Source organism: Neolamprologus brichardi, chromosome 22 (assembly GCF_056152115.1).
Source record: "Neolamprologus brichardi isolate AB-2024 chromosome 22, ASM5615211v1, whole genome shotgun sequence".
In the NCBI taxonomy this organism is placed as follows: Eukaryota; Metazoa; Chordata; class Actinopteri; order Cichliformes; family Cichlidae; genus Neolamprologus; species Neolamprologus brichardi.
Window position 1 is genome coordinate 8,501,146 of NC_142124.1, and position 123,662 is coordinate 8,624,807.

The 123,662-nt window shown below is 40.5% G+C and overlaps 2 protein-coding genes across 11 annotated transcripts; both read left to right on the plus strand.

Annotated features, from left to right (window-relative positions):
- Window positions 1-469: 469 nt before the first annotated feature.
- Window positions 470-11,212, plus strand: eif3eb (eukaryotic translation initiation factor 3, subunit E, b). The gene is made up of 13 exons (XM_087835112.1): window positions 470-622; window positions 1,099-1,216; window positions 1,884-2,001; window positions 2,148-2,190; window positions 3,310-3,414; window positions 3,535-3,660; window positions 5,662-5,786; window positions 6,091-6,217; window positions 6,308-6,409; window positions 9,260-9,369; window positions 9,767-9,869; window positions 10,047-10,181; window positions 10,879-11,212. Exons 1-13 carry the CDS (start codon window positions 533-535, stop codon window positions 10,915-10,917), a joined length of 1,341 nt encoding a protein of 446 aa, XP_087691238.1. The 5' UTR covers window positions 470-532; the 3' UTR covers window positions 10,918-11,212.
- A 10,655-nt stretch (window positions 11,213-21,867) lies between these two features.
- Window positions 21,868-120,053, plus strand: pleca (plectin a). Of its 10 annotated transcripts, none has more exons than XM_035909359.2 (35): window positions 29,973-30,271; window positions 81,980-82,041; window positions 84,863-84,877; window positions 85,463-85,552; window positions 87,923-88,000; window positions 88,089-88,181; window positions 92,893-93,059; window positions 96,187-96,302; window positions 96,643-96,749; window positions 97,073-97,192; window positions 97,298-97,393; window positions 98,594-98,721; window positions 99,303-99,396; window positions 99,491-99,645; window positions 99,797-100,163; window positions 100,506-100,583; window positions 100,749-100,910; window positions 101,001-101,105; window positions 101,216-101,311; window positions 101,468-101,593; window positions 101,757-101,909; window positions 102,112-102,266; window positions 102,359-102,485; window positions 103,076-103,259; window positions 103,430-103,450; window positions 104,034-104,191; window positions 104,281-104,459; window positions 104,564-104,702; window positions 104,790-105,146; window positions 105,359-105,442; window positions 105,530-105,634; window positions 106,193-106,291; window positions 108,288-111,635; window positions 112,226-119,170; window positions 119,263-120,053. In XM_035909359.2, exons 1-34 carry the CDS (start codon window positions 30,181-30,183, stop codon window positions 118,421-118,423), a joined length of 13,653 nt encoding a protein of 4,550 aa, XP_035765252.2. In that variant the 5' UTR covers window positions 29,973-30,180; the 3' UTR covers window positions 118,424-119,170; window positions 119,263-120,053. The 10 variants fall into 10 exon arrangements, with proteins under 10 accessions (XP_006794475.2, XP_006794476.2, XP_035765252.2 ...); XM_035909361.2 differs by lacking the exon at window positions 29,973-30,271 and adding an exon at window positions 68,398-68,489; XM_035909358.2 differs by lacking the exon at window positions 29,973-30,271 and adding an exon at window positions 70,000-70,808.
- The last annotated feature ends 3,609 nt before the right edge of the window (window positions 120,054-123,662 follow it).

A 123,662-nucleotide genomic window follows, 5' to 3' on the forward strand; every position in this document is an offset into this window, starting at 1 on the left:
ACAAATAAAAATTAAGAAATTTTAAAAACTCACTAGCAGAATAGTAAGTCTGGTTATAAGAATATGTCTTTAAGATGGATTTAAAAGTTGACAGTGAGCTTGTTGATCTCCTCGGGGATGTTGTTGCAGAGAGTGGGTGTCCTGGCAGGAAAAGCCTGCTTGGTTCTCAGCCCAGACTGTGGGATGGCCACCAGAGCCTTGGTCGAGGGCCTTGGGTCACAACCGGGGGCGCACAGTGGCAGAAAATCTCAAATATATTTTGTTGCGAGCACAGAGCGGGCTTAAAACATTAAATTATTTTTATATAATTTAATTAATGGCTATTTAATTAATGGTTAACCAAATGAAGACAGGCAAGGATAGATGGATAGATAGATAGCTGGACTCAGGAGCCAAAATGAATGAAGCGCTCACCGGAAATGTGATGACGTCGCTTTAGCGGTCTCTAGGTCGGGGCGGGGCTTTGAGTTTCTCTAGCAGAGCCTTGTTGTCGCACTTTTGTTAATAAAGTTTCCTTTTGAAGCCAGTCAAGATGGCAGAGTACGATCTCACCACCAAGATAGCACATTTTCTGGACCGGCATTTGGTTTTCCCTTTGCTGGAGTTCTTGTCTGTGAAAGAGGTATGGAGGTTTTTGCGTGATATGTGTAAAAGTAAAATGCAGTTGTTTATTGGCGGGGTTTATAGGGTAAAATATGATTGTGGCCGGGTTAACCGGCTAACTGGCTAACAGTCACGTTAGATAGCCGGTCATCTAGCAGCTAACGATAGCTAGTTTGCAACTGGGTGTACACTTTAGTCCTTTATAACCAGATTATTGTTTTAATGCTAGTTGTAGACACCATAAGTGGTTAGAGAATGTATAAAACAGGCATGCAGTAGGTAACTGGCTTATGATTGTTACCCCGCGTGTTAGCTTATAGCTTAGCGACTATAGTGAGCACATAGCATAACAGCTGACTGAATGGGAGGAACCCCATTCACGTGTCTACTGTGATAATCCTGGCGCTATTAAATAGCGTTTATGCCGGTGTTTCATTATTTGAATTCGCGTTTCAAAGGGAACCAATCCTGTGAATATGTGTGTTGTTGTAACAGATCTACAATGAGAAGGAACTCCTCCAGGGAAAGCTGGACCTACTCAGCGACACAAACATGGTGGATTTCGCCATGGATGTGTACAAAAATCTGTATCCGGACAAGGAAATCCCACACTGTAAGGAAACAGCCCAACTATTTGCTTTGTTATAACACAGTAAGAAATGTTATACCACAGACGCATTTGATTTGTTCACAATGCCTCTCACCACAGATGGGTTACAGACTCTTTAAGCTAGCAATGGTTTTTCCTCAGTTGTACAGGGTTTTCTTGTGAATAAAACAAAGAGATCTTGATTTTCCACTTAAATAATTGAGTCGGGTTTAATTTGGTAAAGCTTAAATGCAGTTTAGTTATTTAAATGGGTTACAGTAATGTGCTTTATGGTAACACAAACTCTTTACCTTAACTATATGGGAACCAACCATTGTTATGTGTTTGGTCAACCCCAAAGGCCCCCTTTGATCTAGGAGAAAACCATCTTATCTTATGTATTGTTTCCTTAATCTTTAAGTTTAAGCAAAGTTTAGCATAGAAAGCCAAATAGAAGCCAGACCTTCGTATTGTAATTTTAATTACTGTCCAGCTACTGATGAATCACACTTGGACAGTTTAGAGTTAAGAGATCATGAAATGTTAGTAACATAATATGAACTTAGGTGGTTAAAGTGAACGTTTTGCTTTGGTTTTGTAGTGTCCTGCATTCATTTATTTGTTTTCACCAAAGTAAATCTGTCTACCTGCTGCTGACTTGTCTTTGATGTGTTTTACTGTTCTGCTAAAGCCTTGAGGGAGAAGAGAAGTACTGTGGTGGCTCAGCTGAAGCAGCTCCAGTCAGAGACGGAGCCAATTGTCAAGATGTTTGAAGACCCGGAGACCACTCGACAGATGCAGTCCACGAGGTCAGAAAAATTCGTCTCTCTCAGAAGCCTTGTTCATTCTTCACTGCAGCTCTGATCAGATTACTCTTGTGATTTTATTTATGTGATCTGCAAAAGTCGTCTAGCTGTTTGACATCGTCTCATCTGTTTGTTTTAATCTTCACCAGGGATGGGAGGATGCTGTTTGACTATCTGTCAGAAAAGCACAATGTGAGTATTTAAATGTTAGCCGTGTATGCACAATGTGTTTCGTATTTGGTAAAAGGTGCACTGCATTTTAATCTTGGAAGTTGGGAGCTAGATGTGTGCTTTAGTTTCCATAACAACCAGCTGTCACGGTGAGCCAGCGGGACTGTTATCCAAATCTCTGAATCCTTAAACATCAAACATGATGCACCAGTGTGCTCATTACTAATTCAAAAATCAGAGTAAATACTTGTTGCTTTCTAATTAATTTCTTTTCTTAATTTTAGGCTTTTAATCTAACGTACAGATAAATTACAGTTCTTATTACCGCCTAGTCAGTGCATGCCAGCATTGTCCACATCGTGTGCATTAGAAAAGGGGGCTTGTTGTCAGTGTGGGGGGTAAGGCAGGGAGGGGAGGGCTTTGTTTTACTAAAAAAGATGAAAGATGCTGCCACATTCACTAATCAGCCACTTGCTGTCAGCTTTCCAGCCTCTCCCTGTCAGATTTCTTAGAGAGGAAATTGATGGTAGCAGTTTTAAACACGCAGCATTGATTTCACTGTACTGCACAGCTGTAGCCTTAATATAATTTTCATTTTAGCCTGAATCAAGAGGATGTATAATCGACTAGTTAAACAGGAGAAAAACAAGATCAGATGATAACTCGAGTAGTCTGAAAACAGAATAAATGAGACAATGTTAAACATTATGGATATTGTGCCTGTATGTAAAGGCAATTTGAACCATTACTCAGTCATTTAAGCATTTAATTGACTACTTGCGCACATCCCCACTTGATATGTTATAAAATGACAGTTTTATCCCAAAAGTTGATTTTGTTCATTTAGATTTCATCGCTTATCCAAGAGGCTTCTTTGGTCTCAGCTAACGAGCAGTGGTGCTGGTTTCTGTCGTTATTCAGCAGCATTGTTTATAAGGCTGTGGGAAATCATCTGAGACTGAAGACGTTAGTTTGAATTGAGTGAAAACGCAGGTTAACAGAATCAACTTTGGGGGATTTTATTACCAAGTTTCCTGATTATGCTTCAAGACAAGTCAAGTTTTATTATCGTACAAGTACTGATGGAAGAACTCAGTGAAATGTAGCTTCCATTTCAATTGCCTATATTTTACTTCCTAGTTTCGTCAAGAATACCTGGATACTCTTTACAAGTACGCCAAATTCCAGTATGAATGCGGTAACTACTCTGGGGCTGCAGAATACCTCTACTTCTTCCGCGTCTTGGTAAGATGTGAACTTAAAAAATTATACACTGTGTAGTAAATATGAAGTTAGATGCCTTTAATTTTTCTTAAACAGCACTTGGTGTGGTTTGATTTTGATAACTTGTTGCTGTCTGCTCAGGTCCCCTCAACAGACAGGAACGCACTGAGCTCCCTGTGGGGAAAATTGGCTTCTGAGATCCTGATGCAGAACTGGGAAGCAGCCATGGAGGATCTCACTCGTCTAAGGGAAACTATCGACAACAATGTAAGAAAATAATTAAAAAGATTGTTTGAGGTGCACATCCACTTCTCTGGTGTGCTCAAAAAAGTTGCATAACTTTGTTTGTTTTTTTGTTTTGTTTTTAAAGTGCATTAAGATGCTTTTCTGATCGGCAAACATTTGTGTCAAACGCTGGTGATGAATTAAAGCCCCCAGTCACACAGAGAGGTTGCCAACCTGTGGTCGATATAGAAAACGCTACAGTGGATGTCAAGGCGACGATATACCTGCTGCTCGGTCTGTGGCTTTTTGTAAGACTTGGAACCACACCATTGTTTTTGTAGCATTTCAGTCGTTGCTGGTTTCAAAAATGGCGGTTTCGATTTTGGTGAATTCAATGCTCCCACGATTCATCGACTAACTGACCAGCCAATCAGTGGCACATCAATGTTACATTTTTAGTATCTGCTCGGATCACTTGGAGCCCCAGCTGAGCAGGTATTGGTAGCAGGTACTGTGACCTAATGGAAAACCCTGAAAACTATGGTGAACCGCGATGAGTCGATCCAAGTAGGTACTGTTGTAACTTTATTACAGTTTATTGTTTGATAACAGCATTTTGGTTATTTTGTAAGTGATTTAAGTGTTAGTCACATGTTTAGTGAGAGCTGTTAATTATAGATTTAATTTTCTGCTAAAGGGGAGCATTTAACAGGTATTTTCATTAGAAAACTGCGTTTCCCAGAATTCTTTGTGGTAGACGAAAGTTACTCTGGGGTTTTTAGCTAGCAAAGAAAGTTTCGGGAAGCCATTATATGTTGCTCCGAATGTCGAGAAGTTTTGTCGTACATTCCCCCTTTTGAAGTCTTATATAAAGACTATCGTTTCTACAACTGATGTCCGATCCATTTTTTTGCTAAGTGGATTCGCCACAACAGGTACTAATGGAAAAGGGGCTGTAGTGTGACAGAGGCCTCAGTTTTGTGAATCTTGAGTCACACTGGCAGCAAAGCTTAAAAGCTCTGGCCAACCCTGCTGTTCATGAGAGGCCATAGAAAGAGTTCACTGGTGGTTTGTTTTCCACGTTTATGTGAATATAAAATAAGAAAGCACCAAATCCTGGTTAAGCACGATTAAAGTGTGTTTTACCCTTTTACCCTTGGGTTTGCTTGGGTCCCTGTGATGTAAATTTCAGCATCTGACAGTGAGCGTGAGGGTCCACACAGACGTCTGCGTGTCTGCCTGTTTTTTGTGACTGTGCCGACTTGTTCATATTACAGTACACCAACCATGCATGGGAACAGACAGTAAACTTAAAAGAAGTATGAGAGGAATGACTACTCGGCCGTCGGGTCTCCAGCTTTTCGTGTCCACAACAGAGTAAAATCCAGGCCTTCGCCTACTGTAGCCCAGCTTTAGAAGGGAGGACGGTACACCTGATTTCTCACTTTCATCACAAATAGAAACTAACCTACTGAGTCACATTTAATGCTGCTTGCAGGCAGCAATGAATGCTTTTTCCCCACATTCATTAGCACACACTACTTGATGGGTATTGGCGGACAGATACAACCGTGTGAAGTCAGAGCATTTGCCTGTTTTCAGCTTTTTATCTCTCAGCCGTAAAACACAGATGGGAGAAGTTTGTGAATGCGATAACTTGACAATAAGGCCATGTGGGGATTTTAAAATTGATACCGTAGGTGCATATACTAATCTTGGAAGAGTCGAATTTCAGTGACCCGACCTCAAGTTTGGGGTCGAAGGTCAACCTTTCTGAAAATCTCGTGAAAGTGATAACTCCAGAAGGAAGTCTCCAGGGATTTTCACATGTATACCATATGTGCATCTTCTAGCATGTTCTTCTTTTTAAACTCCTGTGTAGTTGTTGGTTTTAGGTTTATAGTGGCAAAAAGTCAGAAATAATCCCTGGTATACAGACCAAGCTGTGCTGATGCCTGGCGTGTGGTTGTGTTTGCCGTATGCTGCGGGAAACCCCGGCCTGATGTCACATTTTCTCATGTTTTTTGTTGTGTTTCCTTTCAGTCTGTGAGCTCTCCACTCCAGTCACTCCAGCAGAGGACCTGGCTCATTCACTGGTCCCTCTTTGTGTTCTTCAACCATCCCAAAGGCAGGGACAACATAATCGAGCTCTTCCTCTACCAGCCTCAGTGAGTCACTGTATAATCAGTTATATCACAGAACAGTCATCTTTCTAATATAATGCCAGGCTTGTGCTCAGGCCACTGATGCGGTCATCTGCTTATGTTATATGGCTGTGAAACATTTTTAAACCTTTGAACATTATTGAAGATATTCCTAGTTTGACGGCCACCTTACTTTTGTATTATCAGTTTCTCTTTATGTGAATGCATTTTCTTGGTTCTTTTTTGAAATACAATGACTGCTGATACTACCAAATTAACTGTGAAGAATAACTTTTGTCCGGCTCCGTGCTGCCTTTGTGCTTTTCAGATACCTGAATGCCATCCAGACAATGTGCCCGCATATCCTGCGATATCTCACAACCGCAGTCATCACCAACAAAGATGTACGAAAGCGCAGGCAAGTGCTCAAGGACTTGGTGAAAGTCATCCAACAGGTAAGACCGAGAAACTGTTGATTATAGTAATTATTTCAAATGTGCCTTGAGGACTTAATCAACATGACGGCTTCTCTCTCACGCCTGAAGGAGTCCTACACATACAAGGACCCAATCACGGAGTTTGTGGAGTGTCTCTACGTGAACTTCGACTTCGACAGCGCGCAGAAGAAGCTGAGGGAGTGCGAGTCGGTAAGAAAAGCATCCAGTTTTTCGTCTTTGACGGTGTGCTTTTGTCATCGTGCACAGGCCTAAATCGCCGCACAAAAGTTGGCTGTCAGCTGGGACTGAGGGGTGATATGAAGCCAGCCTCGGTGCTGTGATCTCCTGAGTCCCAGGCATTTAACTTTGCAGCTATTCAACCCAAGCAAATCCATGTCTGGCCTGATTTGCTGGCTCTTACTTTTATTCAGTTTGATTTTCAAAGCGGAACAGCTGTCAGATTTCGGACTCGGTTGCCTTCTCTTTAAAAACCCTTGACTTCTATTTTGCAGTTGTGCTCGGGGACCACTTTGCACATTCTCGAAGCACTCTCATCAATTCGCTTTTAACCCCTCTTGTATAAATTATGCAGCGCTCGCAAAGCCTTCAACTATCCTGTCAGATACGCAGAGCGAGCGCAATGATGGAAGAATGAAGATGGTTCATTAAGAAAGTCTGTTGTCATGGATTCTGTTGGTTTGTAACACTCAAGAGGATATAAATTTACATTTTTAATTTTTCTTTCTCTAGAGATCAAAAACTTGTCTTAATTACTGTATAAACATGGTTGCTTTTGTTTTGCGGTGTGCAGTTTGGGGATTAAAGTCTTGTTGAGAACTTGATTGACAGGAAGTAGTTTGTCTGCACGGCCCTGCTTCGTGTCCTCTATGAAATATGAAAACAATCAGTGAGCTAGCAAGCTGCCTCAGTGTGGTAAATAAACTGAAGGCTGAAGTGGTGAGTGACTTAATTTATTACACAACAGCTGTTTGCGAAATGAAACCACAATATCATCTGTCTGTCATCGGTGTGTTCATAAATCTAAACTCTTGGAAGTTCGAGATCGCTCAAACATCCTTCTTCTGCGCTGTCGCTTTTATTTTTGTAGAAATGCAGTCGTACTAGTAGTACTCTGTGTTTAGTGACAGATTTCTAATCATTAGGGATTTGAATGATGTTGGTAGGTTTTAAAAAACAGTTTTGTGCTCTCCAGTGATGGTTAAAAGGGCTGAATGTCCGTGTGGGTTAAATTTAGTCATGACGATGGAGTTAAATGCTGTGTACCGTACGTAGCTGCAAGAATGAGATTCTATAAATCTTAACCAGTGTTGTTGTGAGTGGTTAGTTTTTAGTAAAGACTCTGCTTTACCAGCTCTGATGCATTGCTGTCATAACCTCAAGTCAAAAAAATGCTTGACAGAATTTCCCAAATAAGTCTGTAGTGATCAACACAACTAGCTTCTGTTTTAAGCGGTTCTTTAAACGCTCTTAAATATTGCTGGACAAGCACCATCCACAGCTTCGTCAGTCGATAGCAGACAGACCAGCAGATCAAACAGCTCTCAGGCACTAAATGAAAGATAGCAGGACTTAAGAGTGTAAATGTGGCGTCTGCAGAGTTTACTGTGAAAGTGTGGAGTCGATTCAGTGCGCTACGTACAACCTGAGCTAATTACTTTTGTAATGCTCCTTTTGTGCTTTTAATAATAATAATAATGGATTGCATTTATATAGTGCTTTTCGGGGCCCTCAAAGCACTGTACAATTCCACTATTCCTTCACTCTCACATTCACACACTGGTGGAGGCAGCTACAGTTGTAGCCACAGCTGCCCTGGGGCAGACTGACAGAAGCGAGGCTGCCATATCGCGCCATCGGCCCCTCTGGCCAACACCATTTCCCTTTTATTTAGTTTTTAATAGAAAGATCTCTTTTACAACAGAAACTATTCAAACTCAACATGTGACAGATGCACCTAATATAATAAACAACATATATAACATGATATACAATATAAAAATAGTCTGAACAACAAACACCGGTTGCTTTTAAAGTAAATCAAACACATACCTGATGATGCCTCTCGTTGCCTTTTTTGTCCTTTGGCAAAATATTTGATGTCAAAGGTGTGTGTGGGGTCATTTAAATAAGCTGTTTTCCACTGATCTGTCAAAACACTGTGGGCTTTAAAAAGCATGGATGTTTTTAACTGTAGAGAGATTACCACAACCCTGCACATACCTGCTTAGTGATGAAGCTGAGATGTGTTAGAAGTAGCCTTTTAAAACTACATTTACCAAAACATGGAAAGTAGTATATTATTGGTACTGAGGTTGATGATAAACACACATTAACATCTTGTAGCACTTTATATATAATATGTAAGAAAAACCACTTCAGAAGCAACACACACACACGAACTGATTATTAAGCACATTAATGCATAATTTACATACATGTACGACACTGTTTCATTTTTTTATGGTGCGTATTTTCTTTTAGCACCAGTATTTTTGATTTATTTTTAACAGATGGTGGGCATCGCCCACTAGCAAGGTCCTGATTATGGTTTGAGGCCCACTCCCACAAACGTGAGGAAAACCAAGGGCTGTGCCATCCACTGCTGTCTGCTGTAAATATAAAAGCATTACTTACTTCAGCTGCGAGTTCTGACAGCCCTGTGTGATTATACAGAAAAAGCTTCTGTAGAAATGTGTGCTGCATCGTTACTTGGATGGTTTTCACTGAGATATTTTAATATGCAGGTTTGAATAACCAGTAGCTGAAGATCTAAACCACAGAAAATATTTGCCTGCACATCATGTGTGGCTGCCATGTGGTGGTATTATTATGCTCTGAATATACGCACCTTTTCAGCACTGCAGGGTGAGGCCTGTAATCTTTCGGGGCAGAAATGTAGTTATTTCCTTGCGTGTGTTTACTGAAAAGCAAACCCTGTATTTGGCAGAGGGGAACTAAAAATTACTTCTTCTGTTTGTTCCTGGTATGTATAAAAACTAATGGATGCTCACCACTCTGTGGTGTTTTTGACCCTGTCAGGTTCTCGTGAACGACTTCTTTCTGGTCGCTTGTCTGGAGGACTTCATCGAGAATGCCCGACTCTTCATCTTTGAAACCTTTTGCCGCATTCATCAGTGCATCAGCATCAAGTATGTCAGGGTTTTTTATGCAGTGTCTTTATTTCTGAATTTATAATTGCTTTTAGAGGAAAAGTTATATATATATATATATATATATATATATATATATATATATATATATATATATATATATATATATATATATATATATATATATATATATATATATATATATATTTATTTTATTTTTTATTTTTTTTAAACCTACAAGATCTGTAAACTTTTTGTGCCCAGTTGATTCATATTCTGAACTTGTTTGACCTCTGTGCTCCCATATTTATTTACTTTGTTTTTTAACCTCGTGTCCTTGTTCTTTTAAAGTGTATTCAAAAGCAGACTTTTGGATTTAACCAGAGGATATTTACTGAAATGAAACGCCTCGTCCTCTTTCACTCTCTCCTCCCAGCATGCTGGCAGACAAACTCAACATGACGCCTGAGGAGGCGGAGAGGTGGATCGTCAACCTCATCCGTAACGCCAGACTTGATGCCAAGATCGACTCAAAACTGGTGAGGCTCTGCATTCGCTGATCCAGATGAGCTTCAAATCACTGAGCGTAAACAGCCACGACTGCTGATTTGAGTAGTAACACTGTGTATTTATTTGCTTGTCACAGCGCTATTTTTGAAGTACTTTAAACTCAGTCCTTGAGGGGGGAAATGTTAATTCCTGCGAGTGTTTCTCAGGGTCACGTCGTGATGGGCAACAACGCAGTGTCGCCGTACCAACAGGTGATCGAGAAGACCAAGAGCTTGTCCTTCCGCAGTCAGATGTTGGCGATGAACATTGAGAAAAAGCTGGCACACAGCAGCAGGAACGAGGTAATCTGAGGACTTTGCACAGGGATTAAAAGATGTCACCCATTGGTCGTGTTTGTTGTTGCCGGAAGACAAAATGAACAGCACAGTGAAGCATTTCTGCTTGGTTCAACAAAGTTAAGAAAACTAAATTGTCTTGCAAACATCATGACAGCATTTGATTGTAACGCTGGCAGCAAACCATCATTTCAATTCAGTATTTTATTCAAGCCTGAGTGAATACTGCAGGATTTTTATCTGCAGGACAACAGTGAGCAAGATCACTCGTCTGTCATTTCATTTTTAAAAAACATTGGGACAAGTGAATTAAAACACAATTTAAAATGCAAACGTTTGTGTTTGTATTTAAAGATACAAATGTGTCTCACCTGCATAATCATGTGTCAGATGCTTTTCCTTTGTGCTACTGCCCTCTGATGGATAAATGTGGGAAAACAGGAGCATATCTCATTGTATTTGTCTCAGTTCGTTATAATTATGGCTCCTGGTTTTCTTTTTTGCAGTACTTCAGTAGTTTTTGTAAGATTTTATTATTTTAATGTGAACTTTTTTCCCAGCTGTCAGTCAGTTTGACAGAATAGCTGGCAGGTATTTTTTATTATGATGGTTCCTAATTTGGAACAAATTTCTTGTTACCTGTACAAAGTAGCCCTTTGTGTTTGTTCTCTTTTTGATGTTTTTTTTTGTGTCATTTCCTCAGACACCAAACTGGGCTGCGCAGGACTCCGGCTTCTACTGAGCATGAGCTGAAACGAGCATCAGGAAGATTCGGAAGCCTCTCGGGATGTTATTGAAGCTTTTTATTGACAGATTTGTCAGTTTATCCACCGTTTTTATTTAACTGCCTGTCATTGAACAATAAAAGCAATGAAGCGAGGCAGCTTATTGACACTCAAGATGTTACATGATAACCTATTTATAATCTGCTATCAGTAGATTTATTTTTATTTGTTTTTTAAGATGAAGCTTATTTCCCTGCACTCTGAAAGTAATCCTCTAAAAACCTACATGACAGTTTACATTAAAGATTTCTGCCCCCCTTTGTTGATGTCTTATGTCGTCTTTCAGCCACTAGATGGCACAGTTGGTTTACTTTTTGTTTGACGCTTGCAGATCTGCAGACAGTGGTAACATTTCAAAAGCTGCACATCTGTAAGACTGCAATGAATTTAATTTTGAGTTTCTATGATTTGCTGACAAATGAATGAAACTTGTAACTTTTGCAAACACTCGCTGTTAAAGGAAAATCTCTCATAAGGTTAAGCGTCAGTGCAGCCTTGGGTCATTTTCAGTTCGTGTGTTTCTATTAATCCTGACATGCGGAGTTGTTTGTTTCTGCTCGTGCAGTTATTGTTGAACCACACCTTTTTCTAAAGATTGAACGACTACTTCAAGATAGCACATCCTCAGTAAATATTTGCGGTGCGTAAATGCCCTGTAAAACCAGTCTTCAGTACTTTACTATAGAAACTTCCATTTAAGGAAGTGGGTTTATTTAAAACTGGTTGGGTGACTGGATCTATTTAATTAACGTGTGTTGTGTCTTGCTTTGTTACTATCGGTGAGAGATAATCTGGATTTTACTGTGCAGGTTAGATGTTGTGTGAAGAAATGGAAGTGCGGCTGCAGCACAAGATTTATAACACCGTCTAGTGTCAGAATGTGACTCTACCCTGCAATTACACAAGTTTCAGCTGGCAGGTATTCAAGGAAAAATGTGAAAGCACCTCGAGTGCATTTCTCAGTTGACCCTCGGTGTTTCAGTCACTTTGTGTGAGGATCCCTTCTTATGTTCAGGGAGTGGCTCACAGTGAAGCTAGCTGCTGCTGCAGCTCTTAGCCACTCCTCCAAACTGTTTTTCTTACCCACACACACTCTCACACTTTTCCAGGACTCAGTAAAACACAACAGACACAAGCTAACACACACAGACACACACAGAGCTGACGTGGGCTGAGGTCTGAGCCGGCTCCTTGTGGAACAGCTGGTATCCATCTGTGTTTGCTGCTGCTGCTGCTGTAGGCACTGTGGCTGCCCCGAGAGGACACAAACTGGCCAATTGCAGCACATTCATGAGCTCTGCTGCTGTCACACTGCTGGATTTAGACTGCATAGATAGTTAGGCTCTTCTGGTGGCAATCAGTGTGATCAGCAGCCTTCAGCATGGATATCTTAACAACCTGGGCTGCCAGTAACCCAGCTGTGGCCCGGCTCCTCTGGGTCCTAGGTCTGGTACTGGCTACCCTCCTCGTCTGGTTCTTGTCCTTCTGCTGCTACAGCTGGAACCACAGCTCATCGCCCTCTCTGGAGAGGTACCTGGCAGGTAGGTGGGCCCTTGATCCCCACCCCTTCACCCTCTGTGGGTGTGTGGAGGCCTGTGATAGGTTTACAACTGACATGGCTGCTTACTGTGACTCTTAAGTTCAAGTCAGGCTCGCTTTTACTACTCTCTCAGTGGAAACGCATTTTTCCCCCTCAAAGTCCGGTAATTGTAAATTGTCAGTGTTTCCTTTCCAAGACGGGAGGATCCACATTTTCCAGAAACTGCCAGCTCGTGTTGGCTCTGGCTCTTTTTTTGTGGTTGGAGGAGTTCTTATTACCACTTTTATGTGCTGTTACCCATGTGAGGGGATACAATGGGTCTTTCATAGTGAAAAGTACAATTTTTTTTAAAAAGAGAGGAATTTATCCACCACAGATGTAATTTTCCATTTTACCAAGCACGTAAAACTACATTTTAATGTTGTACAGTCCGTAATGTGAGCTTAATGATATGTTATAAATTTGACAATATGATGACAAGGGTCAACACGCAGCTGAGGTGATTTGCGGAGTCATGGCAACATGCATGTCACTGCAAGCACCTTGTGACCACCATGAGAAGTCGCAGGTTATTTTTATCGTCTCATATTCAGATTCTTTAAACAAGTTCCATCTGAACTGAAACATCATAGTAAACTTTGCTTATCAGCTGTGCATGTGACAGATGTGTATTCTTTCTCCAAACAGCGATGGCAAAACCCTCCAAATCTAAAGCTCCGACTCAGGTGAGAAAATCTCTCGTAAGAGTGACTGTCCGTTGTTCTTTATTTTTCTCAGTAGCTCCAGGGCTCTTCAATCACAGTGGTTTTCTCAGAACACCCTGCTTTCATTATCTATTCACAAATGTGTCCGCCTGTAATGCCTCCCTTAGACTTCAGGGGTCCTCGTTCACTTGTACTTTATCACAACTCCCTTGCTGATGAGAAAAACTGACAAGACCAGCGAGCTTGACAAGTTCATCAGTGTACCGATCCATGACAGGTGTACGTCAAAGATAATTTGCAGCATTATGGAAATTGTCTGGGAAAACTTCCAGCTTTAGTGTTTTATGTCTAATGTGCCATAAATCTGCCATAAGATTTTCTCATGCATTTTTTTAACATAAAGATGTCGTCAAAATATTTCACACGGTCGATTAAACCTAAAGATAACCCCCAATAAGACCCAAACGAGGCCCACATCTACAGTTTCCATGGATCGCATTTGGCCTTGACGCGCAGCATTTATTTAGGTTGGGTCTGACTGCTGTAACTCTGCCACAGGTCCACCTTATATGGACCAAATGTTAGGTGCATTTGGATCATGTCTGTCCCACATAACATTTCCACGGGCAGTGACTAAGCTGTAAACGCCAAAAGTAGCTCAGATTGGGGCCCGATGTGTCTGGCTTCTGGGATGGTTAATGTCAATATAAGATAAGATAAGATAACCTTTATTAGTCCCACACGTGGGAAATTTGTTTTGTCACAGCAGGAAGTGGACAGTGCAAAAGTTATGAAGCAAAAATTAGAATACAATAAGAATAAATACAGTACACAACTGTACAGAAGAGAATGAAATAAAATACTATATACAGTAGAATAAAATAGAATAAAATATACAATAAGATAAATGGTAAATGGCCTGTATTTATATAGCGCTTTACTAGTCCCTAAGGACCCCAAAGCGCTTTACATATCCAGTCATCCACCCATTCACACACGCATTCACACACTGGCTAAAAATAGAATACAAATGCTATATACAACTGAGTAAAAATAAAGGTTATCTTATCTTATAACTCAGCTCCATCACTCATTTTCAGTAGTCTTATTCACAGAATGAATAATTGAAAAGCTTTGATACTTATTTTTTTTCACAGCAGCCCTTTTGACACATAGTAGCAGGATAAACAGGTGTAATTGGTCAAATTAACTATATTTCTGTTCCAGAGAACAAGTGTGCAAAACACTCACTTAAATAAAAAAGGATGCATTTTAATGCTTTTTAATTACACCTCTGTTTGTTCTGAAATACACTGGCAAATCTGCTGATGTTAAAAGTAGCACTTATGTGAGTCAACTCCCTGATGATTATGGTTCTAATATGTGTCCTTTAAATCTGATGAAATACTCGTAAAGACATTGTGAGATTGTGTATGCTGTAATCACAGCAGTGCATCAAGCTTTTGCATGTTTACTAACTTCATTTAGACTGTTACTTGTACTAATTAACTCTAAATGCAGGTTACATTTGAAGCTGAACGGTCTAGAACTTCATCTTGAGTGGAAAAAAATTTATGTCTGAGTCAGATTTCATAATGATCAGTTGTTGAATTGTTCTACTCAAAACCACACGTGCATCCTCTGGGAAACATGACCTGGACCTCAGTCTTGCTGCATGTCATAGCCTCAACCAATGTGATGGACCAACTCAGAGCCTCACTGCATTTAGGGTTAAAAAGGTTTTGTAGCTTAATGTCAAAAACAAATGATTCATCAGTGATTCATCCAACAGTGAATATGTTTTTAGCATTTGGTGTTCTTTCTGAGTAATAAGGGCAATTGATACACTTAATGTTTGCAGTGTGAGTAAGAGAATGTCTTTAATTACAAGCAGAGCTGGCACTTTCTAAAGCACAAAAAAGTCCCTCTCCTAACTCAGTGATTGCTTAAAAGCGTTGCATACACCACTGAAGCTGCAGCTAATATGCAACATTGGTGCTGTTCACATGTTTTAAATCCAATAAATGTATTCTGCAGTCTTTCCTTTCTATGTTTTGTACTCTAACCTCTTGGCAGCTGAAGCTTGTCACTCTGCGATGCCATTACAAGTAAACTGCAAGTGGCCTTGTGATCTGCTGAGAGTTCTGCTGGCCTCCGTCAGTGTGTTTTGGCACAGACAGAATGAGTGTTGTCACACAGTAGAGAAGCACTGTGTAGTCATTGTGAGTGATAATCTGGAGGGCCTCTCTGAAATGGCTCCATGAGTGAAGTCCTTTGTCTGAATGGCACTGACAAGCCACCAAAGGTCCATATTCTTCTGCAGTAGCAAGTGGATGGACAAAGAGACATGTGAGGTCTCTCTATGTAAAGTAGAGCTGCACATATCCCGGCACTGTGGTGGAGTTACTGTCAGTTATCTGCTGGTCTCTGGTTGCGAAAGCACAATGACCAGATACACTAGTGGACACGTGTGGAGAGGGATCCAACCAAGATTTATGTCAGTCGCATTTTATGTCAGTCGTTTGTTACAGTCGCATTTTTCAAAACGCATTAGGAGGCCATGAGAATGAGGGCCATTAAAACTCCCACTCATGACCTGCATCTGCTGGTGGTGCAGAGGTTAGAGCTGAGTGGCTTTACATTTCAATTTCCAACATTTAAATAGTTTCATTATGGTTCCAGATGATCTTCTAATAGTGAACAAAGTCTTGTTTGTTTTAGACAATGCAAATGTCAAACATAATTTCTGTGGTTAAATCTGCACAATTTCCCTTCCTAAAATATTGCAAAACCTTTGAGTGCTGTAAGATGAGATAAGATTCATCTCTAAAGAAGACTATACAGCGACGTGATGAAGGATATTCAGAATTAGTCCTGTCTACTCAAAAAGTACGTCTATTCACTAATGGATGTTCTTCCACTCGGGTTAAACAAATTATGATGTTGTGGCTTTATTTCACGCCAGGGAATTCCAGCAGCAGGAAAAAAAAACACCTTGTTTTCTTACCTGACAGCGCTACTCTTAATGAGTGCCTAAAATAAAGTCTTTGTCTGGCCCAGTCATCAGTGTGTGCCAGATATCGAGACCATCTGTTTTCCATTGCTGAGATCTGTAATTGGAGAGTGAACTTTAAAAATGAGTCCTTTGATTGGAAGTAAAACCTGAACTTTGTTCCATGTTGGATGGTGGATATATCTGAAGCAGCACACAAACTCTATCCTGAATATGTTAGATGTTATGTTAATACTTGATTAAATACTCTTTTTTTTTTATCTCAGCTAAACAATGATAAACAATTAAACATGATCTTATTTTACATGTCTTATTTTAGAAGAAGAAAAGGGCAAAAGAAAAGGCAGAGAAATCTGCTTCTGTCCAGCCAGAGGACGTTGTGGCAAAGGAGTCTGTAGCCGTTGGACAGGAGCCACCATGCCCTGCAGTGAGGAAGAGGAAGAAGCGACCTCCTAAATCTGGGGTGGAAACTGTGACTACAGTGGCAACGCAGAAGGTGAGAAGTCATAGGACGGGTTTCCTGCCTTTTCCGAACCACTTTCTCTACTTTCTTTGGTTTAATGGCACACTTCAGGATCCTAAAAAGAATGAAAATGCTCCACTTTTCTGTCTTAGTTAAGGCTAATTTATCTCTGAAAATTTTTCATCTGGATTTGCTGTGAACTCATTTCGGTGCTTATGGGACATGTGGCTGACTGCAGACATAGTGTCCATTACTTTTTAAAGCTTTAGCTTTTTATTGTTAATATACTAATAAATTATGATTCTTGAGGATTAAGATGCCCAGAGTAATTAAAAAGTTGTAAAATTAAATCAAATCTATTCCTATAAAATCATACATAATAAGTACTTTTACTTTAGGTACTAAAGGATGTTTCAATGGTACTAGTTTTGCACAAAATGGTCCTGAATGCAAGACTTTTACTTTTTATCAAGTGTTATAAAATTTATTTTATGTTTTAAGGACTTAAAATTCGAGGTTTGCTCTCTTTTAGATTACTTCTGTGTTTACCTGGTTTTCCAAAACCTGCAATAACTGCAGGATTTCTATGACTTATTTCCCAGAATTCCTCGAAGCTCTTGCTTCCCACTGATTGGGTTCTGACATGCTGTACGTGCAAAAAACGATTCACCAAAGTAATTCCAACATGACCTGGAGCATCTCTCACTCAGAGCTCTCCGGCTCTGTGAAGCACTCAGTTGATCAGATTAAATCTTCAGCACAATGGGTACAAAGTTGGCTCAGACGCTGGTATTCCGGACTGGTGACATGCATGATTTGTGAATACAAGAAGGGGCTCTGTGTGGGACGGAGCCAGCACGTCACTCTCACCCCTCCGGTCTGAGTCCTCGGTAATTCATTCTGCTAGTGGGAGACTAATAATGTAGTAGTGCCACACAAACAAGCAATCTGCCATTCATCAGTCACTGTTGTGATTATGTAATAGCTCAGCAGGGCAGTTTTTAATGTGAGTCAGTACAAGTTGGTCTCATTTGGAGCAAAAAAAGAAACCTGAAAAACATGACAGAGTAAACAAAGCAAAGGGAAATGAAATTAAGCAATTTTACACATTAATGGGATTTTAATCAAAGTGCAAAGTGCAGGCAGAGGTCATTAAATAAAACAATTTTAAATAACTTGGACTGTTACTAATTGCTAAATCAATTACCAACAATTAAAAATCATTCATTGTGAGAGTGTTCTTGTTTGGCCTTTTAGGTTTTAGACATGTAGACTAAACACTGGGTGCAATTACACCGTCTTTCCAGGAACTTCTACAACATTTCATGGCCTGTTTCGGGAGTCCTCCGGTGTCATGGAGACACTTTGTTGCCTCACTGTTGAGGGCTCTTGTCAGATGCCAGCTGGAATAACCTTACTAATTCATCCACTTTCTTAACATCTTATCCAACACTGTAGCGGGGAGGCTGGAGCCTATCCCAGCTATAGGGCGCCAGGTGGGGCATCAGGAATACCCGGAGAAAACCTGTGTGCACGCAGGAGCAAGCGGACATTTAACCTGATTTAACTGTAAAATATTATTAAAATCTCTTTCAGTTTTTAAAACTTTGTCTTAACAGTAGTTTTGTAAGCTACACACTCTGGTGTTTAAAATGAAAGCACACTACAGCTGTTTCCACGTGACATACAAGTGCTGAGCTCAGCACTGGCGTTGCGTCCTGAGTAATAACACCATTATAAAGGATTTCCTGTGAAGTTTGGGGGGAAGTGCAGAACTCTCAGACTGAAACGGAGACACACATCATTTTTTTACTCATATTGCTTCACCCAACCCGAACCCGCTCAGAACCACAGTTTGAGTCACATATTTCCATCATAGGCTCCACATGAGCTTGGCCACATTACCACAACTAAAAGTTAGCGTGGAGGGTGTAACGCGTAGCGAACCGACAGCCTCCCCGCTATCAACCTGAGCTCAGTTTTCACATGCGCAATCAGATCTGCCTCCTTATCTCCAACGTCCCTGTAGCTCAGTGACAACTTCGCCGGTGGCGTCGCGCAAGCAGAGCTCGAGGCGTGCTGCCTGCAGGCTGAGGGAGCTGGTTCCTCCTCTCGTCCTGCAGCCCTGATCAGTCCAGGTCTGAGAGTCTGAGCATCCCACAACCAGGAAACTGCAGGACGCAGGCGCGACTCTCGCTGCGGATGAGGATGATGATGGCTTTCGAAGTTTGAGCAGGTTAAATCTGAACGAATCCGCCGACGGAAGGACTGCAGAGCCGTGTTTTGCGGTTGTGTACCTGGGACCAAACCAACAGCCATCCTGGATATTTTGTGCGTGAGTAAACGAGGGATACAGATTATTCATTTTTCATGTTTTGCCGCATCGTCGACACCGATGATCACACGATTTAGTGCATTTCAAAGGCTAGAGGTCATAAAATAAAACCCGACCTATCATGGTATGAGCGAGGCTGTTCGCGTCATAACCTTCACTCTAACCTGTTAAACGGCAGGTGCACCCACCTCCGTGTCCTCTCTGCGGCTCAGCCTCATTACAGGTGTGGCGGCGCAGAGCAGAGCGAGCTTGAACATCTACGATCCTTGTTGTGCTCATGTTTTCTGGGAAGGATCCAGACTTGACAGCTTTGTCTGAAAAGTGATTATCAACAGATCCAGTCCCGCTGAAGTCCATCGGTTGTTTACAGTTTGGGAAAGAGCGAAGAGGGGAGTTTGTCAGCTCGACTGAGCTACTGTCAGAGTCTGGGCATTCCTATACACGCTACTTCATTTTCTTTGATTTCCAAGACCTGGATGGAGCATGCTCTCTAATGCTCTGCAGAGTTGCCTGGTAACTACGGATCACCATGATGCTTTCAGCTGCTCGGAGCAAGGCCATACAAGAAAGCATATGCACTGTGAATAGGAATAGGTTGGAGACACAAGTACAGAAGTGATAAGAGCTGTAGATGATGGTTATATGCTCTACATCTGATCTGCACTGATAGATCATTTGTAGTAGAGTAATAATTAATTCAGAGAGATGATCACAGATGACATAAAGAGGCTTAAACTTTGGTGCCTGGCTGAGGAAAGGACTCTTCAGAAAGCTATCTTTTGATGCCTCTTGCCAGTGCTGAGGTCTCCCTCTTTGCTATGCGTGGGCACTGTTTTAGAAGCTATGAATTTTTTACGTGACTTCCTGTAACCTTCGAAACACCTCAATCTGCAGTCTTCTTGATGTAGTTATATAATGCCCTTTGTTGTCCATGAAAGACCCTAGTTCCTAGATCCCAAGCTGAACCTAAAGACCATTATTAGTTGACTGGTACTGGTCAAATATTGGCGAAATTTCCATTTAGACCAGTCAATGAAACGCCACAGGAAAGCATAATGCGTTACTGCTCTACTTTCAGAGGCACAATGAGGTATGGCATGATAAAATAATCTTAATCTGTTAAAAGATTTCCTAAATAAGAAACCACACAAGTGGTTGAGTACTGATGTGCCTCCATATAGTACCAGCTGCCACGTGCAGATGTTCAGTTTCACTTCATTTGATCCGGAAGTAGGTTTTTGTTTATCTTAAAATGTGTCAGTTTAAGGAGCCAAGACATGATTGAGGATTGCGCATGAAAAATGCGCTCATTAATATTTTCAGTGTTTGTCATGTGTGATTTATGAGTAGTGTTTATCTTGGTAATTATATTATTTATAGTAGTTTAATAGATTTTTAAACCTTCTTAACATGATAACAATGTTTAGTCTGATAAGTTGTCTAGAGCAGGTTATGCTTGCACTATTTCCTTAAAAATAACAAGTTTTAACCACATTATTTGTGGTGCAAAAAGCAGACAAACTGCCCCACAGTGTGTGAGTAATTAATTTTTTTCTTTTGTGTTCTGCAGGTTTCCCACCTAGCACTGCCACCCCTTTTTTTGGGGTTGATTTGCATGTTTATTTTTCTAATTTGTGGAACAGAAGAGTTGAATTAAAGAGAAATGAGTTGTTATATCATAATATAACATGGAGTGGTTGAAATAAATGTTCAGGAATGCTGTCTTTTCCCGTTGTGCCTGCAGGACACAGAAAAAATAAGCCTAGAGCTGCTGTTGGTCTGTAGACTTTGAGAAGCCTGGCAGTGTGCTGTAAATATGCTCTGAAACAAACCGCTTTAATTATGTAACGGTTTAATTGCACAAAAAAATAAAATAATCAGTGCTATTGTGTTACAGAACTGCAATTATACCAGGAAACAGTAAGTAGCCAGAAATAGCCTTTAGGTAAATTATACCCTGAATATGAGCTGTGTCTGAAGCCCTGGAGATGTTACTCCTGGGGGTTTGGTCCTGTCTGCTCTCATCCAATCAGAGAGCGGTGGTGGTGTAGCCAGCGCCCCTGTGGAGAGCCTCCTGCATCCTGGATGGTGACTCAGCTGAAATGAAGCTGGTAGCACGGTAACGTTGCATAGTGCATCAGCAGCACCTGCCCTGTAAAAACTCCTCCTCTTTCACACAGCAGTCTGAGCACTGGGCTGCAGCACTGAGGGTTTGCCCTGGCTACTACACGCATGGTCTAAAAATAGACTCTCCAAAGTAGGGCATTAATTCAATACCACAATTGTACTGTGATTTCATGTTTTTATTTATTTGTTTGTTTTTTATTGAAAGTTGATTGCCGCCACCTTGGGCATTAAGTCTATGCATAAATATGAGATTTTGATATATAGATAATTGGGGTGAAAACAGACATTTATAGGTTTTGGATTTAACCATGTTGAAACGAGCCTGTCCCTTTAAGGCAGATTTTAGCTACTTGTAGCCCAGTGAAATATTAGCGTTTCAATATAAGTGACCAGGTGTTCAGTCTTTCTCGCTTGGAAGAAATTCACCAAAAGATATTTACCACGACTGGACTTTAAGGTGTTATTTATCCGGCCACCAGGAGATATGGTGTCACAAAAAATCATGCTAGTAGCTGGCAGGCCCACAAAAGCAACCTGACAGTATTAATTAGCACGGTTGGGCTTTAGCTAGGAGTAATTCAGACTTTCAGTGAAGGTAGCCTGTCATCTGTGACTACTAAAATACAAGAACAAACAAAAAAGTATATATAATAAGAAACAGAACTGTCTTAGTTTTTGTTTTGAGTTTCCGTTTTTATATTTTTCTGGTCACCGTGTCCTTTCAGACTATGGAGCAGAAGCCCAAGAGGAGGCCTCTGGTCAGGGCTGCATCGGAGGAGAGCTCCAGCGATCTGAGTTTAGTCAGCTGCTCGCCGTCTCCCGGAGACACCCTGCCCTGGAACCTGCCCAAACACCAGCGGATCAAGCGCTCCAAGTCAGCCTCTGGAGATGTTCTGGACCCAGCAGAGAGGGCCGTCATCCGCATTGCAGGTAAGATGTTCATGGGCAGGTAGAAGACCCTCAGTGGTTTATATCTGTAGACGAGTTCTCTACACTATTTTTCTAACTGCTGCTGTGGTATAGCATTGCATAAGGAAATCCACATCCCAGAAGTTCAAGTTTCTTTTGTTAGTTTATGCCTTCACATTTTTAATGCTGTTGATTAGACCATGGTTAAAAGTAGGATTTATATGTTTTTCAGGTATTACCTGGATGTGTGTCTGGGTTAGGACTTTTGCACAGTCAATTTGAATGATTTTCCTTGTAAGAACTGCTAACTGAAAGCCTGTGATTTATGGCTTCTGTCCCACAAGAATAATATGTTCTCCATGTACTTTGTTTAGTTTTCATAGTCCTTGGATTACAGTAAAGCTCACTACTTAGATTCACTCAGTGATTATCATCTGCTGCACATATTGTGCCATAACCGCTACAAAGTTATAGCATTCACAGTCAGTTTACTATTGCACAAGCCTCCTCAATTTTATTGTAAAAGTCCACTTACTTCTAATCAGCCAATCCTGGCCCGTCCTGTTCAGTGTTTTCCTACCAGATGGTTTGCTTTCCAGGTAGGTGTTATTCCATAAAAGTGTCTTGTCCCCTCATAGCAGTAGCTGTGAAACCTTGAGAGCCACTCTAACCAGAACCTGAAGTACCTAGGGAATGGGTTCATACATGTTTGGGGTTGGGGTTCAACCAATCAGATCACTGAACCTGTGTCCACCAGTCACTGAACTTGTTTTTGTCAAAAACATGAATCAGTCTGAGGAGCTTTAAAAAGCAAGCAGGCAGTGATTATTCGTACTGACCTTGCTCTTACTTGGCAGTTGATTGGATGATCTACCATCGCACCTGTAACATCCCAGTAGCTGCCATCTTTTTTGGCCCTTTTGTTGAGCTGTACCGACTGGTATAGCTACAAACACGTAGCTTTAGAAAGGTGGATTGTCTTGCAAATCTTGCTGCATCTTTTTTCTTTTTTAAGTACTTAAAGAAACAAAGTAAATACAAAAATCCTTGTGGACTCTCCCAACATTCATACATACTGTACACTCTGGCAGATGTTTTGCATTTGACAGAGGTTCACTGTACAATAAAAGATAAGTAGCAGCATCTCTCACTATGCTCATTCATATATCCTGGGGGGTTCTTTATCCTCTAGAGATTCTCCAGGTTCTCCACCTCTGTTAAGTCTCGCCTGTGCACTGAGGCAGGGCTCTGATTAAGCAACTTGCTGCCTCAGCATGTTCAGTGGTCGGTGTTTAGTTCAGATAGTCTCTTTGGACCACGGACAGAAACCCAACCTCATCTTCCCCCCTCCCTAGTTGTCTCTAATATTGATTTGATGGGGTGGGGTACTGCAGTGTGACTGGGTGTTATTGTCTCTGCACACATAACAACAGCAATACATTTGTATGTCCACGCACTTCTGCAGAGCTTGTTGGTGTGCTGCAGTTCAAGGACAATCAAGTAAATTTATTTCTAAACAGAAAATTGACTAAAATGTTTGTCATTGTGAGGCAGATACCAGAATCAGATGAAGTGCATTAGATAAGTGTGACTTTATGAGTATTGTCCCACCGGATCGCTGCTATAATGGCCCTGACTCAGTCCGAGTCATTAGCCTTGTGAGATGATTGCTTTATCTCACAGTGAATGGAGGCGTGACCATTTGCTATCAAGCTGCAGACAGTCTGAGGGGCAGACTGTGTCGGATAATGCTGAATATGGTGTCAGTAAGACTGTATCAACATTTTGTAGCTTACTGATATACCTAATCGGATAACACTTTAGTTTAATGACATCACTCCAGAGTGATGGTGATGAGACAACATAATTAAGCTCTGTTGAAAATAAAGCAAACTAAGTTCACCAGACTTTCTTTTATGACTCTGGTTCAGGATGTTGTATGTTATCATATAATGGCTCACAACAGACGGTGATATTTCAGTTATTATTATGAATGGCTTCAAAATTCGTTATCACAGATTACTAGAATATCAATGCAGCCAGGCCCACAAAACACAGAAAGGTCACCAAGTGTTAAATCATAGCTGCTTCTTCTTCTGCCCCTCTTATGTACTCATTTGTAATCGTGTCAGTCCTGATCACTCCCAATGAATCTTAGCATCTTCAGCTCTGCCTTCTGTCTTGTTGGTTGTGCCACTGCCTTTAAACCATACTTCATAGCAGGTCTCAGTACCATCCTCCAAACATTAAACGATAACGACTACTAGCTACTCATTAACCATCGAGTAATAAAGTGGTAAAAGTTGGCATTTACACTGGAAACAACAGTCAATAAGTTGTTGAACTTTTTATTTTTGTGAGCATTTATAGTTAATGATAAGTAACCTCAAATCTTTGGGTTTTTTGACTTTTGTCTAAAAAAAGACATTTAAATGATGTAAGTTTTGGCTTTGAGACTAGTGGTTGCTATGGTGATGAATGATGAAACAAACACACAAAAGTAGATGTAATTAGTAGCTGTAGAAGCTCTAGTTGATTTAAAATCCTTTTTATAACTTGAAAGTTTCGGAATTCTGGGATTCTCATTCGCAGTTTTTTTTTTCCCCATGTTGGTTCCAATGTGGGAAATAATGTTTTTTCCCTTCGTGTTAAAGTAACTCATAATGTTTTTGTGCCTATTTTGTGAATTTTTTCCTGAATTCCTTTTTGAACTGTGATGTTTAGGATCTTAAATAAGTATCTTTTAAATGTATATTTAAACATTATTTAAACATTTTCCCAATTAATTATGCTAACACATGATTGGTACCAGTAAGTACTAACACAAGACGAATGGTTCTTGAATTTTTTCATGCTTGAAAATGTAATTCTGTTGCACTGACTCCACTTTAACTCGAGGGTCCACTTTAAGATTCTGGTTGTAACGTTTAGAGGACTGCATGGATACGACGTGGCTTACATCAGTGGGTCCCTAAGGTCACATGAACAGGGCCTGCTGGCTGTGTATCAACGCCTAAAAGCCTTCCCTTTAAACTTGCCTTAGGGTAGATTTTTGTCTATCACGTTGGGTGTGAGGCACTTTGTTGCACAGACATTCGATATTCTGTTAGCCCCGAGAAGTGTATCAAATAAGTCTTGAAATGTCACACAATAGTTCCTTCTTGATTTTCATGAAACACTGAGTTTAGAGTCTGCTATGCAGGAGATAAATTATTTAGCAGTTCTTTCAGTGTGGTGTTTTTTCCAGTGTCTGTCAGGATATTGAACTGCAGATCCTTTTCTGTCTTCACTTTCAGCAGCGTTACTGTTTCTAAAGATATTTCTGGGACCCTGACCAAGGTTTCCTATTTCATACATCTGTCTTTTCAAAATAAGAAAGGCCAGAGTGTTTCCAGTGTATCCAGCTACAGGTATACAATGCTGATGTCAGATATCAGACTCATCATAATAAACCAGAATGGTGGTGTGTGCAGTGTACTATGGTGGTCACTAGAGGACAGTATCCAAAGATAAAATGCAGTGCATCATGCCTGCATCTTTCTCATCCTCCTTAGATTGTATTGCTGCTCTCAAATCTGACATTTGACTACTTCCTGGTCATTCTTTTCAGCGTGTGTGCTCAGCAGTAATTTATTAAACTGACAGATAAAGCCAATACTAAGCCTACTAAGCCTGGGCAAACAAGGAAATAACAAGGGATAAATGACTAAACAAGTAAAGGAATGCTGTTTGTGTTAATATTTATTAAATTTATTCATAACTAAAGAGACCGACTTTGAGTTTTTTTGACTAGTGATCTTTTTTTTCACTTTATTTGATTGATGCAAGCCTTACTTTGCTTAACTTTCTCCACTTTCAGAGTTTGGGACTCTTACTGTGCTCTACCTTCACTGTCAATTCTTTTTTCTCCACTGCTTCTTTTCCATTTATCTCTCCATTAGCAGTACGCCTGCTAATCCTTTTAGAGGGTCACTTGAGGGCTGGAGCTGATTCCAGCTCACATTATTTACTGTTTGGGTGCTTACTTAAATCTGCCTTGTCATAAGGGCAGCATAAGCTGAAAGGTAATTTTGTCATGGATTTTGCGGCTGTGGAGCCCAAAGAGATGCTAAAGAGGCTCGCTGTTTGTCACAGCGACATTTTAATAGTAATGTGTTACCAGGGAGCTCATTATCCCAGGGGCCACTACATTTTCAACCTCTAATTAACATTCATGCTACCAACTGGTAAGCAAGTAACCAGGCAAAGTCTCACAAACACAAATCAGTAAATACACACAAAAACAGTCAATGAATAGTGAGGGGTGACGTTGTATCCCTCCTTAGATGTGTTTTCTTTTATTTTTGCAGAGAACATAAATTAGTGCCACCACTGTGGCAGAGAGGCTTTAGTTTGGCGATGTGTGGGAGGGCTGGCTTGCACTACAGTCCTGACACTCGAGCCAGAGAAGCAGACAGAGACAAAAGTGAAAAATAAATTATCTCTGAGAGACACCATCCGGTGGCCAGTGATGAGAAAACAGTGGGATGGTTTTTTATTCATGGGGATTGAGTGCACAATTGAAAAATCCCACAAGCCGTCAGTATTAAAACACCACATCGTTCTGCTGAATGGAGGAAATAAAGGAGACAAGCAAACTGTACGTCCTCAGTTTGTTTTTAGAGATATCTTCAGGCTATGCTGTGATGGATGTTGTGGTTGGAGTTGAACTCAGAGACTGTCAGATCGTCTTTGCTCTTCAGTGACAGTGACTTCTTTGACTTTCTGCTGATGTGTTTTGAGTTACTCCACCTTTACCTTTACTAGATCTGAACCATAGTTATTTAATTATTTTTAAACAAGTCTTCAAATTTCATGTCAGCACTATAATATAGCTTTCAGATTACATCGCCTGCTCTGTTGGATCTGAAGTGTTAACTGTCTGACTAAACACAGATGTTGGACTGCAAACAGTCGCTGCTCTGTTAATAAATTATTTTTTAAAGAAAACCTCAGTTCATAATGATGTTGCTGCTGGAACTCATTAGAGTTCCTGTTACTCACTTTCAGTTCATAACTCACAGGTCGAGACGCACCGCTGGTGGTTGGTGCCACGCGGTAACTGATGATTCCAGTGACTCGGAGTGCTGAAATATTTTTCCACATTCCTAATGTGAAGGATTTATCAAGACATCAAGGATTTTGCAATTTGCAATCTCTTGTTGATGAAACTCTGCAAATTTTCCCAATAGCTGAGTAAACACAAACTCCCAGATGTGCTCAGGCTGCAGGATATCTGCCTTATTACCTTACATCTAAACAGTGACAGTGGCACCACCTCTTTTACTGTGTTTATATAGTATTTTCTTTCTTTTCTTTCCTTTTCGACATGGTACATTTTCAATTGTGCTTACATTTTACTGTGAAATTACAAATATTTAGCACAGAGGGCTGTAACTTCACAGCAGTTATTTACAGAACTTTATCCTAATATTATGGCAACTTTTTCCTAGATGTACTGATGGACATTTGTGTTGCATAGATTCAACAAAATGCTGGAAGTAATACTCAGATTGTGGTACATATTGGAACGATACCATCAAACTGTTGCTGCAGATTTGTTGGCTGCCCGTCCAAGTTTCACGTTCCCTCACATCACAAAGATGCTCTATTGGATTGCAATCTGGTGACTTTGAGGGAATTTAAGTGCAGTGGAGCTATTACAATGACCTCATTGTCATATTCAAGAAGCCAGTTTGAGATGATTTGACTTCTGTGACCTAGCGCGTTATCCTGTTGGATGTAGCCGTCAGTGTACCCATGCAGTCAGACAGGCTGTGGCTTTTAAATGATACTTAGTTGAGACTAAGTGTGTTAGTATCAACGTGTGTGTTTAGTCTGTTTAAATCGAATTCGGGTTTGTTTTCCAACTTGAGGCGATTCATTTGTGCATGTGTGAACACAGTAATCGCACTCAGGTGTGGATCTTGAAAACACTCTAAGAGGCCCATAGTGTGAAAAGAAAATATCCCCCACTCCATTACGGCACTACTACTAATATAAACTACTGGTTTAATGGCAGGATAGATCCATTCTTTCATGCTGTTTACGTTAAATTTATGTAAAAAAAATCACTTTATGCACCTTTATTTCCCTTTAATAACTCTTGGTTGTCTTAAACCACGTCTACATGAGTAAATGCAGTGAGTTGCTACCATAAAATTGGCTGATTAGATATTTACACGAACAACCAGTTCAACAGGTGTACCTAACAAAGTGGCTAGTGTGTATATTTCACAATAGACCTCAAGTTATTTGCAGCCAGGATATTATATCATGCATATATTTAATTAGATCTGCCCTGTTTTTAATTATGGGATATTTAATTTAAATATGGCAGTGACAATGGAAACATAAATATCAGTGTGTTTTAACTATCAGCAGACATATGTGTGACCAACTTGCTGCATGTTACTGTGGATAATTTGATAACTTTAAACATCTCAGAAAAAGAAACACCACTGAAATTCTTCCCTTTTCAACACTGGGTTGTTTTCACTGGGGAAATGCAGCTTTTTAGAAAGAAACACTGACGGATCCAAAGTAAATTTCCTCTAAACTTTTCCAGTTTTTGTTTCAGAGACAAAGTCTCAGTGCTTCTTCCAAGCACCACTTCCTTGTAGGAAGGTCCAACTGCAGTCAGGGTTTTTCTTGGCATCATTTCTTACTATTGTCACTGCTTCATCCATGAGAGTCTGTAACTAATTTGAATAAAACAGTAGGTCTCTTTACTATTGTCTTCATGCTGCAATAAACTTCACGGCCTAAGAAGAGGGATACTTGCTAGTGCTATGTTTTGCCCTAATTTGTACTTGATAATTCATATGAATGTTAATTTAAATATATCAGTTTTACTTTTACTTCTTCATAACTGAAGGAATGAAGGGAATTTAAGATTGATGAAAAATAATACCATGTCTTAACTTAAGTAAGCAACACAGCTATGTTACCATAATATAAATGGTGAAGCTCGAGGATGAACGCTAACTTTTTTCCACTCGATAAAAGTTAACTTGAGGTTTCGCGATGGTTAGGGACAAATGCAATTGCATGGCAGGAGGCTGTAAACGGACCAAATCAAGAGAACAACTGAGATAATCCATCCACAATATGAGGTTAGTCATTAATATACTGCAACAACACAGGAACAGAGCAGCTGCGAGAGAATTCAACAGACTGTTTTGTTTCCCTTAATGCGCCTTATAATCCGGTGTGTACATACAATATACTGTATGTTAATATAGGAAAAAAGTGATTTAGGGTTAGTGGAATAAAGTTTTCCATGTTTATCAAATAATGTGGACGTGCGTTGTTAATCATGTGTGTCTCTGAAATAAAATCAAATACAGTGATGTTTGATAGAGTGATGGTTGTGCCAGTATTTTGTATCATTTTACTTTTCTTGTTCTTCAGTAGGAGTCGTGAATACTGTACCTGAAGATTATTAGAAAGTCTTTGTTTAAAGTTATAGCTGTTGTTTGCTCTGATCCAGTGTTCTGTGCTGAAGAGGTGTGGTCCCCTAACACTTATGCTGTCATTCAGTTTTGGGAATATGACGTGACTTTGAGAAGAACCGTGTAAGTGTGATGGGAGTTCTTTTTTTAAAGCTGTAAATATTACAGAATCCACTTGCTGCGCCTTGCCCCAGTTGCTCCAACAGCAGGAACTCAAATAACCCCACGGAGCTCCGTCACTTGTTTTTTCATCGAGGTAGCCGTGTCTATAAGGGGTGGAGTTGGCATGCACGGTGTGCCTGTGTGTGTGTGTAGCTGTGTCTCAGCTGGTACCTATCTTTGTGGCTTGTGTTTGTCTCTGTGCCTTTAAGAGGAGGGTCTGATATAAGTGTGTGTGGGTATTTCTCAAGCTGAGGAGGGGAGTGGTGGTGGTCTGGAATGATATGTACAGTTCAGAGTGGGAATACTGTGGCTGAGTGTGGGTGAGGAAGAAGGTGTGGACAGATAGCCAGGAGGGCTTTTATCAGCACTGAGGACACACAGATTCAAAGAGGGGTTTACACTGCCAGGGGAAAGTTAAAAGGAAAGTTTGAAGAGAGAAAGGTGCCCTAACCCTGACTCAGTATCAGCCAAGCCATGTCCATGCCCATGTTTGACCCAGGTCAGCGACTGCCAGAGGAGCAAGACTATGTTCAAGCCTATGAAAACGTCAGGGAGAAATATAAAGGTAACAACACCTCCTGTTTTCTTTTTGTAGTTTCAACTCAAATGACAACATGTTGAAAGCATGTTTGAATGGGAGGTGGGTGTGTAGAGTGAGTGCATGCCTCAGTGAGTATACTTGTTAAGCCTTGGCCAGCGTATTGCTTTTAATTGATTCCATTTTGATTTTCATTGATGTTTCATGAGGTCTTTCTGTAAGCTGTGTTTCTACAATAGCAATGGCATGGGCATGTGGACTGGTACTTTTGTCAGCTCTGCCAGTGATGTCTTTGTTGTTGTAGTTAACCCCCTGTATTGCAGACAGATCAACACGGAGAACATGGTTAAGTGGTGCACTTCTACAGGTGCAGTAACAGAACAGCTGCATCGATAAAACAAAGAGGAGTCCTGTTCTGCATGCTTTGTGTCCTTCTCAGGCTAGGCTGCTGTCTTTGCATACAGGGGAATCGGTGGGCAGCGTGGGCACAGAGAGGTGAGACATTTGGCCTTTTGAATGGCACAGGTCCAACAATGCAACGAGAGTGATAAGAGCTGCCAGCCAACATGGTAGCGTATGAGAACAACATGTTTCCAGTTATGCAGCATTTGGGTAAAAGCCTACTTGTGAGTGTTTTTATTTTGTTTCAGAAAGAATTGCAGGGTTGATAGAAACAGGAAGTCCAGACGACTTGAAGATGCACCTGCACCTCATTTGTTTACTCGGTTCATGATTCTGAATTTGACCTGGAAGACAATCACCTCAATGCACTTGAAACCAGCTTTCATGCCATGTTCTCCCAGTTTGCATACATATGAAACATAGTTGTGAAATTTGACACTGGTGCTCTTGATTGGTTAACCTTAAGAATTATGTCAAAACAAAGTTGTTTAAATTTAGCACAGTTTCGTCTAACAGCATTAAGTGTATCCTTGAGGCCTATAATAACATTAAATATGCACTGATTGTGGAAGCTCACTGCCTCGGAAAGTTTTAACAGCACAAAATATGTGATGTGAAACTGTAGAAAAATATTGGCTGGTGCCACTGGAAAACTTCATCTTATTAGCCAATAAGTGATGGAGACAGTGTGACCGATACAAGCCATCTTTCTAATGACAACATTTTGAACATATCTGCATCAGTTATCATGAAGCAGAAGTTGAATCAGATCATTATATAAATGGGACATCTCATATTTTTATATATTTAGTCCTGTGCTTGTGCATGAATCTGAGATTGGGTCTATGTGTTGTTTTTAATGTGTGTCAAGCTGATGGTTTGCAAATGCATTGATTTTTGCTCCAAATTTGATGGATTAAGATGGATTAATTAATCCAGATTATCTTGTCTTGTTTTCTTATTGTATGGATGCGATTTATGGATTCATTCAGATCTATGTAGATCATCACAAAGACATTATTATGTCCTGTTTTTGCTCAGCTGTCTCCCACCTGCATGTGTCACCCACAAAGGCAGGTGAATTACATTGACATCTGCAGGTAATCTAGCTCAGGACACAGGCTGATAGGAGCAGCTGTGCCGTCATGTTACACTTGTCAAACATGTCACACATCAGTGAGGAAACATCTCTTTTTCTAGAGCCTCAAATGAGTTTGTATGAGTCCCACACTGTGTACAACTCCACTGTTATAAAAGCATAATTGTTGAGAGGCACAATGGATAATTAGCAGAATGAATGATTAACATGTGTTGGAGGTAAAAACAGAACCCGTAAGTGTGGGCCTGAAATTCCAGTTACAGCAAACTGTCAATGCAAGTCTTCTCTGGGCCTTGGTATGCTGGGAACCGAGCAATTCCATCCAGTCGCATCAGTCTAGTAATTTTCTTCCCATGTGGTTGCCTACTGTGCATGTCACTGTGGGCAGTGTTCCTGCTGTGCCTCGCTGGCACCAGTCTGGTGCTCCACGCCCCTTTCATAACCTCCAGTCTCTCTGCCAAGATCAGACTTCCTGTTACTCTTTCTTATTGTTGGTTTTTAACCGGATGCCGTTTGTTTTAGATAATTGTACACTTAGAATAAATAGAACACATCTCCTTAAAGACGAGGAGATGGGCGATAACAAATATAAATGCTGTTTTTATCAGCCCTTACCTGTGGTTTCAGATGATCTGAGCTTTGAGCGAAAAGTAGGGTGTCGGGGTTTGTCGTGAGATGTCAGCCCCTTCTTTAAAGCTGTGTGTTGAGCTGTTGCATGTGTGCGCAGCTCTGTGTGTGAGCTGAATAATTCAAATATGGCCTAGATAAAGCAGTGTTCCTGTCATTTTAAAAGTCATGTTGGAAGAAAAACTTTGATATGGAGCTGGATTAGAGAATTTAAGCTGGTCATTAATCACCTTAAGATGAAGCTACTCAATTAGTCCTATAATCAGGTGAAATTATTGATACAACCATGAATTTATACTTGACTGGGATTGGTACACCGCTCTATTTTTAGTCTGTGTTGACACGGGTTCAAAATTCACAACACAGGTGAGAGAGATCTGATCCTGATAAAGTGTCCATCATGCACAGATTGCATGTAGCAGTGGGAGGATGGACTGTTACTCTTGGCAGCATTCGTGCACACAGTATCACATGGTTAGGGATTAATTTCATATTCTAAAAGTTATTACTCCTGCGTGAGCTGGCTTATACATTTGTATAACTTATTGCAACAGGTGAAATGCAGCTTCCTATGGGAGTGATGAAGGCTGGGTGAAGCTGTGTGTCAGAATAGCAACAGATCAGATCTATTAGTGTAAAACATGCAGCTCTGCTTTAAATACGCGCTCCAAATGTATCCCTTGAGTTTACTCTGTCAGTCTTGGCATTATTCTGGTTGAAAGACAAGCTAAATAACTTCTGGCATTTAACTCAATGAGGAGTTTGTTATTAAGGTCACGGTAACTTATTCCAGTCACATTTTACGTGTGTTGGACAAAACTCCTGAGATTATTCCATTATCGATGGTTGGCTGCAGTGTTGGAATTTCTTGGATAATCTAAAATGCCGACGCTGTAACATCGAAGGTTGGAGAAGCCTAATGAGTCCCCCAGATACAGCACAATTACCTGCACTTACTAATGACTCCAGTGACCCTGACCTTGTTGTGTTATCTTCACCTCAAATACTCATTCTTAAGAGGTTGGCTGATAGTTTTGTAGCCAAATGTCAGCAAAAGGAATCGCTCTAGCTTTTGCTAAATATTCATCTTTTCAACCAAGTTGCAGAAGGAACAATGTTTCTAAAACACCATTCTAGTAAAGCTTAAAGAGTTTAAGCTTCCAAGTGACCATTAAATAACTGAGAAATATAATCAGCTACTTCTACAGCTACTTCTCATCCTAAGGATGAACTCCAACTTCACCATAATGGACTGTAGCCAGTGTTAGTAGTCTAAGTTATGCTCTGCTGCCTTGCCACAGGATCAGTTCATCTACCTTCTGCAGGTTCTGGTTAGGAGGAGTGAGATCTATATTAGCTATAGTCCAAGGTGATGGAGTTATAATAAGTCTGACCACGGGACACAATCCTCTCTGGGGGAAGTAGCTAAATAATGTCAGTAAGTACTATAATAGCCAGCTGTAGGAAAAACATGAGACAGGAAAGCGAGTTAGCAACAGCTACATTTTCAGAATTTTCAAGAGTGTTTTCCACTAGTAAACTAATGGTGGTGGAATTCTCTCAGATGAAATGTAGTCATCAAATATAATTGGTAGGTGGTATTATGTGTGGGAAACACTGAATATATGTTAACAAGAGAACTGGAATAATACTTAGTAAAAATACTTTGTTTTGTTTTAGCTTACAGGTGAACTGTGACAGGCGTCACATGGAAGTAGCTGTTTGTGCTGATGTGATCTTTGTGTTTGTTCTGTAAAGTGTTGGTCTGGGATGTAATCCTGCCTGCGAGGTGGATTTTGTCCCACTCCCCATTCTTAAACACACTTAAAAGAGTCAACATTGCGAGCTTCTGTGTGTAAATACTAACAGAGTTTACTTATAAAAGGGCTGCGATAAATTTGTCTTGTGAATCACTGTCGAGCTTGAGCACCCGCAGAGGAAGCCTCCGCTCAGTTCCAGTACTTGCCTCAGATAAGGTTTCATGCAACTTGACCTCACTTTCAAAAATAGTAATAGTGCTTAAGTTATGGACGGGTGATCACACATACACACAGATGTGTCCAGGTTGTAAAATAGGAAAAATATTCCTCTTCTGTCATTTAATATGTGCCAAGTGGACAACACCTCTTTCTTTATTTTTTTCCTGAATAATCTATTAATGTCTATGAAGTTCTACAAAAAAAACACACTTTATTTATAATTATTTATATATATTTCACATTATCATTACATTTAAATTACATTTTTACATTTGTTTTTTCTAAAGAGCTTGGAAAGAAAAGCGTCTGGACTTCTTTGAGTTGCTTGAAGACGTTTCACCTCTCATCCGAGAAGCTTCTTCAGTTCTAAGGGTCAAATGGTGGAGAGTCCCAGATTTAAACCCAGTGGGAGTTTCCCAATCCAATTCTCGGATGAGAGGTGAAACGTCTTCAAGCAACTCAAAGAAGTCCAGACGCTTTTCTTTCCAAGCCCCTTAGACTACGATGACCTGGATGACTGAGAACCTTCACAGACATACATTTGTTTTGATTTTCATGTCCATGCATGTCCAGCTAATTTATTGATCTGAGCCTCCAAAGTGTAAAAACTCCTCATCCTGATATGTTGAGCACTTTTGAACATCTGCAGATATTCTGACTCGTCTCTAACTGGTAATTACACGGCAAGCAACAACACATTCTAGGGGTGGGAGAAAAAATGGATACTGTGTAGTATCGTGATATTTTGTTTGCTAATAATGTATCGATACAGGGACAGCAGAAATCGATATTTTGTTACAAAAAAGGTTTTTGTGCTCTGACTTCAGAGCATGTTGATCTTTTTTCTGAGCAAGAATCCTGATTCACTGTCCAAATTTGTTTAACTTTTCTTTTGGCAGCAATAAACATGACCGTTTACTTATTTTAATTTAAGACATGTTTTATTTTAATTAAGTTTAAAACTTTTTTATTTAATGTAAAATTATATTTTGTTTAAATTTACTTTCAAATTCTTCAGTTGCTGAATGGGCTGCATAGTTTTCATAAACTGCATAGTTCAGAATAGCTATAATTGTACCAGATGGTTGATTCAGTTAAGTTGGACTAGACTGTAATACAAACCGTTCAGTTTGTCAACAATAAAACTGAAATGAGAGAAAGACTGAGTGCGAGACTTTGATATTAGATAAAATGAATATTGATAAAGTTTAACTTTATGTACAGAATCTGAATATCGCAAAATATTTTTAAAAATTGCAATAATATCGTATCGTGCGTTAAGTATTGTGATAATATCGTAGCGTGGGATGTATGGTGATTCCCACCTCTAACACATTCCTGATTAATAATCCACAGTTCAAGGCCAAACAGACAAATGCATCAGACTGTAGCTGTTGGATGAATGCCGTCTTTTCAAAAAGTTCAAAACCAATGTCCTATTTAAATGTGGTGGGTCTCATGTTCAAGACCGTCTCCTTGTGCATGTTTGGATAGTTTCAAGTGCTGTTTTTAGATCACTTAATGGAAGTCTAGTTGTGCCCCTTAGCATTTTCATGCACTGATAGTTAATCTGCTCTGCAGCATAGCACAAGTTGAAGTCATGGAATTGAATTTGGTATGAATGCATAATCAGAAGCCTTCTTCTTTGAGTTTCTGCCTGTCAAGACTATCGACACCATCAGCTGAAAGCCTGAAAATAATCACGGAGAAAACTGTCAAGTCATCAGATAACACTCCTCTTAAAAACACACAAATTTTTAAATCTTTTTTGCAGGCACGAAAAGTTACAGGAGAAATAAAGGGGCACATGTATTGCCTGAGAGCTGCTGTCCTCTGACAGAGGACATACTCATACATTATTCCCACATATGTTCACACCTACACTCCATCCCACTGTGCCAACAGCATGGCTCAGTATCTGGTAGATTAGTGAGGACTCAGAAGCTGCAGTAGGCTATTCTCACCTGTCTGTCTGCTAATTCTCTTGAGTTTATAAGGTGACCTTTTAGTCTGTATGTTCTGCTTAAACATGGTAAATGGACTCATTCTTATATAGCACTTTTATACCCTTGCAGAGGACTCAAAGCTCACCTTTAACCTCTATCACCTCTATTCACCTTTAAACATATTTTGTGCAGACTGCTGCACGTTAAGCATGTAAATCAGCAGCAACAACAAAATCCCGCACATGCAAGGTGAATATCATCTCGTTACAATGCAATCTTCTCATGGAAGACCTTCTTTTCTGGCACTGATACGAATGTGGGTTTGATATGTATTATCTATTTAAAAGTGGCTGCAGCCCAAGACCGATGCACATCACCACTCTTCCAAAACTGCTCAGTACTGCCTCAAGCCCAATGACAAAAACCCACCAGGAGCTGACTCTCAGACCAATCAAGAATCTGGAGGAATTCCTCACTCATGAGTTACAATTCTTTGCGATTATAAGTATCTTTAGGTAAAAGGACCCAAACCTAAGTTGTCAAAATACAAATTTTAAGAATTATATTCAGTGAATCATTTCAGTTACAGCATGTATTTTGTGTGTGGTCGATCTTCAACTAGTGTAGATTTAGGCTTTTAACTTTTTATGTTGCTGCATTTATAAAAAAAAAAAAAAAAAAAGTGGTAGACCAGGCACAAGCTGTGTAATTATCTGAGTTATTATATGTAAAATTATCTGAAATCTAACCTTAGCCACACCAAGTTCTTCTTTCTGATGTTCATAAGGCCATTCAACTTGTTAAATGTATTCTAAAGCCAACAACAACCTCAGAAACGTCTTATTCCAGGATTAGGTACAGCGCTTTGAAATCTTAGAGGATATCAGCCAGTCTGCTGTGATTTTCAGAAACCTTTCAGTTCCTGCAGTAAGACTAGTCATCTGGCTGATTCTGTGCTGGTCATGCCTCTTTATCTAATAGATGCCCTCACATTCTTTCACGTAGTCCAAATCCTTTCTGATGATAAATGGCATATAGATGTAATTGGTTTGTGTCTCTGGTTTCTTTTGTGGAACTGCTTTAAGTCTGCGGGAGAATGGAAATCCTGACTGTGAACCGCCGTGAAGTGAACTCAGCCTGGCAAAGTTTGCTGGTGAGAGCCGCTGTAATTGAGATGGGATTTGTATTGGAGCAGAGGATTAGTGCCCTCCCAAATCCATGGAGTCAATAACAGCTGACGTTTGTTATGTAACCACACTGCAAAATGTTCAATGTATGAAATTTCTTTTAGTCTTAAACTAGATCAGAAATATTATATTTTTATTGTCACAGTCACAGTGTTAAGTGGGCAACAAATAAACAAAGAAAAAAACGTTGCTCTGAAAATAGTCAGCTATAAGACTCGGACAGAAAATTATTGAAAAAGCAGCCGAAGTCCAGAGAAAAACTTTGAAAGACCTTCAAAAAGCCTGAAGAACTATTACTTAAGCAAGACTTTTGCACAGTACAGAGGGTCTGGAGGTTAGGAAGTTGGTTTTAAAGCATTGCAGTTTGGATTATTGTTGTCACCCCACCAGGTGGACAGACAAGCAGCATGGACACCCCAGTTTGTGAATGCAATACCTGTTGGTGCGCCTATTAAACATCTGTGGATGCAATAATGCAAAAAGGAAGTCACCAGGATTTAAATTTATACCATACATTCATCTGCTAGGAAGCTGAGGGGTAGCACTGGCAGTCACCAGTATTTTTGTAATACTGTGTATTCAGTTAGATTACACCAGATGTCTGTTGAGCTCTCAGCCACATGTAATTGTCTTGATTTTTGTATTTATTTATTTTTTGCACAAAAAAGAATAAATCTTTATGCATAGACTTATATTTTTTTTTAAAAAGTTTAAAAATAACTTAATATATTTGGACCAGCGGGCGGAGTGATGAGTAGCAAACGTGGTTACCAGGTGTGTGTATAGGTTTTATGGATGCATGGCACAAATACAGGTCTGACACACCAAAACTAGAGTACAGGGATCTTGAACAGTTTTGTTTTGTTTTTTCCATTTTTTTTTACACACCAAACCAGATTTGTTAGAGAATTGTATTAAAAATGCTCCAAACACTAAACATCACAAAATGTTTTTGTGGCACTGGTTTAGCTTTCTGCTAAAATCAACTGGTTTTCCAGCTTTCTGTGGAGTTGTTATGAAGAGACCAAGCAGTTAGTTTTGTTTTGTTTTTGTTTTCAATTTTATTTTTAATTTTTATGTTTTGTTTATTAGTCTTTAAACATGGGGACTGACTTGCTTTTGGAGTACCAAGTGGTCAATAGAGGAACTGCAGTTTTTGGCACCTCTACATTGTCTAAACTTTTCACTTACAGACATTGCTGCAGCTGACTGGATGTTTGATCAAATTAACATATTAGTTGATAAAACTCAAACAACACAGCTGAGGGTTGGACAGCTGTTATTCCCTTCGCTTGCCACTCTAACAGCACAGCTGCTTTAACTGTTTACTGTCAGTTTTAAGGCCAAAAGACAGAGAGAGAGAGAGAGGAAAAGTATCGATCAATAATCATCAACCTCAGGTCACTGAATAGGATGATGTCACTCTTTACTTTCCCACAGTGCTCTAAAGCACAGGTTTCGTACAGTGTGTCCGGTGGGTTATTGAGTGATAGCAGTGACACACAGAAAGATGTCTTTCTAATCTGTCTGAGAGGATGATGTCACTGGAGGAAAAATCATTCTGGTCGCAGGGAGATTTCAGTCACCAGGATACAGTCGTACACAAACTGTCATTTTATCCGTCTTGAGCGCTCTGCACAGTCGAGCTATAAAAGATTGTAAGTGCTTACAAAAATAGATTAAAATATAGTTCCACAACACGCGATATGATTTGTAGTTGCAGCATACTACAGCACAAAGTTCTGTATCCACAAATCCATTTTATTGACTGATTAAAGGAAAAGGTCTGTATTTTGGAATAAAGATCACTTTGGTTTTTCTGCTGCTTATAGTTAGATGAAAAACAGGATACAGTTCTCATGTCAAGCTGTTTAATATAAAACGCCATGTAGAAGCTCTCAGCATGAAGATAAAATAAGATGTACTTCCAAAACTAGAACTAAAACTAAAGAAGACAAAAGGCACTACTGCATAGGCGAGACAGGGAGAGGCAGAGATGGATGAAATAGAAACACAAGAAGGAACAACAAATAAACTCAATAAAATCACAAGAACTAAAACTCGTTAGCACTGAAAGCCAGGATCATGAGACAGGATGTACTCTTAGGTTTTTAATATAACTAGCTTGTTCAGCATGAGTACGTCTTTATTCATAATATTACAATTACTTCTTTCATCTCCCTGATAAAGACATTGTATTTGTGCAGCACATCCCACCTTACCTGAATACTTCTGCTCATCTCTTAGTCTAACCTTTGAATCAGGAAGCACAGAGATCCCAGCCTGATGTTTGTCCTGGGTCGCTGAACAATGGTGCTAACATCCCGTTTGTGGCATGCTGCAGTAATCCCGACTAATGCCAGGAATGCCAGTAGGGAGCTGACTGGCATTCTCACAGTTTTTCTGCATGGTTTGAAAATCGCTGCTGCTTTTTTCACACACCACGACCCTTGAAGTCTGCAACTTCTATCTTCTTTTATTTTTTAATACTAACGAGGCTATGAGCAGTTTGTCTGGAGTGGTGATTCAACAATAACATTTATATTGATTTCTGTCTCACCTCGTCTCATTTTTAGAGGTGAAACAGAATGAGCTCATCTCAGAAGTTACTACTCAAGTTATTTATTTTCTAGTGCTTTGCAACATTGAAAGACTTTAAAACAGAGTGACTGCAAAAAGTAGCATATTAATTTCCCGGGGAAAGATACTGCAGAAGTTAAAAGCTTGATGAGTGTTTGAAAACATTTTAGTGATCTTGATCTTATTCACACACAATGGATACGTTGTTCAGCGTAAATAAACTACTTCTGGGTGTCCTGACTCCTGACTGGTGAATCTCTATCAGAGACACCCAAAAGGAAAACAGACATCCTCAATGTGTCTCTTTCAGAGTGCAGATCTGAAAGACAACAAGCCTTAAAACATTTGTCATCATGACACATTCTGTGAATTCCTCTGGTGTTGTGGTCCTCCTGAAAAGTGCTCCTTTTCTCCTCTTTGAAAGGACTTTAGACAAAGCCTCATAGAACACACACACACACACAGCTACACACACGCACACATGCACACACACACACACAGACACACACACACACAGACACAGATTCCTCTGTGGTTGTTTTCTTTTCCTTTCCTTTCCTGAGAGCTTCTGTGACGCATAAGTTGTGTAACCAAAATTCGATATAATGTAATAATTCTATTGCTGCGAAGACCAAAAGGTTCCAAAATGAAATAGTTGCATAAATGACTGGAAGCGTAACATGCAGTTAAATGCATTGAAAATAGTACTTGCCCAATATTTGAAGGTTTGGTATATGGTTGTGGCATAAAACCGGCAACATGAGTCTCGCTTTAGAATGTAAATGTTAACATAGTGAAGTTTTGCATAGATTTTATGCAAACACACACACTCTCTATGTAAAAGATTAATGCAACTTTAAAGGATTTCTGTATTTACTTTTTAAATCTTAAACTTGCATTCTTTCTTATGACCAGTAGGGGGCGACTGCTCTGATCAGGTCAAAGAAAATAATCGTAAACATTTTTTCGATGACTTTACTTTCAGTCTGGTTTCTTAGATATGTTCCTTTTAGTACAAGTTGAACGCTACAGCACTACATGCTTTTGCCGTGTCCTCGCCTTTCAGTCATTGTAACCCTTCGCTGAGTTCATGTTGACAGCAAACTCAACAGGAGTCCACAAACCAGTCGATGTTGATGTTTTTTTTAAATTCTGTTAATATCGGGAAATTTGTCACCTAGTGGCCATGATATAAACAGGATGACATCCACCAGCTGTTGATGTTAAAATGGGCTCTTTTTATGTGTGAGATAATCAGGGAGTGGCAGTAGTAAAGAGATTATTTTTAACTGCTGAATTCTCGGCTTGTTTGTTTGAGTTCAGATGAACTCCAACAACTGCACAGGGAGTTTAATATCGCCGATGGACCTAGACAGGAACTGGTGTGGGGGTTTCACCACCTACTCCTCCACACGCCCCACCCTGAAGCCCAGAGTATGTTGGAGACACTCCAGCTTCTAATGGCTGAACTTCCATAGTGGGAGGAGCCACATCCCACAGAGGGGTGGAGCGGGTGTATCGGGTCTTCCACCTGGGATTAAAAGGGACTGGAGGCTTTGGCTGAGTTTTGGCACCGCTGCTTGGAAACAGAAATATCATTCAAACTGGTGTGGAGCCAGGGGGCTTAATATACCTCACAATGACATTTAGCTGGGAAATTGAATTTTCTCTGACTCCTCAAATATGCACAGAAACAATTGTTTTTACTGTGTAGGACTGTGCTGTTTTTTTTTGAGTAAACTCCAGGAATGAAACCCCCCAAAATAGTCACAGTTGAAAAGGAGAACGTTGACAGTTGATCAAAAAACAGATCACTGAGTTATATTTCTTAGTTATTGGCTCCAGGACAAGCTAGGAAATTCCTAAGGTGGTGTGCAAGTTTTGGTTTTGAACACTAACCTTTTTCCACACATCTCAAAGCATTACGAGTGTGTAGGTGCTCAAAAAATGATTATTACTGCCAGTGCTCCTCATCAAGGTGAGGTTCCTTTGTGATTAAAACCTCATGCACATTAATATTTACGTAAGAGTGAATATCTAACCTTAACATGGCCAAAACTCTTTACTAAAATCCAGAAATCTAAATAAAATGAATTATTTCTGAGACTAGATTGTCCACTTTAATACCAGATGTTTTTATTAATGCACCCTGTGAAAGGTACATACACATCATGTAGAGAAATAAACCTGTTCCTTTCATTTTACTTCTTTTGTTAGAGTTTTTTTATAAAGCAGGTTTTTCATGTTTCATGTGTAATGCAGAGTATGGCAAACTCAATTCCTCGACGGGCTGTAGTGAGAAATGAGAATCATGTCAAAGCCAGGCCCATAAAGCCCTTAACCAGTCAACCGCTAAACTTTATTAACGTTTATAATGTTCTCTTTACGGTTCAACAAGATGGTTACCCTGCAGCCAACTAACAACAAACCATAACACAAGCCTGATTATGACCGATACTGGTACTGTGGACTGTTTTGTAAAACCAGACGTATCCAGATGTAAATGCAAAGTCTTACATTTTTGTTCTTGCACATCTGTCTACAACTCTCACCTAGCTGAAAGTAGAAGCTTGCATTAAAAAATAAACAACAAGAAAATATTTCTGAACTTCCACAAAACCACAGAAAAAGCAATCTTTAGAAATCGCTGCGGGAAGTCCCCATCGTTCAGCCCGACTGCATTTGCTGGGGACCGTTAACTAATGCCAGCATGATGCCAGGTGACCTTAAGAGGCACCTGGAAACCAAACATTCCTTTAGGGAAAAGCTTTGCCCACTTCAAAAGTTCAGTGGATAAGAAACAGGGATAGCAGGAGTATCTGCTGGATTGTGTGGAAGTGTCTGATGTGGTAGTAGAACTTACTGCAAATCCCCCAAAATGTAGGTATGATGCATTAAAGTAAAAAAAAGGGATAACACAGAGGCCATTTGTGCTGACATGAACAAAACCTTGCTTTTTGAGGCTATGCAAGGATGTATGTTACTCAGTCTCACATCTGTTCAAATCAGCCTTTAGCAACAGATTTGCTTTTTTTTTTTTATTCCTGTAAGGAAATATGCGTGTGGAGGTGCATCTGTTTAGTTTGGCGCTCGCAACACTTTACAGACCATTGCTACGACTGGGTGGGCCTTATTTTTAACTTTAAGTGGTATATAGGTTGCATGAGCATTTAAAGAGGCCCAAACTTGGGGATGGGTGTTTATTTTGACACACACGTGGTGTTTGCTGTTTGTCGTAACCACTGGTTTAATTTCCTCCCAGCTTAGTAAAGTCCTTTGCTCTACTCTGTTCTGCAGATCTGAGGCAGCTCGCGGTTGTTAAGCCGTGTTTCTTAACATACTTTCACAAAGCACTAAGACGAGGGGGAATGCCGCAGTTTTAGTGACTGAGTCATTAGATTAAACAGGTTTGCTTGTTCTAGAGTCTCATGCATCATGTGATTTAATAGTCTAACTTCTGAAAGTTCAGATATATGTGTCTGTTTGAGGAGCAAAGAGCAGTCAGGGTTTGCATCACTGGATTAAAATAATGAGTGGTTTGGACCAACATGACTGTGAGTGAGTTGGCCTGTTTATTAGTCAAATTACTTGGTTGGTTTTTTCATTCCTCTGTTTATCCATCTGTCAAACTTGATGTCTTGATTTTGAGAAAAACTTAAATGCATCTTAGCACGTTGGAATCTTTGTAGAATTCAAGGAGTCTTTCTTTTATTTATTTTTTCTTCAGTCAAATACTACTGATGTAAAGTTAAAGATTTCAGCATGGGAAGTGATCGAGTTTGACTCGCTCTTTGGGTCAGCCTCAAGTGGCCACTAGAAGAACTGCAGTTTCTAACACTTGTTCCTTGATTTTGGCAGACCAGCTCCAGTCGTTTGTCCTGCCTCACTGAAATGGTATGTTTTAGTGTGATGTGCACTGTCTTTATACTGCGCCAAATCACAGCAACGGTCATCTCAAGGCACTTTATCTTGTAAGGGAGACACTTTAATAATACATACAGAGAAAAACCCAGCAGTCATATCACCCCCTATGAGCAAGCACTTTGGAGACAGTGGGAAGGAAAAACTCCCTTTTAACAGGAAGAAACCTCCAGCTGAACCAGGCTCAGGGAGGGGCGGCCATCTGCTGCGACTGGTCGGGGTTGGGTCCCCAAGGACATTAGGGTGAAAGTAAGACCCTACCAGTAAAGTGCTTCGAGCCTGAGTTGCTGCATGTGACTTTTGTGTTGTTTTGGGGACTTTTTATGGTAAAATAAAATATGGAACTATAAATAAATGTAATTTGGTTGAGAATTTTTTGTGTGTGATAGTTTTCTTGTACTTTAGAGGGAGTAATAAACAGGGCTGATTTGTGGATTACACAAATCTAAAAATCTGCTGTCATCATTTAAAGACTTAATCTCTTCCAGGTTCTCCCAATTAGCCCTTGCTTCTTGGCTCCTTGCTTATCTCTTTGCTGCTGTTGTAACCGGATCTGTGATGAGCCATTGATTTTTGTATTGATTGTAGAAGTGGTCATTACATCCTCCCTACATAACCTCCTCCATGATTGTGGCCTGCGCTTTGCTAAAATGTGCCAACATCATGATACTATTTGTCATGTAGGTGCTCTACAGTGTTAGTGTCTTTGGCTTTTTTTTCCTCACACTAGAACAACTGAAGCATCAGTGTGAAACAGTTTAAGGTCAGACACCAGCTGTTGAATTCAGCAGCTCTCTGTTAGGAGAGAAAATACACCTTTTGTAAAGAGTCTCAGTGAGAAAACATCCACGGCGGCAGCAGCAGCTTCTTTTTTCCAGGGAATATTCAGCTATTTTTATTCCCATCTGTCTACATGTGAGCTCAGAGATGTTTGTTTCTGCAGGGTTTGAAGACATTCGTCCCGTCTCGTGTTTTTCATATACCTCATAAAACAACCTTGTTTTGTTAGATGTCAAAATTCTTTAAAGATGATTTATTGTCAGTGCTCGGTTTGCAGGCTGTTTGAAACATTTCTGCTATTTATCTTTTTTAATTGAAAGCAGCTGTCAGATCTGTGCGTCATGGATCAGGAGAGCTTTTTAGACCTGCAACACGGAGAACATTAAAAACTTGTCCTTTGGCTTGTAACAGGTGCTTTTAAGTAGTCTGGCCACTGAACGATTAATTAGGAAGGAAAAAAAACTCTTAGCAGGGAAACACAGCGGACTCTGAGACTGAATCTTTCCCGTGAGTTTGATAGAAGTAACCTACTCTTCCTTATTTGATTATGAGTAAACATAATCTGACTGGTTACAAAGGATTAGTTTAACTTAGGTCTTATAAGCCTATTACCAAAACGTTGTCTGTGCTGACTCATTGCATTGTAAAGCAGATTTCTCCTTTAAGGGAGACTCTCAGGTTTAGATGAGGTTCTTGTACACATTGTGTTTCAGTGACTCATGAGTTTCACGTGTAGCTAAGCCGGCTCTCCTCGTAATCTTTACCTGTCAACTGTCATAATGCTTTGACACGTCAGCAGTAGAGAGCAGCACTGTTTCCACTCATGACTCAGAAAATGAGATTTTTCTCATCATCTTTTTTTTTTTAAATGTTTTGCCATAATGTTCCCTTTTTTCATGTTTTTCTGAGAACTGTCTATTGCAGCTCAGCAAATGTTTGACTCCTCACATCTGAGCACAATTTATTTCAAATATTTTTGAAATACAGTTTCCAGAAGTTCAAACAAACCCTGCAGGTATCATCACCTCCACTTACCCCGTCCACTCCAGCCACTAGATGGGGCAGGCTTAAAGAAAAAGCCACGCAGTCATGTTTTGGCATTTAGTAGATCTGTTATCGATGTCTGGCAATTACAAATCAAAAAATAAACTTTTTGTGCTTTGCTCGAATAGTCTCACTTGATTATAGTGCAGTTACTCTGCTATGTGTTTTTGAGTACAAATAAAATCTCTTTGAACAACTAGAATTGTTCTTTATTTAGTTGCATGCATCTACTGGAATTTGAAGCAAGAAAGTTTCCTGTGCTTTTATAAATGTTCACAGATTCTTCATACAGTAGCCCTGCGTTATGCGGATCACTCGTCAATCCTCTGTCGGTTTATTCGTGCTTAAGCAAAAAGCATTTTTGCTGTTGCTGACTTCAGGCACAATGCAGCGATGTCAGCCGGTCACTGGAGGCTTGAGGAGACTGCTGAGTCAAAGTCAGCATAACCTTGCTGTCATCTTCTAAAATATTTCTGTCAAGGCTCTGATAATGTAAGCCATTTGATTGTTGGTTCATTGACAGGAACTTTCTTATGCTTTATCTGATGATAAGATTGAATGGTGAGAATGGCTGTTAATCCATGAGATTAAATGATGGGATCTTAGTTTGTTTTGTGGCTTTGATTAATGACTTCATTACTGTGACCTCTGCAGAGTTTAATCATGGTAGTGCTTAAAAAGATGCATGAGTGCATTTTATTAAGGCTCCAAAATTCGGTTTTCTAAAACTGCTCTGTCATCCAAAGCACCCTGAGGTCCCCTCTGCAGTACATTTAATGAAAAATAGAGGAACTCTTCCAGTCGAGTAGTGGAATACTTTATTGGGAGATGCTGAATCATAGTTAATATTTCAGTGCAAAAATGAACAACAGTGACTCTTTGTCAAGTTTATCTTAATTTTAGAGTCTAGATATGTTTGCAGGGGATTTGACCTTCATTTAAAGGTTTTTTCTTCCCTCCTATCACTCACGACTCGGAGTCAAAAACGCTCTGCACTGCCTGTTCGACACCAGCTGCTTGCGTGCTAGTGATGTGATGGTGGAGGATGACTGGTTGAGGCACCTCCCTGTGAAACACCACAAGGATGAGAAGGAACAGTAAGAGGGAGGGGTAGGAGCTGGAAAAGAGGGAGGTGTGCTTCCCTCTTTCACAGTTTCTTTGCTGACAGGGTTTGTGTGCAAGTGGGCAGAGAGAGAGAGAGAGAGAGAGAGAGAACAAAAACACTGAGCTGCCAAGTCCTGTGGGAGCAGAGAGGGAGGGAGGGAGGCAGAGAGTGGTAGAAACAGACTGCCGTTAGCTGAGGGACGTTTACATCCTCCAGCGTGGTGCTTCAGTGCTGAGCTGACATTGCAGGGCTCAAACTCTGCTGTTTGGAGACTCAGCAGCCGTGAGAATGGATCCTGGAAGGTCTATCCAGCATGAGATCAGCTCTCTCAAAGGTACCACGCCTGACTTTATTCCATAATTTCTTTTTTTTTTACTTCCTGACTTGTCATCACCATCATATGCTTTCAGGACCGCCTTGTTTTCCCACAATCCTTCTCTGGTCAGGACTTCCTCATTTGTATAGATGCAGGCTAAAGAAAAAGTTCAGTCGTGAGTGTTTCTGGGAGTTAAATGGGGGAATAATAGTCCCCTGTTCTCCCGCCTCGTTTCTGCGGATAAGTGAAGTGAAAAGCTTTTCTTCCCCTGATGTCCAGGCGTGACCACAGGGGTTGGAGCAGGGGTCACTGTGAGGCGGTGTCTTTTATGAGTCTGGCTGGGTGTGTGTGTGTGTGAGATGCTGAGGGAGGCTGGTGCTGCTGCATGCGGCACATTGAATGCGTCTGCGCCGGGAGATGCAGAACTCAACGCCTGGTGCAGAGCGGCTGCTGCATCGCCGTGGTAACAGCAGGAATTATGGTTAAGCGTGAGTCCTGAGATGGGACCGGCGATGGTGCAGAGACGGAGCTGATCACACACAGCTCTACAGCCGTAGTCTGTCTGCTGCTTGTTTGGCTGCAGCGTGCGTCGGTGTTTGCTTATAATTAGTGCTTACATCATCAGTTTGCTCCACCCACCTTCTCTTTTCAAGTGTCTCACTCAGCTGTACTTCAGTGTCACAGACGTCATAAATACAGTACTGCAAAGTGTCATTTTAACACTTATTATCCCCATTTTGAAGATTTTGATTTTTTAAATAAATATAAAAGCAAATTCACATTTTCATCAGCTCTATTACTTTTCTTTTGTGCAGTTTTAACCTTATGTTTAATATTTTGTCATATTGAATATAATGCATTAAGATATTCCTACTTTTTAAGCAGTTCTGTTACAGATTATGATTATTAGTTTTGGCTTCTGTAACATGGGAATTTTACAGCTTTTAAGATTAAAATGAAATATGTTATATCGTATAAATGAAGGGTATCAAAATCAACCTTTTTGATGAATAGTTCCCGATTTATCTAATAAATATACTAATTTTAGAAGGCTGGCAGATTTCTTGTGAAAATGCTACAGAACTCAAATGGCTTTAACACTTGAAAACAATAGTTTAGAAAATTAGAAAAAGAAAGACCTTGTTAAGTTTAGGAATTCTAGCTGTGGTTTCATGATTTATGCATTTAAATGAATGTACATTTGTTCAGGTCATGGATATTGTTGCCTACTTCATGTAAGAGACAAATATATTTATATTTAGAGAGACAGAAAGCCCCTAATTTGAGGAGAGAACAACCAGACAGTTGCAGCTTTTTCTAATGCTGGTGTCTGTGTGGAGCTGTGGTTTGTCTGCAGTATTCTGGCAAAATGTGGTAACGCTTTGGAAAAGTTTTCCAGGCAGCGGAGGCATTTAAATGATCCTGGAGAGGGATCTGAAGGAGTCCTGCCCATTTGGATAGGCTGAGAATGTGTTCCCCAGGGCTGTGGAGACAAAGGCTCTTCGCTTCACTGAGCGCTCCCAATGGAGTTACTTAATATGTCGAACACCGCTGCTTACTCAGTCAGACTGAGTTCATTTGCAAGCATGTCGTCACTGCAGGACCATCACTCCCATTGTCTCTTTGTGTCACCTATTCTCAGACACTTGGTACAGAGTCAGGAGCCTGCTGGTGATCTGCTGTATGTCTTGAGAGGTGCATAGCAACTATTTTACTGTTTTCTACAAGCCGATTCTCAGTCTTGACCCAATTATTTTGGCCTCATTTCAGGCTTATGTTGCTCTCAGTTGAAGAAAAGTTCTAAAAAAAAGTTACATTGTGGTGCATTCACTGAATCACTGAAATCTCTGCTTTTTCACTACCTGTTTTTTTCTTAAGTATTTTCTTTTATATCGTTTTACTCTCTTATAAAACAGTTTCCTGTTAGGCTTACCACACTAAATAAAGTGTTACTTTTAGTTTCAGTCAAAATAGAAAATAACCAGAGTGAAGACATTCTCCTTTACTTTACTTTTCTATTCTTAAGCTGTTTATGACTTTCAGCACTTTTCTACCCCAGGGTTTCTCAAACTCTTGTCAGCAGGTTTTCTGTTATGAATGATGCTTTCTGAAGGATACGTGCTGGTGAAAGAAAGATGGCTGTGCATTTCAGCAGCACAGGTCCACAGGATATCCAGTTAAAAGGAGTTTGGTGCAGGAGTCAAAGTACTTGACCTCTTGTGGTATTGTGTTGCAGGCAAAAGAGGTGAAGTAGGTCATTTTTAGAGGTATTTCCATATTTTAAGCAGGTTTATTTAATGAAATGGACTGCTATATTTTTTACATAAGATAAATAAATGTGTTTTATATAGATTAGTGTTAAAATGCATTTTGGGGCATTGGGGAAATCAGGACAAAGTGAGGATGTTTTTTAAATAATGCCATCAGAAATACTTATCAAAAATGAAATAATCAACAAAAACAACAGTTGAATTCGTGGTTTGACCACCGCGCATGCAAACACACTGGAGGTTGGCGAAAACATTCACCAGAAACGTTGCTGTTGTTCCTCTTGATGTTGAAGATAGCATCAAGATCTTATGATGTCTATGGAGATGTTTCCTTTCTAAATGAATTAAAAAGATCATGTGCTTTCCTGTTTGTAATGAATCAGGTGATCGTTATTAATCCACCAAGGAAAAGGGCTGCAAACACCACACAAGAATACAAGAAAACATTTGGAGATCCAGTGCTTAAACAGTGTATAAGACAAACTGTCATAAAAACAAAAAACATGAGATTTGGCATGATAATTAAAAAAAAAAAAAAAAAAAAAAATCTGCTTTACAGTTTTTTTTCTTCTTTTTTGGTAAAACAGTCAACTTGAAAATTCCTGGATGACAACAGTAATTATATTTTAGCATTAAAAACATCATTTTAATTAAATGTCTTGTGCATAGTGGTGGATTTACCGTAACAGAAACATAAAACATGGCTTCGGGGTTACAGGTGCCGATGAAATAACAGTATAAACTACATTGAGTGGTCGTCTAATAAATATCTTAAGCACTGTATATAATTTGCAGTTTACTTGGCAAAAAAGCAGGTGTGCTGAGCTGCACTGTGATGCGCACTGACTCCTTAAAAACTTTAAAGCTGTCTAATGCAGTGTCAGCGCTCACAATGAATGAATTTTCCTTCTAATGGTCCGTAGCAACAGCAACAGAAAGAAACTGATGTTCACCCACATCAATGCACCATGATGACCGACAGGTGATATTCATTAACTCCTTTAAAATAAGTATTTAAAAAAAACAAACAATTCGACATACTAACAGAGCATGGACAGTTTGTTGATGCCCCATAATAACTCCAGCATATATCCATGTAGTGTGACTATATCCCAGCAGCTACAGGCCAGGCTGCAGAAATGTCCCTTCATTGCAATGAGACCAGGGTAGCACTATTTGTAAGCTAAAAGCAGCAAGGCAACCGCTTCTTTTCTTGACCCTGTTAGATTTATTCCTGTTCCGTCCACCGCAAAGTTATTGCTGTAGCCATGCGAAACACACAACACAACACCCACCAGTGCCGACAGCACAGCAATCCTTCAGAGATCTCACACTGCCGATGATGATATATGAACATAATGCATAAGTGTCAAAAAGTGCCCCAAATGCCCACATGTGTTTGTTCATAAGTAAATCTGACCATATTTGGGAAATATTAATGTTCTTAATATTAATGTAAAGAAATATCTAAACATGGTGAAGCCTTAATTCCTGATTATGGCAGAAATAATCCTCAAATGCAGGGCTGTTCACGTGCATGTTCATTTCATGCACAGCTGCAGCATTTATGATTAATCTGCTGCCTACTTCTTCATTTCATTGACTATTTGTGTGGTTTTTAACACAGAAACAAACGTGCTAATTTCCCACAGCTTTCTCTGTAAAGACTAATTGTCCAGCACGTAAATGCACTGAAATTGTTGCACCATGAATCAGGAAATGGTGCCACTGACTAATTGTTACATCAGGCTGGCACCAGTGTTGTGGGCCACATGATGCACATGGTCTTTGCTGGATTCTTGTAGTTAAATCCCCTTTTTTCCATTTACAATAACAGTAGCAGGCAGTCAGCGTCAGCCATTGTTTTTACTCTATAAAGAGTTATTTACTTTATGTACAAAGGGCTGAAAGACCAGCAGCTGAAAGCCTGTTTGCCAGTTAGACCTGCGGCTAATCTAATCAGCAGATTAAAGGCCTGAGTGTAGATCTTTGTGACTAACGAGAACAGAGACATACAGGAGGTGCTATGTATGGTCAGATAAGATGCTTGGTGACATTGTTTTGACAATTTAAGCGACCGTAGCTTCAGTAAGACGGTAGAACATACAATAGGGACATATTTAACAGCTGGAATAAATAGATTTGTGTTGGATAGTTTGATTAGATTAAAAAGTTGGCTGTGCTTTGGTGAACAGATCTGATTTCGTGAGGTTAAAACGCCCTCGCCTTGATTGTCAGACCTGACTACCACATCCTGTTCATTAATTAAACAGTACGTTGGCTGTCTTTGGCCAAATTTGACAAGTAAAATAACGTCATCATTGAGTTGTTATTAAAGACTTGTATGATATAGATATGAATCTGTAATTTAGGGATGAAGAAGTATTCCCCTTTGATTTGCTTACTCATTTTCCTACAGTTTCCCGTGCATGTGTATCTCCGGTCATGCTCTGTTTCATATCTGCAGATATCTGCAAAAGATCACAGATTTCCTCTTGCTACTGCACTTTCTGTGAAGGGTATAAATGAGGGGCTGTCATCGTTGGGACAGAGAAGAGAAGGAACGCTGTTTGAAATATTAGTTACTCATAAGTTTACATCCAGGTTTCTATACAGCTTCATTTATTCACGGTGTATTTTTGTTTCTGCACACATCCTGTCTGTATTTTATGGATAGAGGGCTCATATATAGCTGTCTTAGTCTCAGTAGCTCCAAAAAGCTTCAGCTGATATCTGAGCTGCAGGAATTAGTCGATAACTATATTCAAGGTTTCTCTCTCTGCAGCCAGAGTTAAGATTCACTGCAGATGTGAAGACTAGGCTTGTTGCACAAAGCATTCCCCCTACACTCTGTGCACAGACATATATAAAACATGAAATCTTTGAGATTAGCTAAACATATGTCAGTATTCAGAATTTGTACTTAAGGTTTTCTGCTTTCTTTTGTCAGAAAAACCCACACATCGGCCAAAATGCCATTTTAAAGCTATCAGCTACTGTTTGGAACCAATTTAACTTTGGGTAATTAATAAAAGATAAAATTAGATGTATTTGGACTGTAAAGAAAGGATGTCTTGTCTTGTATATCAAATACACTGGATACTAGCTACACTAGCTGTTCCCAGAATGGCAAAACGGTGTCCTTCAGCTCATTGTTTTGGATTGGCAACCTGCAAGATAAATCCATCATACAATTCTTTCCCAGTTTCAGATCGTAGCACTAAAGGAGTTGACGGCCAATACTGAGCTAAAAGAAAGTAAATATCGGCATTACATTCAACAGGTCATCAACTGTTTGCTAACAAGTTTGTTCTTGGAACTCTATGGCATCAGCTGCTCGCTTATCCCTTTTAAGTCCACTGTTGGGTTCATCCAGCCTTATGTTGTGGGTCCAAGTGGGGCCTCTCTACAAACATGACATGTCTTGATCTGTGGAAGATGACCTGCTTCACGAAGGCCTTGTGCTAAACTAACGAACACAACAATACTTAGTTACAGGTGATTTTGTATCACAGGTCTGTGGAACCACGATCCGGGTATACCTCCGTTTTTTGTGCTGTGGTTTTGATTTACAGGTTTCTGGCTTTTCTATAGAGGTCAAAAACAAACAGAGCTGATGACTGGATTAATGACTGGAACACAAACAAAAACTATTATTTCCAATTCACGTTTTATCTGAATGATCTTTACACATCAACACACATGACAGAACTGTCTAATAAAAAAAGTTCAATCACAAAATGAACACAAATCTTGTTCAGCTATTATAAAATTTAATCACCCAAATTTCAGCTTTTCTTAAATAACAAATAGTTCCAGTTAGAAACATTAGCTGACCCACATTAGTGCAATTAAACAGAGGCAATGTAGCCCCCCATTGGGGTCCTGTGTACTGAAGAGTGCTGGAGCTGTCAGCGAGGCTGTCAGTCATGCTGTTTGATAACTCTGGAAACGGTCCCCGCGAGTGCCCCCCTAAGTTGGCTGATGAGATTGCTTAATCCCATTAACCTTGGGTTTCCTGTAATTCAGAAGAGCAACTGCCGCCATAATTTGACACATCCTGTCTAATCATCCAATCCTTCCTGTAATCCCACTCTCAGCGGAGCGTAATTACATTCTTTATGCTTTGTTTTGTTAGGGAAAGGGGATTCAGCAGGGAAATTGAAACGAGGTGACTCCTGTGCCACTTGTAAGACGGAGGGTTCACACGGCTAAGTTTCTTTCCCTAAAGTGGCCAGGAGGGGGCACTGTTAGTGCAGCTGCTGCGGCCTTAATGAGGCTATTGAGACGTCTGTTGTTAACATAGTTATTGCTATGAGATTGAATTTTATTTCTCTTTGATTCTGCTTGTCTGCACATTAAACTCTACCTGAAGCACGTTCTCCTGTAGCTCCATAAAATATTGACTTGTTTGTTGACTCTTAAGATTTAAATGGTAATAAAAAAATATAAAGAATTGGGTTTTAGAAATGGGAGAGAGTTTGCTTTGGAGGAAAGTTGAATTTCTCTAACTGTGTTTTTGTTTTTTGCCTTTTTTTTTCTCTCTTTCTAGGTAAGTTGCTGCTCCTGCCTTTTGTAACTTTGTGGGGTTCCAGGTGACAGTACGAGGCTGTCAGGTGTCACAGGACGGGTGAGCGCCTCCTGCTTGTGCATCAGATCTTTATGTCCTTGCTTCTTACTCTAAAGTATCTTTTCATTTCTGTTAATGAAGTGGCATAATCTGACAAGCGAGTTTTGTATTTCGTTACAGTATGCAACTGTTCATTCCTCACTCCTTTGTGTGTGACAGTCTTCAAGTGAATGCTGCTTTTTATTTGGTATAATAGTCACTGGTACAACAGCGCTGTCGTTGTTTGTGGCACAAAGAGCTGCAGGCTGTTTGCCATCATGTCTTCTGTACTCTTTCTTCTGATGCCAAGCCAAGTGAGTAAACTGGATCTGCAGCTTGAGGCCATGTCTCGCTTTCCTTTTGCACTTTTATATCTCTGTCTTGTATCTTGTCTCAATCTCAATTTGCATCTCGCAATTATTTTAATATTCTGATATTTCTTGGGTCAATTTCTTGGTTTTGGTCAACAAGCAATTCCCAAATGTAAATATATTCAAGTTACAAGAGCATAAATTACTACTTCTTGAATTTCTTTCTTTGTATACATGCACACACTACATTTTGCAAGTGTAAGAGTGGGCTGCGTTCAAGGATCAGGGTGAAATCATATCCCTCCCACTGACATTTAACTTTGTCAGTAATTGTAAGTTTTAAAGCCCTCGAGCTTGGTGCCGTTTCCAGAAGTTGCCTGGCATGAGACGACATTATAAAAGCTACTGAGGCTGTTTGTCCGCCAACCCTCACCGCAGGCAAAGCAGCCAGCAACAGCCAGCAAGGCGCCCTGCTGTATGAAAAGCCCTGTGAGACCCCTTCACTGCCACTTTCTATGAAGCAGATAACAGTTAATATCATGCTTATTTTTTTCTCTCGTGGGAGTGACAGTCTGGGAGTGATCTAGAAAAGGCCTGAGGAGGTGGGAATGTGGACGGGATGTGGACAGAGCGGAGGTGAAGCCCCAGTCACACCGTGTCAGGGCTGAGTTTACGAGGAGGCCGAGCTGATTTATAGGACTCCTCTAATGGCACTGAACACACATTATGCTGACATGTTGCTTCGGGGGTTTTCCTGAGAGCGATGTCTTGTCAAAGTGCTTTTAAGTTTTGTTCTTGCTCGCTTGGTAGTAAACAAAACACCTTTGTGGGACCATGGTGGACCCATTACCATAAATCACCTTGGTGGGTAACATCCCCACAGTGACGACATTTTTGGACTTCTTCAGCTGGTAGTTAGTTGGACCTGCCTGAGAAGTTTGAGAATAGGGGTCTTTTAATAAGCCATGACTGAATATCTAACAATAAGAAACACAGGAGCTGTCTGATTGAAGCCCTGCAGCCTCCATGGAGAGAAAGTCAGTGAAGCGTGACTGTGTGCTGGTGTCAACATAGAGGCCAGTGGAAATCGGCACACCTGGCTTTATACTGGACATGGTCCAGTGACTTCCTTTGATGTTGATATGCACACTGAAAAATGTTTTGGTGAATTTACTCAATGCACCAAAGAAAATCATCTAAGTCTTTGTTTAGAGAGCAAAATATACATAATTAACATAGCTTTTAATTTGACACACTGTCACAAACTGTGCTTTTCATACACAATATCAAGCTCATGTGAAATATACATTGGTTTTCTCGCTGATTTAATCCCTCAACCCCTTAACTCAGCCCTCAACTTGATGATTTTCAAAAACTGTTTGCATTTTATTATCAGCCGTCCCATTATTGCTCAGTACTCTTCCCCAAAAACCAGAAGCAACAACATTACTTACAAACATGGCTGAAGAAATCTCAGAGTCTAACACTGATTTTGCTTCGGAGACCTGGGACTTGAGGAAAGGGTTTTTCCACATCCAGTTGTGTGAGCACAATTCAAGGAATTTTAGTGTTTCAGCTCCTCGTCTCGTCGTGTTGTCTCCTTCAACATAATGTCCAATGTCTCCACTCTTCTTGATGAAGACATAAATATACTCGATGGTCTTATTATATTCTCCGTATTTAATTTAACTTTTAAAGCACACTTTAAATGAGATTAAACATTCCTCTCACTCACATGTTTAATCTCCATGTTTTTATGGAAGGCTGTGTAAATTAAGGATTAAAATAATCTGGAATGATTTTTATCATAAAGAGAGAATAAATGCAGGTCAGCCACATTTGAACTATTTGCCACTTGATTAATTTAATCTTTGTGGTTTTGTTGGCATAATTTAGCTCTTTTAAAATTACAAAGCCCTTTCATTGCAAAGAAAAGCATCTACATCAGTCTACCACAACACTGACAGATTCAAAAGAGCCATAGAAATCCAGTGTTATCCCTTGAATTATGACATATAATACCAGGGATGGTGTTAATTAAATTTTAGGTTCAGTTAAAATTTTAGCTTTCACAGACTGTTAAAATAAGATATTATTAAAATAAGTTATTATCTTCTTTTCGTGCTTGGCCTATTATTCTCTAAAAGTTCAAATTCACTTCCCATCAGGGTGTCGCACTGAGTTCACGCTTATTTAGTTCATGTTCATGAAAATTTATGTAATTAAAAGACACATTTTACCTCTTTTTTTCTAATTATAATTTTTGTCACGATAAAGCACCTTGCAGGTCATCCTGCTGAAAACTGGTGCAGACTTTTAAAAACGGCTCCCCGACAGAACAATGCTCCCGACCACGCCCGAAAAACAGCTCAGGGAGAGCTTGAGGAACACAACAAAGAGCACAGTGTTGATGCTGCCGCCACACCCTCCAAGATTTTCATCCGAGAGTAAACCAGATACTCAGAGACCCCACTCTGCACCACATCAGATCTGTGTCCAGCTCTTTGATTGCACAAGGGGGTCCTGCACAGTATTTATTGTTTCTCTAACAAGGACGGTCAAAGTTATAGACATAAATATAAAATGCAAACATACCACATTTAATTGAAGGTGATAATTTAGACCTGTAGTCCCAATGCAGATCAGATAAATCTATGCAGGTGAAAATATACAGCTAATACATTACTTAAAAAACTAACATAATTAATTGTGTTAGATGTGCCTGAAGGGTTCGATCAATACACTGTCCCCTAATTATAACTGGTGAGGAGTGTTTGTTTACTCCCTTTTCCTGAGAACTTGTGGGTGATCTGTGTATAATCAGCTGGGATTCTCAGCAGTTTAAGTGCATTCCAGTGGTGAGCCAGTATCAAGGCAAAAGAAAAGAATACCAGAGAATTAAACTTGTCTCACAGCTTTTACACAGTAATCTCGATCGGTATGTTCAGTATGTTTTGAACAGTTCCTTCCTCGACAGTAAATCAATTAAAATGATATTTAGTGGTGATCCAGGGTTATGAGGAGGTTCGTCGATCCATGTTGGAGGCAAACGGAGCCTGTGGGCTCAGCAACAGGTTATATTTTAGCGGCGTATTCCTTTGAAATGCTCGAGTTGAGCTTCTTGGTTGGTGTGTGCGTGAATGGTAACGGAGCAACTCCAAAATAATGTCAAAACCCGAGTTTCTTTTGATGTTTTTATCACCTGAAACTTTTGGATCAGGTTGCGTGGTGAGCAGGAGAAGCTCTCGACATCTGGACGAGTGTGTCTGTTTCTTATTGTTGCCAGTAGCGATGCTATTGCCTCTGACCACTGTTCTGGCCTTGTACTCTATGTACTCATATTTCTTTGGTGCGTCATGTTACTGTGGCTGCAGGCATTCCTGGCCAGCCACGCCCTGCCATGGGTTTTGATGACTCATTGCAGCGGTCACTCACACACACACACACTTTCACATTTCCGTTGCTACGCTGTGGTTCCTCTTAATCATATGATGCTCCTATCTGATTTGGCGAAGTCTGGCGTTCATCCATTTTTTACTTTCCAAGTCGTCCATTTTAGGTTCAGGATTTTTCAAACCATCTTTGCACTGAGCTGCTTCATTCCTTCCCGTGTTGCCTCAGACTGGTTTGCTTTTATGCTGTGAACAGTATTTATAGTGGTTTGTGCATTACCAACAAAAACCTGTAGTCTAATAAGTTCGGCTTGACATTGTGATCCTTTAAAGCCAAATGAAAACCAATGCATTGATGCTGTTATCCATTTTGTGTTAATCAGTGATAAATATGCTTTTCAAATATTTGAATAGTTGCTACATTTTTCTAAAACTCACATAGTTTATGTAACCATTTCTTGTCTTAAATACATATTTGTCCACATGTACCTGTGCATGGTATGATAAAGCATGCTACTATCAGCACTGACAAGGTTTTTGCTAAAACAAACGCCAGCAACAACACAATAATGTTCTGCTCTCAGGCTTTGGTCACATAAAGTGTGTTCAGATTAGATATTAGATGCTACTGAGCAAACATGAGAAACGTAAAGCTACAGCCATCAAAAATAGCTCAGGAAAAAAATAAGGCCTTGCCAAGTAAAGCTAACATGTCACAAGTCTGCACAGCTCTGCACAGTAAGTAGTTTCCAGTAAACATTAAATCCTTGAAATACCCTGATAGGACTCATCAGCCTGCAGACCTGTTTGAGTGTCAGCGATCTTCCTCTTGTTTGTCCCTCTTCTGCAGTAGAACAGGATGCTGCAGCATCTCACTCAAGGACAGTTTGACATTATCAAGGTGTGAAGTCAGGAAAGCTTGAATAGCCTTGTTGGCTGCCCTCAACTTAGCTGTCTGCTCATATACAGAGATATATAATTAGTGTCAGTCGCAGGTAGGCGTAAATCAAGTAGTCATACACATTTAAGCTGTGAAAAAGTAGCTTTCTCTCTTTTAGGTGGCATTTTAGGCCTTTTATTAGCTAAGAGAACAGAAAAGTGGACAGTGGTGAGCAACAGCCCGATCATGTCTAAATTTATTTCAAACCCACGCTCTGCAACATGTATCTAATACACGTATCTAATAAACACGGGGCAAGTTCAGTATATTTAGATAGTGCAATGACTCACAGGCTGTGACACAAGGCTGCGTTTCCTCTGCTGTTTGTTTACAGGCTACATCCTTCTTGGTGCTGTCATGATAACAGTATAAAGACACTTCATACAAACAAACTCCTGCTGCCACCAGCAGCTCTCTCTTTCTCCTTTCTCCTCCATTTATAGCTTAATTCTTTCACTTTGGTTGTTTTTCTTCTGGGACAGGCCCAAATCACACAGTGTTTATTCAGCTTAACAGGGACTTGTTACTGCAGCAGAGACATGGCTCCATATGAAATTGATTAACTCCTTGTTGAGCACTGATAAAAATGCTTATGAGAAATTCTGCTTTCTCCTATGTGCATTTTTTAATGACGCTATCCAGGTAACACGCATATACTTCCATGATGTTAAAATCAGATTTGTCAACATTAACCATCCATCAGTTCCCAAAAAACCTCTAGTTGTATTTTGGGTTTATATGGGATGTTTTAATTAAATACATAATCAAAAAACAATATATTAAATAGCCAACTGGATTTGTATTTGTATAATATTTTAACATTTGCAGTTTAATCGGGTGCAATTCATCTTTTTCTGATGAGATTTAAGTTTCCTTTTTCAAATACATTTAAACTAAACCATACTAAACTAAACTTATGCATTGTAGAGATTCCATCTCTAAAATTAGTATGAAACTGCTACAAGCTTTGTTGGCGATGCTTATCTTATCACTCTGTTTAGTTTAATTTTAGGTACACTTACTTTCTTGTGTGTGTTCTGTTTTTCACTCATATTTGTGAGTGGGCTGATGTGTAAGGGTAGAGATGTCCATATAAAGGTTCCATTATATGGAGTTTCCAGCAAATTTTAAATCCATGAGCCATTCTGCTCAAAGTTGGCCGTTTTTGACACCGTATCCATCTGCCTTGGGAAAAAATGTGCCTTTTAAATCACTAAAAGATTTTTGCATTCGTTTTACATGAGGTGGACAGATGTAAGTACTAACTCCAGAAGCACAGATGGATCAGAGAATAAGACGGATGACGCCTTTAATGCATATCATTATCCAGAGGAATTTGGCCTCCATTGCACTGCAGACAGTTCAGTTTGCAGAATGTCCTCAGGACTTAACTGAACACCGTGTCAGGAACATGTTTTAAGTGCAATAGTTGCAGAATTTATCACCACACATGTGTGTGTGAACTGTTTCAGCAATAGCCCTCCCAGCATTTTCCCACTGCTCCATTACCAAATGTCAAAATGCAGACTTGAATTTAACGACTTGGAAGACAACCATACAGCTTAAACGACTCGCTATAAAGTACGCACTGGAATGCGGAGAGCATTTATCTGCCAGTAGAGTTGAATAGGTTCATTTTAAAGCACCCAGTGTCACTTTGAGTTGTCTTCATTCCTTCGACCTCAGCCATCGCCACCATGGCAATGAGCTTTCATCATGACCTGGGGAGAGCAACAATAAACATCTACATTATTTATATCCAGACAAAGGTTGAGGATGCGTATATTTTTTATTTTTCCCATCAGGCTTTTTTTAATAAGATTGACTGGAGATCGTCAATCTCTAGATTGCACTTAAGAAAGGCTACAACTGAAGCTTTTAAAGGTGTGCCGCAGGTGCAGACAGCTTCACTTCACTCCATCGATGATTCCGTGTTTGAAAACCAAACAAAACCTCTATTGTTGCCGCCAGTGTGTTTGATATAGAGCCACGGACAGGTAATGGAGAACACATGGCGATTAAGTCTCTGCATCCAGTGAACCAACACAGTCCTCAAGTTTTTTTGATGAATCCCAAGACCACTAAATTCTTGCGCTGTGAGAGGCCTGTTTTCTTTTACCAGGAGAGTTCTTACCAGCTATGCCATGCAGCAAGAATTTATCTGTGCTAGCAAAAAGATTGTGATTCATTCTTCCAGACATCTTCACTTAACGCTTCAGTATATCATTTCTAGTTCTATGACAGCCTATCGAAATACGATGGAACTGGCAGGAGATCATTTGCCGGGTATGATCTGCAGTGGAGCCTCATCTGGCGCAAAAGTTATTTGCGCTGATTGTTGCCATGCCCCAAAAGGGCGGGGTTATATCCATCTCCAGAATTCTGATTTATCGGTGGCAGTGTTTATGTGACTGCATAATGTTGAAATAGCTTAATACTGTTTGCCCCAGACCTGCTACAGGGAGTCATCTTCCCTCTCCTGCATGCTCTTACTCCAAGTGACTTCTTATGAAACATTGCTCCCAGTAGAGCAATCAAGTTTCTTGACAAATGGGTTTGACATAAACAGGCAAAAGCTGATTTTCATAAAGCAGATTGTAAAATTGATTGTTTGGAAAAATAATTAAAAAGCTTGAACATCTGTATTTATTTCAACGCTTCACCCTAATAGGTTTTCTGTTCAGAGATTTTAATGTGATCAGCAGAGATGTGCTCCTATATTCATTATTATTAAAGACTGTTAAATGTTGCAGCTGTCAGAGAAAAGAGGGAAAATTAGGAAGAATTAGGGAAAATCACCATCTCCTGCAGACTTTTTCCAAACCTCCTGTTTGTATTTTTAGCTCCACTGGCAGCTGTTGTTACCCTGGACTCTTATAACTGCTGTTCAGTCTCATTTGGTCTCAGAGGAGGTTGAGTAACATGGACCTAAACACAGGCACAATTGTCTTTTCTTATGGCGAAATGCACGACTTGATGGCTTTTCCATTTAGGTTTGCAGAATTGGCTGGCCGGAGATGTGGGCTATGAGTGAGGAAAGGAAAGCATGGAGACCAAAGATTATACACTGTTTGTACTTAATGTTTGACATTTAGGTTTGGTGTCTTTGAATAGCACTGAAGAACCTTTGGAAAACATTAGTGACTATGACTGTATATTATATTGGGCAAATTCAGTAGTTTAGAATACAAAGAGAGCCTTTTCATTCTGGAACCTGTATTTCGTCAAAGTGACATTTTCAAAACCTCTTGCCTTTAAAAACACATGCCGATGATTCGCCACAGCTGTCCCTGTTTTGCACAGCATTGTATGCATGGTTGTTCTCCCCTCAGGCCTGTCAGGTGTTGGTTGTGTCATCCCTGCCCCATATCAGATGTTTTAGCTGTCAGCTTGTTTTTTGCTGTTATCTGTTACCTACACATCTGTTTGAATGTTAAAGTCTCATTTCATTCATGCATGTAACACGGTATGTGTGCTATTCTGCAGTGTGTCGGTCTTACAGATGATTGGATTACCACCCATCACCAATAATTGTTGTATCCCTGATGTTATTTCAGGTGTATTACTTCTAATATCTGATGCTGTCTGTGTTAGAGTGCTGCACATTTTAAATCACCATCCTTTTACTGAAAATCTTCTCTGCAGTTATTTGTCCAAATGACTCTGAGGTATGCTAAAAGGCAGAATGAAATGTCTGGCTTTTTTGGTTTTAATTCTTAGTTATTGCCAGGCTCCGTTCGGACTGTAGTCAACATACTACTAGCTCATTACAGTTACTCCAATCCTGTATTATTAAGACATTCAGTAAGTCCTGCAGTGACTTTACAAAAACTATTTTTATTGTTTTTGTCTCCAGTGCTGTTGGTAAACTCTTGTTGTTGTTCTCATCTGAGGCTTTTGAGGAAGGATTAAGATGACAACCTAGTGATGGTGAATTTGTGTGTGATGCACAGTTTTCTACACCATCAGCTCATATATGAAATAACTAATAGTACTAAAACTGGTTCACGTTAAGTAACTAGACATGAATAATATCTTGCATTTTAAACATTTATTTCATGATTATATATTGTCTTACACTGTCTGATTTGTGCATAGATTTTGATGGATTATTTAGCAAAGAAACAATTAATTGATTGCTGTTTTTATATATAAAACCCACACTGTTTTTGCACTTTGTGTTGAAAGCTGGCTAAGGTAGCAGGGGTTTTGTAGCAGCGGCACTGCCCATTACCCACACAAGGTCCAAACCTCCTTTTCTCGTCTCTGTTTGGATCCTTTTGGTTTCTGTTTGCATCCTGTGTGCGCACACCCCTTTAGATTCTCCTCCTCTCTTCCCTCTCGCCTCTCATCCACACTGTTTCTGTTTCGACTGGGGACTGAGAAGGTAGGAGGGGTTCTGAGCATCGCTGTTTCTCCATGCTGACTCATGATGACAACTGGGTAGATAAATGCTTCATGAAAGTGAATCCAAAATTATGTAGAATTATGAATTTTTAACAGGTCTTCTTTGTGATATGTTTCTCCATGCAAATACTGTGCATTGAAGTGCTTATAGTATCTGAAGAAGGAATTCCTTGAGGATCTCAAAGAACACAAAGGAAGACATAATGGTGGCTGGAATGGTAATGCCATTAGCCAATCTGAAAGCAATCTACGAGCTTCTCTTCAAAGATGGCGTCATTGTGGTTAAGAAGGACAGGCGGCCACAGTCCATGCATCCTGATCTCAATGGGGTGAATAACCTAAAGGTGATCCGTGCCGTGGGCTCTCTCAAAACTAAAGGCTATGTCAGGGAGACTTTTGCCTGGAAACATGCCTATTATTATCTCACCAACGAAGGTATCGGGTACCTGCGAGATTACCTGCACCTGCCTCCAGAAATCATGCCTAGAACCCTTCATCGCATTTGTCGCCCTGAATTTTCTGCTCAAGTTCAAAGCGTGAAAGGCCCAAGATCTTCCATTTCAGAACTGAAGGCTAAAGGAAAAACCCAAGAGGGTGTTACGGACAGGCACGTTTACCGTTACAAGAGAGTTGAAAAAGAACAACCTGACAGACTTCCAAAAACCTTCAGAGGCTCCTACCAGATGTCCATTGGTCAGCCTAGAGATCAAAACACTACCTTGTTCAAGGTGGACAAAGACCTCTGCAAAGAAGAGGAACGTCACAGTAAAGTTTTCAATGCTTCTGTTCTCCACCATGAAGACAAAGCCACCAGAGGTCATTACTCAGTCGAGGAGGCCAAGCAAGGTTTTCATTCTCCTTCAGTTGTGATAAAGTTTCCAAAAGAAATCCAGACAGTTCAGAAGGTTCCTGGTGTTCCAGTAACAGAGGTCCTGCAGGAATCGTTTAAGAACACATGTGCTGAACCACAAACAGGTTATAAGGAGGCTGGACGTGTTGCTATGGCCACCATGAAGGTGCAGAAGACTACAACTGAGGAACCTGTAAAAGAACTGATCTTAGATGAGATGAGAAGAGAGACCAAATATCTGTTCTTGGGGGTTCTTGAAGAAGAGGTACCTGCGAGTGAATGCGGTATACAAATGGTAGCAGACCCTCATACAGTCCCTTTGATGGAAGAGCTTATTGATGATGAAGAGAAAGATGAAGACCTTCTCCATGAGGTGGTCATCTCAGCTCCGTTTGGATCTTCTGCTGACGTTGTGACAGAAGAATACCACAAGAAGTTGCCAGGTGATGTTGAGGAGATGAAACATGGGATGGTTGAAGTTTACAGCCCTGCGGATAAAAGTGAAACATCCAAGTGTGACACTTACAAATCTAGGCAAAATATTCCAGAGGAAAAGACAATGGAATCTGACATTACAGATACAGAGAATGAAAAAGACATTGAGACAATAGTTTCTGCAGAAGTCATGATTTCTCATGATGCATCTGGAGCCTCCTCCACTGCAGCCACTAAAGCAGACCGTCCCGTCCCTATAGTCCCACCAGTTTACCCAGCTCTGAAGATCCCTCAGCTTCAGGTAGACTGTACCACTCTCACAGAAGAACCTGAAAAAGGTAAAGATGCTCAGAAGACCGGGCCTGACTTCCCTGAAGGTTTGAGCTTCTTCTAACTCCTCCTCCCGTTTCTTCCGCTTTCATTTGCAGTAAAGGCTATCTTGGTGTTGCTATGGCTGCTGGCTCTGTTTATGTGGATGAAGCAAAGATAATTTAATCTCGTCTCTTATTGATGCAAATAATGGTCCTGTCATTTTTCATATAGCTAAATAACAACAGACTGTCAATTAGGTGTCATTTTACAGATGCAGATTGTGCCAACCAGTGGCCCACTTACACAGACAAGCTTTGTCTAAATGTGAATCATGCACATATTTGCATACTGTATGTTAGTGAGGTTATATTTTTAAAATGCATTAGTCCTCATTTTGTTTACTGTCACAGATCTGCTTACGGGACTCACAGTAACTAAAACTCGAACTGTAGAAACATTAAGAATTTATAACAAATAAGAAAATAATGTGACTTTTATCCAACACTGATTATTGAGACACCTTGTAGATCCCTCGTTTTATGTGGCCTGTGATGCTTTAGCTCTGCTAGTCTTCTTAACTGGAAGCACATATAACTCTTTCTTTGAGATGTTTCGAGGGTTAAAAACAAGCAAAAAGCAAAGATAACATATGAACCTTCTACATGTTCAAACTGCATCTGTCAAGCAGATTATTACTGTCGTATATTCAGCAGAACAGGCAGTTTTGTTCTGCAGTGGTCGTGATCTATGCTCAAACGAAAAACAGTGTGTTCAGTTCCCAAGGAGAACAGCATCAACTACCCATTAATTCAATGAATATTTAATTAATGTCTTGTTATTTCTAAGGTAGCAAAATTATATTTATGTAGCACAGCAGGTACAAGCTGCAGCACAACAATAGAGAGATCAAAACTAAACTGAAAGACTGACAGAGCTCCTGAAATAATGAAGAGATTTTACAACTGATGAAACAAACAAAAAGTCAACAATTACATGGTAAAAGTGGTAAAGTTGATCATTTTAATTCATTAAAGAAATAGAAATTTAAAAAGATAATTATTAAATTAAAAATGTTTTAAAAAAAACATGTAAAAATAAACTAAATAGTAAACTTGAGAAAACCAACAAATTAAGTAAAACAACCAGAACTCAGTTAAAATTATAATTAAGACCTGCAACTACATGACTGACAAACACAACCAAACAAGAATCTTTTAATTTCTTTTACTTATTTATTTTTGTATTTTTGAAGCCTTAAAGATCAAAGATGTTTCCCTGGTATTGGTGGAAGAACCTGTCAGCCTGTTGAAGCTGGTTCATAGTTTACTGACACATCTGAGAGATATTGAGCTTCCAGACCAGAGAGATGTCTGCATCGTGTCAACAGACATTAAAATATTCAGATAAATTAAGTCTAACCAGGAGGCAGATACTGTAGTTACCTCTGTGTGGGTGTTATATGGTCAAATCTTTTTCTTTTTTAACTTAAACTCTGGCAAACATATTGTGGCGTTGTAGGGTATCTACAGGTGTCTAAACACAGTATTCAGTATTAAATTCATGCAAACATTTGTGCTGCTGTGTGCGCTACATCAATGTGGCTGATTCATTCATTCTGGCATCTGCTGTTCTGCAGCTGCATGCACTCGTGTGTCCATCTCTCTTCATCTCACAGAACATGCTGCATTTCACACGGCCCCCAAACTAGATATTAATACAGCGCATAAAGACTTATAAAAGATAAATGCTTCTGCAAATCTACATGCTGAATTCCCTGGCTCTACCTTTTCAATATGACATCTGCCTGAGAACCTTCCATTGTCGGGCTGATATATGACTCAGCAGAGACTGGAAAAATGTGAGTGCCATTAAACCACACTCAGCTTTTCCTGTCTGTGCCTACACAAAAAAGGGCGAAGCAGCAAAGCAGTCCAAAACACAGAGTGTGTGGCATTTGCCACCTTTCATCTAACCTCCACTTAGCCCAGCCTGCAATGAACATGAACTCCAACATTTAAAAAGACCATACTGTATTTGAGTGGGTTAGCTGCAGCACAACACAGAGTGTGTAACCTGCTGACTCTGAATCTAGTGTGTGCTGCATTTTTCATATAATACAGTAAGAAAGAAAAATCATCAAGAAACCTGTTTTGGCTACGATGGAAATGAATTTTTCTAGAGACTTTATGGAGGCTCTGATTCAACACGGCCAAGGTAGGAAGTCTTTTTTGTTGGAACAGTTCTGTCTTCTTACCAAAAGGTGTCAGCACAGAAATACTTTATGGCCAGTCTCAGGTTATCTAGCGGATCAAAGAGGATGAAGCAGGATAGGGTGTGTCTCGCTGCCGCAGATCAGATAACAGCTGAATACTGGCCATTGTGTCTGGGATTAAGTACACAATCTTAAACACAGTGTTTAAGACGTTTTTAAGATTGTTTTCTTAAAAAACAATTGCATGTCTACTGTCTAGTTTATTTTGATCCTAAAAGAACTAATGTGTTTTTTTAAAGATTAGGAGTAAAATTTATTATAGTTCATAACTTTAACATTGAAGACCTTGAGTCAGACACCTCCCACGCTGCCTGCTGGCTGCGTCCGGGATCAAGTTTCCTGGTGTAAAATCCAGAGGGGTGTGGGCTGCAGGATGGCCCCTGACTGGCTGCTTCACCTCTCTCCTCTGCACAAAATGGTCACAGTGAAAAAGAGGCAGACCAGGCAGGGCTCGGGAGTAATGGGCAGCTGAATAGATAACATATCTTAAAATGCACTTTTGCATTATTTGTCTGTTGGGCTGTAACTAATGATCCATATCTTTATTAATTAGTTTTAGGCCACATTAATCAATCAAAAAAAAGTTCAGAAAAAGTGAAAATGTTGTTTTAAAAGCAGCTTAGAATGAAAGATAATCAACTTTTAATTATATTTAAGCCCAAAAAAGAGCAAAAAAAAAAAGATTTTTTTTATTTTTTTGACATTTTTGTTGTGACACTTCAAACTTTTTCTGTGCTATTTATATCTGATGTATCATGAACATTTATTTCATTGACTTTATGAGTTGGGCAGAACTTTAAATAGTATACGAACAACATCTTACACCGCAATTCTACACAACTACATGATAAGTCTGAAAATATTGTCCAAGAACTGAGCTAATATGTCCAACCTGTGTAGTTTTTGTCTGATCAGATTAAAATGTTCCATCTGTGACTTTAAAACAAAGCGGAGCTATAGTAGCGTAGAGTGATGCACATCCTGTGGATACGGCTGCATAATTGCACTGTTTCCAATAAATCTTTTTTTTAACGGCTTTCACAGAGCCGCCTTTGTTATAGCTGGCAAAAGTCACGTTTTCCGTTCTTTGTCTAAATCCTGTAAGAAAAAATGTGAATGTGTCCCTGGGAGTCTTTCTGAAGCCTTGCACATGGATTCAATCCAGCGGCGCTCGCAGAAACCACCACGCATGAGATGCTGTTTCCACTGAGGAAAGCCTCACAAATTAAATCAAACTCGCAGCACTGTGTAGTTTTTACTTCCCAGCTGTGCCTCTGCTTTTCTCTCTCACTCTTTCCTTTTTTTTTGGGTGCTTTTTCTGCACGCCCCCCCTCGTTTTTATCAGAACATAATGTCATGAGGTCAGCTCTGACTCCTTGGCAGTTCTGCATTTTCTCTAAAAGTTGTGAAGACGCTGAGAGAAGATGGAGTTGTGCTGTTGCTTCTGCCCAAGACCTAACGGTAGGTTTTATTTTTACCAGAATCTTTTTTTAGACTCTTTATCAGTGAACTTAAAGATACCAGATCAAGAATAAACTATGCTGAGGTTAATTTCTTGAATTATGCTTGCCATCCGAGGACACTGCCACTCCCTGTATCAGTACTTTAGATTAAAAACATCTCTCACATTCCTCACATTGCTTCGCTAATCTTACCTACTCTGTTATGTGAAAGTTGGGCATTAATATCGGAGGCTTTTTAAGTGAAATTCTAAGAACTTCTGAATAAATTAAATGTGTAACTTTGTGGATTTTGGCTATGTTGCTTGCGCGGGAGTATGTAGAATGTGTATCACAATATGGGAATCATTGAGCGAGTGCATACCATGTGAGAAGAGGGGGAGTGGGCTGGCTCCTCCCATGAGGGAGTGGTGAAATGAATTTATTCCAGACGTCTCTACTGCTCCCCTGGATTTATTCCCTTTGCTCAATCCTCACTGGAACTAATTGCCAAATTGCAGTGCCAGTTTCTAAGGCTTTGGGGATTTGGTTGACATTTTCAAACAAGGATCATATAAGGTCTTTCCCCAAATCAACTGCCAGCACTTTAGACTAACAACACCCACTTTTTCTTCTGGTCTTTGTGCCTAAACATAGCTTCTTTTTTTGTTTTAAATTTAGTGCAACCTATATTGTGTAAGACTATTCTGTATTCCCTTCTTTATATAGCATGACACAGTGCTCACGCGAAAGACAGCACGAGGTCGAGGCCGTCTCGACTATTTTTGCTTTCTCTATGGTGGCTGTTGGTGTGTGGCGTCGCGTCGCTGTAAATGTGTGAGGGTGACACTCGTCTTGGTGTTGGGTTTCTGCACCACAGCTGATGTTCTTTTCATTTGTTCTGACAACAGAGACCTTGGCAGCGATGCTGTTTTGCCTCAAGCAATATTTTATTTTTTTAAACAGTGATGCAAGCAGGTGATGTGTGCGTGTTGCTTCAGGTGCAGTTAGTGTTTCACAACTCTGTGTTTCAAGTTAGGCTGGTGAGGAGAAGCTCCCACAGAGGAATTTCATTGTGATCATTTGGTGACATAGAACTGTTTTAATAAAGCTGATTGACAGGTTTGAAAATGATTGAGCTTAAAGCGGCGTCCTTAAAAGGCATTCAGTCTGGTTCCAGAGGACATCTTCCCTCGAGGCTTTTCTCTGTTTTAACAACAGAGCCAGGGTAAGATGGAGAAAAATGAAAAACACTTTAGGATTTAGAGCTAACAATGCAGCTGGCAGTTCAGAGATGCTGAAACGGTTGGTTGTAAAACAGGATCCAGTTTAATCAGGTTCTAGGAAGCTTATACACACATGGTTGCGCTGTCCAAGCATAAGGAAGCTATTAGAATTACGGGAAAATTGTGAAGTTACATAAGGAGAATGAATTGATAGGGAGCGGATGATTATGTGATGAGGGAAAATAAAATTGGGAGGCCTGGCTTCAGTATAAATATTTGGAAAAGGCGGAAGGGGTTGGCCTGCGACTGTCTGTGACTTGTAAACCGCGATGGAAAATGGGCTAAAGTCGGTAAAAGAAAACTTATGGAGTGAATCAGTTGGAAACTTTGACTCCAGCTCACAGTGGATTTCCCTTAGTTTGCTTCTTATCAAGGCTGACCCGACTGAGCGTGCTCTGTGTGTGCTTGTCACACAAAACAGCCTCATATATTATTAACTGCTGCAGATAGTCTGCAGCTGGCAAGGAAAGCAGAGAGCAAGTTTCTGTAGGGCAAAACCAGTGGAGTTACTTGATCTGTGGACAAAGAGCACACAACTTATTTTTAACAGCGTCAGAGCTCCTCGTGCTGCCAGAGTTACAGCTTTTACTTTTAAAAGAAGTGCAACTTTAAATGACTTAAACGTGAATATATGAGAAACAGAGAGAGGAAAAAGGGGGAGGGAAAGAGTGCAGGAGTGAGAGAGATCAGCCACTTCTGCCAGAGGACTGAGTCACAGAGCGGAGAGCAGAGGGAGGTGTTCTCTTTCACTCGTGTCTTGTAAAAGTCGCGGACGACTTAGCTGCAGCGCTCGTTTTAAAGTCCGGGATGACACCACACCCCTAGGCGCTCCCCTACTCCTCCCCTTCACTCCCCCCCTCCACCTTACCTTCCAACTCCCCCCCCCTGCCGCTACCCTCCCCAACCCTCCCACCTTTCAGAGCCTGGGACTCTCCACTTTGTACCAGGCCCGATGCCGACAAGCCCCCCTGGAAATGTGTTCCCAGCCCTGGTGGCTGTGGGTCACATCGTTACCTTGATCGTTTTCTGGCAGTGGAGAGTACGCAAGAAGCAAGGTAAGAAAAGCTTGAAAAACTCATCGCTTCAAGGCTTACGCAGGGAGAGCTGACGGCGAGATCGGCAGATCAAAGGTTTTCCTTTGCAGGCAGCTTGTTGCCGGCAGTCCTGTTCTGTCGTCTCTACTCTCTCTCGTCCTCTGTGTTTTTGCGGCACACGTTCCTCTCTCTCTCTTCCTCACTGCCCCCCCTCCTTTTTTTCCCCTCACACATCTCGGTTTCCTGTGCTATGGAGATGTTGCGATTAACCCTGTAAATGCTGGCTGGAGGGTGATGACGTCCGAAGAGCTGGAGTATTCTTGTGGAGAATGGCGTTTCGGCTTAGTCAGAGCTCTGACGGGCACTCCTCAGCTTCAGCTTTGCTCCTAAGTTGCAGTTTTTCCCTTCTGAAAACTTTTCCATCATATTTTTTTCCATCTTTGTTAAGATCTGGCTAAAGATCTATGTGCAGCTCTCTTAAAGTGACTGGATAGAACTTTAATCTCTCCACTTTACAGACCTACCCCAGTTGTGGAGGCTGCTGTATTGTTAAAATGCTGGTTCAACCTGTTTCATCTTGGTACACTGTTGTTGTTAGGTTAACCATATCCTTTTGTTAACCAATCTTACTGCAAGCATAGAAGAGTTACACGATGTTCAACTAAACTATGCAGCTTGAAGGTTAGTTGCATACCCTTTAATGTCATGACACACTCCTCAGGAAGGCCCACGTTACTGTTGACACAGCTGAACACTGTGGTTTTTGTCAAACACACCCCTGCAGGTGACACACCCTGAGGTGCTTTAAAGAATTCTTGACTGACAGTCTGCAGGTAAAAGAGAGAACAATTGTTTTTTTTTAATTTTGTTTTGTCTTTCAAATGGGAAACCTGTTTGGCACGTTTGGCACCAGGCACTTTTAAACAACCGTGCACATTTACTGGATAATCTATTTGCACAAAACACATAAAATAACCTTTACATCAAAACTCTCTTACCTAAATACATTTTAAAAATCAAAACCGTAACATTTTGAAATAGTTGGCTGTTAAAGCTCAATTAGAGCACTACTGTACTATTATCTGACCAGTGCTCTCAGCTGTAAACTACACAATCAGGTTGTATTTGGGTGGAGCAAGACACGCCTTGAGTAGATAAGAGCAGTTTTCACAACATTCCTCACATTGTTGTGAGCAGATGAATGATTTTCAAAGAATTCTGAAAAGTCTTTCCTCAAAAAGGAAAAGTCCCTGTCCATATCCAAAATATGATCAGAACATAAGCAGAACAGGAGAAATTAACAACACATGTATCCTCCTCTCCCTCTGTCTGCGTGACTCGAATGCGTGTGGTCTGTAAATCGCACGCAACTGAAGCCGCGATCAAAGGTTGCCAGGAAGTGCCGTTTGACTGGTAAATCGTGTGCCAACACTGCATTGCAAAACTAGGCCATGTATCATCACTAGCTCCTGTCGATATCAAGGTGCTTTGCATTTGGGGAAATCTGCTTTCAGCTCTGTTCTTGCCGCAGTGCAGACAGTAAGAGCTGCACATCAGGTGTGGTCGTATTCGCTCTTTATAGCATATTTCTGGCGGCGGCGAGATCAATATCAGGCTGTCTGTTCATTGTTTACATTACAGATTAAGTCATTCAAGTCAAACATTTCGATTTAAGGACACAACCCGAGTCCACTTGTGTAAGTTGAACTGTAGTTTGCTGGAACACCAAGGTGCCTTTGACACAGGGGGAAGGTGGAAGTAGGTAAAAGGGACTTTACCCAGAGCCAGGTTTAAAAAAAGCTCCGTGCCACAGATGGTGACTGACTAATGGTAGTAAACTCGACACTGAGGACGGTGGCTTGCGTATCCTGGATACAGTCATAACAAACGATCATTTAGATCCTCAGGACTTTAGAAGAATCTAAGTCCTGCTTTATTAGAGGCTCCTGCTCATTTTGATCTGTTCTTTATGATCATTTAATGCCCTTCCCTGTTATTTTTGACTGCGTTTTTTTTTTTTTTTTTAAACTTTGAGATTTCCTCTAATTGTTTTGTGCAAAGGTCTTTTTAAGACTCTCAAGATTAGGAAACTGCTTTCCCATCACAATAAAAGTCCTTAACAATATTGTCTAATCCATTTAGGAAGCCACACCCAAATCTGCACCAGTATTAATGGAAGACTGGCAGCCGTGTCTGCTAAACCGCGCGCCACAGACAGCACAGCGTAGGATCGGTTTCAGATTTGGTCTTGTGGTGTTCAGCCGTGACTCACTTTCCTGTCTCCTTTCACTGTGGTGGTAATAACAGCCTGAGGAGGGAGGACGCCCTGCTGGGCAATAACTGAAAAATGAGAAAACGTTCTGTTACTAAAGGACACAAAAACAATAAACAATGCACACCCAGCGTGTCCCTACATGCCCTTCACAATACCCAGCCTAACATAAAACACATTAGTGGTAAACCTCAATAGTAGCTGGGTTCACTGTCATACACAGCATACAGTACAGCGTGTGTCTGCGCTGAGGGAGGGCCTTGGTTCTTATCCTCATCTCTGTCCTCGACTGTTTTTTCTATCTAGGCTGTTGCTGTATTTGCATCATCGTTATCATCATCGAAAAACGAAGCCACAGCCAATCAGATGCTTTCCGGATTGTACTGCAGGGTGCATTAATTTTAATAATTTTGTCATTTTCGAAAAGATCCCCAACACCACCTAACCATGTCAGAGCCTCCGCCATGTTTTACAGTTTTACAGCAGACACTGTTGCACTGCTCTCCTGACGTCTTCAAGACCTGTTGCCACTGATTATCAGTCTGGTTCTTGAGTAATTTAATAATAATAATAATAATAATTTAGAAATAATAATTTGACATATCTCAGCCTTTCCCCACCTTCCTTAAGAATGGCTTCCTGACAGCTACCATTCACTGAGAACATTTCTGAGCTTCACTGAACAATAGTTGCATCAATTGAAGTCCAGATGCATCTCTCAGGTGTTTACTAATGTTTCCTTTCTTCCTTCTTAAAAGTTAAACTTTCAGATACTGTTTCAGATGCTGTATGTAGATTTTTTTTTTTATGTTTGCCACTTCTTCTTTTGTTCTCCATTTGTCCAGTTCTTCAATTTAAAACAAAAAACGTACATTCACACTGCTCACTATGAAAGATAAGATTTCAGATTACAACTCTTTAGGAATGTTGGACCATGTTGGTGCAAAAATACTATTTCACACCTGTCAAAGTGTTGTCTTTGGTATTTTCCATAGATTAATGTAAAGAAATGGGAACTCACTCAGGCTGCTAGTAACAAAGTGCCTAAAGAAACAGTTTAAAACTTTGTTTTAGACACATCACTAGTTAATCCCGTGAGTTACTACTGGTATTATTTTATTGCTTAATCAGAAGTTTTGTTACCAGATTGTACCTTAACCCGCCCCCAATTAAAAGAAATATAACTTCTTCATAAATTAATTCATGGTCTTGGCAGTTGGATGCTGTCACATGCGGATTAACGAGGAGCCAGCACCTTTTCTGTTATGTGAAGTATTTCTTAAAGTTGCGCAAAAACGGAGAGAAAATGAGCCTCCTGTGTCGGGGATATTTATGAGGCACAGCTGTTATGGATGTGGAGGGAATGTGATGATTTATTGCTGGGGTAATGTGCGCTCTGCCCTCCTGTGAACAGTCACTGCGAGACAATGCACAGAACCGTCTGTCACCGCATGCAAGTTTCGCGCCTTCCCAGAAGTCATTCCTGTTTCTGCTTTGCATTTATGGGGCTGTCGGGGGGGTGTGTTATGCAATCTTGTGAAAGGTACAGTTATCACGCGTGTTAAAATAAGGACGCGGTGTGCAGTGTCTCTCCGCGGCGCGTCTCAATGGCACAAGTCGTCTGACGGATCGGAGGAGGATGGCGCAGCCGGCTGCTCGCCACTTCTTCTCGCTAAACAAAACGAGTGGGTTGGGCTTGTGACAAAGAGTCTGCAATCTGACTCGACCCTGTTTTTTCTCCTCCATGTGGCTCTCATAGAGTACAGAGCGAAGTTTTGAGGGCTGGTACTACACACGCGAGAAACCCGCGAGTGAGGGGGGCGTTTTTGAGAAAGTCCAGCGCGCTCCGCGTTTACGCACAAACAAACCGGGATGGCCGAAGTGGACGATACGGTGCAGGCTGACCGGCCGTCCTGGTACGGCGGGCTGGAGCGGGGATTTCTTTATCGACGGACTAATTACATCCATGAAATGAACTGCAGCGAAGTGGGGTCTCATCTGTACAGCCGAATGTGTTGCGCAGGTAGGTCCGATCACTGCGCCGCTCTATCCATCGCTCAGTGACTGTAATAGGAGGAGGTTCTGCTTGGGAGGGGCTGCTGGGGTGCTGATGGTGATAATGTTAACCTTTTCCGTTCCTCCACCCACGATACAGCAAGCCCTGAGGGCCAAAACAGTGGACGTCCAGAACTAGATGATTGAAATTAGAGATGCTTAAAACTATTTTTAATTATTTTGTTTTTATTGGGATTTATTTCCCACATTTAGAAAACAAACCTCAGCCTGAGATAATCAGCTTTAAAGTCTTCATTCAGGCACCACGAAATCGATGTGACACAACAGATAAACACTGGCTTGTGCCATGGTCAATACCATCCTGTTTGCTGCTGTGTACAGGCAACACTGCTTATATCTGCGTCCCTATTCAAATTCAGTAAATATATAAATGGTATTTTAGACATATATAGAATTCAAAACTTGGAGAATGTTGTTTATTAGTAACATCAGTGATGACAGTCTGATAATTAATTACTTTCCCACTGATGATAAACTGTAAATCAGTTCGTCAACAGAAAGTTAATTTTGGATACTAAATCGTTTATTTAAGCATTTTTAGGTAAAAATAACTAAAAACCCTGTCAGCTTCCAGCTTCTTAAATCTTAATTTTTAAGCCCTTTAAATGTCTCACGTTTGGCTCTTTTCAAATGTCTGCACTGGGCAGAGGTCTGTTATCTGAGAAAAGTTGATTTTACGATAACGAGGTTACTTCGTGTCCTTGTATGCAGCTTCTTGACGCGATCATTTGTCTTGACATTTGAATATAAAAACGACTGAGTGACTCAGTACACAGTTAATTTGTCACTCTCCGGCTCACCCTGAATATTCTACAGGAATGGAAACTGCACTTGGTGTTTGTGTTAACCCTCTGATAACACCCTTTGAATGTGTGATGTGTTTTATGGACTTTGGCATTTTCAGTTCTCAGCAGAAATCCACTTTCCCCCTGCACTCGGGTGTTTCCCCAGATGTTCTGGGCCAAAGCAGTGTTCTGATGGACTCTCAGCTTCTGTGTGTTTTTACTATGTTGTCACGGCAACCATGTACACAACACACTTTTCCCACACACAAAAATAATTTGCCCACTGACATATGTAAACACTGCAGGGCCCCAAGTGACCTTGAGCTTTCTTAGCAGTAGTCTCAGGTCTCTTTAGGAGCACACAGGGATGATTGGAGCTACTAGTTGTTGTGACATTAAAATGGATTATGACTTTAAATATTCAGCTTCCCATGTTTTGTGCTGTAGCCTTTCAACCAGAAGGGGGAGACAAACTGTGCAGAGCAGCAGTATTCACATATGAAGATCATAAATCCAACAATTATCCAGTTCTCATCTGTTCGTAACCACAAGATTGTAAACACCATGTGTGGCTGATTACGCATGTTTTTGTGCACAAAGTGCTTGCAAGTGATGCTGATATTGCAAAAGTGATGCTGAAACATAATACGAGCAAGTTTAAATGCAACTTTAAATTACAGTGGTGATCAGGACATATTCCTGTCTCGCCTTTGGGGTTATTAAGTTATTTTTCCAGCTGTGTTTGCTTTTTAAAAGGAATGAATTCCGTTCAGGTATAATAGCAGACACTACCCGGTCGTCTTCTCTGACATGTGCATGTTTTCGTGCCCTTGTCATTGTCAGCTCCGGGTTGGATCTGCCCCACCATGCCCTGGGGCTTTGGCAGAGTTTCTTCGCAAGTCATCCAGCATTCATACCATCATGAACCCTAACAGGACCTGCGAACCAGATGATACAAGGTGTTGATTAACATTCCTGTCCTCAGTGGGACTGACATCGCGTGCTGTCTCTTGCAAAAAACACGAATAGGGGTGTGTTTTTTATTTTATTTTAAAAATTCTTTTAGGAGAGAGGAGGCTCCTCTGTCTGTGAGGAGGGTCGGCTCGCCCTCAGCAGGAATTTACAGACTTAACGCGCTGAACTGTCACCTTAAAACTCCTATCAGCTTTCACGGCTCAGGATTATCGCTGTGTGTTATCAGGGACAGGGAAAGGAGGAATATCCACACAATACTGCACTGTGTGCACCAGAGCGTCATTTAGATACTGGCTGACTGTTTAACAGTCTTAGAATTGAGGTGCAAAAAAGCGCTTATATCTCTTTGCCACCTTTAAAGCATTTTAGCAAACTGAGCTTTAAGTGAATAAATCAAGTTAATTCAATGCCGAGTTTGATTACACCAGGATTTGTTCAAAGAAGCACAAATTTAGCTTCCAGTGCTTTCATTTGTCTTAAAACAAATACAGTCTAGCAAGTTTGGAAACTGGAAGTGATTACTTGCGGTTTTCAGTTCTTATGCCTGCAGACAAATACTCTTTGCATTTGAAATTGAAAACTATAATCCACAGGTTTTAGATTTTAGTGTGTCGATCAAAAGCCATTTTGCACAAATTATGTTTAGCTAATTTTAGCGTTTCTGCCTGTCTTTGCTTTTGTTTGTAGCCCGTTGGCGTTCAGGGTCTGTTTAAAGTCTGAAGGTGCAGTCAAGGAAGCTTTCATGCCTCAGGTCCCAACAAGTCACCTCCCTTTATAGGCATCCAAAAAAATTCCTTTCCTTTACAGTGTTATGTCAGTAACTGCACGTAAAATTGGCGTTTTGCAGAGTGAAAGGTGTTGAAGGTATTTTAGTGTGGAGGTGCTATTTGTGATCACCTGGAGCCAAATGGAAAAACAAATTCTGCGCCCAGTTTTTTAGGGATGTTTGACAGAAGTTATTTGCATGAAGAAGATGCAAATGATTGTTGTCATGTGCACACACTGTTCAGTCTATCCATGCAGAGCCACAATAGCTGCTTTGTGTCTCGGATAATTTTCTACTGTCTGCTGCTTGTCCACCCCCTCCATCCCACACCCTCTTTTTTTTTTTTTTTTTTTTGGTTTGTGGTATTGAACTGGCACGGCAGGGTATTGGAGGTCCATCCAAGGGAAAATAGTCTAAATCAAATGCTTCAAATAAAACTGAAGTCCTGCAGTTTGTTCTCATTATTCTTTCTGGTGCTGAATTGTATCCTGAAGACGGCTCCCTCGGTGCCTTTTATTCCTTAATTATCTCCTGATGGTGGAAGAGCTTTCATGCTCGAGGTTTTCTTGTGATTGTACTGTTTGGGGAAATGGCTGAGGACGTTCTTTCTGATGCCTCCTGGCTTCGGCTGTGTGCTCGGGACAAGTTTTTCCATTGATGCTTTGTGGCGTTGTGGTATGTCCCGCCACTCTGCCTCTGACCACACGCTGGATGGTCAGAGGCACCGCTAGCTTGAGCAGTGGAGTTCAGTTGGGGTTGACAAGCTTCAGTGGTCCGTTTCTGTACAGCTTAGTCTAAATGAGGGAATGTCTCCTGTTCTGGATTAGCGATCTGTGGGGTCTTTGTGAAGATTAATCTTTGAAAATGAATCTTAGTGCAATAGTTAGCTGTAGCTAGATGAGTGGGATTTTCTTATCCTCAAATTAAACAGAAAATAAAATTAAAAGTGCAAAGAATAATGTAAATTGAGGTGTGAGCTCTGGTTTGGGTGGGTGCTGTGTGAGGGTTTTTTCATGGGTGGGGTCTGGGTGTAGATAACAGGGCTGAACCAGGAGGAGAATCTTCCCCGCAGACCTCTCTGTGGTGAATGTCTCTGACATTGCTGCCTGCAGGCAGGCATTTTGCGAGAGGTGGTGAAAAAAAATGTGGCGTTAAATGTCAGAGAGAGCAAATGGAGATGGGGAGAAGAAAGGGAGCAAGTTCAGGAACTGAATCGGTGGCTTGAACACTCCCACTTAACTCCAGGAGCCCTCAGTGACAAGCAGTGTTTCAGGCAATAAGAAAAAGTAGAAGTACACAACATCATCGCCTCTGAACCTGCAGAGGCTTCCGTGTGGTTTTGATAGCTGACAGCATGGCGATGGAGCAGAGATTCAGAGCCTACTCCTCTGATAGTACGGGTAGTGATGGGGTGTTCGTAGAGGAGTCCTACTACCAGGGGGTGCTCAAGGCCATGGACCACAGAAAAGGTAGAGTTTGTTCCAGCAGTGCTGCATTTTTGAGCTTTGTGTTTTTCTGCAGTTGCATTCTTTGGTCTGAAAATGGTTCAGTCTGTATGTTAGCGCTTGGCTTGGCTTTGTTGTTTCGTGTATTACGTAAAAGTCCAAAAGTTGTGTCTGGATGTCTGAATTTGCAAAGAGTCAAATCCGGAGCCTCTCTTTTAACAGATGGGCCACACCCCTTTTTGTGTCACATCTTTTCCTTTTTTATTTTTACTGGTGAACTTTCCTGTCAGACAGAAGAAATCTGTTTTGCTTTAATGTGAAATCCTAATTTGAGGTTTTGCAGCACAGATAAAATGTAGCCTGTTAAAAAGACGTTTGAAGTGACAGAGCCACTGAAATTCTTTTCACCCTATTTTGAGCATTGCAACAAGTCTGTGTAATAACATTCAACATCCCAGTTGCAGGATTTGACAATGTGACTCATCCATGCACACGGTTTTTCAGGTGATCTGATATCTTGCACCTTTTTTTCATCACAGGGTGAAAATATAAATCCGGGCTAAATCTGCAGCCTCAGGCTACAAAACACAGCCAAGCAAACGCATTATTAGTCAGAGAGATCAGTAGATCTTGTGTTTCAGTGTGATGTACTCAGCCTGGTTATTTTAGGAATTTTTAGTGCTCAGCCGACCTGAGAAACAGAAGTATCCTGAGCTGCTACATTTCATTTGTGCAGAAACGCATCTTTTATGTTTCGTAACACGTGTCCAACGTGTTTGCAAAGCCATATATGAAAAGCCCGAAATCAAAACCAGTGAAAAAGCAGAACTCATCTGTCTGCTTTTGAGGTTTATTTCACTTCTCTGTTCAGACCGCCTCATGCGTGTGCCTGTGAGTCATGGACATAAAGCCACCGTGATTTGGGCGTTGGTGCCACGGGATGTCCTCTTCTTTGGTTCCCTCTTCATCTGATCACTTCTGTTAGCTTTGATCACAGAGCAGATAATACTATCAACTTCTTTACAGCACGTCACTGATGAGAAAAAAACATTTGAACATTAAACATTTGTTTTGGTGAACTGCTCTGTATTTGACGAGCACCCTCATCACTAACTGAAGCACTGCACTGAAGAGGTGAAGTGTACGTTTGATGGTTATCTCTTCAAGTGGCTGCATAGGTGATAAAATTTAGAAAAAGCATTGCATATTATATGTACGATACCTACTAGTATATGATGGGCTTGTTGGGAATAATCTGATTATGAAACAACTACAGCATTGCAGGCTGAAACATGTTCCAGCTGAGGTGCTGCTCCAGACGATGACAGAGATGATCTGTTCAATGTTCCCCTGATAAGCAGGGAATTCTTTGTTTTGCTGCAGTAAGTCTTCTGTAATGTGCTGTCCCTATTGGGCATCAGATGTCCGTGTCTGAGTCAAAGTCACATGTGACTTTTTGTTCTGTCCCTGGGCAAAACAAATATGTCTCACACTGTTTGTGACTCTGGGATGAAAAAACAGATAAAAAAGATTTTTGAAAGAATTTTGCTGGAGGTTTTAATCTGAAGCAGGGCCATAAAGGCGGTTTAGGCTCAATAAACACAAATTATATTTAGTTTCAGCCATCATGTATCCAGGCCTATGGGTTAGCTCAGTGGTCCCCAACCTTTTTTGTGCCACACACCGGCCTTTAAGGTGTCGCGGATAAATACAACAAAATAAAATCATACGACCAAGACAAAAACTGTGGTGTTTTGTAAACATAAGAATAAACGCGAATTCACTGTGTAATTGTGTAACTTTTTTAGCAGCGTCCTCCTGAAAAGTGGCAACAACATTGAGAGTAACATGCTCTCTGGTCACTATGGTAACGCGTAAATATTTCTTTCAAAATAAGACGCACAACTACCGAGTTAACAATAAAACCCCTAAAAATAGGGCTGCTCAATTAATCGAATTTTAATCACGATTACGAGCTTTCAACGATCATTAAAAATGACTGAGCCGATTATTAGCCCCTCCCCCGTGCTTTACTCTCGCGCTGCTCCGTGTGGCAAATCGACCGCACCTCCCTGCATTTCGAACACGTGTCACAACAATTAAGAGCAGCGGTCCTTTCTTTTTTTGTGCCACGGACCGGTTTATGCCCGACTATATTTTAATGGACCGGCCTTTAAGGTGTCGCGGATACATACAACAAAATAAAACTAGTACCGGTACCGAAAAAAAGAAAATTTATTCATAACACACGTGAAAAGACCCAGGAAAACCGAGTAAACGATAAAAACGATAACAAAATAACGCTGAAAACCGATAAAAACCCTAAAAACTATACATTTCACACCTGAGCCTCAAGACTCGCGGCCCGGTACCAAACGACTCACTGACCTGTACCGGTCCGTGGCCCGGGGGTTGGGGACCGCTGGGTTAGATGGCTGTATGTAGATGGTGGGCAATGCTTGGGCTTCTGTGCAAAAGTCACAGCCCAGAAAGTTTGGGAATCATTGTTTCAGACTTCTCAAGCTTGATATGGATGTAGTTCCGTGTCTGTGAGTTATTCAAGGAAACTAGCCTTTGATGAGTATGATATTTAAAGTGATTATTTGCCATTAAGCTAGCATGCAAAAAAGAATGACTCCTGTCTGCTGGCAGGTTAGACAGTTGTAAAGTAGTTTGTTTTGGAAAAGCCAAATACAAGATTTCTTTTGGGGGGGTTTTAATAATTAAAAATAACATTGTGCTTATGGTTTGTTTCCCTTAAGTCTGGACCACTGAGTTTGTAATACACGATTAGTGATTGTTGTTAAAAATGCAAAATCTCTTAAATTAGCACCATAAATTAAACCGAGTGTATATTTGCTGTGTTTCCACAGATGAACGGGACAGAGTTCAGAAAAAGACCTTCACAAAATGGGTCAACAAGCACCTTGTGAAGGTAAGTTCTGCTTCAAACAACCCTCACCCATGAAAATACATACATTTCACTGCAACTTTACTCTCAGATAGATTAAAAATCTCCAAAAACCTATTAAAATGTTACCTTTACGTCATGTGGAGTTTATAACTCAACTGTAATTCTCCATGGTAGGTAAAAAGGTCCCCTGCTATCCTCAAATAACACCAAAAAGCTGGACTTTCTTTCATATCCCATCTGGTTATAATAACTTAAATTACATAAAAAGGTTTTCTTAGGAGATGCGGCGCTATCTGATCTCACTGCTGGGAAACATTACCTGAAGATAAAACTGGAAGAGAATCTGAAACTAAATCAGATTTAGATTCTCCACACCTCCTTTTAAAAGCTTTGGAAAAGGTGAACAACAGATACAATAGCAACCGCGCTCTTTCCGTTAACTGTATGCATGTGAGGGGGTGAGTCACACGCACCTGGCCTCACTTTAGCTTGGCGCTCGGGAAGAGCGGTATCGTTGCCTGGGCTCGGTCAGGTTACGCATCTGGAATCCAGATGGTCGGGGCGGCTCATCAGGACTGTGCAGAGGGGCAGGAAACTCTACGTTGAATTAGTATTTGATTCAGTGTGAGGCGATCAGTGTTAAATACGTCTGAAACAACACTCAACAAATGTTCTGACCCTTACCCTTGAAAGGAAATGCTTCTAACTAGGTGAGGAGCAAAGTCCGGTTACAGTAAGAAATATTTTAGGTAGCTATCACTTAGCAGATTATCCCGACTAAAACAGCTTTCATAATAGCAATAATTAAACTGATTTATTAAGCATAACACCAAGATAATAACTGGTTTCAGCTTCTTAAATCTGATTTGCTGCTCATAAATTTTACAGTCAACATAAATTTAATATATCTTAGTTTTGCACCGATGGTCTGACAAAATTAGTAATTTAATATCTAATAGATATTTTCAGTTCTGGGAACTTCTCTGTGTAATTCAGAGGATAATCAAGTGATTAGCAAGATATAGGAGCCCTGAGTTTCAGTTCACTTTAATTTAGATTTAGCCAAATCACAACAACGTCTCTAGGCGTTTTATGCTGGAAAAACCTTTATAATAAGACAAGGCCCCTATGAGCAGCAATAAGTGATGTGGGAAGGAAAAAACGGTGCAGAGCCAGGTTCTGGGAGGAGCAGCCATCTGCTGTGACGGAAAAGAAAAAGGAGAGCTTAGAAAGATACGAAAAAACACACACTGAAAGTGAGAGAAGACACAGTCTAATGCGAGGCAGCAGTGGTAGATAAAAGCCTTGACAGAAATGCTCAGTGCATCATGGGAAGTCCACTTGCAGCCTAAGCCTAGAGCAGCATCAATAAGGGATGGCTCAGGGTTACCTGATCCATCCTTAACCACAAACTCCAAAATGAAAGTTTTTTTAAAATATGGAGGGCGTCTGTCTCAGTAAAATGTAAGAAAACTTTGAACTAATGAGCTACTGGTTCATGATGTTTATGTAGTAATTAGAAATCAGAATAATTTAAAATTACTCTGGCTTTTGTAGTATGTTAGTGTTAGTGTATTTTTGCTGCTTTAAAACGTAATGACTACTTGTAATGAAATGATTTCATGGGTGCCTTTAGTTTGTTAGTTTATTCCGAGCGACAGTCCAAAACCTAAGGAAAGTCCAAATCGAATTTTCACATCTATGACATAAGACAGGAAATGTTTACGTTTGAGTCATTTTATGAGTCACTGTGTTACTCATAAGTGGAGAAGGCCGGGATTTCTTAAAAGAATCCTTTAAAAAAAACAAAAAACTTGTCATATGTCATGTTGCTATGACAACAGGAAAATAATAAAGAAATAAAACGCTAACTTTGTATGTTGTAATCTCAGGTTTCTAGTATTAGCAGGTGTTATATTTTTATAAGCAGATTTGTTCTGTCACATAATTATTTTTTAAATAGCTGTTGTATAAACGTTTTCTACTCTTGGCTCCTTTTGATGTTAATAAGAGCTATATGTAGTGTGCCTGAGGCCCCGCCCACCTGAGGCTCACACCTTCTGTTTGCAAAGAGCAGCCTAACAGAAGAAAGTTACTTTTGATCAGGTTATATTAAACAAGTTATTTTTAATATTTAATTTAAAATCTAACCATCGATTAGGGAAAGAAAAAAAACAGTCCTATCTGGGCGGCGTCAGCTGGACTTTGTTGCGTCTCTACAACACTTTCATGTGATGAATCCTTGTTTTAACACGGGAAGTGAAACGTGTTAAAGAATGTCTGCTGTCGTCCATGTGCATCCTGTGACACCGGGCTCCGTCTGAGATAACTCCCAGGCTTTGTCCATAGTCACTGTTTATTTCTCGGGTCCAAAAGACTTCAGGCAGTCTGGCCCTCGAGTCACTTTGTATTCATGGTCACAACAGAGTCATGAGATTAAACTATGAGGCTTGTAAATCTCACGGTCAGCTGTCTGATAAATGCCATCTACTGTAGCTTGTTTTACACTTCACTTCAGATTGTGAGGAATGAAAAACAGATGCTGTTCTGTGTTTTATAAATCCTTTTTAGCTCAGTCAATCCCACTGAAACCAGTGCAGATCATAGAGAACTAAAGTACATCAAATTAATACAGCGACATGCACATGTTTCTTTAGTTTGAGGTATAGAAGGAATCAAATTAAAGAATTTGAAACGGAAAGCAGCTGACTCTCCTTGTTTATCCATCAAATCACACTATCTGTCTCGCTGTTCCCACTGTCCTTTTAAGTTTTACATCTTCTCACATCAAACTGTTTCTTCTTTCCATCCTTCACCCTGTCCTCCTGTTCCTTCCCACCAGCACTGGAAGGCAGAGGTAGGTGCTGTCTGTGAGCAGAGAGCTGCGTGGACACACACACATTTGTTCCTCCCTGCATGTTTGTGTTGACATTTTTACCCTCCCTTGCCCTCTCTCCCTTTCATCCACCCTCTTTTGCTGCTAACCTCTGATCTTTCCCCTCGCTGACTTCAGCTCTTTTCTGTCTACTTTTGGAGCATTTTCTGCAGTGCAGCATGTGTCTGCATGTTCTTTGGCTACAAAAGTACAAAAGTGTAACTACAAATAATATTAAGGATCCTATTAAGGATCCTTAAAAAGCCAGAGCAAATTGCTGCTGCAGAAGGCAGAGGGTAAAAGCAGTCCCCCCCCCCCCCCCCCCCCCCCCCCCAACTGTTGTGTGTTCACGTTTTTCTTTTTATCTTAATTTCTTTGTAGATGAGATTTATGAGTTATAAAGTTACATTTTGTTTTCCGTTGTCAACTGTGAGGAACTCTCAGCAACTGTTTGTGTCGTGTGCAGTGACTCAGCACTGGTGCTGACATCATGGGAGTCTGAATTAAAAAATAATGTCTCTGTATGCGTCAATATTGATAAAACTGGTTTCTTTCCTTTCTTTCCAGGCCCAGCGACACATCACTGACCTGTACGAGGACCTCAGAGATGGACACAACCTCATCTCCCTGTTGGAGGTGCTCTCTGGAGAGACTCTGGTAAGCTTTTGGTGGTATTTCACTTCCGATATTAGAATTTGTGCTTCTTCTGTAACCCCCTTGTCTTGTCTAGGCATTCTTATCATCCCAGCTCTACTGCCCTACTCAGTGTATTTGCTGTAATCTTTGTTCTACTGTCCAGTCTACTCATTGTTAATTCAACCGCTTTAAATGTTTATAAGGCAGATATGACTCTGGATTTCTTCTTTCCACTTCTGCATGTGTTGACTTTAATTCTTCAGAGATTTTTGGACATTTCAGTACATGCTGAGGCTGTGCACACTCTTTTACTTTACTTAGCTTAGCACTAGTCTTTTTGGGAACACACCTTCTGGTGATGTGACCTTAAAACACTAATTTCATTCTTTGCTTCCATCGTTTAACCTCTCTGCACTGACTTGTTTGATCCCTGGTTTTTCCTTTGTCTAATTCCTGTCTGCTGACCTTTGCCCTGACCTTTCCCCCTTTGCCTCTGCCTTCCTCTCTTGCGATGCTCTTGCTGTGGTAGCCGAGGGAACGTGACGTTGTGAGGAACGTGCGGTTGGTGAGTGGGGCCTGGACTGTGGCTGGCCGCCTCCGCGGGCGTAGCATGTGTCACCACCCCAGGTGGCTGCTGGGTTGTGCATGATGATGGTCACACTCCCTGTGTATTGTCCCTTTCTGTGTCAACATTGTCCTCTTTCATTTTGTCAGTGAGTTGGAAGGTTCAGGAGCCATGATAGGAAACGTGGTTAAATTGGTGGCTTTATTCAGAATATTTGTAGTAATTATTTTAGCGTTTTCATAAGTAAACATTAAAGTCAGCCTTCTTTAAGAATAGAAAAGAATAACCTAGAAAAATATACCGTTTTTGTTCTTAATGTAGCTTTATGTCCTTATTCGTTAAAGGGCTGTATCATAAAAAGTGCAAAGACTCCACCCATAAAAATTAAGAAACATGCCTGATTTAATTTGTCAAGTCTCCCCTTCAAGATCTTCTCCTGGTGCACCTCTGGATCACTTCCAGCATGGATGCAACTTTTAGATCACTTCATCCATGGAAACCACATTATGACTGCTCGTCTTTGTGCATCAGCAGTTTCCCCAAAGACCTCAGTGTGTCAATATGTTTAGACTTTTCATGTCATGTCTGGTCTCAGATCCAAAGACACAAAGCAAGTTTTCTGGAAAATAATGCACGATTTCCAAGAATGAAGAAAACATTGTGGATTATGAAAGAAGCTCAGCTTTTCTTTTAAGTTTTCCACTGGGCTCTGCACCACAAGTTCTTCTTCTGTCAGACAATCCAAAGATGTCCAAATAACCTGAACTGTGATTGAACTGATCTATGTTTAGACTTATTGGAGTCTGCTATAACTCTTAAAAAAATAACTGTTAACATAATTACTAAAGGGCAGGATTTGTTCCTATGTAATAAAAAAAATATGTTAAGTTGTTGTTTTTTATGGTTGGAGTTTCGCAACGTTATGATTGTGCCTTGTAGATCTGAGAAAGCTGTACATCACAGATTACAGAAGTGTACAAAACCAAAGTTTTCATTTAGAGAATGAAAGTATTTGACAAAAATGGTTTGTGGTCTGGGTTGGATTTTACAGCACAATTACATCAATGGAAAATGGCTGAATATACCAGCAGCAGTCATTGCATGTGCTTGTGCAATGAGGATTGATTTTGAAAACATTGCTAGACATTCCTGTTATATAAAGGTTGATTGACTTGGGAGATTTCCAGGATAGAGAGTATGAATTTCTATCTTCTGTTATAATACTTATTTGTAGTTGATTTTCCTTGTCCTTTTAATAACTGTTTATTATCATCAGTTTCAAATGGTGGTTTCTTACACTGTAGTGAAATCAAAGTCACTACAACCTAATTCTGCAGCTTAGAACTTGGAGCACGAGTGCATGTCAGGATCACCACTCCTATAAAGAAAAGCAACATTTATCAGTCATCAGTTGATTCGGGGCAAAGTGTAATAATCCGTTATCCAGGGAGCAGTGTTTGAACGGTCTTGGGGAAAAAAAGAAGAGTTGTGACTGATGATTGGGAGAATCACTGAGAATGTTTATCATTCATTATCATGCTTTCACCTGCAGACATCTTGGCTGGATCTCTGATGCACTTCAGGGTCTTGTAGGGTCAGCTCTGAACGCTTTGATCACAAACACGCAGAATTTGAATCACACTTCAAATTTGCTTTCTTTTAAATTTAAGTTTTCGAGTCCATGACTGTGAAAATATGTAGAGTAGAGAATGGATCTTTGTGTTACTGGAGCCTGAAACACCTGTTCCTCAGTCATGGGGCTTTGCTGTTTGCTGACCTAAAGTGCTCCCTTCACTTCATGTTTGGTCTCATCTGGTCTCTTACAGCCTCGGGAGAAAGGCCGTATGCGCTTCCACAAGCTGCAGAATGTCCAGATCGCCCTGGACTTTCTCAAACACAGACAGGTAGTTAAGAAAAACAACAGTTTTATATTATATTTTATTTTACTTAGTATTCAGCACAGTAAAAATATTTTTATCCACACCCTTTCAGGTCAAACTGGTCAACATCAGGAATGATGATATTGCAGATGGAAACCCCAAGCTGACCCTTGGCTTGATATGGACCATCATCCTTCACTTCCAGGTAATGTAGGACACTCATAAGTCATTTTGCTGTAAATTACTGTATGGCAGTAAAGCTAATCTAGAAGCAATTGGCAGTCACTGTGATAATGCTTCTGGGCAATCTCACGTTAACAAACCAACCTTTACTCAATGAATGTCGAGAGAACTGCAGTTTTTCCTGTATATGGAACACAAGTGACACCTATAGAATCACAGACCAAATCTAATTAAAAAACATAAATTAGATAAATGGGTAAAGGTAATTAAAATCCCAAAATTAAGGTTTTTGTTCCTCATTAAAACTTTATTTACAAACCACAGCTCTGACTCATTCCACAGCAGGTCTGAACAAACATGCTACTTTATACTGAGGCTGCCATGATACCATAAATGTAGTGGTTAAAGGACTTAATGATAATTATTAGCAATGATGTTTTCACTCAAATTCATGAATAATTGCGCTTGACTGTTCTTTGGAAAGGTATTAATGATTTATCATTGTCAGCACGACTGTCGACAGCGACCAGCAACTGATTAGCTGTTAGCATGTCTATGCTAGCTACCTATTATTAATTTGGCTAATAACCAACAATGGGATTAGAGACCACACTTACTATTAGCTTCTCCTATTTCAGTGATGAACTGCACAAAGAAGCCTTCCTGTTATCTAAGGCTATTTTAATATAGCTTGTCTCTGTAACAGCACTCGAACACTTTAGTTCAAAACTAAACTAAATTTTTTAGCACAAGTAGCAAAGCAAAGCAGCAGACATACAATTCAGTTGGATTCTGCACAACTGCACAGTATTCAAAGTGAGAGCCTGAATTTCTTAAGTGTGACTCTTGTCTAACACTACTGGAACATTAGGGAAGCAACATGGTTTGCATGACAAAAATTATTGTTTCCATGTGCAATGAACTTGCAGTCTCGTTGCCTTCAAAGACAGGTTGTGCCAGGTCTGCAACCAACCTCAGACAGCTGCTGCCTTTTAAAGTGACTGCAGGGCAGCAATTTAGCTGCAGTTGGCAACCAGTTGATTTGAGTTTCCTGTTACAGAGATGTGTCAGAACTGTTGCGCTCATTGGCACAGACTGACTGCATCGTGATGGCATCGGGATGTGTTTATAAATTAGACAGCAACTAGTTGCTAACTTTGATCAATCTGTCTGAGACGGATTGCTTCCAGTCCAAGTTGCAGTTTTTAATTGAAAGTAGTTGCCAGAGGTGGAGGCAACTGGGCAACCATTTGGCCACCTCAACTGCTTGGAATCAGTCATCGAATGAAAAAGAAATGCAATTATGATTTTATTTTAATTAGTTGCAAGGAGGTTGCAATAAGAGCCATATTTACACTGTTATATAAATCACAGAATTATTGATGCACAGTTTTTAGATAAATCATAATTAAATATTTCATCAGTTTTGTAGATTTGTATTATTGCGACAGACTTTACAAAATTAAGAATACAGTTAACCAAGAAAAACATTAAGTACATTTACCAGCAACTTAATAAGACAACGACATATTTACTCCTGCGTGGTTGAAACCGTATCTGTACTCTTGCATTTGTGCATAAATACAGTTGGGTCGAGTTTCCTGGCTTAGCTGTTATAAAGGAGCTGATTGTTTGTATTGATGGTGTTGCACTGTTCTGTAGCTTTACATTCAGGATTTTGTAAGTGACCTGGCTCTGCTCAAACTCCGAGTTCTCAGCATGAACTGACTGATGCCTGATGGGGCAGCTGAGTCGTATCTCCTCAGCTATGATGTGTTTTACTTTTAAACTGCACACTTAATAGATCTGATTATTCCACTGGCTGAGTAACATGCGTTTTATACTTCATTGTAATTATTTTGCTTCTGTTTTTGTGGTAAGGAAATTTAAAGTGCTGTTCCCTTTTTGGGAATCAGTGAAGGCTGATGTTGACACAGCAGTTACAGGAAAGTGAAGTCCACCGGCCAATCGTTTCCAAATGGAGGTTATTAGACGTTTGGCAAAAGATGGATCGTCACATGCCTGTAAATTTCAGATGCATTTTTTTAGCTATATAGGTTTCCACCAAACTAAATATAAAGGTTTAACTTCCTATTTCATAACAGAAACAGTATAAAATTGCTTATACTGCCTATAGCAGCACACGCCACATTGGAAGAATCAGTCGGCAGGCAGATGTCTTCCTCATCTGGGAGAAAAGAGTGGGAGTACTTTCTTTGATGCTGTAATGACTGTGATGTTAAGATGTGAATGTGGGATCAGTCTCTGTGTCCCTCAGTATGACTCAGTGATTCCCATGAGAAATCTGGCAGGAGACGTGGAAGCTCAGGCCTTCCTCAGAAGCTTTGCAGTGGGGAAAACAGAAATGGTCACTCACTGCTAATCAGTGCATAAAAGGTTGAATATTCTCTTTGCTGTAAAGCAGTAAAGCAAAAAAAGTCGTCTAGCAGACATTATTTCATCAAAACAAATCCACATTTTTTTTCAGCACATGCTGTTATTAAAAACAATGGTGAATTTCCTCTGAGCTCCCCAGGTGCAGCTCACAGCTGACTAATGCACACAGGTGATTTGTCTATTAATAAAAAAATAATGGTCCGGCTTCGTGACAGAGAAAGAGGAACGTTTTAAAAAGAGAGGCAGCGAGGGTGGAGGTCCGGTTTCCACCCACTGTCTGAGTCATTTTGTGCCCACGTTGTAGCACAGGGGCTTCCCTCGTCAGGGAAAAATAACATAAGGAAGAAATGCCTTCTTTTTCCATTCTCCACCCTTTCCTGTCAAAAAAATGTAAGTAAAATTATTACTTCTGCTGTGACTCATCCGCCTTCCCCAAAACACTGGAAACGGATTGTGGTGGCGAAGCTGCTCTCGTTCCACTTATACACCATGAAATTTTAGAGCAGTAGAAGTCACTTAATCCTAAAACAACCAAATGATTCCCAAATCAACCAAGCAAGGTCCTACAGGAACGCTTACTTTACGATATCCTGAAATTGTTGTAACGGCATTATGATTTTCAAGCATTTTTATGTAAAAAAATGACATTGCATTTAAAAACTTGAGGTGTATCATTCTGACACCAAATATGGATGAACTGGTGACTCTGTAATACTTTAATCAACATCAAATTAAAGTAAAATTGTCATATTTAGCCTGATTATTCAACCTTTAGTTCTTATGAGCTTCTGTTTAATGCAAAATCTGATCAAATGTCAACTTTGTGAATGATAAATATTTTAAATGATATGTACAGAATAAGTCAACATATTTAAAAATACAGAAACATCTGAAAAATAGTCAGAACAAGATTCCTAGTTGTAGAATAATTACCAACAATTACAATAAAATCGTTAAAAAAAAGCCTACATCTCAATGATGACACATGAATCCATAAAACTAACATTAGATTGACAAATCTATGGTATGTACATGTTTACTATTGAAAATATCAGAATTGCACATATGACTCCACCTGATCAATTAAAGCTTAATGCATCACCAGCAACTAAAATATAGTAGACTCATCATACCCTTGAATGTTTTCTGGGTCTTATTGTTGTAAAAGTCAGAAGGTTCTAATACAGACGCAACAAAAACTTGCTGATGTTTTGTAAATCGTGCAACAAGTTGATTTTTCTGCATTGAGAAAAGAGGCAAAAAGAGTTTTTCCAAAAGATTTCCTTTAATTGTTACAGCATGTGCGTAGTTTAGGTGAGACCTCCGCCCATCTGGTACGTGAACCTGGCAAACAAATACCAAAAACATTCAAAAGCACCATTTGTGCCACACTGGGAAACTACTGGGTGATGGATTCATGCTAGTGGTCAGACTCCGTCAAACAGCTTTAAAATGTGAGCAGTAAAATTCATGTCCAGGAGTTCAAAAGCTGAAACTCTAAAAAGTGGTCTATTCTGTCCTTTCTCTTCTTTTATGAAGATCAACCATTTTGCTGTGGGAAATGTTGGTAGCATGCTCGTGTGACTCATAGCTTCGCCTCGCAGCTCTTAAAAAAAGACGTTTCCTGTGGTGTTTCTGCTGCACGGTCCAACTTTCGTTTACAGCTACTGAGACATTTATGTAAAGTTTTGTTTGGCACAACAACACTGTAACTTTAGAACTCAGTTGCTCATAAACAATTTCGCTCTAAAATTACTGCTTTCTGCTCGTGTAATTAAAAAGCATCCTCCAAAAAGCGAGCTTAATGGATGTCAGGAGCTCTCCGAGCAAAAGTGCCGTGTAACATTAGAGGTTTAAAATGTGACTCATCTCAAATCTGGAAGACATGAGCAGGGAAAGTTTTACTCTGCTCTCTAATTAGCATTTCAGTCTTAGTTAATCTTTAAATGTGAAACTCATAAGATAAGTTGAAAAATAATAATCATCCCATCCATCCATTTTCTGCCACTTACTCCGTGTTCGGGTTGTAAGCAAAGAAGTCTAAGCAGAGACATTAGAGTAAATGTCATCAGCCAAGAAGACCTCTTAATAAATATCACCTTTTAAAATTTCTATTATATAGTGTTGCATCTCGGCCGATTTCTTTAAAGGAAACGAGAACAGGAAAAAAAATGGTAGTGTACTAGCTAATACCACCTTTGTGCAAGAATTGAATGGGAGAAAGTTGTCTAGAAAAGCCACAGACGAGCTGTGAGCACAGTAACACAAGTCTAACGGATATGAAAGGAGATCTCTGTAGTTCGTATGACTGACTGTTTGCCCGTCTTGCCCTACAGATCTCAGATATTCAGGTGAACGGTCAGTCGGACGACATGACGGCCAAAGAGAAGCTGCTGCTGTGGTCTCAGAGGATGGTGGAGGGATACCAGGGCCTGCGCTGCGACAATTTCACCGGCAGCTGGAGGGATGGCAAGCTGTTCAACGCCATCATACACAAACACAGGTGAGCAGCATCCTCAGTGAGGTGTTTTGATTATAACTCAGCCTTGCGCGAATAGAAATCACGGCCATTTGTAGCACAGAGGTGTTTTTCAAGCCTCACAGACACATTTTCTCGTTGGAAAGACTTGCCTGGACTTGGGGATCTTGTAACACCGCAGGCAGGAATTTTACACGTTTAACCTTTTGCATATTTCACGTTGTTGTTTCTTCTTTTATTTATCGGCGTAGATCCAGGCAGCAATCCTAAATTCATATTTGAATTTGGCATTCGTGCAGTGTTGGACTTGTCAGGACACAAATATGGAACACTTACTATAAATCAAACATTAACTTCATTCATTATTTCATTCATTCATTCTGCATTCAGATATTTTGTAACTAAAAACATTTCCTTAAACTCCAGTATTTAACATTTATGACTTACATCTAAATGCATGATTTTCAGCACACTGTAACTTTATTAGTATAATTTCATTAGTTAAATTATGTATTTTCCTGTGCAGTTTGACCTTTCATTTAACTTTATCTGAGGTCAAGAACAGAGGTTTGGCATGTTGTAGCAGGAAAAGCACAGTTACATTCATGACTCCTGCTTTGTGTTTGCGTCTTGCGACACTTAATTTAACTTGTGAGCTCTTATTAAGTCCACCTGTGCGTGCCTTGCTGTGAAGGAGGTACAATAACTGAAGCAGTAATAAACTGTCTCTTCAGATATTCTGTTATATCTTTTCTTCTTCTTTCTTTCTTTTCTTTTCTTTTCTTTTTTCTTTTTTTGTGCATCGTTTTGCACATGCTGCTTGTGCTTAAGTCACAACTGAAGATTTTGTGTTGACAGATACCTTAACAGTTGGTGATTAAATACAGTAATTAACACTTGTACAGTACATGCTTTTAAAAGCACTACATTTTACTTTCAGGCACAATAAACAGCTTTTAAATAAGGTAGTTTAGGGTAAAATGTGTCAGACGCTGTACTGTACGGCATAAAAGGACGCTTTAAAAACCATCTGTGGTCATCAAAGGAGCTTGCAAAGAAAAGCGTCTGGACTTCTTTAAGTTACTTGAAGACGTTTCACCTCTCATCCGAGAAGCTTCTTCAGTTCTAAGGTCAAATGGTGGAGAGTCCCAGATTTAAACCTAGTGGGAGTATCCCCCCACAGAGGGACAAAAGGACCCCCTGATGATCCTCTAATTGCTAGGTTTACTAGGTTTATATCTGGGACTCTCCACCATTTGACTTTAGAACTGAAGAAGCTTCTCGGATGAGAGGTGAAACGTCTTCAAGTAACTTAAAGAAGTCCAGACGCTTTTCTTTGCAAGCTCCTTTGACTACGATGACCTGGATGACTGAGAACCTTCACAGACATCTGTGGTCAGTTTGTGCAAAGCTATTTAAGTTTCTATAAGAGTAGAAAATACTTATATAAAAGGATATAATTGACCATGTGGCTTGCGGTAGTTTTTATTGGATGCAACATAACTTCCAAAGAAGCTTAATCAGATTTTCTGCTGTTCAACATGTCCCAAACAATCTCTGGTTCGTCAAAATAAGGTTAAATAGAAAGTAATTCGGATGGAAATGCTTTATTTTGTTGTATGTATGAGTAAAAAATAGAACAAAATAAACCATTTGCTGCTGTTCAAAACTGTCACTACAAGAAGTGTTGTGACTTTAAATGTACTACAGCTGCCATTGTCCTTGTCAGTAAGGAAACTGGTGTTTAACAGCCACCCATCAAACCCAAAGGAGGTGACTATACGCTCGAAACATGTACTTTGGGTGGAGTGCCACTTTGATTATGTTTGCACAAACCTCCAGCTCCTGCAGCACATGGCAGCCAAAGCAGCGCACTATTAGAAAGTCGACTTGAGCCAGCATTATTCTGTGAAATAAGAGACAGAACGGGTGTATCATATTAAATTGAGGAAAAAAGGGCTGCCCTGGAGGTGGAGGCTTGGCAGGTTACAGCAAAACGCTAGCACTCGAACTCCTCTGCCACAGTTTCTTTCTTGGTAGAGGAAGAGAAGGATGTGCAGAGGGCTGCGGTGAGGACTCTAGAAAAACAAAATAAGAAAACGGACAATACTATTTGGATCCCAGCAGGAAGCGGCAAGACTGGAATTTCTAACTGGTTTCCATTGCGTCACGTTTTGGGGTTTTTTTTTAATTAGCTTCTGCTTTTGCAAAATCAAAGCTTGGAAACTTGGCTCTTACTACGATGCACAGCCTGAAGAGAAAGTTCCGCTCGAAGAGGCGTCTGAACAGCGCCTCCAGCAGCACGTTGGGCTCCCTCAGTGACCTGGATGAGCGGGTGATCATGTTCTGTGAGGATGTTCCCACCGAGAGCTCATTTGACTCGGGTCAAAGCTCGCGCAGCTTATGTGCCCGCCCAAGTCGAGGCTCCCAGAGCGAGGAGCAGGAGCTAGGATCAGAGCGTCACGTCATGCACCTGAGCAGAGAAAGACACTCCTACAGACAGGCGCGCTATGGTGACAGAGAACCCCAAAAGGAGTACTACATACAGAGAGTTGTGGAAGTGTATGGAGAATTTACTGGATATTCTGTGTCCTTATGCAACCTTTCTCTCTGAAGTTTATTGGATTTTATTCCCTTAAGATGCTCTGAGCTTGTTCCCGCATGTTATTACATTGCGGCAAACTTCCTGGCAAAGTGCACTCAGAGAAAAAAAAACTGTGTTGTTTAATTTTAATCTTCATTGTGGTTGCAAGTCTTGTCTTTGCCTACCCTTCATATTGTAATAGAGATACTAGACGTGACCAGCTAGCCTCCAGCAACTTGACTCATGAAATATGTAACCTGTATCATTTTAACCTGTCAATAGAGCTTCAGAGATTATTTATCAATTAGTGTTTTCATGAAAAAAAAATGTGATTATTAAATAGTTTTCAGAAGCATTTTTGCTGATATTTATACTGAAAAATGATATTTTTTGCACATTTTAGGGCATTTTTTTATAATTTAACACTCAGATTAAGCCCAACTTTGTTAATTTAGTCTCATCTTTTCTTGCCGTCATCTATCATTTAATTCAAATCTGGATCAGCAGTAATAAAGTGTATTGCCCTGATTCCGCTCACTGTTCTTCCTGGCTGATTGCTGCCTGCAGACCCACTCTGATCGATATGAGTCAAGTGTACCGACAGACCAACCAGCAGAACCTGGAGCAGGCCTTCAGCGTGGCAGAGAGAGAGCTGGGCGTCACCAGACTGCTGGACCCCGAAGGTGAGCACAGTCACCCTCAAACATTTACTTCAGGGAATACTTAAGCATGGGTTTAGTCACTTTTAATTGTAGGCAAAGCGTTTTCCCTTTCCTTTAATTCTCCTGCCTGCACTGCTGTACGAGTGGAAATCTACATATTAGCTGTTAATAGTTTGATATTTATATGCTGCAAAACGGGAACGAATACACGAGTGAGTGTTTTTGTGTTTTAATATTTCAGAAGTCCCACAAATAGACTTGGTATTCAAGTTGGTAGCTAAGGAACTTCAAGAACTTCATCCATCTTTTTCATTTCCCTGAAACATGACAGTTTTTTTTCTGTTTTTATTGCTCTGTACAGATGTCGATGTGCCCCATCCAGATGAGAAATCCATCATCACATATGTGTCCTCTCTGTATGATGCCATGCCCAGGGTACCAGACGTCCAGGATGGTGTCAAAGCCAATGTGAGCCCACCTTTTTATCATCACTGATTAATTATTCAGCAGCAGAGGCAACATCTCGGGTGCCGCCTTTTATCTGCAGCAGTAAAATGCAAAATATAAATGCAATATTAAGAGTTATTCTTATTTAAATGCCCTGAGCTTGCATTATAGTCATTATAAGCTTGCATTTACTTATTATTATTATTATATGTAAAATACATAGAAATGATCATCCTGTTAGTTTTGAAGTTGCAGCCTGAGAAATTTAGCACTTACAAAAGAAATCACATGTGGACAATCTGGAAAACATCAGCATGTAGTTATTTTGAACATCTGTGCTTCAGGAGCTGGAGATGCGTTGGCAGGAGTACTATGAGCTGGTCACCATGCTGCTGCAGTGGATCAGACACCACATCCTCGTTTTTGAGGAGAGGAAGTTCCCCACCAGCTACGAAGAGATTGAGGTGACTAGATCGCATCCTACAATCTGAAAGAATCAGTGGGACACAGATCAAGTAGCTGACGATCAACGTGTTTTTTGTTCTTTTGTTATTTACGTTCATCTGCAGGTTCTTTGGCGTCAGTTTCTGAAGTTCAAGGAAACGGAGCTTCCTGCCAAAGAGGCAGACAAGAACCGCTCCAAACACATCTTCAAGTCTTTTGAGGTGAGATTTCCCAGCAGAACAAAAATCAGCAGTCACAAAAAATATGAAGGGATGAAAGGCTAATATTTTAAATAGTTATCCCACCAAACCGCAGCACATAACAAACAGTCTTGGTTCCAAAGACAAGAACTAACAGACTTAAAAACTCCTTTGTCCCACATGCCATCAAACTGTTTAACTCCTCTCTGGAGGTGAGAGGGAGGGGAAACAGGAGGACAAAGGAGGGGGGAACAAGCAAGCTGTAGTGCCTCTTCACTTCACTGTGCAATTACCTTTTGTGCAATACTTTTGTTAATAGTCAACGGTGCAATAGACTTCCATACTTGAAATGTGCAATTCACTTGTATTTTTTATTTTTATTCCTATTTATTCTATTTATCCCCTTTGTATATTTTATTATATATATATATATATATATATATATATATATATATATATATATATATATATATATATATATATATATATATATGTATATGTATATATATATATGTGTGTGTATATATATATATATATATATATATATATATAGATATAGATATATATATAGATATAGATATAGATATAGATATATAGATATATATATATATATATATATATATATATATATATATATATATATATATATATATATATATATATATATATATATATATATAGATATATATATATATAGATATATATAAATAAAAAATATTCTGTAACTCTGTAACTTCTGTCGGTGCTGTGCTTTTTTGGAAACCGAATTTCCCAGAGGAACCCACCCGAGGGATTAATAAAGTTTTATCTTATCTTATTTCTGTATGTGTAAACGACAGATAAAAAGAAGATAGATTTGCAAAAGCGAAGTGCAAAACAAATAGAAAATAGTATCCATTTATTTGCAATAATAAACTAAAATCCCACCTGTTTTTCCACGCTTACAAAAGTCACTAAAAAAATACATAAATTAAAGGACATCTTTCCAAATACTGCTATGTCCACGGCCCACTGAGCGTACCCGTTCAGTCTGAAAATCTTTTAAGGAAAAACTTCCCACCATCAATAAATTAGACCCAGTTTTATAAATGTTTATTTTTCCCCTGGAGCACAGAATTATCGCTTAAGATAAATAATCTGAGACTGAGCAGAATTTGAGGCCTTAAATGATCACAGATATTATCTTACGTGGTTTTGTACGTTGTTTGTTATCTTTCGCAGGGTGCCGTTCAGGCTGGTCAGGTCAAAGTGCCGCCAGGTTACCACCCTTTAGATGTGGAGAAGGAATGGGGTCGTCTGCATGTCGCCATCCTGGAGAGGGAGCGTCTCCTCAGGACTGAATTTGAGAGGTAACCAGGCTGTTATCCAAACCTCATCACATGCGCTGTGTTGCCAAAGCACAAAACGGCAGCAAAACCACAAAGCATGAGGAAACTGTTAGTTTGACCACGAGCATGATTCATCTCCTAATGATAACGTCCACTTTGGCAATAAAATTAAACTGAGTCGGCTTTGTGGATTAGTAAGTACAGATCATATTAGGGCAAACACATGATGGCTGTGTCGTCTCCATGGCAATAGCCTTAGAATAAATAGTCTCTCATAAAGTTTGTTGTCTAATCACAAGGAAGGGAGGGCACAGCTTCTAGTTTAGTCGTTTCAGATCATCTCTGCATTGCTGGGCACACACAGCTCAAAAAGGAGCAACAACATGGCTTTCATGCATCAGGGATATGCGTTAAAGTATTTATTCCGCCAGAAGACGGAGTGAGTACTTTAATAAATCCTTTCAAAGTTTTTTTTTTTTTAATTATTATTAACATTTTTACTTTTGAGAAAGAAGAGAAAGTATCCTGTAGGGAAATCCCTGCTTGTCAGTTTGCACTGTTTGAATTCTTTTCTGACCTCTGACCTTTCATCTTCCCTGCAGACTTGAGCGACTTCAGAGGGTTGTCAGCAAGGTCCAGATGGAGTCAGGGGTGTGCGAGGAGCAGCTCAACCAGGTGGAGACTCTGCTGCAGACGGTGAGACACAAACTCTTAAAGACAGCCAATAAAAGCATCTTTGTGCAAATTATTTGCAGTAAAATAAAGAGATGTGAAAACTTGTCTGTTGAAGGATGTGAGGCTGATGAGCTCAGGGAAACCTGCACAGCACACAGCAGAGATGGAGGCAGATCTGGAAAAAGCAGAAGGGATGATCCGCCTCCTCTTCAATGACGTTCAGCTGCTAAAAGATGGACGCCACCTTCAAGCTGAACAAATGTATCGCAGGTACAAAAGAAATCAAGCTCTACAGACATCATGGGATTTAATCAATTTAATTTTTTCCTTTCTAATTACTTTAAATGTCAAACTTGTGAATTTTAGAACTTTACATTTTAAATCGATGAACGTTTTTTTCATCACATGTTTCTGTCTTTAGAGTTTATCGCCTACATGAGCGGCTTGTAAACCTCCGCAGCGAGTACAACCTGCGCCTCAAGTCAGGTGTGACCATCACACAAATCCCCATGACGCAGATCCCCATGACCCAAGTCCACACGACCCAGGTCCACACCGCCCAGGTCCTGCAGCAGGCCCCCGTGAGGGTGCGGCCCCAGCTGGATGAAGTCACGCTGCGCTACATCCAGGATCTGCTGAGCTGGGTGGAGGAAAACCAGCGACGGGTGGACGAAGGGCAGTGGGGCTCGGACCTTCCCAGCGTGGAGTCCCAGCTGGGCAGCCAACGAGGCCTCCATCAGTGTGTGGAGGAGTTCCGCTCCAAGATAGACAGAGCCAAGGCTGATGAGGTATGTTGGCAGTGTTGTAGATGGGGCAGAGGGAGATTTAATCTCAGGAGGAAAATTGGTAATTGGCAGTAGAGCGTTAGCTTAGTGTCCACCTCTGAATCGCTGCACACATCCTGGATTTTTCTGGCAATTTGTGTAAAAGAATGAGATTTTGCAAAGAGGTGGATTTAGCCTGGAAGCCTTATGTTTCATAAATGAGACTCTAGCAATGACAAGCAAAAAACGTGTTGGGTAGTTATGAACTGAAACGTGGACTTTCTGTGGAAATTGTTGAACAGACTGAACTCTAATCAGCAGTTCTTCTTAATGATCTCTTTCTACGGCGTCTCTCATCTGTTCCAGAGTCAGATTTCACCTGCCAGCAAAGCTGCTTACCGTGACTATCTGGGAAAACTGGAGCTACAATACGGCAAGCTCCTGGTAAATACGAACGAGTCGCTAAAATCAAAAAACACTGTCTTGTAGAGAGGTCAAACTCGACAGCTGTTTTCATTGGAGTTCAGAAACACCCTGAAAATTTAAATACCATCCAGTTTTCTTCCTAACCCTGCAAAAACGTTTCATAACGTGTCACCATTACTGTAGAACTCCTCAAAGGCTCGCCTGCGCTCCATGGACCAGCTTCATGCCTTCGTCACTGCAGCAACCAAAGAGCTGATGTGGCTGAATGAGAAAGAGGAAGAGGAGGTGAACTACGACTGGAGCGAGCGAAACACCAACATGGCAGCCAAGAAAGAAAACTACTCGGTACAGTAATACTGAGATGTTCTTCTGGGTTTCTCATTTCTTGTTATGACGATGGTACTGATATGATTGGTTGTCGTTTCTGTGGAGCAGGGTTTGATGAGAGAGTTGGAGCTCCGGGAGAAGAAAGTGAACAGTGTCCAGGCCACAGGAGACAAACTGCTGAGGGACGGACACCCAGCCAAGAAGACCATCGAGGTGGGACGCTGAGCACATGTTGGTGAACTTTAAATATAAATTATTATTTCCTTCTCATTTGTGCTTTTTCTTCTCTCCCCTTCCATCCTTCCATCCTTCCTCTTCCTCAGGCCTTCACTGGAGCCCTGCAGACTCAGTGGAGTTGGATCCTCCAGCTGTGCTGCTGCATTGAAACCCACCTGAAAGAAAACACTGCCTACTATCAGGTATGATTATCAGCATGACAAGGTATCCACACTTACAGACTGCTCTCCGCATGTCTGGCGAGTTAGCTGGCCGTCACTAAATCTGTCCCTTTCTGCAGGTTTTTAATGTGTTTTAAACCACTGCAGCTTTATTGGTCTACTTTTCTCTCGATCCAGTTCTTCTCTGACGTGAAGGAGGCAGAGGACAAGATTAAAAAGATCCAAGACACTATGAAGAGGAAGTACACCTGCGACCGCTCCATCACGGTCACACGGCTGGAAGATCTGCTTCAGGATGCAGCTGTGGGTTTATTCACCAGTGTTTTGCTCCTTTAAGCTGGCAAACAAATCCACACCGTTAAAGCAGCGTGAAATATTTACTCTTCTGTTTGTGGGAGCTTCATTTTAGGCTGCATGTCTTTGAATTATTGAGTTAGAGTTTGAGAATTTTATGTGCACTTCCCAGGATGAGAAAGAGCAACTGAATGAGTTCAAAACTCACCTGGAAGGCCTGAAGCGGAGAGCCAAGACCATCGTCCAGCTGAAACCACGTAACCCTGCTACTCCGATAAAGGGAAAGCTGCCCGTCCAGGCTGTTTGTGACTTCAAGCAGATGGAGGTAAGCCATAGACTTCCTAAGTTGTTTATGGTGAGTGTGAAATTCTTAATTGAGTTTCAACTTGTGTCCTGCTTTGGTTCACTTTTATTACGCTGAAAGGAAATAACATTAAAAAAAATATACAGTAAAATCTAGAATATGCAAAAACAGACGGTGACTGTTGACCAGCCAGTTATGAGCTGCTGTTTTCATCTTCTTCCAGATCACAGTCCACAGAGGCGATGAATGCGCTCTGCTGAATAACTCGCAGCCCTACAAGTGGAAGGTGCTGAATGATAAAGGCAACGAGTCGTCTGTCCCATCTATCTGCTTCCTGATTCCACCCAACAACAGGGACGCTGTGAACAGTGTTGCCGGGTGAGTCAAAGAACACCCGGCTGAATTTGTAACGCATGCACACGGTTGTGTGTGCACACGCTGGAGACTAACCTCCACCTCGCGTTCTTCAGGCTGGACGGAAACCTCCAGAGGCTGCAGAACATGTGGCAGACGCTGTTTGTGGACATGAAGAGCCTGCTGTCCTGGCAGTACCTGATGAGAGACATCCACATCATTAAAAGCTGGAACATCAGCATGGTAACAACACAATGTGAAACCTTTTGGAAAATAGTTTTTGGTGGTATAAATGAAAGCAGGGCTGAAATGACTGCTGTTGGGGTGCATTTTACCTCATGTTACATTAACATTAGATTTATGCCTGTGAGGCAGAAAAGCTCTAATGGGGCTAATAATAGACTGCAAAACTTCAAAGATTACTCAGCTGCACATGTTATGCAGAAATGGAAGTGCGAACTATGTCTAGATGTATCTGAGGATACGAGGAAGGATATCTGGGTAAGACAGATTAAGATTATTAACTCAAGATCCTGTCAGTAGATCTGCTGAACAGAACAGCACACATTAGTTATTCTCTAGTATAGCAATTTACCGTAAAAACAGTTCATAAAAACTTCACCTCAAAATATTGATAGGTAACGATTATGCATGTGCAGATTTGTTGTTACGATCAATTGATTTTTCTTCAAAAATATTATGAAACATTATTTTTATTTGGTTTATAGTTGATAATTGCACTCTCTCGGTACTGTACATACAGACACAGCTTTCTATTGAACTGCTGTTTTCATAATGTTTGATATCAGCCACTATCTTTGTTACCACTGTAGTTTAAGACGCTGAGGGTGGAGGAGTACCGACTAGCACTGAGGAACCTGGAGCAGCACTATCAGGACTTCCTGAGAGACAGCCAGGACTCCCAGATGTTTGGGGCTGAGGATCGTATGCAGGTGGAGTCCAACTACAACCTAGCCAACCAGCACTACAACACAATGGCCAGCTCTGCAGAGCAAGGTTTGCACCGTTTCTTTCTGAAACATCAGTTTCTTTTATCACCACAGCATTTCCTGAAACATTTTCATGTCTGTGTTCTGTTTACATATTTTTTTTTAAATCATTTCTCATTTGCACGAGTTGTATTTCAGTCATTTGTGTGTAAGTTGACTGTTGCATTCACATTTCAGACTATGTGCCACCCAGAGCAGGTAAGGTGTTTCTAATAAAGTGGCCGATGTGCGCTAGGAGCTTTTGACTGGCTGAGAGCTGTTGTTCTGTCATGTTTCTTTTCATGCTTCACCTCAATCAACTTAATCATCCTCATAAATTCTGGGAATCCCTCCTAACATCACTTATCAATGCATTCCTGTCTCTGTGCATGGATTTTAATGGCAGCTGATCCCCACTATTAATCAACGAATGGAAAAAGCACTTAATTGATCAAATTAACACGTATGAAATATAGCCAACATGGAACAATTAATGCATGAAGAAGTACATTCAGTTTGCGGATCATGGAAAATTCTAATCTAGCTTAATGAGATTTATGATTTTTTGAAAATTCAGAATTTTTTTTATTCTTAGGAGATTAAATTAGTTAACAAAAATTTAACCATCCAGAGAGACACAGGCAATTCTGTGAAATAACTGCTTTAACTTTTCGGATCCTGAAACTAATACTGCACCTCTTACAGTTAGTTCAAATTCTTAAATTGCTAAAAATGGCTTATATAAAGAGATTTAGTTGTATTTTAAATACATATAAAATCCAATATGGGTTGTTCCAACTAGGAGAGCAAGACGAGACTGTGTGCAGAACCTACCTGACGAAGATCAAGGACCTTCGGCTGAGGCTGGAAGGCTGCGAGACTCGAACGGTGACGCGTCTCCGCCAGCCTGTCGACAAGGAACCACTGAAAGCCTGCGCCCTGAAGACTGCAGAGCAAATGGTGCAAAACACAAAGATGAATGCAGAAATAAATATGAGTAAACAATAAGTGGTCTTCTAGCAAGTTATCTTCCTGTTTGTTTGTAACAGAAAGTGCAGTCTGAGCTGGAGGGCTTGAAGAACGACTTGAGCTCCATTGCTGAAAAGACCGAGGAGGTTCTGGCTTCTCCTCAGCAGTCCAGCTCCGCCCCGATGCTGCGCTCTGAACTGGACATGACTCTGAAGAAGATGGATCATGTTTACGGCCTCTCCTCGGTCTACCTGGACAAGTGAGGCTTAGCGATTCTCCCAAGAACTTGCTGATGGATTTTAAGCCACAGCTATGTGTTTGCGGTTTTTTGCTGTTCCTAAAGTGCGAACATCTTGTTTTCAGGCTGAAGACGATCGATGTCGTGATCAGAAACACTAAAGATGCAGAAGACACGCTGAAGAGTTACGAGACTCGTCTGCGCGACGTCAGTAAAGTTCCTGGTGATGAGAAGGAAGTGGAGGATCAGCGCAGTCAGCTGAAGGTATCAAGATGTTTCTGCATTTTCCAGATTTGTTTCTGTGTCAGACGGCTTCATTTTTGTGGTAACTTTGCTGTTTTCTCTGTGCAGTCCATGCGTGCCGAAGCAGAGGCCGACCAGGTGATATTCGACCGCCTGCAGGACGAGCTTAGGAGGGCGACGGCTATGAATGACAAAATGACGAGGATTCACAGCGAGCGCGATGCTGATCTGGAGCATTACCGTCAACTGGTCGGCAACCTCCTGGAGCGGTGGCAAGCTGTGTTTGCACAGATGGACCTGAGGCAGCGGGAGCTCGGCCTCCTGGGGCGCAACATGAACTCCTACCGCGAAAGTTACGAGTGGCTCATCCGCTGGCTCGAAGAAGCGAAGCAGAGGCAGGAGAAACTTCAGGCTGTGCCAATCGGGGACAGCAAGGCTCTCAGGGAGCAGCTGGCACAGGAGAAGGTATTGTAAAGGGAAAGAATAAGTTGTGTCGGGCAAAGCGTAGAAGAGTCATCATGCCCTCTGGTGTTCACTGGGGTGTCACAAAAAAAAATAAAAAATTCACTCCACTTATATTTTTGACTCCCCTGGTGTGAATCATGCTCGGTTTGTGAAGTATGCACTGAAATAGTTTCTAATCATGATATATTCTCTGTTTTATATCATATTTACAGAAACTCCTGGGAGAAATTGAGAAAAACAAGGAGGAGATTGAAAATTGCCAGAAAAATGCAAAGGCTTATATCGACTCTGTCAAAGTAAATACTGAAAATTTTCAACTTTTAAAAAAATTTAAGTTTGCCGCTTAACTTAACATTAATTTTTCCCCTCCTTCTTGTTTTCAGGACTACGAGTTCCAGATTTTGACCTACAAAGCCCTCCAGGATCCCATAGCATCTCCTCTGAAAAAGCCCAAAATGGAGTGTGCATCCGATAACATCATTCAGGAGGTAGGCCTTACAAACACAGCTGTTGAGCAGTAGGTGGACCAGGTCTTCCACTTTATGTGGACTGAACAGCGTGTTTATTTCTTATTCCTCGTCCAACATATCGGGACACGTTTTGATTGGCTCTAGCTTTCAACAGTCAGACACAGCAGGACCAACAGTTTTTGAACAGTCTGGCTGTGAAGGAAGTAGGGGAAGCTTTCATAATGGTTAACCTGTCACTGTGTTTCGCTGCCAACAGGAAAAATCTGTGCAAATCTCAGCAGAACATGATGGAAACTAACAGAAGGGAAACTAAATGCAGCTTCAATAAAAATCTATATGCTGCTTGTATTTAATTATGTTGAAGAAGACTGTTAATCAGGCATATTTGTTCTTTAAACATGAAACTAACTCAATGATTATGCCGAAATTGTCACCTCTGCCCATTTTGGGAATACATTCTGCTTTCTCCTCACGTTAAAAGTCGAGAGGAAAGCATCGCATATGACGATATATGACTTAAAAAAGAATAATCATTCATTCGATTTAGTGAAGTGAATTTTACTTTGTTTTTTTCAGTATGTTACGCTGAGAACGCGCTACAGTGAGCTGTTGACTCTCACCAGTCAGTACATCAAATTCATCACAGACACACAGCGCCGCCTGGAGGAAGAAGAGGTAAGTGTGCACACTCAGTAGACACAACAGTGCAGTTAAGTCCTCACTAATGTAATGTCGGGCAAATCATTTTCCATCAAATAGCATCAAAGTTTTGTGTCTGTTACCAAGAGTGCAGACATAATTTACAGTGGTGAAGCAAACAATTTCATCCTACTGTTACCGCACATCACATCCCCACTACGGTATATGTCTCTCATTCCCCGACACTATGTGTATTTAGCCAAATCATTTCACACGATCTGTAAACATGACTGTGATTTGGCCCTGAATTCAGTCACATTTTCAAACTGCTCAACTGCTTTTCCAACAATTTCAATTTGATAATCACTTCTTCATTTCTTCCTGAAACCCCCCACACCTCGTAGTTTAAAGGCTTCACGCTTCCTACCTTCTCAGATGCATTATTTAAAAATTTACCTTTGCTTCCCGTCCCCGCCCTTTTTTCTTCCTTTCTAACTTTGTTTTGTTTGATCCTTTTGACCTGCTCGCCAGTGCTTTGTCATGATGAGTATTAATCACGTGCTTAAGAGATGAATTAACCCCAAAGCACCAGGTATTTAAAAACAATCCTCTCAGCCCATTTCATTCGTCTTCACGTCAGATTCGTGTCTGTAGTGAAGGGAAGGTTCACGCGTATTTGGAAATCTTTCATTATTGACGGTGTTCTTGGTTCAGTAATCACTTAGGAACTTTAATTTCTCTGGCTGAGCATCAGCTTACTGTAAGATGTTGGTTTTGGAAGTCTAGATATTGTCATTTAATGAGATTTGCAAGCTATTATAATTGTTTCTCTTGCCTTAATAAATCAAATTATAATGTAGCTGATTGTTGACAGTACTGTTTAGCACCACAGCAAATTAAGATTTCACATTCTGATTAGTCTTTAGATTTTTAAAATCCCTGAATGGGAGCTGTGTTTTCACACGTCCAAAACTCAAAGATTCGTTTTAAAGAGAAAGGCAAGCAGCAAAGCCAGTCAATGTTTTTTTTGTTGTTTATTTTACTACTTGTTGTGCCCGATAAATCTGCCAAATCAAACACGCAGAGCTAGCTGCTGTGGCAGCCCCTTATGAACAAGGGAGCTTGATAAATGACAGTTGAGTGATTGCTTCTAATGATTTCCTCTAGCAAATAAAATGTGGAAACTTGTTCTATTACAAAAGAAATCAGCTTCTTCCTAAACCAGACGTCAGTTTAAAGGTCAATGTGACAGGTTTCTAAAGTGTTGAACCTTCCTTGTAGGTATCAGTCACCACAACAACACCTTCTTATCTAACAGTAGAACTCATCTCAGACTTGAGGGATCTTGGATTTGTGTCGTGTCACGTGCATTTAAATCCAAGCTTGCTGTGTTAAATGTTACATGAAGTCATGCTGTGTTTGCTGCATCACTATGCTCGATGTTCTTTTCATCCCGATTGCTGCAAAAATATATATGTTTGGGATTATTTAATCTGCACTCAGCACTTTTTGCATGCTGCTAATTATTTATCATTTGCCTATTTTCTTTCTTATTATTTTACACTTTTCAATAAAACCTATTTATGTTAAGAAAATCAATGAGTGGTGGAGAAAAATGTATAAAATTGTGACTGAATCCTACTGATTACATAACAAGTTTTTCACTAAAATACATCACAGGCAACAAAACCTCCACACCTTCAAAATATTAACACTGTGATGAGTTCACTTGTAAACAGAATTTGCAGTTGTTTTTACCAACTCCATAATAATAATGACCGTATAATATTACCAGACCTTTTACACAGATTATGCATGAAAGCAACTTGTAGTGTTGTCCGGTGTTGTGAAGTAAAGTGTCATACATTGTGTGCCATACGTTAAATGAACGTGAAAAGCATTTCCCAATGCAGAATTATCTCTCCAGTTAAAAATCTGTGTTGTGTATATTGAGCCATAACTATGCCTATAGTTGTATTTTATAATCTAAAACCTCTAACATGCAGCTCCCTTCACTCTTTTATTAATGCAGAAAGCTTCTGAAAAAGTTAAAGAAGCGGAGAGGAAACGGATGGCAGAGATGCAGGCGGAATTAGATAAGCAGAAACAGTTGGCTGAAGCTCACGCTAAGTCTGTGGCCAAAGCAGAGAAAGAGGCCGAGGAGCTGAAGTTAAAGATGAAGGAAGACGCCAATAAGAGACAAGACGTTGCAGTGGATGCTGAGAAACAGAAGCAAAACATTCAGCAGGAGCTGCATCAGCTGAAGAGTCTGTCAGAGCAGGAGATCAAGTCCAAGAGTCAGCAGCTAGAAGAGGCGCTCATCAGTCGTACCAAGATCGAGGAAGAAATCCACATAATTAGGATTCAGTTGGAGACAACAATGAAACAGAAGGGCACAGCTGAGACTGAGTTACAGCAGCTCAGAGACAAAGCTGCTGAAGCTGAGAAGCTCAGGAAGGCTGCTCAAGACGAGGCGGAAAGGCTTCGCAAACAGGTGACTGAGGAGACTCAGAAAAAGAAAAATGCTGAAGATGAGCTAAAGCGTAAATCTGAAGCCGAAAAAGAGGCAGCCAAACAAAAGCAGAAAGCACTGGATGACCTGCAGAAATTTAAACTACAAGCCGAAGAGGCAGAGAGGCGCATGAAACAGGCTGAGGACGAAAAACTGAGGCAGATTAAAGTTGTAGAAGAGGTGGCACAGAAGTCTGCTGCCACACAGTTGCAAACCAAAGCTATGTCATTCAACGAACAGGCAACAAAACTGGAAGAATCCCTCAAGAAAGAGCAGGGAACTGTTCTTCAGCTACAGGAGGAAGCCGAAAAACTCAGGAAACAACAAGAGGAAGCTAACAAAGCCAGGGAGCAAGCAGAGAAAGAGCTGGAAACATGGAGACAGAAAGCCAATGAAGCCCTCCGCTTGAGGCTACAAGCTGAGGAGGAAGCTCAAAAGAAGAGTCAGGCTCAAGAGGAAGCAGAGAGGCAGAAGGTTGAAGCAGAGCGAGATGCCAAGAAAAGGGCTAAAGCTGAAGAGGCTGCACTTAAACAGAAGGAGAATGCAGAAACGGAGCTGGAAAGACAGAGGAAATTTGCTGAACAGATAGCCCAACAAAAACTGTCTGCAGAGCAAGAATGCATACGCTTAAAGGCTGACTTTGAACATGCTGAGCAGCAGAGGGGCCTGTTGGATAGTGAGCTCCAGCGTCTGAAGAACGAGGTGAATGCTGCAGAAAAACAGAGAAAACAGCTCGAAGACGAACTGGCTAAAGTCAGGAGTGAAATGGACGCTCTGCTACAGATGAAGACTGAAGCTGAGAAGGTGACACTGTCAAACACAGAAAAGAGCAAACAGCTTCTTGAGTCTGAAGCGCAGAAGATGAAACAACTGGCTGAGGAAGCTGCTAGACTGAGATCAGTCGCCGAAGAGGCGAAGAAGCAGAGGCAGACTGCAGAGGACGAGGCAGCCCAGCAAAGAGCTGAGGCGGAAAAAATCCTTAAGGAAAAACTGTCTGCTATCAATGAGGCAACTCGGCTAAAGACTGAAGCGGAGATCGCCCTCAAAGCTAAAGAAGCAGAGAATGAAAGACTAAAGAGAAAAGCTGAGGAGGAAGCTTATCAAAGAAAGCTGCTGGAGGACCAAGCTGCTCAGCATAAGCTAGAGATTGAGGAGAAAATCACACACCTTAAGAGCTCATCTGACTCTGAGCTGGTGAGACAAAAAACTATTGTGGAAGAAACTTTGAGGCAAAAGAAGGTGGTCGAAGAGGAGATTCATATCATCAGAATCAACTTTGAGAAAGCCTCAAAAGAGAAGTCAGATCTAGAGGGTGAATTAAAGAAACTGAAGGATCTTGCAGATGAGACTGAGAAGAGCAAACTTAAGGCTGAAAAAGAGGCAGACAAACTAAAAAAGCTTGCTGCAGATGAAGAGAAGAAGAGGAAAGAGGCTGAGGAGAAGGTGAAGAGGATAACTGCAGCCGAAGAGGAGGCAGCTCGTCAATGCAAAGCTGCTCAGGAGGAAGTCGAACGCCTCAAAAAGAACGCAGAAGAAGCGAAGAAGCAGAAAGAGCAAGCTGAGAAAGAGGCAGAAAAGCAGGTCATTGTAGCCAAAGAGGCAGCACAAAAATGCAGTGCCGCAGAGCAGAAAACTCAAGATGTTCTCAGTAAGAATAAAGAAGATAGCCTTGCTCAGGAGAAGCTTAAAGACGAATTCAAAAATGCTAAGAAACTTGCAGAAGCTGCTCAGAAAGCCAAAGAGAAAGCTGAGAAAGAGGCTGCCTTGCTCCGCCAAAAAGCAGAAGAAGCTGAAAAGCTGAAGAAAGCTGCAGAAGAAGAAGCCGCTAAACAGGCCAAAGCTCAGAAGGATGCAGAGAAACTGAGAAAAGAAGCAGAGGAAGAGGCCTCTAAGCGAGCTGCAGCTGAGCAAGCCGCCCTAAAGCAGAAGCAGCAGGCTGATGCAGAGATGGCCAAGCACAAAAAAGAGGCAGAACAAGCACTTACACAGAAGTCGCAGGTGGAGAAGGAACTGACACTGGTTAAACTTCAGCTGGATGAAACTGATAAGCAGAAGAAGGTGTTGGATAAAGAGCTTCAGCGAGTTAAAGGTGAAGTAAATGACGCTGTCAAGCAAAAGGCACAGGTGGAGGATGAGTTGTCGAAAGTCAAGATCCAGATGGAAGAACTCCTGAAGCTTAAACTCAAAATTGAGGAAGAAAACCGGCGCCTGATGAAGAAGGACAAAGACAGTACACAGAAATTACTTGCAGAGGAAGCAGAGAAAATGAAGAGCCTTGCAGAGGAAGCTGCTAGACTCAGTGTGGAAGCTGAAGAAGCTGCCAGACAAAGGCAGATTGCTGAATCTGACTTGGCTGAACAGAGGGCACTTGCAGAGAAAATGCTAAAAGAGAAAATGCAGGCCATCCAAGAGGCTACAAAACTAAAAGCTGAAGCAGAGGAACTCCAGAAACAGAAGGACCAGGCACAGGAAAAAGCTAAAAAACTTTTGGAGGACAAACAACAGATCCAACAGCGCCTTGATAAGGAGACACAGGATTTCCAGAAATCCCTGGAAGCCGAGCGAAAGAGGCAGTTTGACGTTGCAGCTGAAGCAGAGAAACTGAAAGTGAAGGTGAAAGAGCTCAGCGATGCTCAAGCTAAAGCTGAAACGGAGGCAAAGAAATTCAAGAAGCAAGCCGACGAAGCAAAAAGTCGTCTCCAACAGACTGAAAAACAAACGACAGAAATCGTTGTGCAGAAGTTGGAGACACAAAGGTTACAGAGCACGAGAGAAGCTGATGACCTGAAGAAAGCCCTAGCAGACCTTGAAAAGGAGAAAGAGAAACTGAAAAAGGATGCAGAGGAGCTTCAGAAGAAATCTAAAGAGGTATTGTGGCCTGTATTAACACTGTTATTCAGTTTAAAGACGCTTATAGTTAATATTGTCCTGTTAAACATGTAAGTGACAGTAGAGTGTTTGTGTTAGCATGCTTAAATACATTACAGAAAGATATGGTAGCAGTACAATATATGTGTGTGTATGTATGTATGTATGTATATGGTTCAATTTATATAATTGCAGAGTGTTTAACAACAGGAGCCACTGATGTTCTAGCTGCTAAATATAAAGCAAAAGCCTGGCAACAGTTAGCTTAGCATGCTAGCTGTTGTTTGGTCAGGAGCAATGCATTTTCTCATTGTCACTATCTTAACTAAATTATATTTAATATGTTATGTAATTTTTTTTAAGGGGCTGAATTTTGTTTTTATTGGGCAAAGCTAGATTAGCAGTACCCAGTCTAGCTAAATTAACTAACTGCTAACTGTAGCTTCATAGAGACATGAAAGTGTTATTGATATTTTAAATATATAGATATACTGAGTTATTTCTTCAAATATCTAAGATGCATTTATTGATGAGTGATATTTCACTAACAGTTTACTGCCGTTTTAAAAAATATATATTTTTCTTAACAGATGGAAAATGCCCAACAAGCACAAATTGAACAGCAGAAAGCCATACTTCAGCAGTCTTTCCTCACTGAGAAGGAGGTGCTGTTGAAAAGAGAAAAGGCTGTTGAAGATGAGAAAAAGAAGCTTGAAAAGCAGTTTGGGGACGAAGTTAACAAGGCCAAGACTCTTAAAGATGAACAAGAACGTCAGCGTAAGCTAATGGACGAGGAAAAGAAGAAACTTCAGGCCATTATGGATGAAGCTGTAAAGAAACAAAAGGAGGCTGAAGCAGAGATGAAAAACAGAGAGAGAGAATTGGACATGCTAGAAAAGAAAAGAATTGAACAAGAAAAACTTTTGGAAGAGGAGAACAAAAAGCTCAGAGAGAGACTTCAGAATCTTGAGGTTGCTTCAAAGCAGGGTTCATCAACAACAAAGGAAATTGAAGTTCAGACCGATGAGGTCCCAGAGGAACAGCTAGTTGCTATGACAATGGTAGAAACAACAAAGAAAGTTTTCAATGGCTCTGTTGAGGATGGGCTGAAGAAAGATGGAGAATCAATGTTGGCATTTGACGGAATAAGAGAGAAGGTTCCTGCTGAAAGGCTTCATGAAGTTGGTGTCTTGACCAAGAAGGAATTTGATAAATTGAAAAAGGGCAAAGTTTCTGTACAAGAACTCGGAAAAACAGAGAAGCTAAAACCATATCTTAAGGGAGAGAGCTGTGTTGGAGGCGTCCTGACTCCTTCCAAAGAAAAAATGAGTATCTATCAGGCCATGACAGAGAAGAAGATTACTCCAAACACTGCTACAATGCTCCTGGAAGCTCAAGCAGCGTCAGGCTTCATTGTTGATCCAGTGAAAAACAAGCTTCTCTCTGTAGATGAAGCTGTTAAGGAGGAGTTAATTGGCCCTGAACTTCATGACAAGATGCTGTCTGCAGAGCGGGCAGCCACTGGTTTTAAAGATCCTTTTACTGGAGCCAAAATCTCTCTTTTTGAGGCCATGAAGAAGGGACTTATTGAGAAGGAGCAGGCCACCAAATTCCTAGATGTACAGCTTGCAACTGGTGGCATTATTGACCCCATCAACAGCCACAGAGTTCCCCTTCAAACAGCCTACAAGCAGGGTCAGTTTGATGCAGATATCAACAAAAAACTCAGCGATCCCAGCGATGACTGCAAGTTATTCATTGACCCAAGCACACAGGAGCAACTCACTTATAAACAGCTACTGGAAAAATGCACCAAGGATGCAGAGACTGGCCTGCTGATATTACCAGTGACAGAGAAAGCAGCTCAAACAGAGAGAACATACACAGATGTGGAGACTAAAGACATATTCAGTAAATCAAACATTGATGTTCCTTTTGGAAAGTTCAAAGGAAAAACTGTCACCATTTGGGAAGTCATAAATTCAGAATACTTCACAGAAGAACAAAGAAGAGAGCTGATCCGACAGTACAAGACTGGCAAGATCACAGTGGAAAAGATCATCAAAATTGTCATCACTGTTGTGGAAGACAAGGAGAAGAACAAGGAAAATGTGTTCAATGGCTTGAGGGCTCCAGTCTCTGCCAATGAACTGCTAGAGTCCAAGGTTATAAACAAAGATGTGTTCAACAAGTTGAGTAATGGAAAGATAACAATTAAAGAGATCTCTGAGATGGATCCTGTGAAGAAGGCACTGAATGGGACGCCCAGCATTGCTGGACTGTTCTATGAACCAACCAAGGAGAAAATGTCTTTCTATCAAGCTATGAAAAAAGAATTACTTTCTCCAGAGACGGCCTTTAATCTTCTTGAAGCTCAAGCAGCAACAGGGTTTATAATTGATCCTGTAAAAAATGAAAGAGTCCCCGTTGATGAAGCTGTTAAGTCAAGTCTTGTTGGCCCAGAGCTGCATGAGCGTCTTCTGTCAGCAGAGAGAGCTATCAGTGGCTACAGAGATCCATACACAGGAAAAAATGTATCTCTATTTGAAGCCATGAATAAAGGCCTTATCAAGAGAGAACATGGCATCCGTCTGCTAGAAGCACAACTTTCAACAGGTGGAATTATTGACCCCATTAAAAGCTATCGCATCCCACATGAAATTGCCTGCAAGCGTGGGTATTTTGACGAGGAAATCGCCAAGACCTTGAACACAAACACGGACGAGACAAAGGTCTTCTGTGATCCCAACTCACAAGAGGATGCAAGTTATGCTCAGCTCTTGAATAAATGTGTCATAGACAAAGAAACTGGACTTCCATTGCTCTCTCTCTCAAAGAAGGCTCCAAAGCCAAAGGAAGACAAACAGATTACAGAAGCTAAAACAAAGGAAGCTTTGAACCAAGCCACCATGGAACTGGAGTATGGACCTTTCAAAGGGAGGAAAGTCACAATCTGGGAAATCATACACTCTGAATACATCACTGAGGAACAAAGGATAGAACTGATTCGCCAGTACAGAATGGGTTATGTGACAATTGAAAAGCTGATAAAGATTGTGATAACAATGGTTGATGAAAAAGAAGACAAAACAAAAGAAGAGGCCTGCTTTGAAGGCTTAAGGGCTCCAGTCACTGCCAGTTCATTACTTGATTCCAACATCATTGATAAGGCTACATTTGAGCAACTCCAAAATGGTAAAAAGACACCCAAAGAAGTCAGTGAAACTGATAAAGTCAGGAAGTACCTGCGGGGCACAGACCGCATTGATGGTATCACAATGGGAGATTCAGATGAAAAGTTAAGCATCTATCAAGCAATAAAAAAAGGTATTTTGCAACAGAGCACTGGGCTCACATTACTTGAGGCCCAAGCAGGAACTGGTTTCATAACCGATCCGGTCAAAAACCTGAAATACTCTGTAGATGATGCTGTGAAAGCTGGAGTCGTTGGTCCAGAGCTTCACGAGAAACTCCTCTCAGCAGAAAAAGCAGTGACAGGATACAAAGATCCATATACAGGCAATACAATTTCTCTGTTGCAAGCCATGAAGAAAGAGCTTGTACTGAGGGAGCATGCTATTCCTCTTCTTGAAGCCCAGTTTGCCACTGGAGGGATAATTGATCCAGTTAGCAGCCATCGTGTTCCCAATGATGTGGCCATTCAGCGTGGCTACTTCAGCAAACAAATGGCTAAATCTTTCAGTGAACCCACAGGTGATGTTAAGGGCTTCACTAATCCCAACACCAATGGAAACGTGACCTACAAGGAGCTGCTGGAGAAATGCAAAAGAGATCCCAACGCTGGTCTGTGCTACCTCCCCCTGTCAAAGGTTGAATCTCCGGCTCCTGTTGAGAAGTCTTACCAGTACTCAGAGGAGCAAGCCCAAACAGATCTAGCTAATACTCAAATTGACATCCCACTCAAGAGTTTTGCAGGAAAGAGCATGACCATTTGGGAAGTCATGAACTCAAATTTTCTTCCAGCAGAAGAGAGGCGCCGCCTCATGGAGCAGTATCGCTTGGGACAAATCACAAGAGAAAGAATGCTAATTCTCATCATTGAAATAATTGAACAAAGGGAGACACTAAAGTCTGAGCAGAGCATGTCATGTGATGTAATCAGAAGAAGGGTTACGATTGATGAGCTGTACAATGCCCGAATTATTGACTTGCACACATACAACCTTCTGAAACAAGAAAAGATGAATATTCGGGAAGTAATGGAAATGCCAACAGTAAAGCAGTACCTCTTTGGCACTGGTTGTATTGCTGGAATTATGTCAGACAGTCCTCCCAAGATCAGCATTTACCAGGCTATGAAGAATGGAAAGATTAAGCCCGAAGTTGCTTTGAATCTCCTTGAGGCCCAAGCTGCGACTGGATTCATGATTGATCCAGTTAAAGACGAACTTCTAACAGTTGATGAAGCTGTACGTAAGGGGCTTGTAGGTCCTGAACTCCATGATAAACTTCTCTCTGCTGAGAGAGCAGTTACAGGTTACAAGGATCCATACACTGGAAAAGTGATTTCTCTCTTTCAGGCAATGAAAAAAGACCTCATATCTGAGGATTATGCCTTAAGGCTTTTGGAGGCCCAGAATGCCACTGGAGGACTGATGGATCCTGAATACTACTTCCATCTCCCCATAGATGTTGCCATGCAGCGTGGATACATCAACAAGGAGACACTTGAGAGAATAACTGAGCCTACTGCGGATGTGCGAGGTTATACTGATCCAACAACAGATGAGAAACAGTCCTATGCTCAGCTGCTGAAAAGATGCAGAGTGGATAAAGAAAGTGGTTTGCGGCTGCTTTCACTGGCAGACAGAAGGCTTCTCTTTAGGGGTCTCAGAAAACAAATCACTGTGGATGAGCTGCTCCGCTCACAGATTATCAACCAAAAGACATACAGTGATCTCACTGAGGGGATCATCACAGTGGAGGAGGTCAGCAGGGATGTGAAGAAGTACCTTGAGGGGACCAGCTGTATTGCTGGTGTGTTTGTAGAATCAGGCAAAGACCGTCTATCAATTTACCAAGCGATGAAGAAAAACATGATCAGACCAGGGACTGCCTTTGAGCTTCTTGAGGCTCAAGCTGCCACAGGTTATGTAATTGATCCAATTAAGAACCTAAAACTAAATGTCAATGAAGCTGTTAAAATGGGTGTTGTTGGCCCAGAGTTTAAAGACAAACTCCTCTCAGCTGAGCGAGCTGTGACAGGCTACAAAGACCCTTATTCTGGCAAGGTTATCTCTCTTTTCCAGGCAATGAAAAAGGGACTCATTCTGAAAGACCATGGCATTCGTCTGCTGGAGGCTCAGATCGCTACTGGTGGAATAATTGATCCACAAGAGAGTCTCCGATTGCCAGTAGAAACAGCCTATGAACGTGGCCTCTTTGATGAAGAAATGAATGGTATCCTCACTGACCCTTCTGATGACACAAAGGGCTTCTTTGACCCCAACACTGAGGAAAACCTCACCTACCTGCAGCTGATGGAGAGATGTATGATAGACCCAGAGACTGGCCTTGCTCTTCTGCTACTGAAAGAAAAGAAGCGTGAGAGAAAGACATCGTCCAAATCTTCTGTTCGCAAACGAAGGGTTGTCATCGTCGATCCAGAGTCTGGCAAAGAGATGTCTGTGTATGAAGCGTATCAGAAAGGACTTATTGACCACCAGACTTATCTAGAACTTGCAGAGCAGGAGTGTGAATGGGAGGAAATTACTATCACTTCATCTGACGGAGTTGTGAAATCCATGATCATTGATAGGAGGTCTGGTCGACAGTATGATATCGATGATGCAATCTCAAGGGGCTTGATTGATAAGTCGGCCCTGGATCAGTATCGATCAGGAATGCTGTCCATCACAGAATTTGCAGACATGCTGTCTGGAAATATGAGCGGAAGCAGATCGCGCTCATCCTCCTTTGGCTCCTCTTCTTCCTACCCCATGAGCCCAATACCTTCCATAAAAACACCAGCAACCACATGGACTGACCCAACAGAGGAAACTGGCCCTATAGCTGGTATTTTAGACACAGAGACATTAGAGAAGGTGTCTGTCACAGAGGCCATCCACAGAAACCTTGTTGATAATATAACAGGTCAAAGGCTGCTGGAAGGTCAGGCCTGCACAGGAGGCATCATTGACCCAAACACTGGAGAGAAATTCTCAGTTGCAGATGCAATGAATAAAGGGCTTGTGGATAAAATTATGGTGGACCGTATCAGTTTAGCTCAGAAGGCGTACAATGGATTTGAAGATCCAAGGACTAAAACCAAAATGTCAGCAGCCCAAGCTCTAAAGAAAGGCTGGCTGTACTATGAGGCCGGACAACGGTTCCTAGAGGTCCAGTATCTCACCGGTGGATTGATTGAACCGGATGCTACAGGCAGAGTCTCCATAGATGAGGCCGTGAGGAAGGGCACCTTAGATGCACGCACTGCACAGAAGTTACGAGACGTTAGTGCATATTCAAAATACCTCACGTGCCCTAAAACCAAGCTGAAGATCTCCTACAAGGATGCAATTGAAAGGAGCATGACAGAGGAGGGAACTGGTCTGCGACTACTTGAAGCCTCATCTCAGTCAAGCAAAGGCCTTTACAGTCCCTATAGCATCAGTGGGTCTGGCTCTGCTACTGGTTCGCGATCTGGATCTAGAACTGGTTCCAGGTCAGGCTCCAGAAGAGGCAGCATGGATGCTACAGGATCAAGCTTCACAACAACCTTCTCTTCTTCTTCCTACAGTTCCCCAAGCTATGGCCGCAGATACTAATCTGTAAGGGAAGGATATGCTATAAAGCCACAATGCTCACCAGATGCCTAACTCTCAGTGGAATAAAGACTACCTTTATTCTGCTCTGCATGGGGCTGTTACATAACTTTCAAACTGAATAATTTTGTTTATTGTATATGTCACATTTACATTTAGTGTTCATGCTTTCTCATCAGACTTTCTGATTATGTACTGCAAGCAGCTAGCAGACGCTCATTATTTTCAGTATCTATCACAGATGTTTCAAGTGTACATGATATTTTTTAAGTTTAACATCATAAGCGTTTACTGTTCCAAAAACACTTAAATGAAATACCGTGTTACACTGTAACCAAAAGTGTTCATGACCCTTAGCTTAAACTGTTAGAACCAAATTGGATGTAAAAACTCAAATTCCTCTACATGTGTATATTTCTGAAAATGTTATCTAAAGAAAGATAAAAAGCAACTCTGCAGAGCAGAATATTGAGTCTCCTGAGGATTAATAAAACTGCTTTAAGGATATGCCAAGCTTCAAGATCTTTTGTCTCCTGGGCAACACTGCCGTATAGACTCTACCCATATCTGAAGTCTTCTCCATTCCCATTTGTCTGTCTTACAACCTGGACTTCCAAGAGCAAGCTCCCACAAATGAAACGATAATGTAGCTTAATATGACCATTAACACCGTCAGACACTTCTGGACTTTACACATCAAACTTCAAGACCAACACAATTAAATTCCAGCCTTTCTGGACACTTTAAAAGGTAGGTAGACATATATGATTTGATTACTTACATTTTGTGATTGTGTAATTCAGGGAAGTCTAATGTTTGCGTTGAATTCTTCTGATTCACAGTTCACCTTGCTCAGATGTCTTCCAGAGACCCATGGTGTAATTTGGACTTTGACCTTCACTGTAATCAAGAATTTTATGCAACAGCACTGAAACACATTTGCGCATATAATATTTTATCAGTTTGTTTTAACAGTGGACCATTTTGAAACTTGCATCCAACCTTGAACTCATTTAAAGGCCTAAACCATGCTTTGTAAGTGCCTGCAAAATACTGTTTAACACTTTACTGGGTTGATGAGTATTAGGAGACGTTTCATGCTGTAAACTGACTGAAAAAGCAGTGCTATCCATAATTTAATAAATAGTGTGTTATCAGGTAAGCCTTTTTACAGTCTGTTCCAGTATGTCACAAATACTTCAAGTATTTTTCCCCCTTCAAAGGCAAATAATGTCTGTACAGTATACTGATGATTATACAGAGCGCAGTTGCTATAAGCCATGAGTTAGCATTTCTTTGAGAAAGACCTTTAAGCTTTGCACCAGACTCAGTATTTGTATTTTACACTACGTATAGCTGTTTTGAGTTAAATCTCCTTTGTAAACACAATGGATCTGTATCATTTTATTTTCATACTCTAAACGTGCATGAATAACTAACATTTAAAAGGTGCAAAAATGAAATCCATCTGTATCCATTAAAGCGTTTTGTTTTGTTATATTTTGAAAGGTTTGAAGGATGTATTTTACTGAGGGTCGTCAAGCCTTGTTTAAAATGGTGTATTTATAATAAAAATGGTGATGAGGAATTTTAATGTAACACCCACCCTGTGTAAATAAACAGGAAAATGAAATGTTTTCTCAAGTGTATTCATTGCAATGAAGAATATTTAGCAGTTTTCAGTCAACTATGAGCAACACATGCACTGATTAAAAATGTCGGCGCATGGTCTAATTTTTTTTTAAGTACATCAATATAGACTAGTTTACTGGGGGTTTATTAGTTTAATCCTATAATTAAACTTTATTTTTATTTGTAGTCTTTATATGACAGTGGAGAAAGTTAAACATGTCTTGCGTTGGTAAAGAGAGCTGCTGAGATCAAACAGCTCTTTTGCCCATCTCCAGTGGCTTCAATTAAAAATGACAAACTACAAGAATTTAGAAATGAAAAGCATCTTTAAAAATATTTTTCATTTTAGCATTGATGTAAATGACTGTAAAAAATGTTCAGCCTAAACGCCTAAACTGAATTGGATACACATACAAAAAGTATGTTTTCAATGTCTAAAAGCTGCCACATTATCTTGATTTTGATGAATTTAAGTAGGTGGTCAGCATGGTAAATGGCCTGTATAGCGCTTTACTCAGTCCCAAAGCGCTTTACACTACACACTGGCAATGGCAAGCTACATTGTAGCCACAGCTACAAAGTACACTGGCGCCACCGGGCCCTCTGACCACTGGTGGTTCTCAGTCGTCTAGGTCATTGTAGTCAAAGGAGCTTGCAAAGAAAAGCGTCTGGACTTCTTTAAGTTGCTTGAAGACGTTTCACCTCTCATCCGAGAAGCTTCTTAGTATCTTGCCCATGGATATTTGGCATGAGCAGCCAGGAGGCAGCCTGGGATCGAACCACCGACCTTCTGATTTGTGGCTGACCTGCTGTCAAGTTACTTGATGATGATAAGAGCTCATCTGGAGCTGGGTTAACATGAGAGGTTTACTTAATTTAATTTTTCTTCTTCTGCCGTGATTTAAATCTAAGGTTAAAAGTATGTTTGATTTAATTTTCCTCATGTGTGGATTGTTTTGTCAGAGGCACGTTTGATGTCCTTCAGCTACAGCTTAACTTTTCTGTGATGTAAATAAAACAAAAAACTTTAGTTACAACAAAAATAAATGAGGGAGTTGTTAATAAGTAGCAGGAAAAGAGCTATTCAGATCTAAAAAATATAGATCTGTCGCGTTCCCATTTTTTGAGCTGGGGGTAGATTTGCCAGATCACGGTAAGGTTGAGGGATTTCAGGACTTTGGGTCTGTTCAAGGGCGTAGATTTGGCATGGACGGAAGGGACGTGTCCCCACCGATATCCAGCGATTATTGAATTGTCCCCACCAATAATTTGATCTCTGCGAGTAAAGAAAAACAAACCCGATAGAAAGAAAAAACGATCTGTCAACGTCTCATTCAGCGAGCGGTGCAGAAAGAGTTAAATTACGTTCTCTACTGGAGTCTACGTCATGTGACAAATCTGGCTAATGTGATTGGCTGTGCCTTTCAGGGAGCTCTGTTTAGTTTTAGCAGCGGCAAATCTGCGCTGCGAGGAGGAGAGGAGGACGGCAGCAAAACGGAAGATCCTGGATATAAGAAAGTATTTTTCAAAGAAACCTGTAAGTCGCTTAAAGTCAAGTTCACTCATAAAATGTGTCCGTCACAATAACGTTACAGGCTATGCTAGGCTTTGGCCCACATCAGTCTAAAATTGTATGTAACCATGAATAACGTGTTTTGGAAACTAACTGCACAACATGCAGCACTATTAGTTCTCTCAGTCTCTGAGCAGCATTTCTAATTTTGATTGAAACTGTCAGAGAAAACGGCAACCTCGAGCAAGCCAGGATATTAGTTTACAGAGGCTGTTAAAATTATATATCTAACGTTAAAATGTTGGTGACACAATAATTTCATCCTAGTGGTACTGACATATTCATAGGGTTAATTTTTGAGACAAAATATCATGAGGTAGTTATGATTTTGCAAATATTCCACCTTGTAGTGCAGTTTGCACAAATTGTTTTTAAAATGCACTCACCCTACAAACATTACAGATGAGTCAAGATCTGCACAAAGTGACAGAAACACTGAAGCAGCTACTCAATTTATTCTTATTGTCATGTATGTCCTATTTGTCAGGTGACAGAAGAACCAACTCAAAGCTCAGAGAGCAATGGTGATACAAGATCACAGGTGAAGTTGGATGATGACTTGGTGGTTCATGACTGTATTTGAAGCACGTGTGTGACTGCATGTATTTGGAATGTCTCACTGTTATTCATCAGGTGACAGAGGCAGCTCTGCCATGTTGTAGCTCGGACAGAGGTGAAGAGGCGAGGTCACAGGTGACTGACTGATGATTTGGTGCTGTAGATTAAATAGTATTTATTAAATACTAGTTAATACTAAATAATTATTACCAATTGTTAGGCTGCTGGTGTAAATTGATTCATTAGTGTTTATTTGACAAAGAATCTGAATTGACACGTCTCACTTTTTATATGGCACGAATCAATGTGTTATTTTATCATGTGGCAATATGTCCTAGTGCAGTCAGAGGGGAAGAGCCAGGGCCAAAGCTGAGGCACATCAAGCACATAGTAATAATTTTAATCTGAGGATAAAACGCATGTACTGAGGCTGGAAGAAGCTTCAGTGCTCTCAGAAGACTAAAAACATGGCTAAGGTCAACAATGACTCAAATGAGATTAAACAATGCTGCTGTATGTCCACCAGCAAAGACTGGACAGTATAGATGTAAAACAAACATGCCAGCAGTTTATCTCAGTTAACGAGAGGAGCAGGCATGTGTTTGGCTCCTTCACATAGTGGACATTGAGTTGTTGTGTGGGACACCAGGAGTCCGTGTCTGTTGCTGTAACAGTAGTTCATGTTTAGAATAAAAAATCCCAGCTCACTGAGTTGATCGGGGCAATAGTGCCTAAAATGTTGCATAATTTTGCTGAGAGATCTTTTACTTTGTGGTAATCTTAGATGAGTAGTTTTATGGACAAAAACCAGCAGGTCATTCAATGTTCCCTTAGTGCTAATGTATAAGAGATGTTGGTGTACTATAACTGAACTAATGTTGTTAATTTCTTAAAGTCATATTCTTTTATTGTCATGACTCTATTTTTATTTTTGTATGATACTTGATTTATATGGAATATGAACTAAAGTCTAAAATACTTAAGCAATTTAACGTTATACAATTCACATATAAAACTATGAATTGTAATTTTAAATGGTTTAAAAGCATGTAGAATAGCATATGTAGGCAAGTATATTTCTCCTTTTTTTATTATCAAGAAGCAAAGACAAAAAGGGGGAAAAAAAGAAACAGGGCAGGGTTCGTGGTTGAATCATCCGTCCCCACCAATGCCAAAACCAAATCTATGCCCTTGGGTCTGTTCATGGTAATCTTTTTTTTAAAAACAGATTTTTTTTTCATGTACTCAAATTCATGGGACATTTTTATTATAATGTAGTAAAAGAAAAAAAAGACCAATTCTGAGCCAGGAAATTAAGATGAAAATGAAATAATTCATACAAACAGTATCTCTTCAAAAAAAAAAATTATCTACATTTTTTTTGTCTCTGTCTTAAATGTTAACCCTCAGGCTGTGTTTGAAAATATTTATTGTGTGTAAAACATTGCTTACATGTTTTTTTGTTTGTTTGTTTGTTTT

What these genes read in the sequence shown, in the direction of transcription:
- eif3eb (XM_087835112.1), top strand. Translation starts at nt 533, where the DNA reads ATGGCAGAGTACGATCTCACCACCAAGATAGCACATTTTCTGGACCGG. An exon ending in ATCTGTCAGAAAAGCACAAT is followed by an intron (nt 2,191 to 3,309) that starts GTGAGTATTTAA and finishes TTTACTTCCTAG; the next exon opens with TTTCGTCAAGAATACCTGGA. An exon ending in CATCAGTGCATCAGCATCAA is followed by an intron (nt 9,370 to 9,766) that starts GTATGTCAGGGT and finishes CTCTCCTCCCAG; the next exon opens with CATGCTGGCAGACAAACTCA.
- pleca (XM_087835217.1), top strand. Translation starts at nt 63,363, where the DNA reads ATGGTGGCTGGAATGGTAATGCCATTAGCCAATCTGAAAGCAATCTAC. An exon ending in TACAATACGGCAAGCTCCTG is followed by an intron (nt 100,584 to 100,748) that starts GTAAATACGAAC and finishes CCATTACTGTAG; the next exon opens with AACTCCTCAAAGGCTCGCCT. An exon ending in TGAAGACTGCAGAGCAAATG is followed by an intron (nt 104,192 to 104,280) that starts GTGCAAAACACA and finishes TGTTTGTAACAG; the next exon opens with AAAGTGCAGTCTGAGCTGGA.